This window comes from Chiloscyllium plagiosum, unplaced genomic scaffold (genome assembly GCF_037043375.1).
Source record: "Chiloscyllium plagiosum isolate Xiang-an unplaced genomic scaffold, Cpla_swu_hap1 HiC_scaffold_2, whole genome shotgun sequence".
In the NCBI taxonomy this organism is placed as follows: Eukaryota; Metazoa; Chordata; class Chondrichthyes; order Orectolobiformes; family Hemiscylliidae; genus Chiloscyllium; species Chiloscyllium plagiosum.
The window spans coordinates 109,658,241-109,802,419 of record NW_028270140.1 but is presented as its reverse complement, the minus strand read 5'-3'; the positions used below and the strand labels follow the sequence as shown (position 1 = coordinate 109,802,419).

At 41.6% G+C, this 144,179-nt stretch overlaps 1 long non-coding RNA gene across 3 annotated transcripts; it reads right to left on the bottom strand.

The window, feature by feature from the left end:
- Positions 1–54,540: 54,540 nt before the first annotated feature.
- Positions 54,541–131,875, bottom strand: LOC122559279 (uncharacterized). 3 transcript variants are annotated; one of them, XR_015761167.1, is made up of 5 exons: positions 131,793–131,875; positions 113,748–113,814; positions 94,954–95,041; positions 86,508–86,600; positions 54,541–56,779 (listed from the first exon to the last, which is right to left on the bottom strand). It is a non-coding gene; the product is annotated as an uncharacterized LOC122559279 (long non-coding RNA). The 3 variants fall into 3 exon arrangements; XR_015761168.1 differs by lacking the exons at positions 113,748–113,814; positions 131,793–131,875 and adding an exon at positions 96,419–96,442; XR_006314383.2 differs by lacking the exons at positions 113,748–113,814; positions 131,793–131,875 and adding an exon at positions 96,264–96,431.
- Positions 131,876–144,179: the final 12,304 nt, after the last annotated feature.

The window sequence follows — 144,179 nt, the reverse complement described above, 5'->3', positions numbered from 1 at the left end:
GGACGAGCAGCGGGCTGGTAAGGGAACGTGGAAGCTGAACACAAAGCTGTTGACCCCGGGAAACATTGAGGAGCTCAAGAGGGACTACGCAGGTTGGAGAACCGTGAAGCCCCTCTTTGAGTCCCCAGCGGACTGGTGAGAAACAGTAAAAGGGAACATCAAGAGGTTCTTCATCCTCAAAGGTGTTCAGGAGGTGAGAGAGAGGCGGGGAAAACTGTCCCAGCTCCAGAAAAGTATGCAGAACCTGCTCCTGCTGCAGACGATAGGGGTGGATGTCACGAAGGACCTCAAGGAGGTGAAGGGCCAGCAAGCCTCACTCTTTGCTTCCGAGGCCTCCAAGATAATCTTCCGGTCCAGGATCCGCTCGGTGGAGCAGGACGAGACATGCTCACGTTTCTTCTTCCAGAAGGTGCACAAAGAGAGCTCTGTACTCAGCAGCCGGAAGGAAGAAGATGGCTCGATAACGTCATCTCAGGCTGACGTCATGAGGATCAGTAAGTCCTTCTATGCCAGTCTGTATGCCACGAAGCCGACCGACAGCATGGCCTCGCAGTCGTTCCTGTCGTCTATCACGGAGGTCTTAGGTGACAGAACACGAGAGAGGCTGGACCAGCCGCTATCTCTGGACGAGCTGACCAAGGCCCTCGAGTCCTTCGAAAAGAATAAAATTCCCGGAAGCGACGGCTTACCGGTCGAGCTCTATTCCGTTCTGTGGGACTTGATTGGCCAGGACCTGCTGGAGGTGTATGTCAGTATGCTTCGGTCAGGTACCATGAGTGAATCCATGAGGAAAGGCAGCATCACCCTCATCTACAAGCGGAAGGGGGAGAGGGAGGACCTCAAAAATTGGAGACCAATCTCACTGTTGAATGCGGATTACAAAATTCTGTCAAAGGTAATCGCCAACTGGGTCAGGTCTGCTCTGGGGTCGGTGATTCACCCTGACCAAACCTGTGCTGTGCCGGGCAGGAAGATCACTGAGAGTCTCGCACTCCTCAGGGATACGATCGCCTACGTGCAGGACAGGGGGTTGGACACCTGCCTGATCAGCCTGGACCAGGAGAAAGCCTTTGACAGGATATCACACAGGTATATGAGAGATGTTCTCTCCAAAATGGGCTTTGGGGAGGGAATCTGCAATTGGATCAGACTGCTCTACACCAACATTGTCAGTGCAGTCTCAATCAATGGGAGGGAATCAGATAGCTTCCCAGTCGGTTCTGGAGTCAGGCAGGGCTGCCCTCTCTCTCCTGCCTTGTTTGTGTGCTGCACAGAGCCATTTGCCGAGTCCATCAGGAAGGATGCGAGCCTGAGAGGGGTGACTATTTCTGGCAGTGGGGGCCTGCAGGTTAAGGCCTCCCTGTACATGGATGACGTTGCCGTTTTCTGCTCGGATCCGCTGTCCGTGCGCAGACTCATGTGCATATGTGACCAGTTCGAACGGGCCTCAGGGGCCAAGGTAAACCGAGGCAAGAGCGAGGACATGCTCTTCGGGAACTGGGCCGACCAATCCTCGATCCCCTTCACCATCAGTACTGACCACCTGAAGGTGCTGGGTCTTTGGTTCAGGGGGGCTGGGGCGTGCGCCAAGTCTTGGGAGGAGCATATCAGCAAAGTGAGGCAGAAACTGGGCAGATGGAAGCTACGGTCGCTCTCCATCATGGGAAAAAACCTGGTCATCAGGTGTGAGGCACTGCCATTGCTATTATACGTGGCACAGGTCTGGCCTATTCCCAGAACCTGTGCCGCTGCAGTCACCCGGGCCATCTTCCAGTTTATATGGAGGTCAAAGATGGACCGGGTCCGAAGGGACTTGCTGTACAAAGAACTGGGCAACGGGGGAGAAAATACACCCAATGCCACCCTCACCCTGATGGCCACCTTTGTGTGTGGCTACATCAAGCTGTGCGTGGATCCCCAGTAGGCAAACACCAAGTGTCACTACGTACTGAGGTTCTACCTGTCCCCGGTGTTGCGAAGGATGGGCCTGGCCTCGCTGCCGCGGAACGCTCCGAGTAGTTGGACCCTTCCGTATCACCTGTCCTTCGTGGAGAAGTTTATGAAGAAAAACACCTTTGACCACAAGTCCATCAGGAAGTGGTCAGCACGTAGTGTCCTTGAGACCCTTCGGGAAAAGGAGAGGGTGGATCCTATCGAGCGGTTCCCTGAGCAGACTGTCAAAGCCATTTGGCAGAATGCCTCATCGCCAGAACTTTTCCAACAAGCACCAAGACATGGCTTGGCTGGTGGTGACCTTCAGGAGTGTGAAGCAGTGTGAGCAGCTACTGAAGGCCTTCAAGGAGAAGGAAGGGGAGCCGCTGTTCTCCATCTTGTCGGCGATCCCATTGTGTGTGCTTCCTTCACAGAGGAGTTGGGTTGTTACAATCCATATGTACAACCCCTATGTTCCAGCGGCTGATGTCCTGACCTTCCTGGGAAGGTACGTCCAAGTCGAGGGAGAAACCACCGATGTGGTTGACCCCTTCGGGATCTGGACCAGTAAGCGGCAGGTCAGGGTGACTCTGAGGGTCGATGACAACGAGAACATTGTCCACCCACCCTCGAGCTTCGCAATTGGAGGGAGCAGAGGCTACCTGACATATGCAGGGCAGCCGAAAGTGTGCCGAACCTGCGGGAAGTCGGGGCACGTGGCAGCGGATTGCAAGGTGACCATCTGCAGGAACTGCAAACAGGAGGGTCACCTGACTAAGGACTGTCAGGAAGCAAAGAGCTGCAACCTGTGCAGAGAGGCGGGCCACATGTACAAGACCTGCCCAAGTGCGGCCCACTTACGCACAGATGGCTGGAGGTGGCAATGTGAGCCGTGGACCCCCAAAGACCAGCAAGGTCCACCCAGACAACAGGGAAACGGAGTCTGGTGGCACCCAGAAAGAAGAACAGGCTGGAGCGGAGGAGACGGCAGCCAGCGGAGAGACACAGCAGCTGATCCTAGCTCTAGCTGGGCAGATGGAAGCAATGGAGGAGAAAGTAATCGAAAAGGCAGAGGAGTGGATACCTGTTAAAAACAGAAAGAGAAAATCCTGCCAGGCCCACAAAGCCTCCTAGCAAAAGGGGAAAAGACAGCAGCACGAGGGAGGGACGGCCAGCTCTTCAGATGGTGAAGACGGGCGCAAGGAAGGTCATCACCAGAAGAAGCGACAGAGCGCCGTAGGTGAAGAGGAGGACATTTCCTCCCAACCAGGAAACAATGGATCCCCCGAAGTCCACCCTCCACCCAGTGAGAACCAAGGGGTACCCACTGCGCCACAGCTACAGGTAACTGAGAGCTGCGATCCTCTGACAGTCCCATTGTCAGACACAGAACTGGACGGTGCAGACCCTTGCCTTGGCTCAATGACACCAGAGCGGGTAAATGACCCCAGTGAGGAGCTGGATAGCTACCTCAGCCCAGCGAGGGTCCAGCAGTTCGTGCTCACCATGGGGATGCAGACAGCTACCCCAGAGACAGGGCAGTCAAATGGACAATGGTAACCCCATAAACTGGGGGTTAAAGAAGGTTCCTTTGCTATCGTATAACAGGGGGCCCACTCATAAGGTGGGTTCCGCTGAAGCCACAGCTAAATACTAAAAGACTGGATGGTTAATAAACGGAACTGTAAATACGATAAGTGTAAATTTGATTAATTCAATCTGTTCTCTGTAATGTTAAGACATGCAATGTGTATATATATATATATATATATATATATATATATGAACGACATGACCATTTGTACAGGTACCAAAGATTTATTTCTATGAATAAAGTATATTTTGAAATTAAAAAAAGGTGGCAATAGGATGGCTGTAGACACAATTCCATTGTTAGTGCCATTCCAGAGGAACTCTGTAGTCTGCCCCAGTGACATTCTTACACATCATTGCACCCTATTGTGCTTTGCATAGCATTGCAAAATAAAGGAGTGTGACCTTGCACTCAGTGGATGTGGTGAAAACAAGCCTCAATGGTCAATAAAGGTGGAGAACAACAGGTTTTGATTTGGAGATGCCAGTATTGGACTGGGGTGTACAAAATTAAAAATCACACAACACCCGGTTCTAATCCAACAGGTTTAATTGGAAGCACTAACTTTTTGAGCACTGCTCCTTCATCAGGTGGTTGTGGAGTATACTTTTCCAACAGGTTTAATTGGTTTAATTGAACCTGGGTCTCAGGCTGCCTCACAGCGCCTGAGACCCGGGTTCAATTCCCACCTCAGGCGACTGACTGTGTGGAGTTTGCACGTTCTCCCCATGTCTGCGTGGGTTTCCTCCGGATGCTCCGGTTTCCTCCCATAGTCCAAAGATGTGCAGGTCAGGTGAATTGGCCATGCTAAATTGCCCATAGTGTTAGGTAAGGGGTAAATGTAGGGGTATGGGTGGGTTGGGCTTCGGCGGGTCGGTGTGGACTTGTTGGGCCGAAGGGCCTGTTTCCACATTGTAATGTAATCTAATCTAATCTAAACCTGTTGGACTATAACCTGGTGTTGTGTAATTTTTAACAACACGTTGATTATGTAGGAGTATATATAATCTCCTTACTACAGAAATCAGAAGCATGGTAACATGTACTCACAATGCACATGAAGACCTGGTTCTCAGCCGCCTTCAGCATCATGTAACAATTCGGACACCATAGCCCAGCTTCCAATTTCTACCTTGTACATTCCATGGTGAAGGCTAACAGTAACCTTCCATATAGTAAATAGAGATCCAAGTTCTAAAAAAAATTCACTGAATAAAAGACATGAGTGAAAGCTCAGATATTGTTTGATCATAACTAGACACCAATCTCATGTTCTTCCTAAAGTATTTTCTTCTCCTGTGATATGGTGAGTATATAGCATCAGCAGCTGATGTATAGGTAGGTTGTTGATCCACATGCCCCTTGACTGTTGACTTCTGGTTGCCAAAGTTTAGAGAATTCAGACAATCTGAGAGGTTCCAGCACCAATGTCTGCTCTGTGTCTGCTTAAGCAAGATGAATTCAGGTTTCCTTGCCCAAGTTTAACTTGATACCATGAGACTTCATGAAGTTGTTGAGTCAATGTCAAGGACTCCCAAGGCAATTTCCTTCCAACTGTATACCTCTGTGCCACCACGTTTGCCCAGTATGACCTGCAAGTAACAGGAGCATATCCAGGGGTGGTGTCTGAGTCGTTGTTTGTGAGGTTTGTTTGCATGTGTATGAATATGTCAGCTTGTTGCTTAAATAGTGTGAGAGACAGCACTCTCAATTTTGGCACTCACCAAAATTAGTTAGGAGGACTTTGCCATTGGTCCCTGGGGTAGTCTGTCTGATTTCATTTCTTCTTTGAGACTTTGTAACAACTAAGTGGCTTGTTTTGGAGGACAGTTGAGAGTCATTTCAGAGAGCAGTTGCGAGTCAACCACATTGCTGTGGTTCTGCAGTCACATATAGGCTAGACAAGATAACACTGATAGATTTTCTTCCCTGAAGAATATTAGCAAACCAGATGGGTTTTGCCAATAATCTACAACGGTTCAAAGGTTAGAAGAACTACTTGCTCACAATCTGTGAAAGTGCTAGAGAAACTCTGCACATCTGGCAGCATCTGCAGATAGAACAAATAGAGTTTTGAGTCCAATAACCCTTTGTCAGAACGTTCTGAGGAAAAGGCACTGAATTTGAAATGTTAACTCCTTTGTCTCTCCACGGAAGTTGTCAGACTTGACAAGTTTCTCCAGTACTTTGTTTTTCATTCAGATCTCCAGCAGCCGCAATTCTTGGGTTTTGTTTTAGTGAACAATCTGCAGTTTGCATCAATCTGTAAGAAAGCAATCCTTGTCCATTTCCACAGAAAGCTATTGAATATTTGAGCAACTTATACATCCATGTGATATGGTGATAAGCGCTCTTAAAAATACTGGGCAAAAGAAAAGTGTGAGGATCAAATAAAATAGTTTCCACTAGAGATGCCAGGGAAATGGTGAGCCTATTAAACAACATGTGACAGTGTTGTATGTTGAATAAAATAATAATTTATTGCAAGGTGTATTTTTACAAAAGAAATACAGTAAAAGGTTTATAAATTGCCATACCATGGCACCTGTATGAGATTTCTGCATGAAAATTTGACATATTACCTAATGAACTATTAAAACTTATTGAAAAAATTACAATTCCACAAATTAGAAAAGTCACCTCATAGATGGTGATGATTTAACTTTGAAAAAAGCCTCAACGTTAGCATTCTAAATTGAATCTAGATTTCCTGATTACCCACAAATTACTCTGCAGCCACAACATAGGCAAAAGTGAGGACTGCACATGCTGGAAACCAGAGTTTAGATTAAAGTGGTGCTGGAAAAGCACAGCAGGTCAGGCAGCATCAGAGGAGCAGGAAAACTGACATTTCGGGCAAAAGCCCTTCAACAGGAATGAAGGCAGGGAGCCTCCAGCGTGGAGAGATAAGTGCAACATACCCAACCAGTTCAAGTGCAAGGATTATGGATAGAGAGGCATTAGCAGTCTCATTGATATTTGCCCCACCGTGGTCAGATACCTTCAGAAATGTGCCTAAATTATAGTGGAATCCATTGATTCAAAACAACATGTCCAACGCAAGGAAAACAATGTAATGTCTGCTTAAAGCTGAATCATTTTTCAAAGGTGTGCAGGTCATCAAAGAAGAAGACCATCAATTCAAAGCATGGATGAATCTATTCTTGAGAATAGAGTATGACATGTGCATTTACTCATTAGGCAATTTCAATGATTGCTTGCTTGAGATCATGGACATCTTACTGTCACTCCTAAGCAACATTGTTGCAAAAGTATGTATATTGAGCAGTAAAGTCTACCATCATCTTTTTTAACAATTTTCTCTCACTCTTCTGATGGACACGGTTCCCCTTTAAAATGATTTAATATTTGGGTTTGGGAACAATCATAGTTCCAATTCACTGCAAAAATGTTATCTGAGACAAATGTACATACTGCACAACCAAAGTGAGAAACTTTATGAAGTTAAACCAATTTGTTCAGCTTTGTTTCAAAGTTGAAGATCCCATCATAACACACATTAATTCTTACTTACTTCACACAAAAATGGTAAATCTGCCAGTTTTCCAATGTTTATGATGGTTACTATTTGCAGCCAATAGCAAAATGTCACAGGAATTGAAATGACTTCAAGACAGCATTGAGTCAAATAACACATCCTCACAGTTCCCAAAACCTAACATTGCACAAAGCAGAGCTGTCGACCTTTTGGGAGTCAACAAAGTAATCATTCTGGACAAATACTCAATTTCTACTAACCAAGAGCTATCAGCATCATTTCATTACACCATAGCTTTCATAAAGCTTGATGAATGATGGGGCTATCTTCAAGTACAACTAGCTGAGCTAACCTGATATTTTGTAGCTTTTGTTACTCACAAAGGAATGTTTCAGTGCAACAGAATTCACTTTGGACCAAGAGCAGTATTTAGCACCTCCCAGAAGATCATTTCATGTGTTTTTCAGATGTAGAGGGGAACACTCAATCTATATGTTGCCCATTGAAGAGATAAAGTATAACGTGATCAGTTGCTGTCAACTGTGCCCATGCAACATGCACAACACAATCTGACATTCAAAAGGGCAAAAGCACATTAGTGGCATTTGAGATTGACATTCTCGGGTACACAATGACAATATCTGGAATAAATCCTTCACACAACAAAATGCCAAGGTCATTCAAGTGCTTCTAACCCCATTTAACATGAAAGGGAGGGCATCACTTCTCAGTACAAGCAACTTTTATCACAAATTCATTCCGAAGCACATAGAGATTGTAGTGTTCCTCTGAAAGCTATTGTGCAAAAGATGCAGAATGGAAATAGAAAACCACAAGCCAAATGACATTTGATATAATAAAAGGTGGAGATAAGCTCTCTGGCAGTCCTTAACATTTCAACCCATGAAATATCTATCAAAACAGATCTTTCAGTAAGTACTCTGTGCATTGAAGGCAGTGAAAGAACAGTCACTTCGGCATCACATCCATTGTCAGAAACTGGATGAAAATTTCTCAACTGTAAGCTCATATCTGCTGACAGTGGGTGTCTCTCAAAACTTTGCATATGTACCGATCCAGCAATGTGTATTTTCAGAATTCCAGAAATGCTGTGTCATCATATAGATTTCCAATTATGTCAGTCTGGAAAGAAACCATGTATGCACAGTGAACAAATGAGCTATTGAAGGATTGATGATGAGGTGGCATAAGGATGGCGGGGGGGGGGGGGGGGGCACAGAGAAATGAAGATGAGGGCTTGAAGAGGAATGAAGATAAAGTAGCTGAGGGCTGGAGTGAAGGACAGAGGGAATTCAAACGACCCCTCACAGACCTTTCCCTGCCACACCGATTCATTCAGCTTTCCTCGTCTATCACAGTCACCTCATTTTCCCCTATGCAGAGTTCCCTCTCTTCACAGCTTGCCTTTCCTATTCATAGCCAACCCCCTTCAAAGCTTCCCCTTCTCAAAGTTTAAAAACAAATCCATTTAAATCCATGAATTTAAACAATGCATGGTACACATGCATGTTGTCAGTAGACGTGGCCCGACTGGAAAGCACTAGCCTGCGTGTACTCTTGTGAACATTAGTACATGTATCTTTATGACAGAAAATGCACTCTTCACATTGATCATTAAACACTGCCCACATTGCTAGCCACATTGAGACCTGGTGAGGCTTTGGAGGAAGGATGGTGGTGCAGGTGTCATTGATGGTGAGCTGGCTCAGGACTGATGGACTCTCTTTAAACTATATCTTTCTATTCTTTTTCTTATTCTTAAAACCATTCAAAATAGCGTTGGCTCATGGCGACAATGGAAAAGCTTTTCACTGTATTTTACTGTTTTTCTCACCTTAATATATTAATTCATGATGGTCTGATTGTCTAAATTAGAAAATGTCAATGTTGGCTATCTCACAAGCATCAGTGCTTTGGCATCATTTTCAGATTCTTGTTTCCTCTCAACTTCTTCAAGAACTATTAATTTCAATGCTGAATTTATTCTTTTTACTTGGGTCATAGACAAAAACATCTGATCTAAGTAAGTAGAGGTAAAATGTTAATAGTTTCAAGACAAAACTATAAAGCTCCTGTAAAATGTACTGATAGGGTTGCCAACTACATATAGATGCAAAAGTTCACTACTTGACCTGCTTCCAACAGCCCTTAGGCAAGGTCATTTGCTGAATTCGATTTGTCCTTCTTTCCATGAACAGGCCATGAGCCTGGTAATGGTTGTTGGTGCTGCCCTTAACATAATCTTCTAAACTTCTTCATGAACCAGTTTCAGTCCCATGGCTTGATGGTAGACTGAGAAATATGCCAGGCTGTAAGTTACAGATTCTGGTGAAATACTTTTGCTGATGATATCCCACAATATCTTGAATAGTAACTAATTTCTAACGAAGTTGCTCAGATGCATTTCGCAAATATCTCTTTGTAATGTGTGGAACTTAGAGAAGTACAGTTTAACATCCAATAATGTTGATGAGAGGAACTGAGATATAACAATGATTATTAAATGGAAAATAAAATTATCTACCAATCCACAAAAATATTTAATCAATTTAACTACAAAGAGAAATCAATAACTAATTGAACTTTGATCCTAAGCAGAACCTCTACAGGTTGAACTTTCTCCTGGCAGTTAGGAGAAATCATTTCATTAAATTAAATGAGCATCTACTGGAAAATGTGTGAAGCTTAGCACCTCTCTAAAGAGTTTTTCTGTAAACAACATAGTTGCATATTTTCTGCTATGTTCTTTCTTCCCATGCAAGTTTCTTACTCTGACAATTTTCTTTGTTTTGAAAGAAAATATGTTTTTATGCTAAAGGCTTTTGTAATATTGTCTATTTGGACTCTTTATATTCTAATCAAATACCAGTAACAGAGATTGTAGCAGTGAGCCATAATTGCAGGTTGGTCATTATCAATAATTGTACAACTATTGTACTTTCAGGCAAAAGATTAATTTTGAACTTACTGTGATGGTTTCAGAAAACTGTTTCACCAAAAATTCTCACCATAATCTCTTCTCTACACAACTGTAAAAATCATTTAACATCCTCATTTAAATATTGAGTAGGCAGTTTGAAATAAGCATGATGATGAAAAATGTTTTCTATAAATGTTTTGATGTTTGTCGACAGTTTTTTTTAAAAATCTAGAATTCCTTTAATATTTTTAATGCTGTCATGCACACACAGTGTATAACTCAGAACAAGAGCTGTGCAAGTATCCATGACCCTGCTATGTAGCTATTTAGGTGCGACTTAGTGAAGACGTTGTAGAAGAGCTTGATTTTTAACCTAGCTCACCCACAAACTAAAAGCACCACTTGCAGCAATATCTAAGCTATCCATTTTATAACAAAATGCTTAAACTACGAATTGAATTATGTCATTAAAAATCTAATATGTAAGTGTTACCACCCTGTGAACATTTTCAATTGTGACTTACTGGACCATAAACAGATCTTATTGGTATTGGGTTGCTATGGAAAATGTGCCATGATTAATTTACTTGGTATACATTTACTATAATATTGATTCCAGAAGCGAGAGCTACAAGAATAGATTCCACGCACACAAATAATAATGTTTCAGTTAAGAAAGATACCATTTGCATCAACTGAACATTAGGCAGCTAATACTGCTCTGCCTCTTTGGTAATGTTATTAAGTAGCCCTCTGAAGTAGTACATTCATTTTAGATATTATCCTATATTTAGCTGTTTCCAAATATAATATGTTGATGTTGCCAAACTTTATGTAAATTGATTGAATGAAACTGAACAATCAAATAAACATAAAGGCTTCCCAACATCAATTTGATCACATTTCCATGGTAATCACAGCGTGGCCAGAAAACATTTCCTTTTTTAAAAATGCAGAAGAATATAAAAGAGTTCCGAGTGTCCTGCCATTCATTGACTACTCCCTTATCTTCTTACTTCTTCCAAATAGCTTCACATTTTCAGCAATAAATTCCATCTGACCATCTGATTAATCCATCCATATCTTGCTGTAACTTCAGATGTCCTTCCTCTCTAATGATCACTCAGCCAATCTTCATGTCATCCCAAAATACTTAATCACCTCCCCATCAACATTCTCATCTTTATCATTTATACATATCATGGACAATAAGGGACCAAGCAGTGATCCCTATAGTATGCCACTGGACACAGGCCTTCATTCACACAATTAGGACTTCTATCACCATCGTCTGGCTTCCTCCACTCAGACAATTTGGATTCAACTTGCTAAGTTACCCCAGATCTCATGCTTTTCTCTTTTTTATCAGTCTCCTATGTGGGACCTTGTCAAAGGCTTTGCTGAGTCATATTTATAGAGTGAAAAAGGTCGTTATCAAAGTCCTTTGGCTCATCTAGTCTACACCAGTCAAAACAACTGTTTAATTATTCTAATCCCATTTTTAAACACTAGGCCAAAAGCTTTGTATTCCTGAATGTTATGAGAGTTTCTGCAGGTAATGAGTTCCAGATTCCCAACACCCTCTGGAGGATAAAGGTTTGCCTCTCATTCCTTTTAACCTTCCTGCCCCTTATCTTAAATCTATGCCCCTGATCATTGATCCTGGAAAAGATTCTTTCTGTGTACCCTATTTATACCCACATAATTTTAAAAATCTCCACCATGTTCCCCCTCAGTCTCCACTGCTCCAAGGAAAATAAACTCAATCTATCCAATCTCTCTTCATCAGTAAAACTGTCAGCCCAGGCAAAATCCTGGTAAATCACCTTTGCATCCTCTCCAGGGCAATCATGTCCCTCCTATAATGTGGGTTCCAGACCTACACACAATATTCTAGCTGTGGCCTAACCAACTTTTTATACAGTTCCAGTGCAACTTCCTTGCTCTTAAAGCTTGTACTTCTGCTAATAAAGGTAAGTATCCTATATGCCTTTTAAACACTTTATCTATCTGACCTGTTATCTAGAAGGACCAATGTACATATAATCAAAGTCTCTCTGATCCTCTGTGCTTCCCAGGATCCTATTGTTCATCATGTATTCTCTTGCCTTGTTGTACTGCCCAAGTACATCGTCACACACTTATCCAGATTGAATTGTATTTGTTACTGATCAACCCATCTGATCAGCCTCTCCATATCGTTCAGTAACTCTATCTCCTCACTATTTACCACACCACCAATTTACATATCATCCTTGAACTAAGTCATCAACACTCCTCTATTCAAGTGTAAATCATTTGTATACACCAAGAACCCCAACAATGACCCCTGTGGGCACTCACAGACATTGGCCTTCAGTTTCAAAAATACCTCTTGATAGGGCACTCTGCTTCTTGTCACTCTGCCAACTCTGAATCTAATATTCAAATGTCTTTGGTTCCCATGGTCTTTGCTAGCAATCTTCAATGCACGACCTTGCTGATGACCAAGAAGATTACGTCAAAAGCATAATCCTCATCGACACAGCTGATGCCTTTTAAAAATTCAGTCAGACATGACCTCCCCTTAACAAAACCATATCCACATAAACTACATCAACTGTACTACCCTCATCTACACATCTGATCACCTCCTCAAAAATTATAATCAAATTTGTGAGATATGATCACTACTTACAAAGCCACGTTGACTACCATTGATCAAACCTAGCCTTTCCAAGTGCACATTAATTCTCTACTTCAGAACTTGCTCAAATAGTTTCCCTACCACTGATGTGAGACTCACTGGTCTTTAATTCTCTGGTTTCTGTCTATCACCTTTCTTGAAAAATGAAACCACATCAGCTATCCTCACTCTCCATGTCAATCTGCTCAAAAACCTCACAGTCCATTTTTCCAAATTCTCTGCCTACATTCTCCTCCTCCTAGTGAAGTCAGACATGAAGTATTTATTTAATATTCTGCCAATGTCCACTGGTTCCACACACAAATTGCCTCCTTGGTCCTTAATAGACCTTACTGTTTCCCTGGTTATCCTCTTCTCCTTGATTTCTTATAGAGTCCCTTGAGATTCTTCTGAATTTTATCACCAGTAAAACTTTTCATGACTCCTCTTGGCTCAATTGTTTTATTAAGGTGTTCCCCCATTCCCCCCTACTTTCAATACTCCACTAGGGTCTTTGTCTACTTTGAGGGCAGAGGGGCAGTAAACTCTACTTGGGCTCAGAGGAAGAGAGGAATCTTGGGGGGCTTGTCTACAGATCCCAAAAAGTGGCAAGTCACGTTAATAAGGTAGTTTGAAGGATGCAATTCATTCCCTTTATCATCATAGAATATAAGAGCAGGGAGGTTACTTCAGAGCTGTATAAAACTATGGCTAGGCCACAGCTGGCGCACTGTAAGCAGTTCTGATCAGCATGCTATAGAAAGGATTTGATTATAGTGGAGCGGGTGTAGAGGAGATACACAAGGATGTTGACTGGAATGGAGTAGTTTAGCTATGTAGAGAGATTGGATATATTTAGGTTGTTTTCTTTGGAGCAGAGAAGGCTGAAGAAGAACCTGATTGAAGTGGATAAGAAAAGGAGAGGCATGAACAGGCTGGATAGAAAGCAGTTGCTTCTCTATTTGAAGTATCAATAACAAGGGAGCTAATTTGAAGGTAAAGGGCAGGAAGTTTGGAAGGGATTTGAAGAAACAATATTCATGCAGAGGCTGGTGGGAATCTGGAATCCATTGCCTGGGAGGGTAGTTGAGGCAGGAAACTTCACAACCTTTAAAAAAGTACTTGGGTCAGCACTTGAAACACCAGAACATTCAAGACTATGGACAAAGTTCTGGAAGGTAGGACTAGAGTAAATAAATCGGCACAAACTCAATGGGCTGAAGTCCTTTTCTGTGTTGTATGAGTCTATGACAAGAATTAGTACTCAATGTTAATATATTCAATGAAGGGGTTGAATTAGTTTCAGTTTCTTAAAGGATAAATTTTCAGTCAAATTGTAAAAGCAATGGAAACCAGAGATGTACGAAGGCAAGCGAGAAGTTTAAGTGCCACACTATTGACAGGATAACACTAACCTTGGGGAAAATACTGATAATTAGAATAGGCAATATGGCTTTGTGTGGGGAAGGTCATGTTTCACAAACTGGATGAGTTTTTTGAGGAAGTGATAAAGCTAAGTGTTGAGGGTAGACTGGCAGTAAAGTCTAAAAAGACTTTAGCAAGGCTTTTGACAAGACCCCTCATGGCAAGCTGATACAGAAGGTGAAGACACAAGGAATCCACAGTGAGCTGGTAAGATGGATTCGGAAGACAAAGAATAGCATAGAAGAGTGTTTTTCTGGTGGTCTTCTGTGACCAATGGTCTCCTTCAGAGATCAGTGCATGGACCCTTATTGTTTGTAATATATATACATAATTTGGAGAACAATACAGGTGATCTGATTAGTAAGTCCATAGGTGGTGCAAAGACTGGGGGAGCTACGGTTAGTGAAGAGAATTACTGGAGGATACAGTAGTTTAAAGATAGGGTGTAGACTTAGGTAGGGAAATGGTCGATGGAATTTAATCTGGACAAATGCAAGTTGATACATTTTGGAAGGTTTGGCAGGAGAGAAGTATAAACCCTTAAAAAATAAACCCTTAGAAGCTTTAACATACAGATGGACCTTGGCATATAGGACCACAGTTCTTGAAATTCGCAACACAACTGGATAAGGTGGTCAAGAAGGCATATGACATGCTTGCCTTCAGTGGCTGGGGCAGAGAGTATAGAAGTTAGCATATCATGTTGCAGCTGTATACAACTTTAGTTATGCCATATTTGAAAAATTTTGTACAGTTCTGGTGAACACACTGCCAGAAGGATGTGGATGCTTTTGAGAGGATGCAGAATAGGTTTACCGGATGTTGCTTAGTTTGAAGGGTATTAGCTGTGAGGATAGCTTGAGGATAGATGTTTGATTTCACTTGAACATCACAGAATGAGAGGCTGCCTGATAGAAGTTTACAAAATTTTGACAGACATGGATAAAATGGATAGTCAAAGTTTTCAACACTATTGTCCCCTCGAGACTGATTACTAAACTTAGTGATCTCGGACTAAGCCCCACTCTCTGCAACTGGAGCCTCAGTTTTCTGACCCACAGGCCACAATCAGTGAAGATTGGGGACAATATTTCATTGTCACTAACACTCAACACTGGAGCCCCCCAGGGATGCATACTCAGCCCCCTGCTGTACCCAATGTATACCCATGACTGAGTCACCAAATACCAGAATAATGCCATTTACAAGTTCACTGAAGACATCACCATAGTCGGTCAAATCTCAGATGATGACAAGACAGACTACAGACGGAATGTGAAAGACCTGGAAAAATGGTGCACTGAGAACAGCATAGCTCTCAATGCCAGCAAAACAAAGGACCTCATTATTGACTTTCGGTGGGATGTTCCTCATGCATCCCTACACATTAACAGCGCAGAGGTGGAACAAGTGGAGAGCATCAAGCTCCTGAGAGTGGTCATCAACAACAAGCTTTCTTGGACTTTTCATGTGGACGCACTGGTTACAAAGGTCAACAATGTGTCTTCTTCCTCAGGTAGCTAAGGAAATTTGGCATGATGGTAATACCCTTGCCAACTTTTATAGGTGCGCCATCGAGACCATTCTGTCTGGATGTATTACTGCCTGGTGTGGTAACTGTACCATTCAAAATCGGAGACGGCTACAGAGAGTGGTGAACTCAGTTCGGACCATCACAAAGGCCAACCTCCCATCTATAGAATCCAGCTACCAGGCCCACTGTCAAGGAAAGACCGCCAGAATTCTTAAAGATCCACCCCACCGTGGCAATGCTTTTCTACAACCTCTAGCATCGGAGAGAAGGTACAGAATCCTTAACACATGCACCAGCCAGTTTCGCAACAGTTTCTACCCTACTGTTGTTAGAATACTCAATGGACTCACAAACTCTTAACATTTGCCTGTACCTGTGTTTTTGTTTTTGCCACTGTTTACCTATTGTTTACTATCTATGCTACTTAACTCTGTGATCTGCCTGTATTGCTCGCAAGACAAAATTTTTCACTGTGCCTCGGTACACATGACAATAAATTCAATTCAATTCAATTTAATTTAACAGCATAGAAATGTCAATTACGAGGGGACATAGTTTTAAGGTAAAGGGGGAATTTAAAGAAAATGTGAGAGACATGTTTTTTACACAGAGGGTGGTAAATGCTAGGAATAAACTGCCAGAGGAGATAGTAGAGATGGATACAACAGCAATGTTTAAGAGACATCATGATAGATTTATGATTTTGCAGGAAATAAAATGATAAGGACTGCATAGAGGCATAATATTTTTAATTTTGAAAGGCATAATGAGTTGATGCAGTCTTGGTGGGCCAAGGGGCCTGTTTATGTGCTGTACTGTTCTTTATTCTTCAAAAAACTGTGGGAGAACAGCAGGTAGTGTAACACTGCTGGACAAAGAAAATGTAGGAATTATAAAGCTTGAAGATGTCTATAACCCAGCAGACTTGGGTTTACAATTCATGGTGATAAGACTCAATCACTTTACATATGCATGTAAATAAATGATAGCAGATCTATTCCCTGAGTCTTCTTATCAATTTGTTAAGTTGATTGTAACAGTTAAAGTGTAGCATGAGGTCATGGGTGGGCAGGATAATGTTTGGGAAGGATCTCTTCATTTCATTCTTAACTTTCCTTGTTTTGAGTAAGTTCTGTAGCATACTAAAATGGAAGCGAAAACCTCACCTGCTGCAGTGCATATTGGGAATTATTATATATGCTTTATATTTGAAATGCTAGAACTTTTTTTATCCTCGTTTGAATGTCAGAAGATGAAGAGTGACCTGATAAAAGTTCACAAAATTATAAGAGGCGTGAATAAATTGGAAAGTCAAAGTTCATTGCCTGTCCCTAGTTACCCTTGAGAAGATGGTGGTAAGCTGCCTTCTTGAACCATTGCAATTCATTCGCTTTGAGTAGACCCGTAATGCCCTTAAGGAGGGAACTCCAGAATTTTAACCTAGTGACATTGATGGAATGACAATATATTTCCAATTCAGGATGGTCAGTGGCTTGGAGGGAACTCCAAGTGGTGGTGATGTTCCTATGTATCTGCTATACTTGCCCTTCCAAATGGAAGTGGTCATGAGTTTGAAAGATGCTGTCTAAGGATCTTTGGTGAATTTCTGCAGTGCATCTTGTAGATCGTGCACTCTGCTGCTACTGAGCTTCAGTAGTGGAGGGAGTGGATATTTGTGTTGCTCTAGTGTGGACCTTTGTTCAATGAAAATGGCTGGCATAGCACACAGTTCACACTTGGAATGTTTATTTTAGATTTGTATGTTTTGTGTGATCAACTGTGAGGTGCTTCCTAGTGGCAGTAATAAGTGAGTTAATGGTAGCTGTGTGTCAGTACGGGTCTATTGGGACTGAAGTCGTGATGTACACATTCAGAAACAGTCTGACCTATTCTTACAATAGTCGAAGAATGTGGTGCTGGAAAAGCACAACAGGACAAGCAGCATCTGAAGAGCAGGAGAGTCAATGTTTCGAGCAAAAGCTCTTAATCAGGAATGAGGGGGTGGCCCAAGGAGGCTGAGAGATAAATGTGAGGGGGCTGGGGCTCTGAAAGCCTGTGATTTCAAATCAATCTGTTGGGCTATAACTTGGTGTCATGTGACTTCTGGAATTTTAAAGACAGATGACACAACTGTAAAAACTCAAGGCATTGCAGCTGAGAGAGGTTCTCACAACTCCTGCAGCTGAAGTAATTTTACTCTGCCTTTTGTTTTCCATGTTAGTTTAATTTTTTGATATCCAATTTCATTTTAGTTTACGTTAGATTATTTACATCACCCATGATGTTATGTCTTTTGAATATCACTTAGATGAAGTCTTACATTATTGTTGGACAATACGCAAATCTTTCTTAAACCTACTCTGCATCCCCTTTTGTTAATGCTAAATCTATGGCTAAACCTTAGGAGACGTTGGCATTTTATCAAGTTTCATAGAGGATTTCTCTATGATGAGGCACAGCATGATTCCTTGCTGTATTGTCTTAAAAGCGTCTCATTACCTATCATATCTGTATGGTGCCCCCTCTTGTCTGGTGCTAGGCCATGTCCACGATCTCACTGTAGCCAAAAGAACTCACCACTTACCAGATTTCATCTCACCTTCAAAGCAGACAGAGGTGGCCACATAATCAAGCGCTGCATCCTGCTCTGAGGTTGCTACCTGGATCAATGAAGTCTCCATCTGGAGTAATGCTCAACAGATCTGTAAGAAGGGTCAAAGACCTACACTGTCACACCAGCATAAATGTCACATTCTTTCATCTACCACCTCACACCTAACCTTCCCTTCTTCTCCCACCACCCATCAAGGCTTATTCTGTATCCCTCTCACTGTTCAGTGCAACTTCTTTTCTCCCCCGCAACAACCTTTCACACTATGAACCATGCATACCTACTCATTCACTCAGGACACTTCATCACCTATTCCTCCAACTGCATCAGTGCTAACAGCTGGGTCACCTGCTTTCATCTCACTCAATGCCCCCTTTTCTCTCATTCCAGGAGAAGACAGCCCACACAATAAGGCAGAAAGGGCTCAGATGGTGGAGGGATGCCCGCATTAGTTTTTCATCTTCCAGCAAGAAGAGAATCCTGGCCATTGTAAGAGAAGACCAAGACCACTCCTATGGCGGTACCGCACCAAGCAAGTACCACTCTGTATTCCAGTGCAACTCCCACTTTAACCCCATTGTCAGTGTCGTTAATTGCACACTATTTTTAACCCTCAATTGCAACACTTCCTGTCTTTTTGCATCTTACAGGTACAAGAGCAATGTCTACCGTCTTGGTTGTCAAGTGAATACGTCGCAAGAAAGGCCATCTACCATCTCTCTGAAATCTCAAAGGAAGCATCAGGAAAACAACCTCCTACATGCTTCACCAGCTCAGATACCTCAGTGGGAACTTTAGCTAGATTAGAGTTGGCAGCACAAGCTAGTGAGCACGTTACTGCCACATTTCTGCAATTGGCCATAAAAGAAACATCCCAGGCCGCTGGTACTCTGATAACTGCTGGAGACTAAGCATGTGCTCAGCCCCAAGAAAGAGAAGACCCTGTGGTGTGAGAAATCAAGGACATGCACATGGATGCACAGGGACAGAAGCACCATGGAGGTATATGGGAGGCAGTCCAGAGGATGCAGGACAGCAGCTATGCTATGCTGTTGCATGGATATAATCATTGCTGGCAGCATCCATGGACAGGTTGGCACTGCCATGGAGAAGCACGTTCATCTGGATTTACGCGCAAACCTACACTCCATTGCCACCTTCAAGGCCAATAGATCCAAGTGTTGGGCAGATTCCCTCCTCGCCAGCTGTGGAACCTGGAACTGTAATAAGAATGAAGAAATGAAAATGAATGATGTTTCACTACAAATTTGATGTATGTTAAAATATGTCATTAAAAGAACACCATTAATTCTGTTTGCTCTTGTATTTGTGTAGCCCCTACTGCAATTCTCGCACTGAGGTCAGACATCAGTTCATATGCCTGATGGTCCATGGAGTAATGGGAAACTGCTGCACCAGGTGCAGCCAATGTGAATATTGCATTTAGAAGAGTCTTTGGATATTTCCCCCTCCAACTCTATTTTGATTTAATCCCTGCCCTCTCTTTCACTGTTTGATCACGCACCATTGCCCTCTGAGAAGGACACTGCTTGTCACTGGCCACTCTGTGTTTCCTTTCTTCCTGGTGGTGGAAATTGAATAAAGATTTGTATACCTGTTGTCTTTCATTGTGTTTCACACCTCCACACACAACATGGGTGCTGGGGAAAATATGAGCACTACTGCAGTTAGGCGGTAGTGTGGGGGTTTAAATAAAAAACAGGAAAAAAAAGGAGTCTCTTCAGTTTGGAGCACTGACTCTGAAAAAAAGTGTTTGGAGTGGGCCGACTTGTGGCACAGTAATAATATCCTTACCACTGGACTAGGAGGCCCAGATTCAAGTCCCACCTGCTCCAGGGGTGTGTAATGATATCTCTGAACATGCTGATTAGAAAAATAGGTCTTTGGCAACGAGTCAGTTATTTGACTACATACACATTCATTGGAATGGCAACACTTGCCTCAGTGACTGCAAGGTTTGGGCCTGAGAGGTACTGCTCACTGTACTTACAGAAATACATTGATGTGTTGGAATCAGTTCAGAGATGCTTCCCTCGATTAATACCTGGAAAGAGCAGACGGCTTGATGAGGAGAGGTTAGTCAGCCTCTTGAATTGAGAAAAGTCAGAAGTGATTTCATAGAAATGTTTAAATTCCAGAGGAGTCTTGATCATGTGCATGTTGAAAGGATGTTTTCACTTTTGGGAGGATCTAGAACTAGGGGTCATAACTGAAAAATAAAGTGTCACCCATTTAAGACAGAGATGAGGGTTTTATTCTCTCAAAGCGTGAGTGGCTTTGGATGCAGTGGATGCAATGTTTTTTAAAGATCTTTCAGACAGAGGTAAATAGATTGAATAAAGTATACTGATTATTGTCCAAATAGGAGGACTTTATTGAAAGAAGAGTAACAATATAACAGCTACTAAAAGGGAAAAAAAAGGTCTTCTAGAGCTTCATACATCATTTAGCTGATTTAAGACAGCATAGGTGGAAGGACAAGTTATGTTGATCTTACTGCTGCCACTGTGTGTGATATGCATAGAGCATGAAATGGAGAGCAATACAATGGATATTTTGCCCTGATGTTTAAAAGAGAACAAGACCCTACTCAGTGAAACTTGTCACTTGTTGCAAGAACTGCAGCTTCATAGCAACATGAGCTGCAATAAAGTTGCCAAGGCCTTAAACGTATTGAGTTTCTACTGGGCTGAAGCAGGCAATATTTCACTGATATATCACTGTTGAAAAATGGAAATCACTATGGGTCTGTATTTTTGTTATTAATTTATCCAATTAAGACATCATTACTGATATTAGTTGTTATTGTTCATCCCTAGTTGTTCTGGAGAAGGTGGAAATGAGCCATCTTTGTGACCACAGCATAAAGAGAAAGTACAGAAAACACAATCCAGTTTTCTTTTACTCCATACTAAAACACTTGAGTCATTCCTTTCAATGTTTTCCTTCTTTTCTACATTGGCACCGTGACTCTTGCCATTATTTAAAACCCAGTTTTAAGTGATGATGTGGTTTGGAAAGCAGACAGGATGGAAATGTGCACACATACTTTTAATTGAGACTTCGCAAACATTATCAGCTAAAATGCAAAAAGAAGAGGCCAGTTTCAGGATGACATTTCAGCATGTGGTCAATAAGACATGAAAGCTCCCAGTGAATGACCAAAATGATTCAATATTAACATCTATTTTGTGAAATCTATTGATTCCATCACCACAGAGAAATTTCACCATGACAGAAACTTTGAGAGTCTACATGTGCAGTGAAGTTCTTAGAAATCCAAGCATTTCTGTCAGTGGTTCAATGCTCATGCAAAGAACCTGATTTTAGTGTTTGCCTGCACTGCAACACATCAGCAATTGGTTAACTTGATAAGAATTTCCACTTTTACACTATTAGCCTTGAGATGTAATTATGTGTTGATAGTGAAATAACCTCATAATTACTTCTTAATGTTCTGCCCCAAAACACTAATTTTTGTGAAAACAATAACACTTATGATTCAACATTTTCCATTATGGTTAAAAAGTCCACATGTCTTCAGGTTATAAAAATATTTATATGGATATCTTCACTCATGTCTGAATGAACTGCATGATCCTCTGTCCTGTTACCTGTAAGTTTAAATTGAATGTGAAGAATAATTAGCACTTTTTACTTAACTGTTAGCATGACAGATTGAAAGTTGCTATGAAAACCTGCACACCTCTGGGAACTCTACTTGATTCCAGTTCAGACTAAGAGAAGGAACATCTGTTCTTTTTCTCTCTGTCTGCCGGCTGTGAATTGTAATGTAAAATTAGTTTGGACAATTCGAAGACAATTCCCAGTAGGCATGAGTGCATTGTTGTTGAGCATAAATTGCTGTCTAAATTGGCAATCTCACTCAATTAGACCAATAAGGATGGCTGGTGTGGGAAATGGAATGTTACTTTCGTGCAGCAGGGTTACAGCTCATTGCTGGAGCAAACCCTAGGGAACTTTACTTTGCATCTGATTATGATACACCAGACCTGAAAGCATTTGTTGCTGATCGGGGATGTCAAAGCAGGAAAATATGCTGCTCCCAGCATGAAATCACATCTTGCTGAAAATAATTTCATGTTTGTGTTCTTTTTTAATCCATGATGCTTACATATGCTACTTATCTGAAACAACAGTATGTAAAGACCCATTAGTTCACAGTTTTTTTTAGTTTTGAAAGGGAAATGGCACTGTGCTATTGTGCTTTCTGCTTATGAATAAAACTACTTTTAAAAATTATTTATATGATTATAGAGAACTAACAGCACAGACTGGAGGATAGCTGTGAACAAATCTGTGGTTGAGAATTAGATCAAATTAAATAGTATCTGAAGTGGATTGTGTCTGAAATGCAATTCTTCTGAATAATGAGAATCTTAAAGAATTTTTGAATGTTTCATTTAATTAGTTTTTTTTGTTAAATATTCATAGCTGTTTTACCAAATTCCAATCTGTGTAGTTAGAGCCTCATTTGCTTACTTTCAATCCTGTTAGCACATTAACTTCACCTCTCCAAAACTAAGACTCTCCTGGATGCAGTTCATTCTCTTGCATAAACATTTACCGGATAGAAAGGAAATCTGAAAGTATTCCCTATGACAAGATTAACACTAGATAGATGTTTCTTAAACCATTGCAAAACAGATTAGAAATTTTCAACTTTATCATGTAATTTGTATTTCGAGAAATTATTTCTGAGAATTAAGTAACTTTTGAATGCATTTTATGGAAATGTATTCATGACTACTTTAATACAATGGGAAATGTTCAACAAAAATAATAAAGGAACTATCAATGTGTCAAATATCCTAACATTTTCTGGCAGTTTAAAGCAAATATGGTTTACAAGAAAGAACAGTTTTGATCAGACTTTGACATAGGGATGTCAAATCAGTTAAATACATACCTGGAGATTTGATCATATGTCACCAGTCAGATAATGCTTCACCACATGATATTTGTTCACACAGCATTTGTGAACTATTTGTAAATGTTACTGAATTTACCTTAGGTCAATGCCTTACTAACATCAAGCCCTGAACAAAATACAAATTGAAAGAACTGCAGAAGCTGTAAGTCAGAAGCAAAAACAGAAATTGCTAGAAAAGCTCAGCAGATCTGGCAACATCTGTGCAGAAAAATCCAAGTTAATGTTTCAGGTCCAGTGACCCTTCCTCAGACCTGATGGTAGCTCAAAAAATGTCGGCTTATATGAAGAAGATAGGGTGAGGGCAGTGGATAATGAGTAAATGATAGGTGAGGATAGAGCACAAAGAGAGAGAAGAACAATTGGACAGACAAAGGCTTTGATAATGTTCTAGCTATTAATGGTGACTGTTAGTGGTTCTGTATAGTTCTGTATAGTAGCAGAATATGTGATAACAAGCCTGGTTTGTGCTAGTTGGGGTAAGGACATGGGAGAGCTCAAGCTATAAAGGTGTTGAACTCGGTATTGAGTTGAGAAGGCTGCAGGGGTCTCCAGGCAGAAAATGAGATGCCGTTCTTCTAGTTTGAGCTTAGCTTTACTGGGACACTGCAGCAAGCCTGAGACAGAGATGTTGGCCAGGAAACAGAGTAGTGTGGTGAAGGTGATCTGTCCACCTGTTCTTCTCTCTCTTTAGGCTCTGTCTCCACTTATCATTTACTCCTTATCTCATTTACTGCACATAAACTGACATTTTCCTAGCTGCCATTAGCTCTGAGGAAGGGTCACTTGTTCTGAAACATTAACTGATTTCTCTCCACGGATCTGCTGAGCTGTTCCAGCAATTACTGAACAAAATATATTTTGTTTGACAGTAAAATGCATAGTATGATTTACAGATCAAATAACTTGTTAATTTCTGGAAAAGTTAAAAAAATAAATTTAAGGATAAGTAATGTTTAGACTAAAAACATATTTTTGACTTTTTTTTACAATAATAGATACGACAACGAACACGATTAATATTCTACTGATGCATCAAAAACTTCATTAATATAACTATCTTGAGCATAAAGTTTTTGTAAAGTATTATGAATTGTAGAATGTATACATAAATATAAAAATAATAAATAAAACCAAAAAAAAACAAGACCAATATATCCACATTGAAGCCCAACTTCAGAGAGAAGCATCTCGGCTTTGGTAGGGAATTAATGGGGCAAGGCTTGGCATCCTCAAAGACAGGTACAGTAATTATTTAAACATAGCCAAAAACACTATAACCTAACAGTTGCAATGTTGCTACCCAATATGGCAGCAAATGTTGGACTATAAAGACAATAAAAATCTTTGTGTACTGAACAATTGTTATTAAACTTCTACACTACTGTGAGGTCTGGACTGTTTCAGTGACAGATAAAGCAGTAGAGAAATTCCTTGAGCGTTCAACTGCCACATTCTTCAGAGTCATTAAAATTCCATTAAGTAAACATGAGTATCCTTCTTGAAGTACGCGTCACAATCACTTAGTCAAACTCCTGCAAGAAACAATAGAGCAAATAACTGAAATGTATTTCTGCCATAAGTCCTGTTTCTCAACTCTCAAATTGCCAAGGAGAGAACAAAAAATACACTACAAAGACATGCTGAAGTTCTTCTTCAAGCATTGACATTAAGGACTGGGAGGAGCTTGCTTCCAATCACTAAAGTTGCCAAAAACTTGTCCCATCATGTCCTGTGGTGAAACATTTTAATGTTGAGGCAAAGTGGTGGCAGCAAAGGTAAGTAAGAGAAAACAATCTTGCTTTTCTAATTCAATATGTCTCATTGGACATTCTGACCCTTGTGCCTAAACATCTGCAGACTGTATACTGGCCTGTCAAATCACTTGAAGAACCATGGAAGAAACCCATTTCACCATGTAGATATCATCCCCGAATTGAAGCATAGCCAATGATGGTATTATAAGTGAAAAGGCAGATAGAGACATATTTCAACATTATTTAAATATTTCTACATAAATTTTCTTTTCCAATTTGTTCCTGAGATGTGTGCGTTTTGGCTAGTCCAGCTCATCCCTAATTGCCCTGAAGGATGTGGTAATGAACTACCTTCTTGAAACACTCAGTCTTTGGGCTGTTAGAAAGGGAGTTTGAGGATTCTGACCCAGCTTCAAGTGACTTGGAGAGGATTTTCCAAGTGATGACGTTCCATGAATCTGCTGATCTTGTCCTTCTTTTTGGTAGAGGAAGGTGGGTTTGGAAGGTGCTGTTGGAGGACCCTTAGTGAGTTACTGCAGTACATTTTGTAGATGGCACATATTACCTCTCTTGAGCATCCCTCGTGAAGAGAGTGAATGGAATGCCAGGAGAAAGTGAGGACTGCAGATGCTGGAGATCAGAGTCAAGAGTGTGGTGCTGGAAAAGCACAGCAGATCAGTCAGCATCCGAGGAGCAGGAGAATCAACATTTCAGGCAAAATCAGGAATGGAATGCCAGTCAAACGGACTGTTTTGTCCTGATGATGTTAATCTTGGGTGTTGGAGTTGCACCCATCTAGGCAAATGGAGAGTATTTTATCACACTCTTATGCCCTGTAGAAAGTGGACAGACACTGGGAAGACAAGAGTTGAAATACTCTCAACAGAACCCCTGGCCTCTGAACTCATTTTGTAGCTACAATGTGTATATGACAGATATTTTCTCACAATTATATTGTTAATAAAAGTTTAAAGAAATATAATATGCCAATTAATTGTCATCGAAATCTGATGATCAATCAAGGTCAGGAACCGGGTATGAAATTAGTCACATACAAGTTGCCAATCCCTTGCTGCAGACTGCCTGCAACGAGAGAAACAAACCACGTATACAACAGAGTACCTCACCGGCCAACATGTGGTCTTCCTTCCTGGAATTTCTGTTACTATTTCCTTCCTGGTTTGTTTATGTTTCTGTCTGAAATCCCTAGCTGGTATATGCTCTCCAATTTGTTTGTCTAAATCTCCCACTGTCTCCCTCAGTTTGTGTGTGTTTGTTTCTGTCTCTTTCTCTCTCACTCTCTTCTCTCCGTCTCTCCATCCCTCTCCCATATTCCCATCCCCCTCCCACCCTGTACCCCACAAACTCCCACTTGTCACACTTTTGAATCTCAAAGAATTTCTATGCCATTATGATGTATCAATAATGAAGATGTGTTTCTGAATGGTGTAAGGGTCAGCAGGACTCAGTTGATGTGTAATTTGATTCCAGCCACTACAGAACAGTTATGTAAGTACACACCACACATAAAAGGGCCATTTTGACTGAAGTTTCAAAAGCATCAATGTGGAAACTGGTAGACTCTCACTGAAAACAAAAAGGTTATCAACATGACTTTAACACTGGATGAAGTTATCGAACCATACATATCATATAATGCATAAGGAAGACAATTTCAATTCATTCAACTTTTTGAAAAAGCACATCATGAAATATTAAATTGTTGTGAAACTGTCACAGAAGCACATCAGTGATTTTGTATCATAGTTTATGCCTGAGATGAACAGTGATGATTCTCATCATGTTCGCCATGGTATTTGGAGCTTTATTGCAAATTATTTTCCAGATGTCTGCAGCGCAAAGAACATTCAACAGACACACACTCAAACACTGAACAACTAAACATAACACTTAGGGTCATATTGTTCAACATATCAAACATAATTAAGGTATACTTTTTCAGAGGTACACCGAGTTTGTATATCAGCTCTTACTTTTTAAATAGCTGGATGCCACTCTGAATTGATTTGGAAGTGGAATCAAGAAACCAAAACTCAGATGAAGCCCAGAAAATGGTTACTCATTCAAACAATAATTTTGGGGTTCTTAATCTGTCTTTTAAAGGAAATAAGAAATGAGTTGGGGAAAATTAATGGCTGCTTTGTCATCAGACCTTAATAATAGTGTTACACCTTTCTTACAACTTGACAGAGTGAAAAATATCTTTTGGGAAAATGCGAAGATATTTTCAGATCTATGCTGTGAGATTGCAGAAAACTTGCTCAAAGTTTAGCTATATTGTGTGGAGCCACAGAAAATGGGGGAGATACTAAACAAGTATTTTGCATCAGTATTTTCTGTGGAAAAGTACATGGAAGATATAGACTGTAGGGAAGTAGATGGTGACACCCTGCAAAATGTCCATATCACAGAGGAGGAGGTGCTGGAAATCTTGAAACGCATAAAGGTGGATAAATCCCCAAGACCTGATCAGGTGTACCTGAGAACTCTGTGGGAAGCTAGAGAATTGATTGCTGGGCCTCTTGCTGAGAGATTTGTATCATCGATAGTCACAGGTGAGATGCTGGAAGACTGGAGGTTGGCTATCGTGTTGCCACTGTTTAGGAAGGGTGGTAAGGACAAGCCAGGGAACTGTAGACCAGTGAGCCTGACATCGGTGGTGGGCAAGTTGTTGGAGGGAATCCTGAGGGACAGGATGTACATGGATTTGGAAAAGCAAGGACTGATTAGGAATAGTCAACATGGCTTTGTGCGTGGGAAATCATATCTCACAAACTTGATTGAATTTTTTGAAGAAGTAACAAAGAGGATTGATGAGGGCAGAGCGGTAGATGTGATCTATATGGATTTCAGTAAGGCGTTCAACAAGGTTCCCCATGGGAGACTGATTAGCAAGGTTACATCTCACGGAATACAGGGAGAATTAGCCATATGGATACAGAACTGGCTCAAAGGTAGAAGATAGAGGGTGGTGGTGGAGGGTTGTTTTTCAGACTGGAGGCCTGTCACCAGTGTAGTGCCACAAGGATCAGTGCTGGGTAATCTACTTTTTGTCATTTACATAAATTATTTCGATGTGAGCATAAGAGATTCAGTTAGTAAGTTTGCAGATGACACCAAAATTGGAGGTGTCGTGGACAGTGAAGAGGGTTACCTCAGATTACCACAGGATCAGGACCAGATGGGCCAATGGGCTGAGAAGTGGCAGATGGAGTTTAATTCAGATAAATGCGAGGTATTGTATTTTGGGAAAGCAAATCTTAGCAGGACTTATACACTTAATGGTAAGGTCCTCGGGAGTGTTGCTAAAGAAAGAGACCTCAGAGTGTAGGTTCATAGCTCTTTGAAAGTGGAGTCACAGGTAGATAGGATAGTGAAGAAAGTGTTTGGTATGCTTTCTTTTATTGATCAGAGTATTGAGTACAGGAGTTGAGAGGCCATGTTGCGGCTGTACAGGATATTGGTTAGACCACTGTTGAAATATTGCATGCAATTCTGGTCTCCTTCCTATCAGAAAGATGTTGTGAAATTTGAAAGGGTTCAGAAAAGATTTACAAGGATGTTGCCAGGGTTGGAGGATTTGAGCTATAGGGAGTGGTTTACACGCTGGGGCTGTTTTCTCTGGAGCATCGGAGGCTGAGGGGTGACCTTATAGAGGTGTACAAAATTATGAGGGGCATGGATAGGGCAAATAGGCAAAGTCTTTTCCCTGGGGTTGGGGAGTCCAGAACTAGAGGGCATAGGTTTAGGGTGAGAGGGGAAAGATATAAAAGAGACCTACAGGGCAACTTTTTCACACAGAGGGTGGTACGTGTATGGAATGAGCTGCCAGAGGAAGTGGTGGATGCTGATACAATTGCAACATTTAAGAAGCATTTGGATGGGTATATGAATAGGAAGGGTTTGGAGGGATATGGGCCGGGTGCTGGCAGGTGGGACTAGATTGTGTTGCGTTATCTGGTTGGCATGGACGTGTTGAACCGAAGGGTCTGTTTCCATGCTGCACATCTCTCTGACTCTCTAAATGCAAAAGAACTGACAGAAGTTTTGATTTGTATTCAATTGCTGGTTGTTATGTGCAAATTCAACTGCACCATGGAAGAATTTCAACACTGATCAAAATTTTCAAAAGAAAACTGGTAGTATATAATAACCTATATGATAGAACTAATTTCATTTCTTTTGAAGATGGGAGGAGCCTGTTTTATTGGTGAGACAAATTTTGTCTGGTTTCAGAAAGAAACATATTGCACTTTTCCAATCCACATCAAATGAACTGGAATCAGAAATAAAAGTAATCACACTAAATTTTCTGTGATGATGCCTCAAATAACATGAACTCATTCAGATGGCATAGAAAATCGCAACAATCAAATTAAAATTCATTAACCTAAATCTGAATCTACTTTACTAAAGCACCTGAAGTTATTGACTTATGCTTTAATAACAACTCTGGTGTCAGTCCAATACACAGTCATGATAAAACTAATGAAGAAGCACACAATGTAAGTCCATCTTGTAATGTAGTGGGAACTCAATTAGGAAAGGCCACTGAAGCTGTAAGACTGATTACACAGACACGTATTTACATTCAGTAATGAGTTTTTAAGAATGGCTGCATGCAAGCGTGAATGTGCGCTTGTCAGAGTTATTTTGAAAATAAAATATGATTACAATGTGCAGCAAAACTAATTAAATGCCTATTTTGCCAATTCTTTCATGTATCCAAACTTAAAATGCTTGCAAAAGATAGATATGTGTATATGTATGTATTAAATATGGAATAACAATGAACTTGAATCAAATTCATGTTTCCTGCAGTGATAAAGATATAAAACTGATAATGATTAAGAGATAACCAATAAAATGATAATTAATAAGAATGTAAGTAATAGATTGTGAAATTGAATGAGGTGTGAAATTGGACTCTGATCCGAACAGATCAGTTTTGGTTTGAAATGACCCCACTATACTTTTTATAGCCCTGAAAAATTAAATACTTAGATTGAGACATTTCTGAATATCAGATTTATTCTGAAAAGTAATAAATGAGTTACATGGGTAAGCTGCATTACAGCTTTAGCTCTATTGGCCTCTATTGCAAGAGGAATGGTCAATAAAAGTTGGATTTCTTCCTGCAACAGTGAGACTGTACCTGGAGTACTGTGTTCAGTTTCGAGGTCCTTCCTTTAAAAGAGATAGATCTGCATTGGAAGCTGTTCACAGAACTCCTGGGATGAAGAAACTGTGAAGAAAATTTGAGTTTGTTGGGTCTTTATGCATTGACGTTTAGCAGAATTAAAGCTGGATTACTAAAGCACAGACAATTCTGAGAGGGGTTGACATATTAGATGCTGGGATGATATTTTCCCTTCGTGAGAAGGACTAGGGTCATAGCTGCCTTCAAAATGGAGATGAGATGGTAATCTCTTCTTTATGAGGATCGTAATTCTTCTCCCAAAATTAGTCATTGAATATATTCAAGGAAAAGTCACATCTTTATTTACGACATCACTCTTAACTACAACATAAAGGTCAGGTACAATACAACTGGACGTATGCCAAATATTTAGTAAAGTTTATAGAATGCTATTGTGGGAAGCTGGGGCTGAAATTGTGGGGCCCCCAGCAGATGTTGTACCATTGACAGCCGAGGGTGATGTGTCAGAAGACTGGATGGTAGCTAATGTTGTTCCATTTTTTAAGAGACACTGCAAGGCAAAGTCTGGGACTACAGACTGGTGAGCTTAACATCAGAGATGGATAAGTTGTTGGAGTGGATTCTGACAGACAGGATCTACACGCTTTTGGGAAGGCAAAGACTGATTAGGGAGAGTCAGCATGTCTTTGAGCTGGAAATTCATTACATAAATTTGGTTGAGTTTTTTGAAGATAGCTTAATACAGAGCAGTAGACATTGTTTACATTGGCTTCAACAAGTCCCTCGACAAGATTCCACATGGTGACTGGTTAGTAAGGTTAGACCATATGGAATCCAGGGAGAGCACACAAAATTGGCTTGATGAAAGGAGATGGAGGGTGGTGGTAAAGGGTTGTTGTACAGACTGGAAGCCTGTGAGCAGTGGTGTGGCACAAGGATTGTTGCTGGGTCCACTGTTGTTTATCATTTATATAAATGATTTGGATGAGAATATGGGAGGCATGGTTAGTAAGTTGTAAATGACACCAAAATTTGTGATATTGTGGACAGTGAAGAAAGTTATCTAAGAGTACAACAGGATCATGATCAACTGGGCCAGTGGGCCAAAGAATGTAAGGTGTTGAATTTTGATAAATGCAATGTGTTGAATTTTGGTAAGACAAACCAGGGCAGGACTTACACAGTTAATGATAGGACTGTGGGGACTGTTGTCAAACAAAGATACCTCAGGGTGCAAGTAAGTTGTTCCTTGAAAGTGATGTCATAAGTAGACTGGGTTGTCAAGATGGCATTTTAGCATTTTTGCCTTCATCAGTCAGAGTATTGAGTACAGCAGTTGGGATGCATGTTACAGCAGTACGAGATATTGGTAATGCCACATTTAGAATACTGCATACAGTTCTGGTCGTTTTGTCATAGAAAGGATGTTATTAACCTGGAAAGGTTGCAAAACAGATTTACAAGGATGTTACCGAGACTGGAGCGTTTGAGTTTTAAGGAGAGACTGGATAGGCCAGGACATTTTTCCCTGGAATGTAAGAGGTCGAGGGGTGACCTTATAGATGTTTATAAACTCATGAGGGGTATAGATAAGGTGAATAGCCAAAATCTTTTCCCCACGGCTGGGGAGTCCAAAACTAGAGTGGATAGGTTTAAGATGAGATTTAAAACAGACTTGAGGGGCAACATTTTCATACAGAGGGTGGTGCGTATACGGAATGAGTTGCAAGAAAGGTTTTCGAGGCAGGTACAATTACAACATTTAAAAGACAAATGGACAGGTATATGGATGGGAAATGTTTAGAGGGATATGGGCCAAACACTGACAAATGGGACCAGTTCAGTTTAGAAAACCTGGTCAGCATGGACAAGTTGGGCTGAAGGGTCTGTTTCCATGCTGTAAGACTCTATGACTCCATGACTTTATGACCCTAAGACTCGAATTATTATTTTTTGTAGAGATATTATGCATCAGTTATTGGCATTGTTGAGAACACATCTGGAGTAGTATGTGCAGTACTAGTCTACTTATTAAAGGAAGGATGTAAATGCATTGGAAGTAGTTCAGAACAGGTTTACTAGATTAATACTTGGAACAGGCAGAATGTGTTATGAAGAAAGGTTAGACAGACTAGGCTTGTATCCACTGAGCTTAGAAGATTAAAAAGAAACTTGACTGAAACATTTAAGACCTTGAGGGGTAATGATGGGGTGTATGTGGAAAGGATATTTCCTCTTGCGGGAAAATCTAGACCTGGGAATTACTATTTAAAAAATAAGTAGCCTTCAGAAATGAGATAACAATCCAGAGAAAGTATATTCCTGTCAGGGTGAAAGGGAAGGCTGGTAGGTATAGGGAATGCTGGATGACTAAAGATATTGAGGGTTTGGTTAAGAAAAAGAAGGAAGCATATGTCAGATATAGACAAGATAGATTGAGTGAATCCTTAGATGAGTATAAAGAAAGTAGGAATATACTTAAGAGGGAAATCAGGAGGGCAAAACGGGGACATGAGATAGCTTTGGCAAATAGAATTAAGGAGAATCCAAAGGGTTTTTACAAATATATTAAGGACAAAAGGGTAACTCGGGAGAGAATAGGGCCCCTCGAAGATCAGCAAGGCAGCCTTTGTGTGGAGCTGCAGAAAATGGGGGAGATACTAAATGAATATTTTGCATCAGTATTTACTGTGGATAAGGATATGGAAGATATAGACTGTAGGGAAATAGATGGTGACATCTTGCAAAACTTCCAGATTACAGAGGAGGAAGTGTTGGATGTCTTGAAATGGATAAAGGTGGATAAATCCCCAGGACCTGATCAGGTGTACATGAGAACTCTGTGGGAAGCCAGAGAAGTGATTGCTGGGCTCTTGCTGAGATATTTGTATCATCGATAGTCACAGGTGAGGTGCCAGAAGACTGGAGGTTGGCAAACGTGGTGCCACTGTTTAAGAAGGGCGATAAGGACCAGCCAGGGAACTACAGACCGGTGAGCCTGACCTCGGTGGTGGGCAAGTTGTTGGAGGGAATCCTGAGGGACAGAATGTACATGGATTTGGAAAGGCAAGGACTGATTCGGGATAGTCAACATGGCTTTGTGCGTGCGAAATCATGTCTCATAAATTTGATTGAGTTTTTTGAAGAAGTAACAAAGAAGATTGATGAGGGCAGAGCAGTAGATGTGATCTATATGGACTTCAGTAAGGCGTTTGACAAGGTTCCCCATTGGAGACTGATTAGCAAGGTTAGATCTCACGGAATACAGGGAGAACTAGCCATTTGGATACAGAACTGGCTCAAAGGTAGAAGACAGCGGGTGGTAGTGGAGGGTTGTTTTTCAGACTGGAGGCCTGTGACCAGTGTAGTGCCACAAGGATCGGTGCTGGGTTCTCTACTTTTTGTCATTTATATAAATGATTTGGATGCGAGCATAAGAGGTACAGTTAGTAAGTTTGCAGATGACACCAAAATTGGAGGTGTGGTGGACAGCAAAGAGGGTTACCTCAGATTACAACAGGATCTGGACCAGATGGGCCAATGGGCTGAGACGTGGCAGATGGAGTTTAATTCAGATAAATGTGAGGTGCTGCATTTTGGGAAAGCAAATCTTAGCAGGACTTATACACTTAATGGTAAGGTCCTGGGGAGTGTTGCTGAACAAAGAGACCTTGGAGTACAGGTTCATAGCTCCTTGAAAGTGGAGTGGCAGGTAGATAGGATAGTGAAGAAGGCGTTTGGTATGCTTTCCTTTATTGGTCAGAGTATTGATTACAGGAGTTGAGAGGTCATGTTGTGGCTGTACAGGACATTGGTTAGGTCAATGTTGGAATATTGCATGCAATTCTGGTCTCCTTCCTATTGGAAAAATGTTGTGAAACTTGAAAGGGTTCAGAAAAGATTTACAAGGATGTTGCCAGGGTTGGAGGACCTGAGCTACAGGGAGAGGCTGAACAGGCTGAGGCTGTTTTCCCTGGAGCGTCGGAGGCTGAGGGGTAACCTTATAGAAGTTTACAAAATTATGTGGGGCATGGATAGGATAAATAGACAAAGTCTTTTCTCTGGGGTCGGGGAGTCCAGAACTAGAGGGCATGGGTTTAGGGTGAGAGGGGAAAGATATAAAAGAGACCTAAGGGGCAACGTTTCCACGCAGAGGGTAGTACGTGTATGGAATGAGCTGCCAGAGGAAGTGGTGGAGGCTGGTACAATTGCAACATTTAAGAGGCATTTGGATGGGTATGTGAATAGGAAGGGTTTGGAGGGATATGGGCCGGGTGCTGGCAGGTGGGACTAGATTGGTTTGGGAAATCTGGTCAGCATGGACAAGTTGGACCGAAGGGTCTGCTTCCATGCTGTACATCTCTATGACTCTATGCTATTCAACACATGAGAGATCACAGCACCCACTATGTATGAAGAGGCATCATACATTAACTTAATCTGCTTGGACACTTTGAACTGTCCAAGTATAGTAAATGTACATGTTGATTTTTATGAAATCTGAATGCCTTCTCATGTTTCATCTAATTTCACAGAAAATCTTTCCTCAGGAATTCGTTGAATGGGTGCTATAATAGTCTTTTAGTCATATAGACCTTGAGCATTGCTCAAAAAAGACAAAGTTTTTGAAGCTTTATATCATGCACTTACCAAGCACTTATAAACATGCCGATGTAAAGGGGAACAACATTTTATAGTGTATAAGAAGCTGGAATAGAGTGCATTAAAGTCATCCTGCAAGCCATGGCAACACTGATCAGAACAAATTTCACTGTAGATTGTACAAACACATAAACATGTCTAAAGCCAAAACTTTCAACCCTGAAAAGTGCCTAGTTTGATTCAGATTACCATGAAAGGACAAGGTTTCTCAAGCATTTGCGCACTAGGTATCACACTGTCTATCACTACTATACAGTAGCACCATAAGTGGTGTTTGTCATTAACAGGATGCTGCCATGAAGCCAGAAAGATGTGTGAGGAGCAGAACAAATGAGTAATGCGGATTTCAGTGCCAGCGTGGTGCTAGGTATGTGGACTGTACATCCTGGTGGATGATATCAAACTGCATGTCCCTTCAGCCATTTACAAACAGCAAGGTACTGACCAGACTCAGACAGCCCATGCATATATAACTGAAAACACACAACTGCCAATATTAGATGTGACTCTGTTATTTGCGAAATAACCCAGAAAGTGCTGATAATCACACTGGCAACCCATTTATGGCTGTCAATCAGGCTGAAAGTTTGATGCACTTGTGCATTGTTGATATTAATTGTTGGTATTAATACACAGAGCATTATTCTTTGCCGTCAAAAGGAACATTACACCTGTTTTAACTTAACAACATAAAAGACAGCCATTTTATGGTTCATTTCTCAAGACAGTGTCTTGGCCAATCAGAGTCAACCTGCCTGGTTTAAATTTAAACAAAGCCTTCAGTTCATTGTCAGTCACCATCTAACTGGTGCATTCTCCATTGCAAAACCCCTATCAATCAGACTGTATTTGCCAACTATTAGCACCGTCTTCTAAAAGAAGCTAAAATGTTCTTTCCATTATATTGATATGTTTGTAAATGTCATGAGGACTGAAAAATGAAAAACTTTGACAAAATGCAACAATGTTGCCACATTTTACATGGTAGTAATGCACAGGGCCCAAAAAAGGGTGTAAGGGTAAGACGCAATTCTTATTGCTTGAATCTTATTCTTGAGAGTTATAATCCATCTCTGCCTATCCTGTGACCAATTACTGAGTTTGAACCATTTTCCAATTGTTTGCCTTCTCCTGAACTCCATGTCTTTCCAAATATTGTACTTTAATAGAAATTTAAATTTGTACTTGATACCAATTGTACATGAATAACCCTGCATCGAATATAAACTGTTGGATTAACAACAATATTTAAACATAATGAGGAGCAAGTTTGGAATTGTTATTCAATTTTGCCCTTTGTAACCCATTACTGTACTTATGCAGACTAAACAGTAGGTGGAATCCACTTTGTGTGGCTCTGACAGACTGACACAATAATATTGCTTTGCCCACATGTTCCACTAATAAAATAAAACAGATGAATATCTGTGCACATTTCCAAACCACAGTCATTTAATGTGAAGGATAACAAGTTCCAGAGTAACTAAAGTAAATTGATGGTTTTTCAAGAACTCTATATTGCAAGCTTAACATCACAAGAACAATGTTGTGTTAATAAGCCCTTAACATTTCTTGAACAGCCACTTAACAATGCAAAATTAATAGATAATTTATTTAGATGTTAAAATGGAATTCTTCCAGTAACGGATTCTTAGCTACTAAACAATAAAATGGCCTGATTACCCCAAGGAGACAAATGGAGCAGAATGTGTGTAATAATGTTCCTTGTGTTAGACAGCAGGGAGACTCCGAAGTTACTACAGTCAGAGTAGTTGCCTACTTGAATGTAGTCATAAGCCCAGCTATTGTAGGTATATATCACAACACGCTAGTAATGATCATGAAATTACAATATTGTTGTAAAAACTCATTTGGTTCACTAAAGTCCTTTTGGGCATAAAATTTATCATTCTTAGCCAAACTAGTTTACACTTGTCTGCTATGCTCAGTCAAAAACTGCTTTTGTTTTCAAGGGGAGATACTTCCACCTCACCTTTGGAATTTAACTCTTTTGCCTATGTTTGGTCCAATGTTGTAATAAACAATGGAATCCAAACTGATCAATGGTGAATGGGTTGTTGCTGTGTAAGTAACACTAAATAGCACTGTCAGTGATACCCATCAGTATTTTGCTGATAATTGAGTGTAGATAAGTAGGTCAGTAGTTGCTGGAAATGTGTTGCTGGAAAAGCGCAGCAGGTCAGGCAGCATCCAAGGAACAGGAGAATCGACGTTTCGGGCATAAGCCCTTCTTCAGGAATGAGGAAAGTTTATCCAGCAGGCTAAGATAAAAGGTAGGGAGGAGGGACTTGGGGGAGGGGCGTCGGAAATGTGATAGGTGGAAAGAGGTCAAGGTGAGGGTGTAAGGTCAGACTGGGGTGGGGGCGGAGAGGTCGAGAAGAAGATTGCAGGTTAGGAAGGCGGTGCTGAATTCGATGGATTTGACTGAGACAGGGTGGGGGGAGGGGAAATGAGGAAACTGGTGAAATCCGAGTTCATCCCTTGTGGTTGGAGGGTTCCTAGGCGGAAGATGAGGCGCTCTTCCTCCAACCGTCGTTTTGTTGTGGTCTGACGATGGAGGAGTCCAAAGACCTGCATATCCTTGGTGGAGTGGGAGGGGGAATTGAAATGTTGAGCTACAGGTGGTTGGGTTGGTTGGTCCGGGTGTCCCAGAGGTGTTCTCTGAAATGCTCCGCAAGTAGCCGGCCTGTCTCCCCAATATAGAGGAGGCCACATCGGGTGCAGAGGATGCAATAGATGATGTGTGTGGAGGTGCAGGTGAATCTGTGGCGGATATAGAAGTTTCCTTTGGGGCCTTGGAGGGAGGTGAGGGGGGAGGTGTGGGCGCAAGTCTTGCACCTCCTGCGGTTGCAGGGGAAGGTGCCGGGAGTGGAGGTTGGGTTGGTGGGGGGTGTGGATCTGACGAGGGAGTCACGGAGGGAGTGGTCTTTACGGAATGCTGATAGGGGAGGGGAGGGAAATATATCCTTGGTGGTGGGGTCCGTTTGGAGGTAGCGGAAATGACAGCGGATGATGCGCTGTACATGGAGATTGGTGGGGTGGTAGGTGAGGACCAGTGGGGTTCTGTCCTGGTGGCGGTTGCAGGGGCGGGGCTCAAGGGCGGAGGAGCGGGAAGTGGAAGAGATGCGGTGGAGGGCATCATCGACCACGTCGGGGGGGAAATTGCGGTCCTTGAAGAAGGAGGCCATCTGGGTTGTACGTTTTTGGAACTGGTCCTCCTGGGAGCAGATGCGGCAGAGTCGAAGGAATTGGGAGAATGGGATGGCGTTTTTACAGGGGGCAGGATGGGAGGAGGTGTAGTCCAGGTAGCTGTGGGAGTCGGTCGGTTTGTAGTAGATGTCCGTGTTGATTCGGTCGCCTGAGATAGAAATAGAAAGGTCGAGGAAGGGGAGGGAGGAATCTGAGACTGTCCAGGTGAATTTGAGGTCGGGGTGGAAGGTGTTGGTGAAGTGGATGAACTGTTCAACCTCCTCGTGGGAGCACGAGGCGGCGCCGATACAGTCATCGATGTAGCGGAGGAAAAGGTGGGGGGTGGGGCCAGTGTAGTTGCGGAAGATGGATTGTTCCACATATCCTACGAAGAGGCAGACATAGCTGGGGCCCATGCGGGTGCCCATGGCTACTCCTTTCGTTTGGAGGAAGTGGGAGGATTGGAAAGAGAAGTTGTTCAGGGTGAGGACCAGTTCAGTCAGTCGAAGGAGGGTGTCAGTGGAAGGGTACTGGTCGGTACGGCGGGAAAGAAAGAAGCGGAGGGCTTTGAGTCCTTCGTGATGGGGGATGGAGGTGTACAGGGACTGGATGTCCATGGTGAAAATAAGGCACTGGGGACCGGGGAAGCGAAAATCATGGAGCAGGTGGAGGGCATGGGTGGTGTCCCGAACGTAGGTGGGGAGTTCTTGGACTAAGGGGGACAGGACGGTGTCAAGGTATGCGGAGATGAGTTCGGTGGGGCAGGAGCAGGCGGAGACAATGGGTCGGCCGGGGCAGTCAGGTTTGTGGATTTTGGGCAGGAGGTAGAAGCGGGAGGTGCGGGGTTGTGGGACTATAAGGTTGGAGGCGGTGGATGGGAGATCCCCCGAGGTGATAAGGTTATGGACGGTCTGGGAGATGATGGTTTGGTGGTGGGGGGTGGGGTCATGGTCAAGGGGGCAGTAGGAGGAGGTATCTGCGAGCTGGCGTTTGGCCTCAGCGGTGTAGAGGTCAGTAGTTGGCCAGGTTAGATTTGTCTGCATTTTTTGGACAAGACATAGCTGAGCAATTTTCCACATTATTGCTACATGTTATTATCAAATAGGTTTGAAGTGGTCCTGAGACCTAATTGAATGAGGGAACAGGTGATGGTTATATTAGTCAAAAGTCACATGGGTGAGAATTGATTGCCTAAATATGAGATGCACGTGATCAATGGGTACGAGGACTGTAGTAACACTCATTTAAAAAGCTTTGACTTGGACTCTTCAAAAACATTTACTTTTTAGTGTATGACATTAGATGTAGCTAGATTATAACGGAATGGTTAGGAGTGCAGCCACTTCCAGAGGACAAATATTCCATATAATTGCTGAAATGTTGTCAGGGCTGATAACCATTAATTTATCTGGTATCTTCAGCTGTTTTTTTTTATTTAATTTGTCTGAAGACTGCATCAATTGCTCTGGTGTACTGAGGAGAAGGCCAAGATGTATGATCAACTTGGTATTTCGAGCTGAAGATGTTGCAATTACTTCATCTTTATCTCTTTTGCTGATGTGCTGAGTTCCAACATCACTGATGATGTGGATAAAATAGAACCCTTTTCATTCAGTTAATTACCACCATTATTCAGGACTGGCTATGTAGGTTAACAGATCTTCAATCTGATTTGTTGCTTGAGTGTTTGCTTCAGTCTATCTTTAACATATTGCTTATGCTATTTAGCATGCAAGTAGTCCTGTCACTTTACTACATTGATATCTCATATTTAGGCTTACCAACTGGAGCTGCTAACATTCTCCACTGGACTGTTCATTGAACTAGGATTGGTTCCATATCTTGATGGTAATGGTAGAGTCTGGGGGATGTGGTAGGCTATGAGGTTACAGATTGTCATTGAATAAATTCTGCTGCTGATATTGGCCCACAGCAGCTTATAGATGTCCATATTCAAACTGCTAGAATCTACCCCATTTCACACTGTGGAAGTATGACACACTGGAGGCCAAATATTTTCAGTTTGTGAATGGGATTTATTCTCCTCAAGGATTCCTGCATAGCTAACAAATAAAATTTTTAAGGATGAATTAAAAAACATCTTCCCTTTCTGTTGGCTATCTCACTACATGCCACAGGTCTAGCCAGACAGAAATGTCCTTCATGTGCTATGAAACCACTCGGTGATGGATACTAAGGTGTTCAATGTATATTGTGCGCCTTTGCTACCCTCAGATCTTCTTTCAATTTTTGTTGAACTCGGAGGAATATAGATTAATCAGCTGACAGATGGTAAACTACAGGAGATTTCTTGACTCATCTTTACCCAATGTCATGAGGTTTCACGGGATTCAGAGTCAATGTCAAAGACTCCCACAATCAGTCATTCCAGCTCCCTCTGCTGCTATCCTGTTGCTGGTGCAACATGACCTATCGCTTTCTTCTTATTTGACATTTCTGTAGCTGCTAGTGCATCTGAATGGCTTCTTTACGGTGAAGGAACTGAATTCTGTGAAAGTGACTGTCCTTGAATTCAAGGCACTATTTGATCAAATGTGAAAGCCAATGGAAATCAGGAGAAAACCTTTTCACTTACTAAATCTTGTCAAGCATAAAGGAAGATGGTTATAGTTGTAGGAGGAGAAAGTGAGGACTGCAGATGCTGGACATCAGAGCTGAAAATGTGTTGCTGGAAAAGCACTGCAGGTCAGGCAGCATCCAAGGACCAGGAGAATCAACATTTCGGGCACGAGCCCTTCTTCATTCCTGAAGAAGGGCTCATGCCCGAAACGTTGATTCTCCTGGTCCTTGGATGCTGCCTGACCTGCTGCGCTTTTCCAGCAACACATTTTCAGCTTTAGTTGTAAGACGTCAAACATCTCAGTCCTGAGCCATCATTACAGGAGTTCTTTGGGGTAATCCCCATGACCCAACCATCTTCTGTTGCTTCATCAGTGGCCTTCAGTTTATTATAAGACCAGAATGTTAGCTGATGATTGCATGGTGTTCACTATTGCAGAACGGTGTAAGTGTCTGAAAGGATCAATGCTTTGGAATGTCTTAAGTGCCACCCACTATGATCATTTCATATAGGCTTGGGGGTGGTGAGGTGAACGGTTTAGGATTATGAAGAAAAACCTATTATCTCTTAGTAATAAAGTATATTACATTTATGCAAATTGTACTTTGTCGCTATCATGCAATAAATGATATCTTGTTTAAAATCTTTTCTTGTTAGAATACCAAGTAGTTTTCTATACCACATGAGACCAATCACAATGTATAGATTCCTACCTTGAAAGAGGATGGTAGGAACAAACCTACTTTGTAGAGAACAATGGTACAGAGAGCTTACACAATAACGATTACCAGCAGGATGGATTGTATACAATAAGTACTATATATGATTTTTCATACACTAAAACAGTTTGTCTCCATATGCAGAAAGAACTAGATGACATTCAGGCATTAAGTGGGTAAGTAACATTTATGTCTATAACATTGAAAAGCCATTTGGATAAGTACATGAATAGGAAAGGTTTGGAGCATATGGGCCAAATGCAGGCAAGTGGAACTAATTTTGTTTGGGAACATGGTCATCATGGATTAGTTGGACCGAAGGTTGTTGTTTCCATGTTGTGTGGCTCTATGACTCATGCCATGTACCAAGCAATGACTATCTCCAACCTTCTCTCTTTGATATTCAATGGTATTACCATTGGTGAATGCCACACCATCAACACTGTGGAGATAACCATTAACCAGAAACATAGCTGGATAAGTATCTTGTAGTGTTACACCCTGAAGGATTACTTCAATGGGCTAAAATGTACCATCAACGAGAAACGTCCTTGCCAGACACAAGCTGCATAAAAATTGCTGCCAGGATGGAAATTTGGCTTGATCTTCTCTGACAATTGGTTAAAATCCCAGAAATGAAAGGTTTAGGTTCATGAGTATGCATATAATTCAATTAACAGGCTGTTCGAAGGGCTTCAATAGAGTAGATAGGCCACTGATTGCTTCTCTGCTACTGGTAAAATCACAGTGGAGACATGAGAGGGCAGTTAGGTGAAAGGCATGGCACCCACTGGATTTTACCAAGTCTTTGTCCTCTCCATCAGCATGTTACATCCAATCCAAAAAGTCAATTCAATTCAATGAGTTAACAGCAATTCTCCTCAATGCAATTAAATTATTTAAAAAGTCGACTTCAATGAGTGGATTTTTTTTTTGCTCTTAGGACATGGGAGTTCAATATTACCCAAGCCAAGGGAACTGCTTATATAATTGTAGAGTAGCTGGACTATTAATTCAGAGGGCAAGCTAATATTCTGGGACATGGCTTCAAATTCCACATAACAAGTGGAAAACTTTAAAGTCAATCGGAACCTGGAGTTGAAAGCTATTAACCATAATAGTAACCATGAAACTATTGTTGTAAAACCCCATCTGATTCACTAAGGTTTTTTATGGAAGGATGTCCTTTATAATCAGGCAACCATATCATAAAAAATTTAAAATGAACTCAATGAGAAGATTTGCATTTCCCTCATGGAGCCCACTCAAGATTTATTCTATTTAAAGTAACAGAAGAAAGCTGGGTCAAATTCTGGAATACAGGTAGTCCTTCGGTAACATGATGGTTGCATTCTTGTGCAACCCTGCATTATAAAAAAATCACGCTTTAGAAAGCGAATTTGTGTTAACAAAACGCGTGTTATTGCAGAGCCACCTGTAAATATGCTGTTCCCTACATCTAAATTCCTATACTATCCTCTGCTCTGTTGTTGCTTTAAGTCAGATATTAAAAACGAAAATTGCCCAATACTCCTTCTCAACCTACAAAGTTTCATTGCTGCCTCACCACCATAAAACGAGCTGGAGTGCAAACTCAGTCAAGAAGCTAATTCAAGAATGCTGAGATTTATTTCCTCAGAGGTGAATTAAAGCATATACAACAGACATTAGGTACTGTGGCCACATTAAGTTAAAGTATTTCATTTTTTTATTGCATTTTAACATTTTTCTCGCTTCATACTTGCATTCAAATATAAGTAGGCAAGTTGATTTGTTTTTTTTTTCCTGTGAGTTTCTGACAGGCAAAATGACCTTAAGCACTGTTTGGTTGGGTATTAATTTATTTGCAACTTTCTAGCAAAAATTACTATACCAGTAAAACATCAGTAGAGAGCACTAATGGACTGCTCAAATGACATTAACATCATTCTGAGAATTCTTACGTATTCAAAAATAGGTTAGCCAAAATTCTGGTTTTCCATGTCAACATTTTTTTTAAATAATTCTCTCTGATTTATCTCACTGCTTGTTGAAGCCTTGGTGAAAGCAATGTGGTTGAATTTGTGTATTTGTACTTGCAAAACACATTTGTTACAGTAATATATAATATAATATGTTAGCAAAAATGAAGCCATGCAATTTACGAAGTATGGCTATGTGAATAGAATATTGGCTAACTGATAGAAAGCATAAAGTAGATCTGAACAATTACCTCGATTTTATTTACTCCACTTTTATGGGTGGCACGTTGGTACAGTGGACGGTACTACTGCCTCACAGCACTAGGGTCCCAGGTTCAATTCCTGCCTTAGGCGACTGTGTAGAGTTTGCACATTCTCCCTGTGTCTATGTGGGTTTCCACTGGGTGCTCTGGTTTCCTCCCACAGTCACAAAGATGTGCAGGTCAGGTGAAAAGGCCATGTTAAATTGCCCATAGTATTTGGTGCATTAGTCAGAGGGGGATAGGTTACTCTTCAGAGGGTTGATGTGAAAATGTGTTGCTGGAAAAGCGCAGCAGGTCAGGCAGCATCCAGGGAACAGGAGAATCGACGTTTCGGGCATAAGCCCTTCTTCAGGATTCCTGAAGAAGGGCTTATGCCCGAAACGTCGATTCTCCTGTTCCCTGGATGCTGCCTGACCTGCTGCGCTTTTCCAGCAACACATTTTCAGCTCTGATCTCCAGCATCTGCAGTCCTCACTTTCTCCTCAGACGGTTGATATGGACTTGTTGGGCCAAAGGGCACGTTTCCACACTGTAGGGATTCTAATCTAATCACCATTGGCTCTGCATTCATCCACCAATCCTCTAATTACTAGAACACTTGCCTTAAAGTCTTCTTACCTCTCTTTCATCAATAAACGTCATCCTTGAAACTTATCGTTTCCACCAGGTTTTTGATCATCAGCCTTGATATTTTCTTGTGTGACTCAGTGTGAAAGTCTGTTTGATATAGCCTATGTGAAGTCACTTGTGTTGTTTCGCTCTGTTGATGGTGTTACATAAATACATGTTGATTTTCAGAATACTAACAAGTGTGCAACAATGCCTCTGACAAACACTGATGATTTTGAGGATTTAGGGTTTATTTTCAAAAGTTTGTAGATATCACAAAATGTGGAAACAGGGTAAACAATTATAAGAATAGCAATAGACTTTAGAAGGAAAACAGGCTGGTGAAATGGCAGATATATGACAGACATTATAGATTACATACAGCAAAGTAAAAAGATTTAAGTGACAGTAGAGAATAAATGGTATAATTTTGAAGGGGTGCAGTACAGAGAGGCCTGTGACTTTATGTACACAATTTTCACTGAAGCTGGCAGGGCAAGTTAAAAATGTTGTGAAAATGGCAGACAAGACTCTTGGCTTTATAAATCTATGCATAGAGTGCAAATGCATGGAAGTTATGCCAATTTTTTAAATCAAATACTGATTAGGCCTCAATTGGTGTTTTATATTTCAATGTGGAAATCAAGATTTTAAGAAGAATTTAAGGCCATAAAGAGGAGATAGAACAGCACAATAAAAAGATTAATGCGGAGAGATTGGAGAAACTGGATTTACTGTCCTCAGAACAAAGCTGGTAAAAAAAGGAACTTTAACTGTCATATTTAAAATCGTGAACAGTGCTAACATAGCAAATATGCAGTAACTACTCCCAAAGTGTCGCTAACTAAAGGATGTAGATTACAGGAAATTGACAAAAGAACCAAATGTAACAGGAGAGAAAATAACATCCGCAATGAATTTGTATGATCTTAAACATGTTGTCTGAAGGAATGGCAGAAGCCATTTCAATAATAACTTTCAAAAGGAAATCGAATAATTACTCGAAGCAGAAACATGGATTATGGTTGGAATATGAGGAAAAGTTGAAACTTTATTGCTGGAACAGCACAGCAGGTCAGGCAGCATCCAGGGAACAGGAGATTCGACGTTTCGGGCACAGGCCCTTCTTCAGGAATCCTGAAGAAGGGCCTGTGCCCGAAACGTCGAATCTCCTGTTCCCTGGATGCTGCCTGACCTGCTGTGCTGTTCCAGCAATAAAGTTTCAACTTTGATCTCCAGCATCTGCAGACCTCACTTTCTCCTCGAATATGAGGAAAAGTCAAGGGAATGGAGCTTTTTAGATAGCATTGGATCTTCTGGTTACCAACAAATGGTGGCTTGTGTTTTGGGTAGTTTGCTTTCACTAATCTTCCTTTCTACTCTGAGTCAATGGGCCTGTTTAATTGTCAGCGGCAGAGACTAGACACTGTAGAATATTAACAAGAAGAGGTCATTGTATAACGAGGCATGGTTTGTTTCATAATAGCAACTAACATTAGCTTTTTAGGCAAGGAACAAGGAAATTCACATCTGTCATTATCAGGGCCTCATTCTCGTTTAAATGTTCTCCACCCAACAATTGTATGTTGTTAGCAGGTTGGGTCCAGCTAATGCAACTTTAACATTAACTCTTTCAGAATTATGAGCTTAACAAACATTTACTCTCAATCTTGATTTCCATATAAACTCACAAACATAATGACTTTTATATTTGTCATTACCCTATTTCCCCTGTAGCTTTGACTGCACAAATACAGAGAGTCAAGCTCCTGGGAGTGGTCGTCCACAACAAGCTTTCTTGGACTCTTCATGTGGATGCACTGGTTACAAAGGCCCAACAAAGTCTCTTCTTTCTCAGGCAGCTGAGGAAATTTGGCATGACGACGATTACCCTTGCCAACCTTTATAGGTGTGCCATTGAGACCATGCTGTCTGGATGTATCATTGTCTGGTATGGCAACTGTACCATCCAGATCGGAGATGGTTACAGAGAGTGGTGAACTCGGCCCGGACAATCACAAAGGCCACCCTCCCGCCATTGAATCCATCTACCAGGCCCGCTGTCAAGGAAAGGCTGCCAGCATTCGCAAAGATCCATTCCACCCTGGCAATGTTTTTCTACAGCCTCTACTATCGGGGAGAAGGTACAGAAGCCTGAACACATGCACCAGCCAGTTTTGTAACAGTTTCTACCCTACTGTTGTTAAAATACTGAATGGACTCACAAACTCTTAACATTTGCCTGTGCCTGTGTTTTTGTTTTTGTGGCTGTTTACCTATTATTTACATATCTCTGCTACTTAACTCTGTGATCTGCCTGTATTGCTTGCAAGACAAAGCTTTTCACTGTGCCTCGGTACACGTGATAATAAATTCAATTCAATTCAATTCTGGAGGTTGCATTATTCTTCCAGAACACATTCCTTTCTTGGAAAACTGACAGCTCATTGGCTTTAGGACTGTTGACTTCTGTTCTGATTCCCTATAAATTATTTCTCTGCTTGAGAATCTTTTATCTCTTTAATGTCCTTCTTGGAGGTTATTTTTCTTGCCGAACCGAGAAGTTGAAACGTTACCTTATCTGGAGGATCCTTGACTTCCTTTTCAGATGAATTCTTCTCTTATTCTAGAATCCAGTTTAGCCCAGCTGCTGCTCCCATGATTGTAGCTGACTAATTGTCAGCTTTCACATTTTTGCTGCTGACTATCTGAAACTTCTTATACAGGTAATGTTTTTAAAGTTGCAAAGTCATTTATCTTTAAAAAATGTCAAATGTCAAATGCCTTCAATGTCAAATAGAATTTGAATCCATACCACCACTCACCATGTCATATTTGCTGATTCCCAGCCATTGGTAGCATGTGGTTTGGGTGGTTCACTGCCACCAATCTTCCATTCTACTCTCTAAAAAAAGCAAACTTTAACTGAATTTAACCCAAGGCTCTTCCATCATTTGATTATGACACATATGTTTCTCAACCCCATTCTCCTGCCTTCTCTCCACTAATCTTGATCCCATTATACAAGATCCATCTTAATATAAACATTTAACAAAATGTCAAGAAAGAAAAACACTGAAGACACTTGACTTGTATGAACTAATAACTCAATTGTAGCTGAAGTAATTTATAACTCTAGGGGATTAAAATTCAAAAAAACATCAGTAAAAGAATTTTTATTTTTATGAAACTGTGGAGCTAAAATCACTAAGGCTGTAATCAATTAAAAAAGGTTTGCATCAATTCAACATCAGCTGATATTTTCCAAATCATTGTGACAATGAGCAGACACATATCTATTTCATATTAGTTTAATTGAAAAGGAGGCATTAATTTATTAAAACTACAAAATAATTGTCAAAATATGCTGTCCTATACTATATTTCATGAGCAAACAAGAGGAAATACTGTGCCTAGATGTTATCTTGGGGCAGGTGACAAGAGTGAGTATTCAAGCAGTGGTAGATCATCTGCTGTCTCCCCCCCAGTCAACCTCCTCCCCCCACCCCCTACCCCCCACCCCAATACTGGTGCAAATCCAGCAGCCTGTCAGATTCTAACTGCGTATAACCCTTGAACAGCATTTAACAGTATTTGACAGGTGTAGGAAATGATGTTTCTACGGATTTCTGTACCAGAGAGAGAAATAAAGAAGAAAGAGAGATCTTTTTCAAAAGTTGAATTTGAGTACACTACTTTATCTCTCCACATTTTCAGCAAGATTTTACAACACACTACATACCCCACAGTCCTGTCTGCACTTTGTATTATTCCTTCATTTCCATCAAATTCTTCAAGGAGGAGAAAGTGAGGAGTGCAGATGCTGGAGAGTCAGAATCAAAAAGTTAGGCGCTGGAAATGCATCCAAGGAGCAGGAGAATCAAGGTTTCGGGCATAAGCTCTTCATCCTTCAAGGACATAATGCAACATCACTCTTTCTCATTACAACACACTCAACTTCATTAAGAGTAGGCTGCAGTGGACTGATTCTGAGCAATCATTCATATGAATCAGGACATGTTGACAAAGTAAGTCACAGGAGCTTACACACATGACTTCCTCAAGATGTTGTTCCACCTGAAGTCATCATCCTTCTGCTCCTTCATCAAATCCTGTGCCTTGTCATACTCACTGCTGTTACTGATATAGATTAAACTGAGCACAGAGGAGAGACAAGAAAGTGTGCTGATGTTAATTGTTCTTGTGGATTTGAGCTTTTTTGCTGACTCCTTCAATCTCCCTCTGAAGATGTTACAGGGGCTACTGAAGAGTGCATAACAACAATGATAAAAAGTATTACTTTTACGTTTTTTTGTCCTTTATTCTTTCATGCAATGTGGAAATCACTGGTAAGGCCAAAGTATTTTTAACATCCCTACTGCACTTAAAATGCACAGTTTAATGGGCAATTTCAGAGGGCAGTTGAATTTCAACCACACTGCTGTCAGTTTGGAGTCACATGTAGGCTAGACCAGTTGAGGTAAGCACCTTTCTTTCCCTAAAGGACGTTAGTTTTTTTTATGACAATCCATGACTGTCTACTAGGAAATTAATGTCCATTTTTAATGTCCTTTATGACCTTTAGTCCATTATCACCCAAACTAAGACACTTTTACAACAACCAATGGTAGTTTAATGGCACCATTATTGACAGTAGTTTTATATTCTCAATTTATTCATTGGATTTAAATTCCACCAGTGACTTATCCATGTACCCTGAGTCCTAGCTTGGGTTTCTGGATGACTAGCCCATTAACACGATCATTTACATCTTCCTTTTTTTTCATATTGTAGGAGATGGTCCCTTCCACAGATTTCATTCCCATTAAGGCTCCCATATATCTTCAAACTGCTTGTTTCCATGATATTACCCACCCAAGTTTTAATATAATTGCCAGCCCCCAAGCCATAGATGAGTGATTGTGGAAAGTTTGGCAAGCTCACAATCGCAGGTGAGGAAGAGACTGCTAGATTGTAGATGTCTTCTTGTTTTTTGTAATATGTGCAATGCCTAACTAGTATCACATGCTAACTATCACATGGATCTTCCAGTTTCTGAGATTAAATCACCTATGTAAATGGTAAGCAACAGTTGCCCCAGCACCAAAACTGAGAAACTCCATCTCTCACCTTTTTACCATAACTGCCATTAGATCCTACTCAGCTTTGAATCTGGTTTACTGTCCATGCTGTACTTTTCCCACTGACTTAATTTCTTGACTCTTAGTCATTATGTGGTGCCTTACCAAGGATCTTTATAAGTTTTAAATGTATAAATTTCTAGCAATGTGACCAAATTGTTGCCTGCACTATTTTGCTTCTTCACTTCTCTTTTTCTACTTCCATGCATTGGGCTTCCAAACTTTGCAAAAAACTTAACAAAAGATTTGTCTCAGCACTTCTTTTACAGATTTATTTTTAAAAGGATAGCTAGCTCAGCAATGACTCAAAACAAGCACTTTTCAGTTGTTAGGCTGCAGGGGGTACATGGTTGGCAACTTAGGAAACATTAATTTTCATCATTAAAATGAAAATAAATGGATTACTTGATGATTGTAGTCCCAAGATATCTGGTATTAATGTGTGAGACTTTGTCAACCAAAAGCTCAAAGGAGTAGCAGCATTACTGGCTTCTTTTACTTAGATTATTTCTGGGCCAAACTATACAAAAGCAGCTTTGTGTGCCGTTGAGATACATGTATGCATGTAATCTCATACATACTTGCTTTTAGCCCTTGAAGTGAAATGAGTTGTACTGGCAAAAAACAGCTAGTTAAACAAAAGACATTTCAAGGGAAAAGAAATCTGTAAAACTTGTGTCTTAATGAGAAAAGAGAAATATAATACATGAAAACAAGTAAGAAAGAAGGATATTTGAGAAAATCACCTTGGGTTTTCATTTGCCTTTGTTTGTTAAAAATAGAAATAACAAGGAACATTACCAGTGGAGCACAAAGAGGATAATGTAATGTTGTGATGGGGAACACAATATTGGTGGGACTGGATGTTGTGCTTCCTGCAGCTGGACATGTTTGGGTGGAAACCTATCATCCTCCTGCCTGCCATGATTCATTCTCTATGTACAAGGGTGGAATCCAAATTTGGCTATTCATCCACCAATATATAAACGGGAAGTCATAGAGTCATAGAGATGAACACAGACTCTTCATTCCAATTCATCCATGCTGGCCAGATATCCTAAATTAATCTAGTCCCATTTGCCAGTATTTGGCCCATATTCCTCTAAACCCTTCCAATTCATCTTCCCATTCAGGTGCCTTTTAAATGTTATAATTGTACCATTTCCTCTGGCATTTAAGTTCCATGCAAGCTCGACCCTCTGTGTGAGAACGTTGCCCTCAAGTTCCCTTTTAAATCTTGCCCTCTCACCTTAGATCTGTAATCTCTGGTGTTGGACTCCCCTACCCTGGCGAAAAAGACATTGACTATTCACCCTATTCATGCCCCTCATGATTTAGATGTGGAGATGTCAGTGATCAAGGTCAGAAGTCACACGACACCAGGTTGTAATCCATCAGGTTTATTTGAAATCACAAGCTTTTGGAGCACTGCTCCTTTGTCACCTGATAAAGCTCTCTGAAAGCTTGTGATTTCAAATAAACCTGTTGGACTCTAACCTGGTATCGTATGACTTCTGACGTCATGTTTTCATAAACCTCAATAAGGTGACCCCTCAGCCTCAAACGATCCAGAAAATAGACCCAGCATATTCAACTTCTCCTTATAATTTAAAACCCCAACCCAGATAACATTCTTGTAAATCTTTTCTGAACCTTTTCAAGCTTAACAACATCTTTCCTGTAGCTGGCAAACCAGAATTGCATGCAGTATTCCAAAAGTGGCCTAACCAATGTCTGCAACATGGCATCCTCACACCAATACTCAATGCACTGTCCAGTAAAGGCAAGCACACCAAAAGCTTTCTTCACTACACTTTCTACACTTTCAAGGAACTATGAACATGCATCCCAAGGTCTCTTTGTTTGGCAACACTTCCCAGCACCCTACCATTTAAATGTGTAAGCCCTGCCCTGATTTGTCTTATCAAAATGCAACACCTCACATTTATCTAAGTTAAACCTGCCATTCCATCTGCCCATTTGATCAAGGTCTCGTTGTACACTGAGATAACCTTCACTGTTCACTATACTACCAATTTTGGTGTCATCTGCAAAGTTAGATTAGATTAGATTACATTACAGTGTGGAAACAGGCCCTTCGGCCCAACAAGTCCACACCGACCCGCCGAAGCACAACCCACCCATTCCCCTACATTTACCCCTTTACCTAACACTACGGGCAATTTAGCATGGCCAATTCACCTGACCTGCATATTAACTATTCCCATTATATTCAAATCCAAATCATTTATTTAAATGACAAAAAGCAGTGGACCTAGCTTTAATCCTTGCGATGAACTATTGGTCACAGGCCTCCAGCTGAAAAACAACTGTCCACTACCACCATTTGTCTCTTATCTTCAAGTTAAGTTTGTACACAAATGGCTAGCTCTCTCTGGATTCCATTTGATCTAAGCTTGCTAACCAGTCTACTATGTGGAATCTTGTTAAATGCCTTGCTGATGCCCATAAAGACAATAGCCACCACTCTGCTTTCATCAATCGTCTTTGCCACTTCTTCAAAAAATTCAGTCAAGTTAGTGAGATATGAGTTCCTGCACACAAAGCCATGATGACTATCCCTAACCAGTCCTTGCCTTTCCAAATAGTGTAAACCCTATCCCTCAGAATCCTCTCCAACACTTACCCACCACTGAGGTCAGTAGTTCACTGGCTTTTCCTTACCATGTTTCTTAAATAATAGCACTATATTAGCCAACCTCCAGTCTTCCAGCACCTCACCTGTGGCTATCAATGATACAAATATCCAGCAATCACTTGCCTAGTTTCTCACAAAGTTCTGGTATATACCTGATCAGATCCTGGGGATTTATCCACCTTTATGCATTTTAAGACATCCAGCACCACCTCCTCACCAATTTTGGCACTTTTCAAGATATTGCTATTTATTTCTCCAAGTTCTTGAGCTTTTGTCTCCATCTCTACAGTAAATTCTAATGGGAAATACACATTTAGTATGTCACCAATCTGCAGCAGTTCCTCACATAGACAGCCTTGCTGATCCTTAAGGGACTCTATTCTCTCCTTGGTTATTCTTCTCCTTAATGTATTTGTAGAATTTCCTTAATACTATTTGCCAAAACTTTCTCATGTCCCCTTTTTGCCTTCCGGATTCCCTCATGAGTATACTCCTACTGTCCTTATATTCCTGTAGAAATTCGCTCAATCCCAGATCTCTATACCAGATGTATGCCTTTTGTTTTCTTGATCAAAGTCTTAATTTCTCTACCATTCTCTACATCCACTCGCCTTGTCCTTTAACCAACAGGAACATACTGCCTTTAGACTTTTGTTACCTCATTTTTGAAGACCTCACACTTTCCAAACATTCCTTTACTTGTGAACAATGAGAAGGTTAGTGGAAATGAGTCCTACTTTTTGAAAAAAAATGTCTTGTGAGGACAGAAAGATGGGAAGAATAGGAGTACAACATTTGGCAAACCTACTCATCCAGTCTCTTGTCCTCTTCCATTCCTCCTCTCCCAAAAAGAATCAACTTCAGCATCCATATATATCCAGAAGTGATCTTACACAGAGGTGAACACTTTTTTTTCTCAATTCGCCAAATCACCCATGTGTTCCTCCATTCATTGACCACCATTAGTAAATAACCTGTTTTCCAATTGATCAGTTTATGTGCAATGCTTCCATTTTCATATTATCTTGGAGATAATTGCAGTCCCAGTAGCACCTAGTATTCAGCTCTGTGACTGCTAGAACAGTCAATCTGATTGGCCAACAGCTGACAAAGGTGGGACTTCCACCCACTGATAGGTAGCAGTCCCACTCTCAGCCTGTTTAGCCCTCTTGCAGTGTATTATCACTGGGGAGAAGACTGTTTTTGAACGTTCATTCACTGCCTGCCAATTCTTGCATCAGGGAGAATAGGGCAAGTAATATATCCCATGCCCCAAAACCCCAGTCCACGATTCAAATCATGTACCACACAATCGTTAAGTTGACTTGACAAAACAAGATGAATAAGACAGTGTATAAGTTTAAAGTAACATCTCTCTGAATGTACTGCCACACCAGCTCATTTCTTACTGTAGCTTTAAGCCAACATGCTGCAATGAAATTAAAGAGGAAGCTATTCAACAATTCCTGGCTAAAATCTCTTCTGTACATTTAGAGAACCTTGAATCTGGACCAATATTAGAAATTAGTAAAGGGACATGCATGCTAGTCTCCCAACTGCACTGTGAAAATGCTGATGAAGTCCTTTGAGTTTTAATAAGTTGTATATGGCATAATACCCTCTCCCCAGCAAAGTACTTACTTCTATCCTCGTGAAAATCTCTATGTCAATCATAAGTGGATGAAAACCAGATGTTTGTTCCAGATCTAACACAAAGGAGAAGCTATTCAGACTTGATTACAAAACAGCTGAATCTAAAGGGGCTTTTGTACATAGCAGGGAGGCTTATCCCAACATCTTCAAATCCCTAGAGTTCTCCAAAGTAGCATGGGCTGAACACAAGATTTGAAAGGTTGAGAAGACAATTGCTGATGGCACAAGGTCTTGTAGATATTTTTAGTTAACCTGTCCAGATATGTTGTGAGATATGTTTAGCGCAGGTGGGACTCAAACCCAGTTCAGTGACTTAGTTCAGTTTACTTTCTTTATTTAACCCATTTTTCTAATCATCCTGTTCACGGATAATTTTACACACCTCCACAAAAGGTGGGACTTGAACCCAGGCTACCCAGTCGAGGGATAGGGACATTACCACTGCACCATTAAAGATCTTTTAGTGTCTTAATTATTTCATGTGAATGTTTGTCAGCTATGTCTGTGCAGGTAGTATTCTGGCCTCATAAATCAGAAAATTGTAGATTCAAGTCCTACTCCACAGGTTTGAGAACAAAAACCATGACTGATCCGTCTCTCCAACAGTGAGAGAGAGCACTACTGTCAAAGGTGACAAGTTTCAGAAGAGATGTTAAACTGAGGACCTGTCTGTTCAATCAATTGGATCTAACATCCCATAAAGCTATTTCAAAGAGGAACAAATACATTATTCCCAGGGCCTGGTCAACATTTATTCCATAATGAAGACCATGAAAACAAATTATCTGGTCATTATCACATTGTTGTGTGCAAATTGTCTGTCTCAATTCTGACATTACAATAATTGCTGCACTTCAATAGCTGTAAAACACTTTGAAATATTGTGATATCATCAATCACATTACATAAATGTATGCCTTTCTTTTGAGTATTATAAGATTTGCAAATGAAAATAATTAGGAATCATCTCTCAATTTCTCTCCAGAGCTCTGAAGTAATTTAGCACTTTATTTTAAAAAGTGATAGAACAAGATATAGGAACAAAAATAGGCCATTGAATCTATCAAGACTGCTCCGCCATTTAATAAGATCACAACCTATCTGATCATCGTCAATACACATTCCTGACTTTTCCCCGAAGCTTCGATTTCCTTTTTGATTAAAAATGTGTCCATCTCAGCCTTGATAACCCTCTGTGTAAAGAATCCCACAGATTCGGGACATTCTGAGAAAAGAAATTCCTCTTCATATATGTCTTAAATGTATGACATCTTATTCTAAAATTATGCCCTCTGGTCCACTAATTATCCACTGCCAATGGAGTAGGAAATTCAACCACGGAGTTTTGATTTGATTTATTTATTGTCACATGTACTTAAGTACAGTGAAAAGCTTCAATTATAGACTGGTGAGCCTGACATTACTGGTAGAGAAGCTGCTGGAGAAGGTACTGAGGGATAGCATCTATTCCCATTTGGAAGAAATTTGGCTTATCAGTGATAGGCAATATGGAGGGCCATGTCTTACCAACTTAATAGAATTCTTTGAGGAAGTGACAAAGTTGATTGACGAGCGAAGGGCTGTAGATGTCATAGACATGGACTTCAGTAAGGCTTTTGATAAGGTTTATGTTAGGCTGATGGAGAAAGTGAAGTTGCATAGGGTGTACTAGCCAGATGGATAAAGAACTGGTAGTGAAAGGGAGTTTCTGAAAATGGAGAACTGTGACCAGTGGTGTTCCACAGGGATCTGTACTCGGACTACTGATGTTTGTGATTATACATGAATGATTTGGAGGAAGGTATATATTTGCAGATGACAGTAAGATTGGTGGAGTAGCAGATAGTGAAGAGGACTGTCAGAGAGTGCAGCAGAATATAGAGAGTTGCACAGAGAAATGGCAAATGGAGTTCAATCCGGGCAAATGTGAGGTGATGCATTTTGGAAGATCTAATCCAAGAGTAAACAATACAGTAAATAGAAAAGTCCTGGGGAAAATTGATGTGGAGAGATATCTGGGTGTTCAGGTGCATTGTTCCCTGGAGGTGGCAATGCAGGTCAATAGAGTGATCAAGAAGGCATACGACATGTTTTCCTTCATCGAATGGGGTATTGAGTGCAAGAGTTGGTAAGTCATGTTACAGTTGTATAAAACTTTGGTTTGGCCACATTTGGAATACTGTACATGGTTCTGATCGCCACATTATCAAAAGGATGTAGATGCTTTGGAGAGGTTCACCAGGATGTTGCCTGGTATGGAGGATACTAGCTATGAAGAGAGGTTGGGTAGATTAGGCTCATTTTCATTAGAAAGATGGGAGGTTGAGGGGCACTTGATTGAGGTCTACAAAATGATGAGAGTTATAGACAGGATGGATAGCAAGAAGATTTTTCCCAGACTGGGGGACTTAATTACTAGGGATTACAAGTTCAAAATGAATGGGGAAAAATTTAGGGGAGTGCATGGAAAGTTCTTTATGCAGAGAGTGGTTGGTGCCTGGAAAGTGTTGCCAGTGGAAGTGGTAGAGGCAGGCACAATAGCATCATTTAAGATGTATCTAGACAGATACCTGAATGGGCAGGGAGCAGAGGGATATAGACCCTTAGAAAATAGACAATAGGTTTAGATAGAGGATCTAGATCAACGCAGGATTGGATGGCCAAAGGGCCTGTTCTTGTGCTGTAATTTTCTTTGTTCTTTGTTCATAACAATAATACAGGCAGATCATACAAAAAAGGACATACAGATCATAGGATGATAAAAAAGTTAACAGAGGTAAACATGTTACATCACACAGGGCATACACTAGGCAAGATCAGCATAATTTGGAGTTGGAGAGTCCATTCATCAGTCTAATGATGGATGGGAAGAAGTTGTTCCTACACCTGCTGGTGCATGTGTTCAAGCTTCTGTGTCTTCTGCCTGAAAGAATAGGTTGTAGGAGAGAATTACCAGGATCCGATGGGTCTTTGATGATGTTGACAACTTTTCCGCGGCAACGAGCTGTGGATCAAAGGTTGGTCTTTGTGATGGTCTGGGCTGTGCACACAACCTTCTGTAGTTTCGTACAGTCTTGGGCAAAGCAGTTGCCATACCAGTCCGTAAAAGTTGATGAGGGTGCTCATGTACATGTCAAATTTCCTGAGCCTCCTAAGGAAGAAGAAACATTGTTGTGCCTTCTTGATCGTCGCAGCTTCTCAATCTGGTCCTGATTTTGGCAAAGATGGAAAGGTCATGGGGTAGAAGTCAAGTTTCTTTTAAATTATCTTTAAATACCAAGGCTAATAAAAGAGGACAGTCATTTGGTATTAGTTGCAAAATCGACAGGTTTACAAACATTAAAACCTTGTAATTCTGATCCCAAAAACCACATTAAAACAAAATGATCTTTTTTCTCCCAGCAAATAATAAACAAGTACTGCAAGCTGGAATGGTTACAGTTAATTTAAAATCCACAGACCTTATGGGTATTGACACAATAATGTTTTCTAATGTTTTGTATGCATAGTACATTGTCTGCTGCAAACTTTTCTGATGATATTATTAATCCACTGTGTAAGTGGGATCGTGTCAATTATGTCAACAGCTGACGGCTGAAATCATACCTGATCCACAGGAAGATAATCATCTTTGTTAAAAAGTAATTAATCAATGGAATTTCTGATTAACTCACGGCATCATTATATTGCACATTACTGCTTTTTCTTATCGGTTCAGTTATGAATATCAGACAGGGCAAGAGTGTAGCCATGTGGTGACAAAGCATATTGGAACATCAAAGTAGAGATTTTGTTTCAATTCCCCAGTGCATTTAAGTTCCTGGCTTTTGCCTTGTAGGTGTAGAAAGAGGACAATTCGAACTGAGAGTAGTCACCAGCCTGTGACTGACCTGTTTTCTTTTAACTGACCTGCGTGAAACAGGTCAAAATAAATCGACATATGAATGAGCATGTGTCTCTCTAGTTGCTTAGTAAGAAAGGAAGATGTTTGTTACCTTGACAACTGGGTTCTATTGAAATAAAACAATCATTAGCTGTCTCTATCAATTTCTGAAAGCAGTTGTGAAAGAATTTCATGTTGCTTTCATATATAAGTGCTATATCCTTGTGTAAGAGTGCCCCCTTGTGGGAGAAGTCACTATGTTGGGAGGACATTTTATAGTTTTTGTAATGCCTTGCATCAAAGCTTGGTCTGAAAAGTTCAGTTTCAGAATGTAAAATCATCAGACTCAAAATGTCCAGTTTGCCGGCACCAGCCACTTTCTTTTTACCACAGTTGTGCAATCCTTCTACACATCCATTCCACATCAGATGGTCTTAGAGCTTTGCTCTTCTTGCGAGAAAGAAGACTTGAACCATGCACACACACCACCACCCTCCTCTGCCTGGCCGAGCTTGTCTCACTTTAAACAACTTCTCCTTTAACTCCTCCCACTCCTTCAGGTCAAAGATGTCACCATGATATCTGCATGGGCCCCGGTTTTGTCTGTCTTTTTATGGTTATGCGAAACATTTCCTCTTCTGGTCCTACTTGGGTTTCTCCCCACAACTCTTTCTCCAGTACATCAATGACATCATCTTTATTGCTTACCTTTCCCACCTGAACTGGACAAAAAATCAATTTGCTTTAAATCTCCATCCCGCTTTTACCTTCACGTTGTCACGTCTCACTCCTTCCTTTGCTTTCCTCAACATCTCTGTTTCCAATTCTGAGGATAGGCTGGCCACTAATATCCACTACAAACCCACTGACTCCCACAATTACATTGACTATACATCATCACCTGCTCCTTGTAAATATTCTGTTCTATTCCCCCAGTTTCTCCATCTCCATCGCATGTGTTCTGATGATGCCAGCTTCTGGGAGCTTCCGGGATGGGGGTGGAGCTCAGAAAATGGCCACCATTTTTCCTCAACTGAGAATTTCCATCAAACCATGAATGAAATGTCCAACCCATTTCCCATACTTCTGCTCTCACACTTCCCCTTTCCTCCTACAATAATGATAGGGTCGCCCTCATCCTCACCCACCATAACATCAGCCTCTGCATCCAAAGGATCATAAGCCACCATTCCCACCACCTCCAGTGGGATGCCACCATCAGACACATATTCCCCTCCCCTCCCTTCTCAGTGTTTTGCAGGAACCATTCATTCCGGGACATCATGGTCCACTGTCCATCACTCTCAATACCTCCACGATGCCCTCCCATGCAATCGCAGAAGGTGCAATACATGCTTGTTTACCTCCTCCTTCCTCACTATCTAAGGTCCCAGGCACACCTTCCAGGTGAAGCAATGATTTACTTGCACTTCACTCAATCTAGTCTACTCTATTCACTATTCACATTGTGATCTCCTCTACAATAGTCAGATGAAATGCAGACTTAGTGTTCACTTTAAGAAATATCTAGGTTCTGTCCAGAATAATGACCCTGAGTTTCTGGTTTCTGCCACTTCAACACACCACCATCTTCCTATGCCATGATTTTTGTCTCAGGCTGCTGTAGTGTTACAGCAAATTACAGCACAAGCTGGAGAAATAATACCTTATCTTCCAATGAAGTTCCTTACAGCCTTAGGAATCAACATTGCATTTAACAATTTCAGAGCATGAACACACTGATCCAAGTTCATTATCCACCTAAGTCATGAAATGAGTTGCTTTCAGTACAGACAACCCATTTTCAACTACTCACAGTCCCCATTATCACTTCTCTTCGTCCATGGCTTACTATCAACAATTGGTTTGTCTGCCCATTCTTTTTCACTCTCTGTCTGGGCTCTGTCTCAATCTATCTGCTCGTTTATTCCCCCCACCACCCCATCCCCCAGTTCATCAGGACGCATAAAAGCTTTTCCTGGCTGTTTCTCGTTTTGAAGAAGGATCCCTGGACTTGAAACTTTATCTCTGTTTTCTCTGTGCAGCAGGCCTGAGAAAGTGTCAAAGAAAGATAGTTGGATCAGAGATACAGGTCAACCTGCCAGCTGTATAATAGAGGAAAAAAGGCTGTTGCTTTCTTCCATTGAAAAGATAGTTGAAGCAGCAGCACTGTTACTGATAAGGCTAAGGGTCACCCATGGAGCTAAAAACACAGGAAATCATCTCTCTGATTAAGACCATTTAAGGATGGAATTGACTGACTTTAACTGATTTGAATAGACACATAATAAATGAATCAATTCATTCTAATAGACTTTCATAAGTCTCATATAATGATATTGATGATTCAGTGAAATCCTTCAGTGTTCTATTTTTTATAAAAGGCCTAACATTGCTTTAAATAAACTTGATTAATATGTTTAACAATTAAATTGCATATCAATATACTGCAGCTTTGTAATTAATATCATATAGTGTAGTTTCCACCACCAGAAATATAATTGACTCTGACAGTAAATAGTTTAATTTCTTTATGTAAAACTCCTTTTTGTACCATTTAAGAAACAAATTAAAATGCAAAGAATAGATATTGTCTCACTGATTCACAGACTGTTTCCTACAAACATTGTTGGAAAGGGCCACAGAAGGACAGAGTATCTGCTTTCTGGTGTATCGAATGAAGAGACCATGGCATCATCCCCATCCAGTCTGGGTGCACTAGGCAGCCAGGTTGGTGCTGTTGAAGTCCACAAAAAGGATGTCTTTCTTCCTCAGGCACTAGCAATAGCCAGGAATCCTGAATAAGGAAGAAGTCACAGCCTGAGCTCCTTGCACCAGCATCACCTTTGAGGGGAAAGTCTGTGAAACCTTAAAAGATGCAACAAAAATGCATTCACCTGCTGCCTCCATTAGTGCAATGAATGTTAGCTCGGTGAGAAACTTACCTAGAATAGACTTGGGAATACAATGAGCACATTACTGATAGTCTGTGGAGCTGGTTGAGGAAGCAACTAAGGACTCAAAGCACTCAAAGGACTGCCAGAAACCTAGGTGCCTGCTCAGCCAATGTGGAAGTCTTGCTCCTGTACTTGGCCATAAGTGACAAGACAAACCTGCAAAGCGATGTTTGGGGAGGCGGAGCAGTGGGGGGAAAGGTTCAGGGAGGGTATTAAAATTTTCAGAACAAGTAATAGGACAGTGATTATGGAAAGGGTCAGGAATCTATGTTCAGGCATTGTAGAGAAGCAGACAACTATAATAACATGACTGAGAGTGTTGTACTGAAATGCACGCTGTACATGAAACAAGGTAAATGAGCTTGAAGCACAGATTGAAATTGGCAGGCACAATGTTATGGGCATCACAAAGATGTGGCTTTCAGGGGGTCAGGGCTGGAAATTAAATATCCAAGGATATGGGTCCTATCAATAGGACAGGCAGATGGAAAGTGGGGGTGGTGTTGCCTAATAAATGAAACTAAATTGATAGCAAGAGGTGATATAGGATCAGAAAGCATAGCAAATGTGCAGGTAGAGTTGAGGAACTACGAAGGAAGAAAGAAAAGATTTACAAGGATGTTGCTAGGGTTGGAGGATTTGAGCGAAAGGGAGTGTTTAATTATCTTCCCTGGAGCATTGGAGGCTAAAGGAAGACCTTATAGAGGTTTATAAAATCATGAGGGGCATAGATAGGATAAATAGACAAAGTCTTTTCCCTGGGGTGGGGGAGTCCAGAACTAGAGGGCATAGATTTAGGATGAGAGGGGAAAGATATAAAAGAAACCTAAGGGGCAACTTTTTAATGGTGGTACGTGTATGGAATGAGCTGCCAGGGGAAGTGGTGGAGGCTAGTACAATTGCAACATTTAAAAGGTATCTGGATGGGTATCTGAATAGGAAGGGTTTGGAGGGATATGGGCCAGGTACTGGCAGGTGGGACTACATTGGGTTGGGATATCTGGTCGGCATGGACGAGTTAGATCAAAGGGTTTGCTTCCGTGCTGTACATCTCTATGACTCTATGACTCTAATACCCTGATGGGAGATATGTGTGGCCCCCTAGTAATTAGGATGTCAGAAAATAAATTAGGAGATAGATAAGGCATAAGAAAGGCACTATTACAATAATCATGTGGGACTTCAGTATGCAAGTGGACTGGAGAAAACAGGTTGGTAGCGGATCTTAAGGAAAGGAATTTGTGAATGTCTGTGAGATAGCTTTTTTTTGCAGCTTCTACCCACCAGTTTACAAGCAATTCTGGATTTGGTGATAGATAATGAAGCAGATTTGATTAGGGAGCTGAAGATGCAAGGATCTCTGGGGGATAGTAAGCATAATATGATAGAATCCACCCTGAAGTTTGAGATGGAAAAGATAAAATCAGATGGAAGGTATTACAATGGAGTGACAGTAATTACAAAGACATGAGGGAGGAGCTGGCCAGAGTTGACTGGAAGGGGAGCCTCACAAGGAAGACACTGGAGCAGCAATGGGAGGTTTTCTAGGGAGGCACAGGAGAAATTCATCCCAAGGAAGAAGAAACATATGAAGGGAAGGGCAAGGTAACCATGACTGACAAGGGTAGTCAGCAACAACATAAAGTAAAAGAAAACACACACAATGTAGTGAAGGTTAATTGGAAGCTAGAGGATTGGAAAGCCTTTAAGAACCAGCAGAACGTAGCCAAAAAAGGAATAAAGGGGACAGGATGAAATACAAGGGTAAGCGAGCTAGTAATATAAAACAAGATTGCAAAATTTTCCTACATAATTAAAAGATAAGCTAGAAGCATGAATGCACATTGGACTGCTGGAAAATGAGGCTGGAAGAGTAGTAATGGGGAACAAACAAATGGTGGAGAAACTGAATAGCTACTTTGCATCAGTCTTCATGGTGGAAGACACTAGAAACATAGCAGAACTTCAAGAGAGTCAGAGGATAGAGGAGGTGAGTGTAGTGCTCAACACTAAGGAGAAGGTGCTGGGGAAGCTGAAACGTGTGAAGGTGGATAAATCACCCAGGCCAGATAGTCCACATCTCAGTGTTCTGAATGAGATAGCTGAGGAGATTGTGGAGGTATTCATGGTTATCTTTCAGGAATCACTGGAGTCAGGGAGGGTCTCAGAGGACTGGTAAATGGTTAATGTAACACCCTTGTTTAATAAGGGAGGGAGGGAGGCAGAAGACAGGAAATCATGGGTGAGTTAGCCTGATATAGTCATTAGTAATATTTTAGAATCCATTAGTAAGGATGAGATCACAGAATACTTGGAAGTGCATGATGAAATAGAATTGAGTCAGCATGGCTTTGTCAAGGGGATGTGATGCCTGACAAATCTGTTAATTCTTGGAGGAGGTAATTGAAATAATTCCACAGAGGTCAATTTCCTGTCAGCAGTCACCCTTTATTTACAATTGGAGAGTCCTTGACTCACTCCGCCAAAGCCAGCTCTCAGAGTGATCAGGATGTCTGACACTCCTGTTCTTATCTGTCAGCCAGGGCTTCAAGATTGTACCAAGTTAACCACCCCAATCAGGGAACTCATATCCTATGAGGTCGACCTGGCTGACCTTGTTACAATTACTACAGCGACAAATAAGTTAGAGGAAGGGAAGCCAGTGACATGATCAATTTGAATTTCCAGAAGGTCATTGACAAGGCTGCTAAAGAAGATAAGACCCCATGATAATAGAGGGAAGGTACTGGCATGGATAGAACATTGGTTGGCAAGCAGAAGGCAGAGAGTGGGGATAAAGGGGTCATGTTCATGATGTAGCCCATGACTAGTGGAGTTCTGTAGGAATAAGTGCTAGGACCATAACTATTCACATTATACATTAACAATATGGATGAAGGAACTGTTGTAATTGTTGTTAAGTGTCCAGATGACATAAAGATGGTAAGACGTGTTGTGGAAGCGGGAGGCTGCAGAAGGATTTGGACAGGTTAGGAGAGTGGGTGACAAAATGGCAGTTGGATTACAATGTGGAAAAATGTGAGGTTATGAGGAAGAATAGAGGCATGGACTATTTTCTAAATGGGGAAAGGCTTTGGAAATCTAAAACACAAAGGGACTACTCTGAAATCCTAGTTCAGAATTATCTTAAGGTTAACATACAGGTTCATTTGGCAGTTAAGAAGGCAAATGCAATGGTAGCTTCATTATGAGAGAACTGGAATACAAGCGCAGAAATGTCCTGCTGAGCTGTACTGGGCTCCGGTCAGTCATATTTAAAATATCATTAGTAGTATTGGATCCTATATCTAAAGAAGGATGTGCCAGTATTGGAGGGCATCAAAAGGAGATTCACAAAAATGATCCTTGGAATGAAGGGCTTGTCATAAGAAGAGTGGTTAAAGATTCTGGGTCTGTACTTGATGGAGTTTAGGAGGATGAAGGGGATCTAATTTAAGTATACAGAATACTGAGAGGCCTGGTTAGTGTAGACATGGAGAAGATGTTCACACTAGATGGAGAGACTAGGACCTGAGGGCCTCAGAGTAATGGGATAACTCTTTAGAACTAAAATAAGGAGGAATTTCTTCAGCTAGAGGGTGGTGAATCTTTGTAACTCATTGCCACAGAAGGCCAAGTGGAGGCCACATTATTGAGTGTATTTAAGTCAGAGATACATAGGTTCGTGATTTGTAAGGGGACCAAAGGTTACAGGGTGAAGGCAGAGAATGATTGAAGGCTCAATGGGTCAAATAGTCTAGTTCTGCTCCTGTATCTTATAGTCTAGCATCAAGCAGGTACATCAGAGGCCCTTGGTAACAAACGTTGGAGGAATCTGTCACATGATGATTAGTGTGGTGGCTCCAGCAATGTGAGCTTCACCATGGAAACATTGGTTTTACTCAGTGGATACCGGACATGTGCTCAGACCTGTTCTCCATTGCTCCTTCCATTGGGGGGGTCAGTGTCAATGCAAGTCTACTGGGAGACAAGGTATCTCAACCTCACTCCAGGTGCTCTATTTTCGGAAGGAACCAGACAGGAGGAGTGACAGGCAGGTACCCTGGCAGCTTCTATTCATGGTACTCAAGAGGTGCTTCCCTTATCAATGGTCCCAATGCCTCCAGCAGCTCAGGTTGATGAGGGTAGATCTGCATCTGTGCAAGGCACACTAAGCAGATCAGGGCACACTAGGCCCATTATCAACAAGAGATGACTGCCCAAGTCTTAAAATTCAGCAGATTGTACCACACTGCTGGCTCCTTCTCCACCAGCTGTGGATGTCAGGCCTGCACTTTGACATAGTGGCACAGAAGGGAAGAAAACATATTTTGAAGACCCATCATTGGCATGACTGCTCAATCTTCATCACTTTCCCAAACATATACTGACTCACATTGTTACTGTGCCTGCTGTGGTTTTCTTGTCCGAATGAGACTCTAAGCCATAAGACCATAAGATGTAGCAGCAGAAGTAGGCCATTTATCCGATCGAGTCTGCTCTGCTGTAGAGTGAGATCATGACTGATCTGATAATCCTTAACTCTGACACCTTTTCACCATAAGCCTGGATTCCTTTACTTTAACTATTTTGTGAATGGGAGTGGGTAAAGTGATCCGATGTGAAAGATGTGGACCATCTTCAACCAACAACAGCCAGTGCTGCAATGCAATAATTACACTCTGGTGCATCACATAATTAAGAAAATGGAGAAATGCAACTAGCTCATCAGTCAGGAAACCAGATGCCTGCACATCGAAGACTGAAGTCAAGGGGAAACTGATGAATCTCATAGAATATGGAACATAGAAAAGTACAGCACAGAACAGGCCCTTTAGCCCACGATGTTGTGCCGAGGATTAATCCTAATATAAAATAAAATAAGCGCTGAAAATGTGTTGCTGGAAAAGCGCAGCAGGTCAGGCAGCATCCAGGGAACAGGAGAATCGACGTTTCGGGCATAAGCCCTTCTTCAGGAACGTCGATTCTCCTGTTCCCTGGATGCTGCCTGACCTGCTGCGCTTTTCCAGCAACACATTTTCAGCTCTGATCTCCAGCATCTGCAGACCCCACTTTCTCCTCATAAAATAAAATAACTTAATCTACGCACCCCTCAACTGACCTCTCCGCCCCCACCCCACTCCGGCCTATCACCCTCACCTTGACCTCCCTCCACCTATCCCATTTCCAAAGCCCCTCCCCCAAGTCCCTCCTCCCTACCTTTTATCTTAGCCTGCTGGACACACTTTCCTCATTCCTGAAGAAGGGCTTATGCCCGAAACGTCGATTCTCCTGTTCCTTGGTTGCTGCCTGACCTGCTGCACTTTTCCAGCAACACATTTTCAGCTCTGATCTCCAGCATCTGCAGTCCTCACTTTCTCTCCAAGATATGAACACAATCACAGTATGAGGGCAGTGATAGTGTGGGGGCAGTCAGAGTATGGGGGAAGTCAGGGTCTGGGGACAGTCAGAGTGTGGGAGAAGTTAGGGTCTGGCGTCGGTCAGGGTCTGGGGACAGTCAGGATCCGGGGACAGAGTGTGGGGAAAGTCAGGGACTGGGGACAGTCAGAGTGTGGGGGACATCAGGGTCTGGTGCCAGTCAGAGTGTGGGGGATGTCAGGGTCTGGGGCCAGTCAGGGTCTGGGGCCAGTCACAGTGTGGGGAAAGTCAAGGTCTGGGAGAGGTCTAGTGTGGGGCCAGTCAGACTGTGGGTGGAGTCACAGTCTGGGAGAGGTGAGAGTGTGGGGGCAGTCAGGGTGTGGGAGTAGTCAGAGTGTGGGGCCCGTCAGAGTCTGGGGGCAGTCAGGGAGTGAGAGTTGGTGTATGGTAACAATGTATCTGGGGCTGCAGTTGGCAGGTGACAGCAGTAATTGGTTGGGTGGTGACATATGCCAGAAACTAAGAGTGGGACAATACTAGGGTAGTTACCCATGAAAGTAATGCACAGTAGGGTGAAGGCTTCAGTGCTCAGCTCAATGTCAAAGATACCTTCATGAGTCCTGACTTCGCAAATCCAATGTTTAAACTTTGGGTACTTACTGTGCATACGCATGAGTTAGGGCTTCCAAAGAGTCCTGACGTTAAACTATGAGACCTTAAGAAATAGGAATATGAGTAAGTCATTCGGCCCAGCGAGCTTGCTTCTCCATTCAATAGGATTATTACTGATCTGACATTCCTCACAGTCACTTTCCTGCCCTTTCCCCATAACCTCTGATTCTCCCACTGATTAAGAATCTATCTATTTCTGTGTTTAATGTACATAACAACTCTGTCCCCACAGCTCTCTCTGGCAAGGAATTTCAAAGACTCACAACCTTCCGAGAGAAGAAAGTTATCTTCATCTCAGCTCAGCAATTGGTGACTCTAGTCTGAGACCATGGGGTCTAGTCCACTCTCCAATGAGAGGAAACATTCTGTCAGCATTCATCCTGTCAAGTCCCTGAAGAATCTAATATGTTTCAATGAGATCACTTCTTATTCTTCTAAACTCCAATGAGTAGAGTCCCAACCTGTTTAATCTTTATTCATAAGATAATCCCTTCATTCACTATTGAAATTCACTACTGTTGGCTTCTGAAGATCCAATCTATTACTGTTTTTATTATGTTGTTCCAAATAACTGTACAAGACTGCTTTCTGTCCTCTTGCAACTTGTCGTATGTAGTCACCTGCCCTCTGGTGGCAGATATTCTACAACTGTTCACTGCTTTGTTGCAAACAGGCAGGATTTCTAATCTGTTGTAGTTTTAAAAATTGTAAATTCACACAAATTCATAAAGATCATAGGTATAATAAAAACATTTCTAAAGGACTCTGATGGCTAGAAATTTGGTTACTTCCATGTCCGGGTGAAGGGACCACAGTTTTACCACAATTACTGCCATTCCAATGAAGGACAGGTCTACGCAACTTTAATGCTCCTGCCTTATTTCCATCATTATAGTGTCTCCTGAAACTCCTCTCAGTAGAAGTGCCAGTGGATTTTGTGTACAGAGAATTGAGTAAAATAAAGTAACAGAAACAAATCTTCCAGACAATCTTTTACTTTAAAAGAGGTAGTCCCTATAATACAAACCTTCACGGAAGTAGAGATAGTTTTAAACAAATAGTGAGAGCAAGGGATCAAGTGTGGAAAAGATATGCATATCAAAGAGTAGAGACAAGACAGAAAAACAGTAATGTATGAAATAAAGGTTAATGAATATTATGTAAGGAAAGAGAGAAAAAATCCTAGGTATACATCACAATTCAGGGTCAGATATCACAAAGATAACAAAAAAAAAACAAAATTAAAGGCTTGAATGCAAGTAGCATTCATAACAAAATAATTTCACTCACAAGTAAATACTTAAAACCTAATAGACCTTACAAAGCTTTGGCTTCAGGGTGACAAGAATTGTGTCCTGAATATTTATGGAATATATAATGTAATAGGAAGCTAGGTAAAGGGGTAGAACTGTTAACAAGGATGGAAATTATGTAATAGTTAGAGATGGCCTTAGTTTAGGAGATCAGATTGGAATGAAGGAAGAGTTGACCCATGCAAATGCATGGTAATTGCCCAGGAAGTCTAAACTTTTGGTTTATGAATATAGGCCTCTTGAAAATTTGCTGATCCCTTGAAGTCTTCAGCCTATTGTGCAACACTTAACTGGATACCAGCCGAGCATTGTCCCACTCTGGTATATGTCACCATCACCCAACCACCTCAGTTTTGGTTGAAATGGAGGAACAGTAGGGGAAAGAAGTCATAAGTTGGAGCGATTTATAGGCACCCTAAGAATAGCCATGATGTGAAACAAAGTATGCAAGACCATATAGTGGATGTTTGTGATAAAGTGTCAGCAATAATCATAGATGATTTAAATTGCTTATAAACTGGAAAATCAACTTGGCAGCAGTAGCCTGCATGAGGAAGTCATAGACTTGTTTTGAGATGGGCTACAAAATGGGCTGCTCAGAGAAAATATCAAAGAAGAAGTTATATTAGACTTGGTATTAAGCATTGTGACAGGATTAATTAATGACCTCAGAGTTAAGGTACCACTCAGTAGCAGCAACCACAATATGATAGAATTTTATATTCAGTTTGAGGGTGATATGTTTGGGGCTAAGATTAATATTTTAAATCAAAGTAACTTTGTAGGCTTGAAAGCTGAATTAACTGATGTGACTTGGTATATTAGACTAAGGAGTGGAGTTACAATGGCACACATTTAAGGGGATATTTTGAAATACTCAGAGTAAGTGCATTCGTACTTCACAAAAAATTCTAATGAGAAAAGCCATGATTTGAGGTTCAAGATTTAAAAAGCTAAGAAACACAGCCAGCATAAGTATTAAGCATGTAACTGTGCAAGGAACAGGTCATATGATTGGTCAGAATATAAAGCAGAAAATGACTAAAATGGTAAACAGGAGGAATAAATAATAGTACGAGAGGAAGCAAGGTGGAACTGTAAAAATGCATAACAAGAGTTTCTACATGTACTGAAAAAGGAAAAGAGTGAATAAACTGAGTCACATAGAGAATAGATAAAAAGAAAATAGCAGCTGAAATGAACAAATATTTACTTAAGTGTAGACGGTACAAAGTAATTTCAGGAATAGTTGTAAATCAGGAATTGGAAGGGAAAAAGGAATATGGTGAAATTACAATCACTATGGAAGCAGAAATGTTCAAACTGATAAAGCTGAAGGATGCTTAGTCTCCAGGTCCAGATGGACTTCATCCTAGAGTCTTAAAAGTATAGAAGTAATTAAGTATGGGTAAAAATGCTGACCTAGCCAGTAATGGCCTCATCACCATGAAAGGATATATTTTTACTATAGGTACGCAACCCTTTATCCAAACATCCAAAAAATGAAAAGCTCTGAAATCTGAAGGTTTTTTTGTGAAGTTTTTTTCTCAATAACAAGGTTGTTTGGCGAGCAAACAGTTAACCCAAATCTACACCTACTCGATGTGTGTCACTCAGATGTGACATGGGGGAGCATGGCCAAGAATCGACAGGCCTGGGGTTTCTCTCTGAATGCTCCCAAGTCACACTCACTTGATGGGGGCATGGCCAAGCACGTTCTTCAGTTAGAAGTCTGCTTCTCCAGTAAGATTTTTAAAAAATTCACAATTAAACTATCACATTCTGAAAACCACGTCCTCAAACAGAAGCTCTTCAGCCACGTCCTCAAACAGACTCGCTACCACAGCCACATCTCCTTCCTCAGCACCTGTCTACAGAACCGACTGACCCCACATGGACTCCGGACTACATTCAGACCAACAAAATTTGGACCCAACCAGGACAACCAGTACCTACAACAAATCCGAAGCCTTCAACAACAGACCTCCCTCCAGATCCCCCACTCCACGCTTACAGCCATGCGCCGCTACCTACATTCCCTGCAGTCAGCCCTACCCCAGCTCAGGACAACACTCTCAAGGACCTATAAAGGACCTCTACTCTTCTTCATCCACAGAAGAATCCATGCACTAAACAAACAGTTCTTCCTAGCCATATTGGAAATTAAAGATAGTAAGTACCAAAAACTTTCATGTACTTACCCCCACACTCCGGTTCCAGAATCTTCCATCGGCCTCGGGAAGCGCTCGGGCGCCATTAACCACGCGGCTGCTGCAGCAACTGCCGCCGTGAACCATGACGTCACTTCCGCCCCCACCGACCATGCAGCCTCCGCGATCGCTGCCCAGACAACCGTCTCCATGATCGCCAGGAAGACCATCGCTGACAGATTCGCGGCCTCCGTGGGGTACACAACCACCGGGAACAACACCATTTCTGGACTCGCCGCAGCCACTTCCACCCCCGGAGTTGCCGTCGCCGCATCTACTTCCGCCCCCAGTGACGTCACTCGCCTGCACAACGACCACGCTGCATGCGTCTCCGCCCCCACGCCGATCCCCGCCCCATGCCTAACCCCGCCCCCATGCCTAACTCCGCCCCCATGCCTAACTCCACCGCCACACCTAACCCCGCCCCCACTCCCAGCTCCAGTGCCACACCAGGTCTGAGCTCCCAGCCCTGCCATATTTTCACCATCCCTCCAGATCTCCCCCTCTCTGAGGATGAAAGATTAGTCCTTAGCAGAGGCCTCACCTTCATCCCCCTACACTCTAAGATTAACGAATTGAACACGGGCGAGACATCAAGCATTTCTTCTGCTGCCTTCACCTCCACACCTACTTCTTCAACCAGGACTCCCGCCCATCCTCTGATGACCCCTTCTCCTGCCTTCAACACACCCCATCTAGCTGGACACCCCATGCTGACCTCTTACCCGCCCTCGATCTCTTCATAGCCAACTGCCCGCCGCGACATTGACCACCTCAACCTGTCCACCCCTCTCACCCACGCCAACCTCTCACCCTCGCAACGTGCTGCCCTCCACTCCCTCTGCTCCAACCCCAACCTCACCATCAAACCGGCAGACAAGGGAGGCACGGTGGTAATTTGGCGCACCGATCTTTATATTGCGGAGGCTAAATGCCAGCTCGCGGACACCTCCTCCAACTGCCCCCTTGACCATGACCACACCTCCCACCACCAAACCATCATCTCCCAGATCATCCATAACCTCATCACCTCAGGGAATCTCCAATCCACGGCCTCCAACCTCATAGTCCCACGACCCTGCACCGCCCGTTTCTACCTCCTGCCCAAAATCCACAAACCTGACTGCTCTGGCCAATCCATTGTCTCAGCCTGCTCCTGCCCCACCGAAATCATTTCTGCATACCTTGACACGGTCCTGTCCCCCTTAGTCCAAGAACTCCCCACCTACGTTCGGGACACTACCCACGCCCTCTACCTCCTCCATGATTTTCGCTACCCCTGCCCCCAATGCCTTATCTTCACCATGGACATCCAGTCCCTATACACCTCCATCCCCCATCATGAAGGCCTCAAAGCCCTCCGCTTCTTCCTTTCCCGCCGAACCAACCATGACCCTTCCACTGACACCCTCTTTCGACTGACTGAACCGGTCCTCATTCTGAACAACTTCTCTTTCCAATCCTCCCACTTCCTCCAAACCAAAGGAGTAGCCATGGGCACCCACATGGGCCCCAGTTATGCCTGCCTCTTCATAGGATATGTGGAACAGTCCATCTTCCGCAGCTACACTGGCACCACCCCCCAGCTTTTCCTCAGCGCTACCTCGTGCTCCCACGAGGAGGTTAAACAGTTCATCCACTTTACTAACACCTTCCACCCCAATCTCAAATTTACCTGGAATGTCTCAGACTTCTCCCTCCCCTTCCTAGACCTCTCCATTTCTATCTTGGACGACCGACTCAACACGGATGTTTACTATAAACCGACCAACTCCCACAGCTACCTAGATTACATCTCCTCCCACCCTGCGCCCTGTAAAAAACGCCATCCCATATTCCCAATTCCTTTGCCTCCGCTGCATCTGCTCCCAGGAGGACCAATTCCAATACCAAACAACCCAGATGGCCTCCTTCTTTAAAGACTGCAATCTCCTCCACTTCCCGTTCCTCCGCCCTTGAACCCCGCCCCTCCAATCGCCACCAGGACAGAACCCCACTGGTCCTCACCTACCACCCCACACCAACCTCCAGATACATCGTATCATCCTTCCTCATTTCCGCCACCTCCAAACAGACCCCACCACCAAGGATATATTTCCCTCCCCATCCCTATCAGCATTCCGGAAAGACCTTCCCTCCGTGACACCCTCGTCAGATCCACACCCCCCACCAGCCCAAACTCCACTCCCTGCACCTTTCCCTGCAACCGCAAGAAATGCAAAACTTGCGCCCACACCTCCCCCCTCACTTCCCTCCAAGACCCCAAGGGATCCTTCCATATCCATCAGAAATTCACCTGCACCTCCACACACATCATTTAGTGCATCCACTGCACCCGATGTGGCCTCCTATACATTGGGGAGACAGGCTGTCTACCTGCGGAACGTTTCAGAGAACACCTCTATGACATCCGCACCAACCAACTCAACCGCCCCATGGCTGAACACTTTAACTCCCCCTCCCATTCCACCAACGACATACAGGTCCTTGGCCTCCTCCATCGCCAGACCATGGCAACACAATGCCTGGAGGAAGAGTGCCTCATCTTCTGCCTAGGAACCCTCCAACTACAAGGGATGAATGCAGATTTCTCCAGCTTTCTCATTTCCCCTCCCCCCCACCTTTTCTCAGTCCCAACCCTCAGACTCAGCACCGCCTTCTTGACCTGCAATCTTCTTCCCAACCTCTCCGCCCCCACCCCCTCTCCGGCCTATCACCCTCACCTTAACCTCCGTCCACCTATCGTATTCCCAACGCTCCTCCCCCAAGTCCCTCCTTCCTACCTTTTGTCTTAGCCTGCTTGGCACACCCTCCTCATTCCTGAAGAAGGGCTTATGTCCGAAACGTCGATTTTCCTGCTCTTTTGATGCTGCCTGACCTGCTGCGCTTTTCCAGCAACACATTTTTAAGCTCTGGTCTCCAGCATCTGTAGTCCTCATTTTCTCCTACATTCTGAAAACCGCAAATTTCCAATTTCCAAAAAGCAGATGGTCCCGATGATTTCGGATAAAGGAACACGTACCTGTACCTTTCCAGTGGGATATATCAAAACAAGTGTTCCAAATTTTATTGCAGTTCTGAGGAAGGGTCAGTTGACCCAAAACTCTGATTCCTTTCCACAGATCCTGCCAGACCTGATGAGCTTGTGCAGCAACTTTTGCTTTTGTTTTTGAGTTATAGCATCCACAGTTCTCTCGGTTTTTATCCAAATGTTATAATTAGAACAATCAAAAAGTTTGTAAATATTGTCTGAAGTACAAGTTTCAAAACTGAGATTAATCATGTATTGCTATATAGAAGTTTGAAGGGTTATATTAAAAAGGCTATTGTCCCGACATCAACTTTTTTTTTGTGGTAGAGAATTCCATGGGCTCACCACTCTCTGGGTGAAGAAATTTCTCCTCTTCTCAGTCCTAAATAGTCTACCCAATATCCTTAGACTGTTACCCCTGGTTCTAGATTCCCTGGTCATCGGGAACATCCTTCCAGTTTTTACCTTGTCTAGTCCTATGAGAATTTTATAGATTTCTATGAGATCCCTCCCTCTTCTTCTGAACTCCAATGAAGTTAGTCCTAACCCATCCAGCTTCTATTCATACATGAGTCCTGCCATCCCAGGAATGAACATTATAAAGCTTGATTGCTCTCCTTCGATATCCAGAACATCCACTCTCAGATAAGGAGGTCATAACTGCACACAAATAACTCAGGCTTTGTACAATTAAAGCCAGACATCCCTGCTTCTGAACTTGAAATCTCTCACTAACCAGAGTTCTGTGTGTATTGCAGAGTTGTAATTGTTATCTCTACGTTATGTAGTAACATTTTCAGTAGTAGTAATGTAGATCTAATCTTCCATTGAGCCTGATGTCTTACAAGGGATTATCATGTACCCAGATATTATGCAACTAGCTCGTAAGTACTACACAATAAACCTATTCTGTTTATCAAGACTGAATCAAATGTCTGCCAAGACCTTTGTGAGGCATCCTTCCCCATTTGGTATCAGTAACTTGTTCTAGTACCAACAAGAAAGTTTATTGCCAGTGATTTCACCCAAGGCAAACCAGATGGTTACAGGGGATGATCTGGACATAATAAGCTGGTGCTAGTGGTGAGCATCTAAAGTTATGGTTCAGCCACCCATCAGCTGGAAAATATAACACCTACTTGCTCATGGTGTGATGTTGTCCAAGTCCATTTTCTAAATTGTCAATCTCCTGAGCAAGAAAGGGAACTCTACTCACAAACAAATACTTTGAGTATCTTGTGCACTTCAGGGAAATGCAGGTCAGTATATCTCCATTGACTTGGTGTAGAAACAGCAATAATTATATTCAGTTCTTTTAAAGATCCAGGAGCAGAAACATGCAGTTCTGCCTCTAACTATTGCATCCAAGAGATTTTTGGAAAATACAAGGAATGTTGTCAGACACTGGTGAAGATGGGTAGCATGGTGGCTCAGTGATTAGCACTACTGTCTCACAGTGCCAGGAACCTGGGTTCAATTCCACTCTCAGCTGACTGTCTAAATGGAGTTTCCATGTTCTTCCCATGTCTGCATGGGTTTACGCTGGGTGCTCTGGCTTCCTCCCACTATCCAAAGATGTGCAAGTTAGATGGACTGGTCATGCTAAATTAACCATAGTGTTCACGGATGTGTAGCTTAGGTGCATTAGCCATTGGAATACAGGGTAGGATGCTCTTCAGAGGGTCATTCAGGCTAAATGGCCTGTTTCCACTCTGTAGGGATTCTATATTGTATAGCATCCTGACAAATTCCAGGGGAATTTCAGACACAATATTTTTTGCTCTTTTATGCTCTGATTTTCTAACCAGAAATCAACATAGCTATGCATTATATTTATTTTTTTCGACACATATTGCAGTAGTCCTGCTAAGACACAAGATAAAATTGAATGCTTAGAGAGCTTTGAGTTCCCCCTGTAGCTTAATGATACTTAAGTAGTCAAGAACACAACCTTCTGCAAGTTCCCCTTCAAGCCACTCACTATCCTCTCTTGGAAATATATTGGTGTTCCTTCACTGTCACTGGGCTAAAATTCTGGGATTCCAACTCTAATGACATTATAGATCATAGCACATGGACTGCAGTGGTTCAAGAAGGCATTTCATCATCAACTTCTCAAGGAGAATGAGGGATTGGCAATAAGTGCTGGATCAGTCAGTGATGTCCACATCCTGTGAATGAGTACAAAAAGAATCTCTGTAAAGCAGTATTGTTAAGAGGAAATGATAAGAATTGCAATGGAAAAAATGTGAATGACATAGTGATCTTGTTATTCTGATGAATTGTGCATTTTGAAATAGAAGGCTCCTGTATCTTGGCAGTTAACAGGATGCAGGCTGAATGAGTCACTGCATGAACTTTATTTTAAAACCACATGTGAACAGAAATACAAACTCATCTGAAAAATAACTGGGTCTGCAAGGAGAAGTGATTGTGTTACAATATTTATATAGAACACTGAGTAAACATGCATTTGAAACTTCAAAGTTCAACATTGAATAATCTTGTACTGAACAGGTTGTGCTTTTTCTTTCTGTTTCTTTTCTATATCCAAAAGTACTCTTGCACATTACTGAACATCTTCTTTTTCCCCATCACCAAATCACCATGACATTTTTGTTTTTGACCACCACCAATAATCACCCGGGCAGCTAATTCGATATTTATAGGCAAAGCCCATTAAGGGCAATGCAAACCATCAAAAGTGAAGGAGAGTTAGGGAGAGTCAGAAGGGGCTAAATCAAAATGGAGTTGGATGAGGAGAGATTAGCTGTTGCAGTCAATTAGTTACAATCATACTGACTATTAGAGTCAGAGTCAGTCGCATCTACACATACATAAATTATACTAGTCAAATCTTATGTCTGACCTTAAAGTTAAAGTAAGGCACAATTAAGAAGATATAAAAGTGCATTGAAAATAGCAAAGGCTGCAAGCTATGATAATATTAGCGTTAAAATGACATAATCTTGGATCTCTGAGTTATAGCTCCACCCTAACTAAATTATTTCCAGTTAAGCAGCTATAAAATTGTCTCTATCTGACAGCTGCTCTTGTATTTCCTATCCACCAAAAGCAAGACAATTTCGCATGATCACATAAACACGCTTTTGGTAAAGGCAAATTCAGCAAAATAGATTTCCCTCATTTGCTATCTCCTCCAGTCCAGGAGAAGGAACACTGAAAGAATGAAACTAGCAAAGAGAGAGAACTCAAGCTTTTGCAACAACAGAGAGCTGAATCTCACAGTTTCAACTCCAAAATCCTAACTTCAATAACAACTGAAATCAAAAACTAAAACCCTTTCCTCTGTGGGCCTGATTCCACCCACTCATGCTTCTTTTGTCGAGTTTAAAAAACCCCCAAAGATATTTACTCTGCTTTTTGTAGAGGAAACTACTCAGCACCAGGTTTACAACACTCCTCTTCAAGAGAATCAGGACAAAGCAAATCCCTCTTTAAAGGCATATGTAGTCACAATTATTCAATATTTAGCTTGCTCGGCACTTTTGATAAGATATGAACTGAATAATAATTAGATGAGTTGCACTGCTAATAAGGCGGTTGACAAGAAATAATCCTCCATTAGTTGGCAAACTGACCCCTTGTGTCGAGTTTAAAAGATGGAGAGATGCTCCCGATATCAAGAGATAGGCCTCACCTGACTTCTCATCAGTTTCAGTTTCTGAGAATTGCTTTAAAAAGGCTAATTTGAGGTCATATTTAGAAGAGGGGACAGATTTGTAGCTTGGGTGCCGCATGTCGTGGTTGTGGGTATGTTCCCAGCTCGGTGACCATACCCACAACCACGACAATAGATTATAGTTAGTAAACATACATTTTATTAAGAGTATGGAGTATATGGAAAAATAGAACTGTTAAAATAAATGCTTCTTACATTTATGGTTGTGAAGATTAATTTGTTTGATCATTTACCTTAAATAATGTTAAAGATTCCCATCTGAAAACACAAGGAACAAATATCATCTCAAGCAGGTCTGCTTATTCAAGCAAGCATGCCTTATCACTGTAGAGATAGTAAAGGGTGGATTCTAACAGGAAATGTTCAAGCAAACACCACATTTCAACGAAACAGTTATTTTTATTCATCCATTAATGTATAAGAATAAAAGAGAAGTTCTTTTTCAGGAAGCAGATCTGCAATGCTATCTGAGACCACAAGAACTTTGTTTTATCATTGTAAAGAATCTCTAAATATTTAATCTCTAAATATTTCAGCCAAAGCACAGTATATGTGGAACAATTTAAATATATTGAAAATACAAAATTGTCAAACTAAAGGCACGTCTTCAACTTTGGTTTTGTGACCTCAAAAGGAAAATACAGCAAAATTGATGAGGAGATAGTATGAGATGTATGGAACTTACATCTGGTTTTGCCAAGCAAATTATGTTGTCCTTTGAAGTTATTCATAAATTAGTAATAAAGCAATTTTCATAAAAGTTATTGTCATTGGCTAACAAATATAACATCAGATATTAGTAAAGCATCATACATTTTAACTATGCCCATAATCATAGAAACATAAAAAATAGGAGCAGGAGTAGGCCATTTGGCCTTTCAAGCCTGCTCCACCATTCAATAAGATCACAGCTGATCATCCAACACAGTATCCTGTTCCCGTTTTCTCCCCATACTATTTAATCCCTTTACCCCTAAGAGGTCCTTTTTTAAAACATTCAATGTTTTGGCCAACATTCTTTTCATGGCAGAGAATTCTACAGGCTCACTATTGTCTGGATGAGGAAATTTCTCCTCATCTCCGTCCTAAATGGTTTACTCCCTGTCCTTAGACTGTGACTTCCATTCTGGACTCCCAGGTCATCAGGAACATCCTTCTTACAATTACTCTGTCTAGCCCTGATAGAATTTTATATATTTTTTTTATGAGTCCCCCTCATTCTTCTGAACTCAAGTGAATATAATCCTAACTGATCCAGTGTCTGTTCATATATCAATCCTACCATCCTTGTCTGGTGAATCTTCACTGCACTCTCTCCTTAGCCAATGCATCCTTCCTTAGATAAGAAGACCAAAGCTGCACACAATATTCCAGGCATGGTCTCAGTAAAGCCCTGTACAATTGCAGCAAGACATCCCTGCTCCTGTAATTGAATCCTCTCTTGATGAAGGTCAACATATCGTTTGCCTTCTTTACCATCTGCTGCACCTAAATGTTCGTTTTCAGTAACTGATGTACAAGGTTACCTAAGTCTCATCACAACTCTGCCATTCTGAATCTATCATCACTCCGACAATAATCTGCCTTCCTGTTTTTGCTAATGAAGTGGATAACCTTGCATTTATACCTCATCTGCCATGCATTTGCCTATTTTCTCAACTTGTCTAAATCAAACTGAAGCGCCTCTGTCTTCTGCTCTCAGCTCATCCTCCCACCCATCATGTTCTGTTCTTGAATTAAATAAATGCGTATGTTCTGAAAATTCTTGTGCTACTTTGGGGTTTTCTGGAGAACAGAATTGGCATAACACAAGATTAAAGTGTGATGTTCTGTTTCAAAATTATGCATTCAAGTTTCCTGTCATACTTTGTGCCTCCCTGAAAATCCTCCACTGAACTAGTTCATATAAGTAAATGAAGGTCAATAGTAAGATTCCAGGGGTGACAGTCCCACTGCTTCATGAGTAGCCATTAGGAAACCTAGCTACTGGAGCCAGGAGAGAGCTTTTGTACTATATTCATTTTGCTTTTCCATACTCTGAACATTGAACCTTTGTCTGTCTGGTTATAAGATTGTGAGATAATTGAGCTATCCTTGCCCTCAGCACAATAGTCAGGTTTGTGAGGACTCCCAGTGGGCATTCCATCTTTTGACACCATAATGGATGAAGTTCTGCCATCTCCCTTTTTATTGTAACTCATATGGTTTCTGGAATCTGCTGTCTTTCATCCTCTGGTTATTCTGACTTTAAATCATTCTTATGATGGGTTGGACTGCAGAGCAGTGGATTGAAGCCAGTCTATGCCAAACATAGAAATGATTTCCTGAACAATAACATTGCACTTGCAACCTATTTTAAGCATCAGTTGTGAACAATGCGCTTCCATAACTTAATGTAAATGGTATTGTTTTATGTAGAGATATAACAGTGTGCATGCATTAATAAGATTTGAGTTGATTTATTAGAAATGCTATGAGATATTGTTCCTCAGGTCTATGCATAGAACATAGAACATAGAAGAATACAGCGCAGTACAGGCCCTTTGGCCCTCGATGTTGCGCCGATCCAAGACCACCTAACCTATACTAACCCACTATCCTCCATATACCTATCCAATGCCCGCTTAAATGCCCATAAAGAGGGAGAGTCCACCACTGCTACTGGCAGGGCATTCCATGAACTTACGACTCGCTGAGTGAAGAACCTACCCCTAACTTCAGTCCTATATCTACCCCCCCTTAATTTAAAGCTATGCCCCCTTGTAATACCCGACTCCATACGCGGGAAAAGGTTCACACTGTCAACCCTATCTAACCCCCTAATCATCTTGTACACCTCAATCAAGTCACCCCTAAACCTTCTTTTCTCTAATGAAAACAGCCCCAAGTGTCTCAGTCTTTCCTCATACGATCTTCCTTCCATACCAGGCAACATCCTGGTAAACCTCCTCTGCACCCGTTCCAGTGCCTCCACATCCTTCCTATAGTATGGCGACCAAAACTGCACACAATATTCCAGATGCGGCCGCACCAGAGTCTTATACAACTGCATCATGACCTCAGGACTCCGGAACTCAATTCCTCTACCAATAAAAGCCAGTACGCCATATGCCTTCCTCACCGCACTATTTACCTGGGTGGCAACTTTCAGAGATCTGTGTACATGGACACCAAGATCCCTCTGCTCATCCACACTACCAAGTATCCGACCATTAGCCCAGTACCCCATCTTTTTGTTATTCTTCCCAAAGTGAATCACCTCACACTTAGCTACATTGAATTCCATTTGCCACCTTTCTGCCCAGCTCTGCAACTTCTCTATATCCTGCTGTAACCTGCCACATCCTTCCTCACTGTCAACAACTCCTCCGACTTTCGTATCATCCGCAAACTTGCTCACCCAACCTTCTAACCCCTCTTCCAGGTCATTTATAAAAATGACAAACAGCAATGGTCCCAAAACAGATCCTTGCGGAACACCGCTAGTGACGGCACTCCATGAAGAAACTTTGCCATCAACTACTACCCTCTGTCTTCTTCCATCCAGCCAATTCCTAATCCAAACCTCCAACTCACCCTCAATGCCATATCTCCGTATTTTCTGCAGTAGCCTACCATGGGGAACCTTATCAAACGCCTTACTAAAATCCATATATACCACATCTACCGCTTTCCCCTCATCAACCTCCTTCGTCACCTTTTCAAAGAATTCAATAAGGTTTGTGAGGCACGACCTGCCCTTCACAAAACCATGCTGACTATCCTTGATCACATTATTCCTATCCAGATGTGCATAAATCCTATCCCTTACAATTCTCTCTAAGACTTTGCCCACAACAGAAGTGAGACTCACCGGCCTATAGTTACTAGGGTTATCCCTACTCCCCTTTTTGAACAAGGGAACCACATTTGCTATCCTCCAGTCTTCTGGCACTACTCCTGTAGACAAAGAGGACATAAAAATCAAGGCCAATGGCTCTGCAATCTCCTCCCTTGCTTCCCAGAGAATCCTAGGATAAATGCCATCAGGCCCAGGGGACTTATCTATTTTCACCTTTTCCAGGATTTCCAACACCTCTTCTCTACATACCTCAAAGCCATCCATTCTACTTATTTGTGACTCAGTATTCACATCGACGACAATGCCCTGTTCCTGAGTAAATACTGAAGAAAAGTATTCATTCAGTGTCTCCCCAATCTCTTCCGCCTCCACACGCAACATCCCACTACTATCCTTGACTGGACCTATTCCTACCCTAGTCATTCTTTTATTCCTAACATACCTATAGAAAGCCTTAGGGTTTTCCCTAATCCTACCGACTAAGGACCTTTCATGACCCCTCCTTGCTGCTCTTAGCTCTCTCTTCAGGTCCTTCCTGGCTACCCTATAACTCTCAATCGCCCCAATTGAACCTTCACGTCTCATCTTGAGATAGGCCGCCCTCTTCCATTTAACAAGGGATTCCAATTCCTTATTAAACCACGGCTCCCTCGCACGACCCTTTCCTCCCTGCCTGACAGGTATATAATTATCAAGGACACTCAATAGTTGCTCCTTGAACAAGCTCCACATATCATTTACACTCTTGCCTTGGAGTCTACTTTTCCAAGCCACACATCCTAAGTCATGCCTCACCGCATCATAATTTCCCTGACCCCAGCTATAACTCTTGCCCTGCAGTACACACTTACCCCTCTCCATCACGAGAGTAAAACTCACCGAATTATGGTCACTATCCCCAAAGTGCTCACCTACCTCTAATTCTAACACCTGGCCTGGTTCGTTACCCAGAACCAAATCCAGTATGGCCTCACCTCTTGTTGGCCTGTCTACATATTGTGTCAGGAAACTCTCCTGCACACATTGAACAAACACTGACCCATCTAACGAACTTGAGCTATAGCTTTCCCAATCAATATCAGGAAAGTTAAAGTCCCCCATAACAACCACCCTATTACTGTCACTCATCTCCTGAATCACCTTCCCTATCCTTTCTTCAATGATTCTAGGACTATTAGGAGGCCTGTAAAAGACTCCTAATAGGGTGACCTCACCTTTCCTATTCCTAACCTCAGCCCAAACTACATGGTTTTCCTTCCTAGCCAAACATACTTTGTAGAATCAATATTACCAAAATGTGTAGCACTACTTAAACTGGATGAGTTCTATTACTTTTAATAGTAGATTAATGGATGTGTTACCAACAATAAGGTAGGATGATCCTCTTAAAATTGCCCTCAAGATACATCAGAATGTGTCCACATGCATCAGCAAAACTGTTGTTAAATCAGGCAATGGAACAGGAAGAGAATTTTGACAGACATTTTGTAAACAAAACTGTAATTATATTTTATAATGACTTCCACTGTGGTTATATTTTATAATGACTTCTGTAAGGAGATGAACACTTGGTCAAGCAATTCTTAACTTTTAATATTTTGATATCATGTATTTATAGTACTAGATGGAAGCCCTTGTTATTAATAAAGAACCATAACAGCTGATACTGAAGAAGCATTTTACCAAGAATTAATAATCATTCTCACTGACTGGATTCCTTTTATGATAGAAGGTATTGTAGTTATGTCTACGTCAAACCTGAAGAAATATTCCAATTTTATGCCTGAGTACATGTTGCTCTGCCTAGTGATAGCATTGATCACACACACAAAGCCTTAGAATAATCTGAGATTTTTAGTTCATTAACCACTGACTACAGTAAATCCCCTATATTGGAATGTGCATAATGGAATTAACTCTCACAAAAGTATCCTTAAAAACCTCTGCTCATCACTAAGAGTGTGGCAAAATTAGTGCAATCAAAAGATATAAATATCTTCAGTGCACGAAGAACATTAGGTCAGATATTTTAAAGGGCAGAGAGTCATTGGAGCAGCTGGACTGGATTTGTGGTTCAGGAATCTTTGACACAGCACAATCCATGGGAATTGCCTGGGAAATTGAAACTGCTGATGGACAACTTCCATGCATCTGGAACCCACTGATAAAGCCATTTAATGTCAAAAACTCCAGAAAGGTCCAACTCAAACAAGTACAAATGTTACCCATGAAGATTAAAAGCCTACCCATAACTATTAAATTGACCCCTCAACTCACCATGGATCTCTATAACTATTCCGTCAAATCCCTGAAATCCCTGGACTTAGGACGGCCACCCCAACTAGAAAACTCCTTGACCCAACTCAATTCCAGTCCGTAACCTGACACACTCTTGCGGGACTTAACACCCTTCCTTAATGCAACATCCCCATCTCTGTTGGCCTGACACCCCCACCACTGACATGACATCACCACCTCCCCACAACGACATAACTCTCCTTCCACCTCCCAAACCTGACCTCCTTCACCATCCTTATCCCAACCTGAGCTGAGTTAAAAATCCCATTCCCTTGACCTACCTGACCTATCTTGGGTCCAAACTTACATTTCCAACACTTCTGTAGTCCTAACACCAGTCCCACACCTACCATGGCCACCATTCCAATCCCACCTTTCACTTTCTCTGTCTCACATAACACCCCCACAACTCCCTGACCTAACCTAAACATTCAGTCATATACCGGGCACCTTGGCATCCTACTCACCCCACCCAACTGGCAATGTAAACCCTCACCCATGTGACACCCTAATGCATCATCGAACAGCAACTCTAGTCCTATACTTACTTCACATACTTAAGCTTTCATAGCAACTGCCAAACTGTCTCGCGGTGCTGCTGGACATTCAACTCACAGAATATTACACACGTCCTGCTGCAAATGGAGATGCTGCTTCTACAAAGATCTTCTGTGGTATTGGCTTTGTGGAATCCTGGACAGCTTTGTAACAGGAGACATCTGTCCTGGAAACTCTCATGTGGAAGAGACCTAAAGGTCAGTGGATAATTTCAATCCAATCATGGTTGGAAATCAGGGTTTCCTCTTTCATGTATTGAAATACATATTCTATATATATAGCTAGTAATGCAATAATTTTGGTGTATAGATTGTGTTAACTTGTTAATAAGGGTAAAAACAGCCAATAGAAAAATCCTATTTGAATTTTTGCATTTGTTCATTGTTGTATGATTAGTTCCACAAAGATTAGGAGAGCTATGGACAGCGAGGAAGACTGCCAGAGAATACAGCAACATATATACTGGCTGGAGACTTTGACTGAGAAGTGGCAGATGGAGGTGATATATTTTGGGAAATCTAATGCAGGAGAGAAGTAAATAGTAAATGGTCGAACTCTTAGTAACATTAACATACAGAAAATTGAGGTGTACACATCCACAGTTCCCTGAAAGTGGCAACACAAACAGATTAGGTGGTCATGAAGGCTATGGCAAGCTTGCCTTCATTAGTTGGGGCCTAGAGTATAAAAATTGGCAAGTCATGTTGCAGATGTGTAGTACTTCAGTTATGCCACATTTGGAACATAGTGTGGTGACCAGAACTGTACACAATCAAAAGAATATGAAAGCTTTCCAGAGGGTACAGGAAAGGTTTACTGGGATGCGTGGTTTGGAGGGTATTAGCGATGAGAAGAGATTGAACAAACTTATTTTGTTTTCGTTTGAATGTCAGAGGCTGAAGAGTGACCTGGTAGATGTTTATAAAGAGAGGCATGGATAGTTGGAGTCTTTTTCACAGTGTAGAAATGGCAATTACTCAGGGACATAGGTTTAAAGTAAAAGAGGGAAAGTTCAAAGGTGATGTGAGAGGAACCTTTTTACACAGAGGGTCGTGCTTGGAATGCACTGGCAGAAGAGTTGGTAGAAGCAGATACAATAGCAACATTTAATAGACATCTTAATACATACTTGAATAGACAGGGAATAGAGGGATAAACTGTGTGGAAGCAAAAAGAGTTCAGTTTAGAAAGGCATTTTTTATTGGCATAGGCTTGGTAGGCTGACATGCTGTACTGCTTTTTGTTCTTTGTACTGAATCCCAAGAAGGAGAAAAGCTAGATGAAATTTGTTCTCCACAACTCAGAAATACAGCTACCAGTGTTTGGATTATGCAAGGTCTGGGAGCTTCTGTCCATACTTGCAAAGTGGTCTCATGAGATCAAGAGAAATGGAATCATTGAGGGATTCTGTGCCGAAAAGAAAACAAAAACGGAATGAGTTTATGTTATTCGAGAGGAAAGATTTGTCTCACAACAATTTAGGATTGGAATCAAGGGATCAAATGTTATAAAGTTAAAGAGATGAATGATTCATGTAAAACGTTCTACAAGGGAATCCTTTACCCAGAAATACAATTGCAAAAGTCTACCATGTCATAAAATGTCCTTTTTTCATTATTTATATGTTGAAATACATCCTAGATGGCATATTCTAAAAATCTACTTCTGTTACAACGTACATCAACTTTAGCTCACTATTAACATCCCTCATCAGAAATTGTGGATTCAAGATCTACTTCAGAGATTTTGCTTAATCCAGTTTAACATTTCAGTTCAGTACTGCAATATCTGACCAGCAATCTTTCTTATGAAAAGTTATTTAAGGTCTCAATTGCCCTCAAGGGAATTTGAAAGAAAGTACAGTACTGTTCAAAAATATTAATGGGAGTTCTCCCTGATATTATATCATGTTTCTCCCTCAAACAGCATCATTAAACACTTGTGATTTCACTGCAATTTGTGGGATCTTGCTGCCTGTAATTTCCTGACCTCCTAACTGTGACTACACTTTGAGATGGTATATCATTGATTACATGCTTTAAGGCATAATGAGGTCATGAAAATAGGTATACAAACATTAATGATTCCTTTTCTAAAAATAAATAAGGAGTCAAATATGCTTAATAAAATTTTAAAATTAATAAAGAGAAACATTTTCATGCAGTGACTGGGTAGGATCAAAAATGCACTGCTTTAGGGTACAGTGGACACAGGTCACAGGAGGCTTTCAAATTCATGATCTGAAAAAGAAATGTATGCAGGTTTATGGGGAAAGCAGGAGAGTGGTAGGTGAATTTGGTAGATGAATTGGTTGCTCAGAGGGCCAGCACAGACATAACAGGCCAAATAGCAACCTTCTGTGCTGTGATTATTCTGATTCTATAAATAAACATTGGGATTACTTTAATTATTATCACTTTTAACAATGACATACTGTGATTCAGATGCATCAATATCATAAGGCATTAAATTATAGCAGGTGAAAGTGAGGACTGCAGATGCAGGAGATTAGAGTCAAAATTAAAGTGGTGCTGGAAAAGCACAGCAGGTCAGGCAGCATCCGAGGAGCAGGAAAATCAATGTTTTGGGCAGGAGCCCTTCATCAGGAATGAGGCTGGAAGCCTTGGGGGTGGAGAGATAAATGGGAGGGAGTGGGACTGGGAAGAAGGTAGTTGAGAATGCAATAGTTGGATGAAGGAACGCATAAAGGTGATAGGTCGGAGAGGAGGGTGGAGCGGATAGGTGAGAAGAAAGATTGACAGGTGGGTTTGTCTGCTTCTTTTAGTGTATGCAAATTTTGATTCAATTTGATTTATTAAATAGAATTCGCAAAGATTGTCTTTTTTGTGTTTCCTTCTTTAAAAGATGAATACATTTGGGGCAACCAAGAGTAAACAAAATGCATTATCAGCAATGTTTTGTCCATGAAGCATACATGTTTTTAAGATACCTAGGCAGTGGTGAACAAGCCCCTGGAGACAAGACCAGAGGCCATTGAGAAGAAAACTTCCACCTCAGTGAAGTTGAATGATATTTCTTAATACGTCATAACTCACAAAGGCAGGAATTACATTTAAATTTACAGTACTTACCAATGCACTTCTTTTGATCTACCTTCACCGAAATGTAAATTTTCTTTTATATATTCATATATCTCCATCTGCATTACATTTTTATAATCCTAACTGGAAAGAAGGAAGTAATTATATTATGTAAAGATTTATATTTACCTTCTCAAATGAGGTACGGTAAGTTTATTTTGAGAGAAATTGTCTTGCTCAATAAATATATGGTAGTGGATTCTGAGAGTCATAGAGTCATAGAGATGTACAGCATGGAAACAGACACTTTGGTCCAACCTGTCCATGCTGACCAGATATCCCAACCTAATCTCATCCCACCTGCCAGTACCCGGCCCATATCCTTCTAAACCCTTTAAATGTTGTAGGTGTACCAGCCACCACCACATTCTCTGGCAGCTCATTCCATACACGTACCACCCTCTGCGTGAAAAAGTTGCCCCTTAGGTCTCTTTTATATCTTTCCTCTCTCATCCTAAACCTATGCCCTCTAGTTCTGGACTCCCTGACCCCATGGTAAAGACTTTGTCTACTTATCCTATCCATGCCCATCATAATTTTGTAAACCTCTATAAGGTCACACCTCAGCCTCCGACGCTCCAGGGAAAACAGCCCCAGCCTGTTCAACCTTTCCCTACAGCTCAAATCCTCCAACCCTGGCAACATCCTTGTAAATCTTTTCTGAACCCTTTCAAGTTTCACAACATCTTTCTGATAGGAAGGAGACCAGAAATGCATGCAATATTCCAACATTGGCCGAACCAATATGCTGTACAGCGCAACATGACCTCCCAACTCCTGTACTCAATACTCTGACCAAGAAAGGAAAGCATACCAAACGCCTTCTTCACTGTCCTATCTACCTGCGACTCCACTTTCAAGGAGCTATGAACCTGCACTCCAAGGTCTCTTTGTTCAGCAACACTCCCTAGGACTTTACTATTAAATGTGTAAGTCCTGCTAAGATTTGCTTTCCCAAAATGCAGCACCTCGCATTTATCTGAATTAAACTCCATCTGCCACTTCTCAGCCCATTGGCCTATCTGGTCCAGATCCTGTTGTAATAAAGGATGATACAAATATCTCAGCAAGAGGCCCAGCAATCACTTCTCTAGCTTCCCACAGAGTTCTCGGGTACACCTGATCAGCTCCTGGGGATTTATCCACCTTTAACCATTTCAAGACATCCAGCACCTCCTCCTCTGTAATCTGGACATTTTGCAAGATGCCACCATCTATTTGCCTACAGTCTATATCTTCCATATCCTTTTCCACAGTAAATACTGATGCAAAATATTCATTTAGTATCTCCCCCATTCTCTGTAGCTCCACACAAAGGCCACCTTGCTGATCGTTGAGGGGCCCTATTCTCTCCCCAGTTACCCTTTTGTCCTTAATATATTTGTAAAAACCCTTTGGATTCTCCTTAATTCTATTTAAGATTGTAGAATTTGAAGTATCTACTTTCTTCAATAATCTGTGGGAATAATTAACACTTAAAATATCACATTTCCTAGTAATAAAACAATATTTTGCTTTCTAACCTTTACTATTGATTGTACAAATATGCAAGTTGAATATCAACGATCAGATCAAATATCTTGCTCGATTAGGAAATCAATTCTTCAGCAAATATTTTAGTCTTGTTAAATGGTTTGGCACTTTTCAGTTCGCAATAATTTTGTCATATGAACAGGTGCACAACATCTTTTAAGTAATTCAACACTGCTGGAGAAAAACTGGATTGAATTGTATAGAATGGTTCTATGTAGCAGATGTAATATGCTTTACTGCAACGTAAATACTATCTTGTTTTTATGCTTAGCCAGTCACAGAAAGAAGAATAGGAAAAAAAACTGATTCATTTTACATCAAGTTCTTAAATGGTTAACATTTTTTGATTGCAAAAGATCATTGATATTAACAAAATTATTTCACACATATTGAATTCATTTTAATGGGGGTGGGGAGTCCAGAACTAGAGGGCATAGATTGATGGTGAGAGGGGAAAGATATAAAAGGGACCTAAGGGGCAACTTTTTCACGCAAAGGGTGGTGCATGTATGGAATGAGCTGCCAGAGGAAGTGGTGGAGGATGGTACACCTACAACATTTAAAGGCATCTGGATGGATGTATGAATAGGAAGGGTTTAGAAGGATATTGGCCAAGTGCTGGCAAATGGAACTAGTTTAGATTAGCATATCTGGTCAGCATGTATGAGTTAGACCGAAGGGTCTGATCCATCTCTATGACTCTATGACTCTGTACCTTCAGTCAGTTATTGACAACCTTTACCTCATTGACTTGAAGTGATAAAATGGTATATAGCAGGCATTCACGTGCTAATCAGACCTAAGATCAAGTCCTGTACATGAGATTGAAAACATGTTCCAAAACCATGAGCAAAATGCATGGATTTAATATATTTTAATAAAATAAATAAATAAATAAAATTGAATGCATTTTAAGACAAAATTCAGGATTATGTTTTATCGTAAATGATAACTCTTTCGAGAACGAATCTGCCATCCTTACCTGGTTTGGCCTATGTGATCCCAGACCAACAGCAAAGTATTTGACCCTTAACTGCCTTCTAGGGCAATAAAAGCTGCGTTAGCAAGTGACGCCATTGTCCCGTGAATGAATAAAAAAAGTCACAGATGTCATTTTGCTCATTGTCTCTGTGCTGGCTTTTTGGAAATGATGTCCAAACCTACTGTCTGCTTTTTCAATATTGTTTTGTATTTTCCATCCCCACTTCAGGAATTTTTACAGATCTTATTGCCATTCTCTGCAGTTTTGCTTTTAACTGTATTTAAAGCAACCCAAAACTTGTTTTAACAGTAGACTGCCTACGGACAAATTTCAGAAATTCAGGCAGCAGCAACTCCTGTCAGAAGCAAGTCACCACAAAAAAAATACAACCTCAATCTCATGGGGCAGCCTTCTGTCATTTTGGTCTTTAGGTTACACTTCCGGCCACCACTGGTTAAGTGAAAGAAAGTCATTGCAGCTACTCAAAGGTATCATGGAGAGATTGGGTTAGTTTGTGATCACTTTGAAAGGTATTATGCTGAAAGAGAACTGACTTAAACATTTGTTGTAAACATTCTAAGAGGTGAGTGTGGGTTAGGTTTTGATAACCAGAACTGTATGTTGAACTACATGCATTATGTACAGAGAAAGGAGAGATACCTACATGACTGTGTTTACTAAATCTCTCAATACATTGAATGTCACCTGACCTAGGTTACATCCTGTGATGCCATCAGCTATCCCATTGACAGCTACTACCTCATACTTTACATCCCCCAAATATTTTCCTGTCCCTGAATGTTTACCCCACCCCCACATTAATGTGTCCATAATTCACCATCATTAATATGTTTACATTTCTAACCATTAACCTGTAACCCACACCCCGCTCATCAATTCAATTGTTGACAGGCTTCATAGTCAAATGTGTTCGCAGGCATCCTAGAGTACAGGCAGGACTGATACTGAGGATGTGCCTTTTTCTTAAAAACAACAATGAACATTGGCAATATCCTTTCAGTGTCCCATAGTGGAATATCAAGTACTGCTCTTGTTGTTGGAATGAACAATTTGTCATTAATGTCTTTCTGTCATCTGGCCGACTGTCGAGAAAATGAAGTGTCCTCAGTATCAAATGGTAAAAGAAGGTTGAGGGCTATCTCTTCAAAAAGCCCTGAGTCATCTATATCCCACATGCTGTGAGGTTTCTTTAACTCTGTAGGCCACAGCTGTCTTTCACACGTAATCATGGCAGAGCATATTTCACACTGTTGGGACTTTTTGGAGCTACGTCTGAACCCAAGGGGTATTGGTGGTTACAGTGCCCTCTTCAGGCCATTGCTATGCTAGTGGGCATGTTGAAACTCCTTTGGCAAATGTAATATACAGACTCCATATTCTGAGCAGATGAATCTTATGCCACTCTAACTGGTGGCTATTCTGTTTTCACAGTGTATTTATTTGTTTATTGTCATGTGTGTTTTGTAAAACAATACAGTGAAAAGTGCTGTAGAGTGTCGCCAGTCTCCAGCCATCTTAAAACACAGAAAAAAAAAACAAAAAAAAGAAAACAAAGGCAGAAAGTAAAGAAGTAGTGTTAAACTTTACAGTTCTTGTTAAGTGCTCCGTCATGGGTCTGGTGACCAGCCACGTCTCCCCTTTGCCATATCACTGTCCCCTTTGCCATATCACTGTCACTGGAATGAAAGTTGTTACTCTTTGGTGCCATTTTGCCTCCACTGATTCCCTCATCACTATTAGTCTTCACTGGATCTCACCAATGCAGCTGCTACCAATGACATGAGGTACCACACCACCCAAACTTGACTCCAACATCGCTATGAGCTTCGGGCTGACCTCTTTGATGGAGCTGCTGCTGATGCCTCTGGGTCGCATACTGGACCCAAACCCGCCTCCACCTCCACCTCCATGAATCTGCGCTGGACACAGATGCCACTGGGAACTCAAACTTACTTTTGCCGCAGCAGACATGAGTCAATGTTAATGCTTACTTCGTGCCTTGCTGGGTCCATTTCGAGTCCATCCTGGGCTCACTTCAAGACTGCCATGAGTCCACACTGGGCCCACTTCAAGTCTGCAAGGGGCTCACTTGCCTCTGCTAATGCTGTCATCACAACCGAGCTCTTCAACGAGAGCTAAGTAAAAGAAAAGAAACAAAACAAAAGAGAAAAAAAAAGCAAAAAAAAAGAAAAGCAGATGAACAGTTGAACCCTGGGCTCAGGAGCTTTACTCCACCATCTTGTCTACCACCATCTTCCACTGTTAGCAGCATAGATTTTGACAAAAGTGAGTCCTATCCAGATTGGAAGATGTGTGACATAGCACAATCGACCAGAATGTTCCATCTAATTTCAAAAAACTCAACAAAGGCCTTCAGTACCTGGTCATAAATTGTAGATTGATCTTTGTCTCGTCAATATATTGTCAGTGCAGTTTCATACTGAGTGTAAGAAAGTGCTGTCTTATTGTCTATCTATCTTATGTAAGTTGCCTGAGGTGATTCTGGAGTGTTCAAAACTTCGACCCCAATTGTGCCAACGTACAGTCTGGTCCAGGCATTTTAAAAAGTGAAGAGGCTCAGGTAGTAGAAGGGTCTTCTCCATCACAAAGCACCCTTTCAGCATATTGAGGGGGGAGAAGAAAGAAGTCATAATAAACTTGCCCATGCATGTTTGACACTCAGTTTGTAACTACTTTCCTTTCCTGTTAGCCTATGTCATTGCTTGTCAGTTGCCCTTGCCACCTGGCCCATTTGCCCAATGTTTCACCTTTCGCTGTTGTCTCACATCCCATGTTCTGCAGTTTCACCTATTACTGGAGTTTATCTGCTCTATGTTTGCCAGATTTTCCCCCTGCATCATTTATCTTCACCTATCTGTTGTCACCTCTTTCAATTACTTCATTTCATCTCTGCACCTTTTTTCTCCGGTTTGACTAGTGCTTTGTTTAGCTGTGCCACTGTAGTGTTGGAACATGATTGCTACTGCTGGGCTTTATCATCTTTGTTTGAAACAATCACACAATTGCTGAGCACTGCTGGGTACTTTTCCTGCATTGCTCTAAGGGGAGATTTTTCATTTTTTAGACTGGAGCAGATCTTGATAAAAAGAACAGTTTACTGGACTGAGTACAGTAAAGTGAGAGATCCCTGCATGATTCTATTGGAGTATGTCCTTCTACATTCTGAATGTCAGGTGACTTGGTGTCATTTCTTGTGATGCTATCCTACTCATAGCTGCCACTTTATGCTACAAAATAGTATTTGTTTTAAAAGATGTTAGAGAGGAGAGTGAGAGGGTCATGACTGAGATGTTTAAAATTATGAGGGGCATAAATAGGGTAGACAGGAACAGAGATTTCCCCTTGATGGAAAAATCAGTGATTAAGAGGCATAGATTTAAGGTAAGGTAGAAGGTTTAAACTGGTGGAAATTTGGAAGTCACTGCCTATAAGTAATAGACACAGAATCCCTCTTAACATTTAGATGTTCACTTGCATTGCCAAGACATACAAGACAATGGACCACGTGTTGTGTCCTGTGTCAAAAAGAATTCAGCAAGAGTCCTTTTTGATGAAGAATTTCAAAGATTCACAAATCACTGAGAAAAAGTTCCTCCTGATCTCTGTCCTAAATGAATGTCTCCTCATTTGGAGATTATGCTGTCTGGTGGTAGAACTCCCACAATGGGAAACAACTTTTCTGCATCTACTCTGTTAGGTCCTCAAGAATCTTACATGTTTCAGTAAGGTTGTCTCTCATTCCTATTTATTCCAATGAGTACAGCCAGTCTATTCAATCTCTTCTCATAAGACAGTCCCTCCATACCTGGGATCAGCTTCATGAACTTTTACTGATGTGCCTCCAATGACAATACATCTTTTCTTAGATAAGGGAACAAAAACTGTTCATAGTATTCCAGCTGTGGTTTGATGAGCGCTATGTTTATTTTTCAGAAACTTCTGTACTTGTATATTTCATTCTCTTTGAAATAATGACCTGCCTTCCACATTGCCTTCCCTATTACCTGCTGACATTGTATGCCAGCTTTTTGTGATTTACTGATGAGAACACTCAAATCCATCTCTTTTTGCATTCTTTCTCCATTTAAATAATATACAACTTCTCTATTTATCCTGCTAAAGTGCACAATCTTACATTTCCCCATATTATATTTCATCTGCCAAAATGTTTCTCACTCACATAACCTCTCCATAGCCCTTTGCAGACTCTTGCATCATCCTTACCACATCTGACCTATTTTTGTGTCATCTGTAGACTTGACTATAGTATATTCACTTTCCTCATCCAAGTTATTCATGTATATTCTAAAAAATTGTGGCCCCAACATTAATCTCTGTGGCACATCATTAGAACATTTAATATCCTGAAAATGCCCCTCTTATTCCAACTCTCTGTCTTCAATTAGTTACTACCACCAACACCCTTGTTTCTTATCTTATTGAGTACCCTAATTTGTGGCACCTCATATAATGCCAATCTAAAAATCAAAATGCATTAATCCACTTCTTCTCTTTTATCTTTACTGCTTGTAGCTTCCTCAAATAATTCTAATACATTTGTCAGCCCAGATTTCCATTTCACGGCTAGCCCTCTGACTCCCAGATATCCCTCCAATCCAACTAGTCCCCATAACCCAATTCCCCTTCAACTCCCACTCCCCTTGACATGATCTGATTACCCCCAACACTGACTACCCCCATCCCTATCCATTTTCCTCTCTACCCACCTGTCACACTACCCGTTGCTACCCAACACCGTTACACAGTAAATTGGAGACAATAAGGACTACAATGCTGGAAGTCAGAGTCAACAGATGTGAGACTGGAAAAGCACAACAGGTCAGACAGCATCTGAGGACCAGGAAAGTCAACATTTCAGCTCGAAATGTTGACTTTCCTGCTCTTTGGATTCTGTCTGACCTACTGTGCTTTTCCAGCTTCACATCTATTAACACCATTATACAGTAACCTCATCCAAACCATTCCGTTACCCACTTACCTTACTGACCTTATTCCCTCGCCCACTCTATCCTATTGTCACACCCTATGTGGAAAATGAAGCAGTAAGGGTATTTCCAACTTTATTGTAACTGGAACAATGTCTCAAAACACTGAGGTTGGCCTTTTAAACTGTCTGCTTCATAGCAATGAATATCATGTCTTCTCTGTCACGGTTTCCTGAGGTGGGTCGGATGACCTGAGAATTTCTGTGAATCCTGCAAGCTGTTTTAAGGATAAGAAGTCAGGCCTGAAAATAACTTATCAGCTATTGCCCTAAAAAAGGGGTGTGACTTGTCTGCCCTTGATGATCCAATTGAATTAGTGGTTCCATTTCCAATAATCTCCATGTTTCTGGAGAAACTGGGTTAGAAAGTCCCAGAAAGAAATATGGAGCTCCTATGTGGCAGAGATAACTAGAAATTGGAGTGGCACTCCAACATTGGTTGGCTCTGGGCTGACAAAAATACAATTGTATCAATTTCTATCAATAAACAGGAAAGCAATGCAACAAAACTACTTCAAAACAATTGTCGTTCCAAAAAAAATTGTTTTCTGATAAAAGTATGCTGTGAATCTTTCAATGATTCGATATGGTATGCTAATTCTGGTTTCATAAGTGCTAGAAACATACAAAACATGGCTTTGTGGGTTATTTGATCAGACATAACTGCTGAGGAAGCAGCAACGGTTGACAACAGTTGTCACAAAAAGAGGCGTTATGTAAATGAACTCAGCATTAACCTATTGCATTAAAGGGCAGCTATTAGTTTTTATGGGTATAAATGGCCCCTGGAAATGTGCCAAAGTGGTAGAAGTCATTGAGCTAGTAATCTGGAACTCCATGCTATTATTCTGGAAATGTGGATTTGAATTGCTCACCATCTTGATGTGGAAATATATTGCCATTTCTTCAATGTCACTGGTTCAAAATCCAAGCATCTCCAGCCTGACATTATTGTGGGTCTACCTATGGCATATGGATTGCAGTGATTATACAGTCATGCAGTCATACAGCACTTATATACAATACCAGCAATTTTGATGTCATTTGTAAACGAACCATGCTTCCTAATTTCTTATCCAATTCATGTATGTCAATGACAAACAAAATGTAGATATAGCACTGATCCCTGTGGAATACCACTGGCCACAGACTTCCAGTCCAAAAAATAACCCTCCACCACTACCCACAGTCTCCTACCATTAAGTCAATTTTGTACCCAATTGGCAAGTTCTCCCTGAATCCTATGCGACCTAACTTTACTAAGCAGTCAACCATGTAGAATCTTGTCAAAGGCTTTACTAAAGTCCATGCAAACAGCATCTCCCGCTCTGCCCTCATTTATGTTTTTGGTCAGCTCAACACCACCATCTCAAATAAATGCTGGCCCAGCCAGTGATGCCAATGTCCTATAAAACATAGATCATAGAACATTACAGCACAGTACAGGCCCTTCAGCCCTCGATGACTTGCGAAACCAATCTGAAGCCCTTCTAACTTACACAATTCCATTATCATCCATATATTTATGCCTTTAAAGTTGGTGAGTCTGCTACTGTTGCAGCCAGGGCATTCCACGCACTTACTACTCTGAGTAAAGAACCTACCTCTGACATCTGTCCTATATCTATCACCCCTCAATTTAAAGCTATGTCCCCTCATGCTAGCCATCGCCATCCGAGGAAAAAGGCTCCCACTGTCCACTCTATCTAATTCTCTGATTATCTTGTATGTCTCTATTAAGTCATCTCTCAACCTTCTTCTCTCTATTATAAACAGCCTTAAATCCCTCAGCATTTCCTCATAAGACCTTCCCTCCATACCAGGTAACATCCTGGTAAATTTCCTCTGCACCCTTTCCAAGCCCTCATCCAGATCATTTATAAAAATGACAAACAGCAGTGACCCCAAAACAAATCCTTGCGGTACACCACTAGTAACCGAACTCCAGGATGAACAATTCCCATCAACCACTACCCTCGGTCTTCTTTCAACTAGCCGATGCTGATCCAAACTGCTAAATCACCCTCAATCCCATGCCTCTGTATTTTCTGCAATAGCCCATTGTGGGGAACCTTATCAAACGCCTTACTAAAATCCATGTACACCACATCAACCACTTTACCCTCATCTACCTGTTTAGTCACCTTGTCACAGAACTCAATAAGGTTTGTAAGGCAGGACCTACCTGTCACAAAATCATGTTGTTTATGAATGAATAAAAAAAATTATATGATGAAACTTGATTTCAGTAAAACTCTGAAATAAAAGGTTAGTCTCATGACAAAAATGTAAACATTGTCAATTATCAAATTGAAAAATAACATTGGGTTCATTAATGACCTTTAGGGAAGAAAAGGTCTGCCTTCCTTTCCCAACCAGGCCAATATGTGACTGTTGATCCACTGCAATTTGAGTGACTCTTAACTGCCTTTTCAGCATTCAGAAATTGGCAATAACAGCTGGCCTAGCCAGTGATGCCCAGATCCCATGACTCCATGAACTAATAAAACAAATCATGAAGCTTAATGATTGTGACCACACAGCAATAAAAACTATGGGGTCAGCTTATCTTCTTGAATGTGGTGTTATGAAACTCATTATTTCATTTATTGTAGTGATAAGAACTGAGAAACATGACTGATCAGGATACAATGGACAAATGACATTGCCTTGCTTGTCACAATTTTAAGCTTTATATGCAGTTTAGGTAGCAACAATATTAATTTGAAGATGTGGAAAATATCATTGAATGACCAGTTATTTGACTAAATCATATGTAGCATACAGAATCAGTATAGTGTAATATGCTGTTCAAATTAAATATTTTATATAAAATTCACACCAAACTACTATCAAATTTAAATCTTATATGCAATTATAACAGCCTATGTTACCTATTCACCTCTCTCAGCCAACAAGAGAACAGTATTAACTTTAATTGGAAGAATCTGACTAGTAGCAAAATTGGAAGAATCTGACTAGTTGGAAAAACACAGTACCTTGTGGTAAGTACAGGGGCCTTTCTAACAAGAAAGCAATGTTAATGACTTATGAGTCACTGACTTGTGCCCTGATGTAAACTGTGTCTGACAGCATGTTGGAATATCTCCTGTAGCAAGTGAAGCAAGAAGAAATTCAATGACAACAGCAAGAGTAGTCTTAGCTCGTAAAGCATTCCAAAGTGACAAGTAGTTGCACTGAATTATTCAGGTAATTTGCTATGCTGCTCTAGAAATAGCAATGTGACCAGTATAAAAAAGTCTTCATCCTCCAGCTAATCAAATATGTATCCTTATATTTCATAATGACCCAAGTTAGTTTCATTTTAATATTAAAAAACTTATGCTATGAGAAAATTTGAGAAAATTGATTTGTTGTGCTCTGCTTGTATTTTTAAAGTGAAATTTGGAATTATTGTACATTCAAAGCTGAACTAGCTCTAAGTGTAAATTTTACAAAGCTAAGGTTTCACTATAGGCCCTCACTAAACAGAAAGGCAGAATACGAAACTAGTCTCAGTGCTGCGCTTAACTTAATCTTAATAATCTGTAACAACAGAAATAAGAGGTGTTTTTTAGTTGTTAATAGATTTGTGAATGACAGTCAGGGATTATCAATCCAACTTTTAGTCAATGGCCTGTCCTTGTCTGAATGCCAGATGATGTACTCCTCATCCAAGTCCAGCAGCTAATGTACTGATCCATTCTTTCACAGGTCAATATGGATGAGCTTCAAATACTTGAGTAGAAAAAGAGGTACTAAGTGGGTACAGTGCTTAATCAGGAAGGTTAATGGGATGCTATCTTTTATTGTGAAAAGAATTAAGTGCAACAATAAGGGAGTTATAAAGGGCATTGAGGAGACCACATCTCAAATCCTATGTACAGTCTTGGTCTCTTTATTTAAGGAGAGATGTAAATGCACTGGAAGCAGCTCAGAGCATGTTTATTATGTGGACACCTACATGAGTGCGTTATGAGGATAGATTGATCAGGCTGGGCTTGTTTCCACTTTACAATAGTAAAGGTTGGCTTGATTGAAATGTGGAAGATTCTGAATGCTCTAAACAAGCACGACACAGAAAAGATATTTTCACTGATGTGTCAATTGAGAACCAGGGCCACTGTTTTTAAATTAATAGTCACTCTTTTTTTGTACAGAAATGATTTTTTTTTATCTCTAATGGTTGTGCAACTTAGAGGGTCAATGCCTCAGGAGGCAGTAAAGATGGGATGACGTAAATATTTTCAGGCAGAGATAGATTTTTGTTAATCTAGGGAATCAAAGGTAATCTGGGGTTGATGAGGATTTGGAATTTGAAACACAAACAGGTCAGTCATGATTTTATGAACAGAGGCAGAATGGTCTACTTCTGCTCCATTTTTTATGTGCATATGTTTGTACGTTATGTTGATATAATATTACAAAAATTAAACAGGCATCATTGCACTGCATAACCTAAACAGAATTACCTCCTTGCAAAATTCTGCAAATCATGAAAATATGAAACAATGCAGAATGCTGGAGAAAGTCATGTTATGCATTTATGTAAGTATTGTGGACCTGCCACTTTGAGAATCCAATCATGTAATGCCATCATGATATCCTTTGCTGTTTTGGTTGGATAAATAGCTCTCGCTAACCTTGCTGCCTGTAGAGTGACTATGTCCTTAATAAAACTCTTGTTCTTCAAAATGTTGGCCTTCTAATCCTTCTTGGAACATAACACAACAAGAAAACTAGGTAAAAACAATGACTGCAGATGCTGGAAACCAGAATCTGGATCAGTGGTGCTGAAAGAGCACAGCAATTTAGGCAGCATCCGACGAGCAGCAAAATCGACGTTTCGGGCAAAAGCCCTTCATCAGGAATAAAGGCAGAGAGCCTGAAGCGTGGCGAGATAAGCTAGAGGAGGGTGGGGGTGGGGAGAAAGTAGCATAGACTACAATAGGTGAGTGGGGGAGGAGATGAAGGTGATAGGTCAGGGAGGAGAGGGTGGAGTGGATAGGTGGAAAAGGAGCTAGGCAGGTCGGACAAGTCCGGACAGGTCAAGGGGACAGTGCGGGCTGGAAGTTTGAAACTAGGATGAGGTGGGGGAAGGGGAAATGAGGAAGCTGTTGAAGTCCACATTGATGCCCTGGGGTTGAAGTGTTCCGAGACAGAAAATGAAGCGTTCTTCCTCCAGGCGTCTGGTGGTGAGGGAGCGGTGGTGAAGGAGGCCCAGGACCTCCATGTCCTCGGCAGAGTGGGAGGGGGAGTTGAAATGTTGGGCCACGGGGCGGTTTGATTGGTGCGGGTGTCTCGGAGATGTTCCCTAAAGCGCTCTGCTAGGAAGCGCCCAGTCTCCCCAATGTAGAGGAGACCGCATCGGGAGCAACAGATACAATAAATGATATTAGTGGATGTGAAGGTAAAACTTTGATGGATGTGGAAGGCTCCTTTAGGGCCTTTTGATTTTAACCCTACTGCGAATCCTCTTGCAAGGATGCCTGCCTTGAAGAAGTTTTCCTCCTCTCTACAAGAATCTCAGGGAGTCCCTCTCCCACTGCAACTCCCAGGTCATTTCCTCTGCCCTGAAGCTCTTCAACCATGTCATGAAACAAACTTGCTACCACAGCCACATTTGCTTCCTCAGTATCTGCCTCCGTAACCAACTCATCCCACATGGACTCTGGACCACCTTTAAACCAGCAGAGTTCGGACCCGAACAGGACAAACAGTACAGACTACAGATTCAAAAACACCAGCAATGGTTCTCCTTCAAGATCCTCCGTTCCACGCTTGCAGCAATGTGCCAGCACCTAACCTCTCTACAGTCAGCCCTGCCTCAGCTGAGGGCCACACTCTCTCAGAATTGCAAAGGACCCACTCTGTACTATATCCTCAGGAGAATTCATACTCTCAACAAACAGTATTTCAATTCCATCTCAAACATCAAAAACTTTAAGTACAACAAACTTTTATCCACCCACCTCCATAACCAGCGCTCCTCAAACATTCCAGAAGATTCCCCTGGCCTCGGAAACACCATTAGCCATGCGGCTGATGCAGCTACCACCCCCACGCTGATTGATGATGTCACTTCTGCCCCCATCATGGCCACTCCCACAGCCACTTCCGGCCCTCACATCATCGCCGATGCCACACGCTCAGTGACTTCCGCCACCCCTACTGCCGTGTCTGCCACCACTTCCACCCCCACAAACGCCACTCACCTGCATTTTGCTGACACGCCCTCCACAGACCCCACTGTCACTATTCACACCCCCCAGAACCCCGAGGGGAACACTACCCCTGCTCATGCCTCCACCCCAATTCCCCCCACCATCACACCCACTCCAGGTACTGGCTCCGACCCCACTCCCAGCTCCACACCCACACCAGATCCCAGCTCCCAGCCCTGCCGAGTTTTCACCATCCCTCCAGACCTCCCCCTCACTGAGGACGAATGATCAGTCCTCAGCAAAGGACTCACCTTCGTCCCCCTCCGTCCACGCATCAATGAATTTAATACACGCCGTGACATCAAACACTTCTTCCGTCGCCTCCACCTCCAAGCTTACTTTCACAATCAGGACTCCCGCCCACCTTCCGAGGACCCCTTTGCCCACCTCCAACACACTGCATCCACCTGGACACCCCACGCTGGCCTATTACCTGCCCTCGACCTCTTCATTTCCAACTGCCGCCGGGACATTAACCGCCTCAACCTATCGAACCCCCCTCCCCCACTCCAACCTCTCACCCTCACAACGCGCAGCCATCCAATCCCTCTGCTCTAATCCCATCCTCACCATTAAGCCAGCGGATAAAGGGGGCGCAGTGGTAATCTGGCGAACTGACCTCTACACCGCTGAAGCCAAACGCCAACTCAAGGACACCTCTTGCTACTGCCCCCTCGACCATGACCCCACCCCCCATCACCAAACCATCATCTCCCAGACCATACAGAATCTCATCACCTCAGGAGATCTCCCACCCACAGCTTCCAACCTCATAGTCCGGGAACCCCGCACTGCCCGGTTCTACCTCCTTCCCAAAATCCACAAGCCTGACCACCCTGGCCGACCCATTGTCTCAGCATGCTCCTGCCCCACTGAACTCATCTCTACCTACCTCGACACTGTCCTATCCCCCCTAGTCCAAGAACTCCCCACATACGTTCGAGACACCACCCACGCCCTCCACCTCCTCCAAGACTTCCATTTCCCCGGTCCCCAACGCCTCAACTTCACCATGGATATCCAATCCCTCTACACCTCCATCCGCCATGACCAGGGCCTCCAAGCCCTCCGTTTTTTCCTCTCCAGACGTCCCCAACAGTACCCTTCCACCGACACTCTCATTCGTTTGGCCGAACTGGTCCTCACCCTTAACAATTTCTCCTTTGAATCCTCCCACTTCTCCAGACCAAAGGGGTAGCCGTGGACACACGTATGGGCCCCAGCTATGCCTGTCTCATTGTTGGCTACGTAGAACAGTTGATCTTCCGTAATTACACCGGCACCATTCCCCACCTCTTCCTCCGCTACATTGATGACTGCATTGGGGCCACCTCGTGCTCCCGCGAGGAGGTTAAGCAATTCATCAACTTCACCAACACATTCCACTCTGACCTTAAATTTACCTGGACCATCTCTGACACCTCCCTCCCCTTCCTGGACCTCTCCATCTCCATTAGTGACGACCGACTTGACACTGACATTTTTTACAAACCCACCGACTCCCACAGCTACCTGGATTACACCTCTTCCCACCCTATCTCTTGCAAAAATGCCATCCCGTATTCCCAATTCCTCCGCCTCCGCCGTATCTGCTCCCAGGAGGACCAGTTGCACCACACTACACACCAGATGGCCTCCTTCTTTAGAGCCCGCAATTTCCCTTCCCACGTGGTTAAAGATGCCCTCCAACGCATCTCGTCCACACCTCCGCCCTCAAACCCCACCCCTCCAACCGTAACAAGGACAGAACGCCCCTGGTGCTCACCTTCCACCCTACCAACCTTCGAATAAACCAAATCATCTGCCGACATTTCCGCCACCTCCAAAAAGACCCCACCACCAGGGATATATTTCCTTCCCCACCCCTTTCCGCCTTCCGCAAAGACCGTTCCCTCCGTGACTACCTGGTCAGGTCCACGCCCCCCTACGACCCACCCTCCCATCCTGGCACTTTCCCCTGCCACCGCAGGAACTGTAAAACCTGTGCCCACACCTCCTCCCTCACCTCTATCCAAGGCCCTAAAGGAGCCTTCCACATCCATCAAAGTTTTACCTGCACATCCACTAATATCATTTATTGTATCCGTTGCTCCCGATGCGGTCTCCTCTACATTGGGGAGACTGGGCACCTCCTAGCAGAGTGCTTTAGGGAACATCTCCGAGACACCCGCATTAATCAACCAAACCACCCCGTGGCCTAACATTTCAACTCCCCCTCCCACTCTGCCGAGGACATGGAGGTCCTGGGCCTCCTTCATCGTCGCTCCCTCACGACCAGACGCCTGGAAGAAGAACGCATCATCTTCCGCTTCGGAACACTTCAACCCCAGGGCATCAATGTGGACTTCAACAGCTTCCTCATTTCCCCTTCCCCCACCTCATCCTAGTTTCAAACTTCCAGCCCGCACTGTCCCCTTGACTTGTCTGGACTTGTCCGACCTGCCTAGCTCCTTTTCCACCTATCCACTCCACCCTCTCCTCCCTGACCTATTATCTTCATCTCCTCCCCCACTCACCTATTGTACTCTATGCTACTCTCTCCCCACCCCCACCCTCCTCTAGCTTATCTCTCCACACTTCAGGCTCTCTGCCTTTATTCCTGATGAAGGGCTTTTGCCCGAAACGTCGATTTTGCTGCTCGTCGGATGCTGCCTAAATTGCTGTGCACTTCCAGCACCACTGATCTACAACAAGAAAACTGGCAACTAGGATAAAATCTGCTTATAGATTTATTGGATCAGTCCATTGATACATCAATAAAAAAAATCAGGGTTCTCACTGCAGATCTCAGAGTTGATTAAAAAAATAGAAATCCAAAGACACCATGACTGCACCAAAGCAAGAGATGACTCTAAATTATTTTTAAAGTATTCACCTCAGGAAAGAGGTGAATAATGAAGAAGATGCTCTCCATGCTTTTGATGTTGAAGGAATACTATGAATAATGACTACCTTCCATGGAGGGAAGTGTCTTGAGCAAGAGGTGTAGACTCAGAAGGACACATGCAGCCTCAGAAATACTTTGTTTTAAACAGGAAGGAATGAAGTTGCACTGAAGTGTTGTGGTATATCATGCCATGCAAACCTTTCCCTTTTAAAGAAGAGTTAGAAATTTTTGCACCATAAAACCAAATGATGGAAATATGGAAAGCTGGAACTCCTACACAGAGAGATTCTAATATTTTTTTCAAACTAAAAAAAAATTGAAGTAGAAATGGTCATTCCTGTGTATAATAGGGGGTGAAGCTTTTAACCCCCGTGAGGAGTCTGGTTCAGCTCGAGAAGCAGGTTGCACAGTTTATGAAGAAACAGTTTATGAGGAACCTTACAGAGCCATTCTTCACCAGAACAATTGGAGATAGCTGAAAAGTTCAGTTCCACAAATGCAACCATCATGATGGTAAATCTATCTTCCAGTTGGTAGCAATTTTAAAGAAGTTAGCAGATTTCTGCAAATTCATAGATAACTTAAATGATGCTATCAGATCCAGACTTGTGTGTGGTTTAAAATGTGAAGCTATCCACAAGAGGTGACTGATGGAAAGGAACTTAGATATAAACAAAGCACTGGAAATAACAATCTTGATAGAACTAAGAAAGAAGGGAACTCAACAGCTCCATAAACAGGACAACCAAAGAAAACCCATTGTTTCTACCCGTTGCTACCCCACAGAACTCATCTCTTCATTCCTCAATTCAATCTTTTCTTGACTTGTCCATTTCCTTCCCACTTACATGAATTCTGATATTTTACGTCAGTTTCAGAATTTCCAGTTCATAGACTATAATTGCCTTCCTTTCATTATGGACCAATTCCCCATCAAGATAGTTTCAGGACTGTCCACTTTCTCTTGAAAAAAAAGTCTGAACAGTTCCCAGCCACCACCACCCTCCTCTGCCTGACCAAGCTCAACCTCACTTTGAACAATTTCTCCTTTAACTCATCTCACTTTGTTCAGATCAAAGGTGTGGCCACGTGTACGTGCATGGGGCCCAGTTATGCCTGTCTCTTTGTGGGGCACCTGGAACATTCCTTGTTCCAATCATTCTTGGGACCTTCTGCACAACTCCTTCTCAGGTACATCAATGACATCATCTGTACTGCTTCCTTCTCTCATCCAGAATTGGAAAAATTTATCAACATTGTTTATAATTTTCACTGTCCTCTGACTTTCACCTGGATGATTTCTAACTCTTCTCTTCATCAACATTAGTTTCTATTTCTGGTGTTAGACTGGCCACTGATATGCACTACAACCCATCGATTCCGACAGTTGTCTTGTCTATAGATCCTCACACCCCATTTCCTGTAAAGACTCCTAGTTTCTCGTTTTCCATTGCTTCTGTCATGATGATGCCACATTAGACACATGGGCCTTAAGAATTTCTATCTTTTCCATGTCTGACACATTTCCTGCATTGTCTCTTTCCCCCCTACAACAATGATAAGGTCCCCTGGTCCTCATCTATCATCCCACTAAAATCCATATCCAAAGGAACATTAGCTGCTATTTCCACCACCTCCAAAGTATACCATGACCAGACAATATTCCCTTCTCACCCCTTGTCAGCCTTCCACAGGAACCATTTTCTCTGGGACACCTAGGTCCACTCCTCCTCCATTCTCAACACCTCCCCAAACCCCATGGCACCACACCATGCAATCACAGAAGGTGTAATATCTGCCCATTTACTTTCTCCCTCCTCATATCCAAGGCTCCAGACACACCTTTCAGATGAAGTAATGATTAATCTGTACTTCAAGGAGAAAGTGAGGTCTGCAGATGCTGGAGATCAAAGTTGAAACTTTATTGCTGGAACAGCACAGCAGGTCAGGCAGCATCCAGGGAACAGGAGATTCGACGTTTCGGGCACAGGCCCTTCTTCAGGAATGAGCAGAGAGTGTTCAGCAGGAGAAGATAAAAGGTAGGGAGGAGGGACTTGGAGGAGGGGAGTTGGAAATGTGATAGGTGGAAAGAGGTCAAGGTGAGGGTGATAGGTCGGAGTAGGGTGGAGGCGGAGAGGTCAAGAAGAAGACTGCAGGTCAGGAAGGCGGTGCCGGGCTGGAAGGATCCGGCTGAGACAAGGTGGGGGGAGGGGGGATGAAGAAACTGGTGAAGTCCAAGTTCATCCCCTGCGGTTGGAGGGTTCCCAGTCGGAAGATAAGACGCTCCTCCTCCGACCGTCGGGTTGTTGTGGTTTGGCGGTGGATGAGTCCAATGACCTGCATATCCTCGGTGGAGTGGGAGGGGGAGTTGAAATGCTGTGCCACAGGTTGGTTGGGTTGGTTCGTCCGGGTGGCCCAGAGGTGCTCCCTGAATCGCTCCGCAAGTAGGCGGCCTGTCTCCCCAATATAGAGGAGGCCACACCGGCTGCAGCGGATGCAGTAGATGATGTGGGTGGAGGTGCAGGTGAATCTGTGGCGGATATGGAAGTTTCCCTTGGGGCCTTGGAGAGAAGTGAGGGGGGAGGTGTGGGCGCAAGTGTTGCACCTCCTGCGGTTGCAAGGGAAGGTGCCGGGAGTGGTGGTTGGGTCGGTGGGGGGTGTGGATCTGACAAGGGAGTCGCGGAGGGAGTGGTCTCTACGGAAAGCTGATAGGGGAGGGGAGGGAAATATATCCTTGGTGCTGGGGTCTGTTTGGAGGTGGCGGAAGTGACGGCGGATGATGCGCTGTACATGGAGATTGGTGGGGTGGTAGGTGAGGACCAGTGGGGTTCTGTCCTGGTGGCGGTTGGAGGGGCGGGGCTCAAGGGCGGAGGAGCGGGAAGTGGAGGAGATGCGGTGGAGGGCACCGTCGACCACGTCGGGGGGGAAATTGCGGTCCTTGAAGAAGGAGGCCATCTGTGTTGTACGTATTTTGAACTGGTCCTCCTGGGAGCAGATGCGGCGGAGACGAAAGAATTGGGAGAATGGGATGGCGTTTTTACAGGGGGCAGGATGGGAGGAGGTGTAGTCCAGGTAGCTGTGGGAGTCGGTAGGTTTGTAGTAGATGTCCGTGTTGATTCGGTCGCCTGAGATAGAAACAGAAAGGTCTAGGAAGGGGAGGGAGGAGTCCGAGACCGTCCATAACCTCATCACCTCAGGGGACCTCCCATCCACCGCCTCCAACCTCATAGTCCCACAACCCCGAACCGCCCGTTTCTACCTCCTGCCCAAAATCCACAAACCTGACTGCCCCGGACGACCCATCGTCTCAGCCTGCTCCTGCTCAACCGAACTCATCTCGGCATACCTCGACACGGTCCTGTCCCCATTAGTCCAAGAACTCCCCACCTACGTTCGTGACACCACCCACGCCCTCCACCTCCTCCAGGATTTCCGCTTCCCCGGTCCCCAACGCCTCATCTTCACCATGGACATCCAGTCCCTGTACACCTCCATCCCCCATCACGAAGGACTCAAAGCACTCCGCTTCTTCCTTTCCCGCCGTACCACCCAGTACCCTTCCACCGACACCCTCCTTCGACTGACCGAACTGGTCCTCACCCTGAACAACTTTTCTTTCCAATCCCCCCACTTTCTCCAAACAAAAGGAGTAGCCATGGGCACCCGCATGGGCCCCAGCTATGCCTGCCTCTTCGTAGGGTATGTGGAACAATCCATCTTCCGCAACTACACTGGCCCCACCCCCCATCTTTTTCTTCGCTACATTGGTGACTGTATCGGCGCTACCTCGTGCTCCCACGAGGAGGTTGAACAGTTCATCCACTACACCAACACCTTCCACCCCGACCTCAAATTCACCTGGACAGTCTCGGACTCCTCCCTCCCCTTCCTAGACCTTTCTGTTTCTATCTCAGGCGACCGAATCAACACGGACATCTACTACAAACCTACCGACTCCCACAGCTACCTGGACTACACCTCCTCCCATCCTGCCCCCTGTAAAAACGCCATCCCATTCTCCCAATTCCTTCGTCTCCGCCGCATCTGCTCCCAGGAGGACCAGTTCAAAATACGTACAACACAGATGGCCTCCTTCTTCAAGGACCGCAATTTCCCCCCCGACGTGGTCGACGGTGCCCTCCACCGCATCTCCTCCACTTCCCGCTCCTCCGCCCTTGAGCCCCGCCCCTCCAACCGCCACCAGGACAGAACCCCACTGGTCCTCACCTACCACCCCACCAATCTCCATGTACAGCGCATCATCCGCCGTCACTTCCGCCACCTCCAAACAGACCCCAGCACCAAGGATATATTTCCCTCCCCTCCCCTATCAGCTTTCCGTAGAGACCACTCCCTCCGCGACTCCCTTGTCAGATCCACACCCCCCACCGACCCAACCACCACTCCCGGCACCTTCCCTTGCAACCGCAGGAGGTGCAACACTTGCGCCCACACCTCCCCCCTCACTTCTCTCCAAGGCCCCAAGGGAAACTTCCATATCCGCCACAGATTCACCTGCACCTCCACCCACATCATCTACTGCATCCGCTGCAGCCGGTGTGGCCTCCTCTATATTGGGGAGACAGGCCGCCTACTTGCGGAGCGATTCAGGGAGCACCTCTGGGCCACCCGGACGAACCAACCCAACCAACCTGTGGCACAGCATTTCAACTCCCCCTCCCACTCCACCGAGGATATGCAGGTCATTGGACTCATCCACCGCCAAACCACAACAACCCGACGGTCGGAGGAGGAGCGTCTTATCTTCCGACTGGGAACCCTCCAACCGCAGGGGATGAATTTGGACTTCACCAGTTTCTTCATCCCCCCACCTCCCACCTTGTCTCAGCCGGATCCTTCCAGCCCGGCACCGCCTTCCTGACCTGCAGTCTTCTTCTTGACCTCTCCGCCTCCACCCTACTCCGACCTATCACCCTCACCTTGACCTCTTTCCACCTATCACATTTCCAACTCCCCTCCTCCAAGTCCCTCCTCCCTACCTTTTATCTTCTCCTGCTGAACACTCTCTGCTCATTCCTGAAGAAGGGCCTGTGCCCGAAACGTCGAATCTCCTGTTCCCTGGATGCTGCCTGACCTGCTGTGCTGTTCCAGCAATAAAGTTTCAACTTTAATCTGTACTTCACTCAATCGAGTCTACTGTATTTGCTGCTCAAGTGGTGGTCTCCTTTTCACTGGGGAGATGAAATGCAGACTGCGCATCCGCATTGCAGAAGACCTACTTTCTGTCTGCAAAAGTGACCCTGACTTTCCAGTTGCCTGCCACTTCAACACACCACCCTGTTCCCTGGCCAATACCTCTGTCTCAGGCTTACTGCAATGTTGCAGTGAGGCTCAGCACAAGTTGAGACAACTCATTTTCTGTTTGAGGACTCTGCATCCTCAGGATTCAACATCAAGTTCAATAATTTTAGAGTTTGAGCACCATCTTCCATGTCCTTCCCTCACCCCTACATACCAGGCCTTGTCAACACAAAGGCTGCTTTCACCACAGCCAGTCATATACTCCAGAGTTGTGAAGAAGGGTGACTAAACTTGAAATTTTCTCTCCACTAGACCTGCTGAGTTTCTCCAGCAATTTCAGTTTGTGTTACATACAGTCCTGTTGGGCTCTCTGGATTAGCTTTTTCCAAATGAGTCAACTCCAAACAATCCTTATGTAGACATTTTCTACTTCAAACAAGTAGGGAACACTCCAGTAACACCAGGACATGTTAAGAATTACACTAGAAATTATTCATTATTTTTTAAAAAGATGGAGTTGGTACTTTGTGGTAAGATCAAAGGAACAACCCAAAACTGAAGCCATATGTCACACAGAAAGTCTGTTATGGAGAATGAGGGTCATCATTCCACCACAGGTAAGGAAACGTGTATTAAATCAACAACATGAAGGTTACTGTGTATTGTCAGAATGAAGGAGATTGCCAGATTCTATTTTTGGTGGACAGGTTTCAGCACCAAAACTGAGAATGCACTTTGCACAAGGCTTCACAACAAAGCTCCCTTACTGCCATTACACCCATGGGAATGGCCAAAAATGAAAAAAATGGCATGGCAAAAAATCCATATTGACTATGGTGGACCTTTATGAAGGACAGTATTTTTCATCATGGTTAATGCACATACTAAATGGCCTGAAGTTACCATTATGAAGGTGACATTTTCAGAGAAAAACATTGAAAGATTGGCAGAAATCTTTGCAAGGTTTGGTTATCCAGAACAACTTGTAAGTGATAATGGTCTCTGGTTTATATCACAATTGTTTATGGACTATCTAAAGCAGAACATATTTGATATTCAACATATCTGATCAGGTCCTTATTCTGCAGCCACAAATGATTTGACAGAAAGGTTTGTTCGAATAATGAAACAACTCTTAAGGATAGCTTGACGATAAGGATCACTATCCAAAAGATTGATTTTAGTCAATGTCATGGAACATCATCCACTTGACAACTAAAAGTTCCCCAGCATGGCTCATAGTTGCATAGGCATTTGATTTGCTGAAAGCTAAAAATCACACAACACCAGGTTATAGTCCAACAGGTTTAATTGGAAGCACACTAGCTTTCAGAGCACCATTCCGAAAGCTAGTGTGCTTCCAATTAAACCTGTTGGACTATAACCTGGTGTTGTGTGATTTTTAACTTTGTGCACCCAAGTCCAACACCGGCAACTCCAAATCATGATTTGTTGAAAGACATTGTTGACAGGAAATAACAGAATAAGGTTTTCCAATAAGAACGTGGCCAAATGCCACATTTACCTAAGAAAAAGTCAAGAAGTATTGATAATAAATTACACAACTATTGAAAATTGTGTACCAGCCATCATTACAGACTGGATTTTTCTACTCTGCCATACAGATGAGAGATGATGTAGTATGGAGAAGACATGTAGATCACCTTTGGCAACCAGAACGAATGTGCTGGAGATAATATTAATTGGGGCAGCACGGTGGCTCAGTGGTTAGCAGAGACCCAGGTTCAATTCCCGCCTCGGGCAACTGTCTGCGTGGAGTTTGCACATTCTGCGTGGGTTTCCTCCGGGTGCTCCGGTTTCCTCCCACGGTCCAAAGATGTACAGATTAGGTGAACTGGCCATGCTAAATTGCCCGTAGTGTTAGGTGGATTAGTCAGGGGTACATATAGGGGAGTGGGTTACTCTTTGGAGGGTCGGTGTGGACTTGTTGGGCCGAAGGGCCTGTTTCCACACTGTAGGCAATCTAATCTAATCTAATCTAAGATTCTCAAATAACTGTGCTAATCAGAGACCTGGATTGACCTGACGACAGAACAGAATTGGAGCATCTGGGTCCCTTAGTGGAGAACACCATGATATTATGTGAATCTCCAAATGTACTGTATGCTCAGGAACAGACAACCGCAGATAATGTTCCTAGCACACCTAAAACACCAGAGGCTAAAGCCAATAAGAAAAATAAACAGATGTTTGAAATGTGTCAATACCCACACAGGAATCAATGTCCTCCAGAATATTTATCTACTGACTTTTGAATATATGACTGTAAATATTGTTAATATTTTCATTGCAGGAACCTCCGATGTAAAGGAGGAAGGCTGTTGTGTATTTGATAAGTATGGTGGACTGTAATTTTAATCAAGGGACATCATGATGACATAATTGACCATTTTGGGCAGACAAAAAGCTCTCTCTAACTTTGCTGCTTGGAGATTGAACACCTTCTTAATAAAGCTCCTGCTCCTTAAAGTTTTGGCCTCTGGGCCCTTCTTGGAAATTGACAATTTCCTTATTGTAATCTGTCTCTGCCAACCTGCAGCATTCTATTTTTTCCAACAGTAATCATGTCACTACCTTCCAGGTTTCTGTGTTATAATTTATAGAGTCATTTCTCACAAAGCAACCGAGATAGAGGACTGTTTTTCTTCCCATTTGTAATTATAGTGTGTTGGCATGTGAGTATCAGAGCATCTGATCCACGTGGTCAGTGAGGATTTTCTCATTCAAAATTCTGCTTTTCACCTCATTAATAATGTAACTTAGCTGTTGAGTGTAATTCTTGCCAATTTGCATGGCCAGAGAGTTGGAAACCTTCTTGTTTTCAAGCTTCTGGTGTCATATTTAAAGTCTATCTGCATACGACTTCAGACAGTACAAGATAGGGCTACCTCTCAAACAGCAATTCTTAACACTGAGGTTTAAAGACTCCACAGAGGAAAGGCAAGCTATATCCTCACTTGCAGGATAGAGATCTGAAAGTGTTCGAGGATGGGGTAGTGAAGAGGAGGGCAGTCCCTTTCCCTGCTGACCACCTAAGGACATTATAACACCAGACCCAAACAATCTGGACTCAAATAAAAGCACGGCATAGTTTCTGCCTCAAAGGGGATGCTCAGAAATGCCACAAGAAGGTCAATGATGTCTTGTTCCCCACAAGATCAGGTCCTGCTATCTTCTCTCTACTACCTCATACTCAAGGGATGAAACTTGTTCTAATTTTGCCATTGTTCAGGCATGTCATCAGGGTTCCTGGACAATGATTCTCAATGTTGCATGCAGTAAATCTACTCAAAGGCTCTCCACTACATCTTCCATCCAAACTACTAACCAATTCTTCCCTTTGTGCTTCCTATTCATTGGAGATGACTTAACGTCTCAGCTGCGAAGCACGGCCACTAACTGTTCCCACATCATGTTGCAGAAATAGTGGTCTATAACTGGCCCAAGAAATCTAAGAGATGACAGGCATCAGGCTTTCTTATGCCCTACAAGGGAAAAATACTCAATATGGCTCTGGTGATATGATCTGTTTATATGGTAATGAGGAGGCATCCGTGGGCAACCAGCCCACTGAGCTTTATTTTGCTGTACTGTTCTCCCATTAGCACCAAAGCGAGTTTATTCTTAATTTGCACAAGCTTTTATGCAACTTTCAAAACTAATTTCCGACTTTTTTTTATGCAGGCACGAGTAGCATCCACTGAAACACCGACTAGCTCAGAGAGTTTCAGCTTCTTCTGAAGAAGGGTTAGTGGACCCGAAACATTAACTTTGATTTCTCTCTGCAAATGCTGCCAGACCTCTGAGTTTTCCAGCAATTTCTGTTTTTGTTTCTGGTTTCCAGCAACTGCAGTTCTTTATTTTCTTCTCTTTGTTATATAATATGCATTTGAATCACCTGACCTGAACTGTGGAGTATCCTTAGTATATCAATCCTAACCAGTAATTGGCCAAACTGCTTTCCAATGAAACACATATTTTTCAACAGTCAAGTATGACAATAGAATTACTGCTTCAGCCAACTGTGTAACAACTGATTTCCTGAATCTATGCTTATTTATGAGAAAAGAAATGCTGAGATCAACGTTATGCTATTGATAGCAAAGGATTATTCAAGCTCTTTCTGATTCATTTCCTTTTCTTGTATAACAATTATGAAGTGCATTTTAGACTGTTAACATGAATCATATGATCTAGTTATAAATATGTGCATTGACTCAATAATCTGCCAAATTCACACTTAGTTTAAAGACCTTCTGTTCAACTAATCAATTAAAATCCAATTGAAATGGCATATATTCACATCAGATTACATGTGAAAAACAGAAACTGATCGAGCTATGTGGCCCAACCACTCCAAGTCAGGACCCAGACAAGTCTCCTTTCACTCTTTCTCATCTAAGTGAGAAGGGGAGGTGATGGCCTAGTGGTATTATCGCTGAACTGTTATTCCAAAGACATGTAAATGTTCTGGGAACCCAGGTTTGAATCCCAGTGGAATTTGAATTCAGTAAAATAAAATCTTGAATTAAGATTGGCATCTAGTTCACTAATCCCCAATAGGGAAGGAACATGCCATCTTTACTTGGTCTGGCCTACACGTGACTCAGACCCACAGCAATGTGGTTGACTCTTATCTACCCTCTAGGAAATTAAGTGTGGGTAATAAATGCTGGCCTAGCCTATTGTAACTCTATATTCCATTCTCCCATTAATGTTTGTCTAGGGTGTTGGTTAGCTCAGCTAGCTGGATGGCTGATTTATGTTGTCACCAATATGAGTTCAACTCCTCATTACCACTGAAAGACTCTCCTTTTCAACCTCTTGTCTAAGGTTTGGTGAGCCTCAAGTTAAATCAGCACGCATCTCTCTTTCTAATTAACGAATAGCTCTATTGTCTAGTAGGACTGTGGTGACTTCACCTGTGTCTGGCTTTCTCATGTATATAATTGTACACTATTCACTTCAATACTCCCTGTGGTAACAAGTTCCATGTTCTTAACACTCTTTGGTAAAAAAAGTCTCTTTTAAATTACTTATATAATTTCTTGGTCATTACCTTACATTGTTATGCTTTTCCTTAGAAATGGAAACATTCTCTGCATATCCATACTGTTAAAACCTTTCAAAATATTAATTCCTCTATTAGGTCACCTTCCACTTTCAAAAGGGTAGAGAATTATAATTAAAACCATTTAATTCTAATTTACAATATAATTTTGTAACATAGGATTTACATTCCAATGAAATGAAGTGACTCTTGCCTGCAAAGTACCTTCTTCTATCGCTGTTGACCTTCAGTCAGGTAGATACTTCTTTGTATAAATTGGGTGTTTCAAAAACTATGAAGAATAAAGAGACAGATACTTATTACAGGATCACAATGCACAATTTTTATTATTGATGTGGGATAGCATGCAAATTTAGCAACTTCCGTAGGCACTGTGGTTAAGTATTTCAACTCTAACTGGTGAGTTCATAGCTAATTAATGCCAAAAAATAAAATACTTCATCGCAAAATGCAACATAAAAATTAAAAGGATAAAACAAAGAACTATGATTGCTGGAGATCTAAAGCAAAATCAGAAATTTCTTGAGAAACTCAACAAGTCTGGCAGCATTTGTGGGAAGTTAACTGACCATTCTGATGAAGAGTCATCAGACTCAAAAAGTTAGCTTTGCTTTTTTCTCCATAGATGCTGTCAGATCTATTGAGTTTGTCCAGCGATTTCTATTTTTGTTGTAGAAATTAGAGGAATAATGTTGATGCTTTTAAACAACATTCAAATATAATTTTCGAGTAATTTATTTATCTAGCAATGTTATGTATGTAATAGAGTGACAGTTTATTTAAAGAACTCAGAGAATAAATGGTTTGTAAAGGCCATCCGACCTTTCAGGTTCATTTCAACCCATATATGTTCTCTGTCTTCCTTAATAATAATTGTGTGCTACATCCTCAACAGTATAAAACAATCTGGACCACTGGATTGAATCTTCTTGACCCACATGAAACCAAGAAGGAGATGATAGATTTAGAGGGATTGTTGTTAGTTCACATGTACAATGCCTAACTAAGTTCCAGGAGGGAAGGTCTATGGCCTATAGGTTAAATGTTGTATTAGATTAAATTAAAAGGCTATAAAATGGCCAGAAATAGTAATAAGTCTGGAGAGTTGAAGATTTTAGAAGATAGCAAAGGATATAAGATATAACAAAGAATAGAAGTCATTGGCAGGACTGTTCACAGGACCTGACTATAACTATATTGTAGGACAGAGTATAAGTTAAGAACTAATGAGAGATTGCCAGAAAAACATTGCAATAATCATTGATAGTTATTCATTTTCATTTGGTTTGATGAAACAAATTGGCATTGGCAGCATTAAAGATAAGTTTAGAGCAGAATTTGGAACAGTTTCTTATATCAATATATTCTGGAACCAAACAAGGAAGAGATTATTTTAAATCTACTAATGTATAATGAGACAGGCTTGCACAGCCCGACACAGCTGAACTGGCATGTTTTGTTTTGTCTTGTTTGTGCCTTATTGGCTTTGCTTTCAGCAAAGTGGAACTATCTTCTCCATTTTACACCATCATTTACATCCATTTTACACCTTTATTTTTGCTTTATCACATTATCACTCCCTTTGTCTTTTGCTCTAGGGACCTTCACAATCTATTTCACTTGCTGCTCTTCCTTATTGGTGAACGGCATGATGAACACCATTTTTTTACAGTTCCAAGAAGAATCATACTAGACTCAAAATGTTAATTCTATTTCTCTCCCCACAGATGCTACCAGGCCTGTTGTGTTTCTCCAGCACTTTTTAAAATTTACTTAATGTCTCGAATCCACTACACTTTGGAGTAATAAATTCCATAGATTCATGGCCCTTTAAGAGAATAATTTCTCCTTATTTCTGTGTTAAATCTGCTTACGCTTTTCCTAAAACTATGACCACTCATTCTGAAATAACTCCACAGAGGTCAGTATCCTGTCACTAAGTCACCCTTTATTTACATTTGGAGAGTTCGAGACACTGATCCAGCTTCCTCAGATCCAGCTCTCAGAGTGAGCAGGATGTCTGAAAGTGCTGAGCTTATCTGTCAGCCAGGGCTGCCTTAATGGTCCAGATTAACATGCCCAATCAGGGAACTCATATTCTATGATGTCCCTCTGGCTGACCTCATTACAATCAATATAATACTAGATTGCTGAAGATAAGGAAATATCATTTCCAAGTCCACTTTGTCAATCTCCTTTAGCATCTTGTATACCTCAATTAGATCTCCTCTCAGTCTAGAACATATAGGCCTAAACTGTACATTCTCTCTTCTTAAGACAAATTCCTCACCTCTGGTCTAGTGAATCTCTTCATAACTGAGTCCAAGGAAACTACATCCTTCCTCAAGTAAAGTGACAAAACTGTATGCAATAGTCCAGGTGCAAGCTCATTAATGTCATATGCAGATGCTGTAACACTTCCCTATTTTAATGTTCTATTCCAATAGCAATAAATAGCAAAATTCCATATGCCTTCCTTATACCTGCTGTATCTGCATACTAATTTTCTGTGATTCATGCACAAGGGCAGCAAAGACAATGAAAGCACTCTGAAGTTTCTCTCCCTTTAGGTAACAAGTTGCTTTTCTATTTTTCTGACCAAATTAGAAAACCTCACACTTATGCATGCTAAACTCCATCTGCAAAATGGTGGCCTATTCACCTAACCTTTTCATAGCCACTTGTAAATTTCTTATTCCTTTACCACAGCTTACTGTCCTACCTATTTTAGTGTCATCTGCAAATTTGGCCAATGTACCTTTTTTCTTTGCATCAGATCATTAATATAGCTTGTAAATAGTAGAGGACCAAACACTATAGGATCCCTTATTTTGCCAACTCAAAAAAGACCAATTTAACCCAACTCTCTGCTTTCTGTTGGCGAGCCAATCCTCTATTCAAGTTATTAAATTACCCCTAATGCCATGTAATCCTAATTTGTGTGTAACCTTTTATATGGCAGCTTATCAAATGCCTCCTGGAGGTCCAGATATATAACATCACCAGAATCCCCATTGGAAACTTTGTTCGTTACTTCTTTGAAAATCTCTAACAAATTAGTCAAACATGATTTACCTTTCCTGAATACAAACTGACTCTGATGAATTATCTTTTGACTTTCCAAATGACATGTATTATTTCCTTAATAATGGATTTTAATGATGCTAAAAGACTGGTCTATAGTTTTCTACTTTCTGATTCCCTCCCTAATATAACAACCTTATTCCTTTAGAATAAGGTTGTTATATTAGGATATTTCTAATCCACTGGTACATCTCCCATATCCAAGAAATTTTGGAATATCATAACTAGTGGATTCAGTTAGCCCTGCTGCCACTTTCTTAAAGAACCTAGCATGTAGACCATCAGGCCCTGAGGACTTGTCTCCCCTCAATCTCAATAGTTTGCTGCACAGAAACACCGTCAATTGCATGTTCCCTTCCAATCCATATATCATCCTGAATTGGAACTATATCCCATTTGTTCATTTTATTCACCATCCCTAATAGCATTTTAGTAAAAGGTGAGAGTGGATTACAGCAGTTCAAGAATGCAGCTCACCACCAAAATCTCCAGGGTAATTAGAGATGAACAACAAATGTTATCCTCATAGCCCATGACATAATAAAAATAAGTCTGAATGGTTTCCTTTATTATATCAGTGCAATATTGCCAGGTCTGCTTTTAGTTGAACACAACCTATTTTCAGCAAAACACATCTCATTGACACATTAGCTTCCATGGTTTAACTTCTGCATCTGCTGTGTATTTGAACCACTTCTGAAATAAATCTCTGAAAACCTGTGGTGTGGGCTTTTCCATTTAAAAGTTAGGAGACGGTTTTAGCCTTAGTTTTAACCCACCCAAAAGAAAAAGAAAATTACAGATGAAAACAGAGGTGTGTAATGGTGATTTGACTCAAATATTTTACACTTCTGCTTTAAGTAGTTTAAGAATCTCCCATAAGACTTGAGTTAGGACCTATTGTCAGGCACAATGCAACAAATGATGAAGGTTGAAATGCAAAGATACCAAGAGACTTACAGACATTCTCATGATGCCCGTAGTTGTCCAATGTGCACCTGTGATAAATTATTAGCATAAAAAAGCAGACTATGAAAACCATATTCATTGTTAAGGTTTTGTGGCTGTGGCAGAGCCATACTATGAACAGCTATGTGATGTTTTGCATTATGAATATGGCAATTTAATTTGGTGCTTTCAAGTTATATTTGTTTTTGAATTCAGTTGTGGGATGTGGGCATACCTGTCTGGGCCAGATTTTACTGCCCATCCCTTAGATTAGATTAGATTACATTACAGTGTGGAAACAGGCCCTTCGGCCCAACAAGTCCACACCACCCCGCCGAAGCGCAACCCACCCATACCCCTACATTTACCCCTTACCTAACACTGCGGGCAATTTAGCATGGCCAATTCACCTGACCTGCACATCTTTGGACTGTGAGAGGAAACCGGAGCACCCGGAGGAAACCCACGCAGACACAGGGAGAATGTACAAACTCCACACAGACAGTCGCCTGAGGCGGGAATTGAACCCAGGTCTCTGGCGCTGTGAGGCAGCAGTGCTAACCACTGTGCCACCGTGCTGCCACCGTGCCGCCCACGATCCCTAGTTGACCTTGAGAAGATGATGGTGATCTGCCTTCAGAACAACTGCACTTTATGTGCTATAGAAAAAGCCCACAATCCTATTGGGGAGCAAATTTAGGAGTGATCATGCTATCTATTGATTTTGAAACTTTCAATCTACCTGCACCGTTATCATTCTGTTATTGTTGCTCAGGGGCACAAATTCCAATACAGAACAAGCTGCTTTTGCACTCCAAATCCATGTAAGCTTCAATTATATGACTTCTGCAATTACCGTTCCCAGGATTATCCGTCATTTTGTACAATGTAGCTACCTCCACTCCAAAGTTATTGATGCTTCTTGTTATTTACAGCTTCTTGTTTCTTCACCTAGTTTCAATAAATCAAATGCCAAAATATAAAGAAAGGAGAAAAGGAGGCTTATCCCTTTTCTCTGAGCACAAGAATGCAAATTCAGAGCTGTTCATGACCAGGAATGTAATTACAAAGTGTTAATAAAAGTTACCGAAGAAACCATTTAAAATGCTTTAACAACCAATTCCAAAATTGTTCTGAAATAACATTACTTTGTCTCTCCACCCAGCCACTTACAACTGGTCTTATTAACTTCCAACTGCATAGCTGTGACCCTCAATTCACAAAAATACATTTTTTATTAATTTACAAGGTGGGGGCATCAAAAGCACATACTGTCCAGCATTAATTGCTCTTGAGGAGTTGGAGATTAGGTGTAATCTTGAGTCTTTGCAATTGATATGGTAATAGTATTTCCACAGTTATGTCTGGTCGAAGTTCCAGAATTTTGATTCAGCAATGATGAAGGAATAATGATATATTTTCAATTCAGAGTGATTAGAGTGTTCCTAACACCAAATGTAGCGTGTTGGAAATAATATTGTTACAAATGAATAAGCGTATATTGACTATTTGCTTTGTTATTGGACCTTTCTCTCTGTCATCGTTTGACATAATTGATGATACATCCTGACAATGAGTACAATAATTATTACACTTCGTGCTACAATAGCTAAAGAGTTCCAGGATTTCAACTCATCAATGATGAATTGGAATGGGGTCACATTTTCAATCAGCATGGTATATAATTGGAGAAGTGTTTGGAATTGATAGCATTCCGCTGCACTTTCAGGCCTTGTTTATTTAATTATTATGAGTCATTGTTTGGTTGAATAATATCTACCTCAATAAATTGTTGCAGTGCAATATGCGGATTCTGTGCTCTGTAACTTAGATAATACATGAAATGGAGTAAGTGAGTTATTAAGATAGAAGATGGGGTGCAGATCAAACAAACTGATTTTTTTTTAGATTAGATTAGATTCTCTGCAGTGTGGAAACAGGCCCTTCGGCCGAACAAGTCCACACCGACCCTCCGAAGAGTAACCCACCCAGACCCATTTCCCTCTGACTAATACACCTAACACTATGGGCAATTTAGCATGGCCAATTCACCTGACCTGCACATCTTTGGACTGTGGGAGGAAACCGGAGCACCCGGAGGAAACCCATGCAGACACGGGGAGAACATGCAAACTCCACACAGACAGTCGTCTGAGGCTGGAATCGAACCTGGGACCCTGGTGCTGTGAGGCAGCAGTGCTAACTGCTGAGCTACCATGCTGCCCAAAAGTTGATGGTTCCACTGGGTCTCAAACCCAGGACTCTCTGCGTGTAAAGCAGACGTGATAACCACTACACTACAAAACCTACATGGCTGAACTGTGATGAGATCTGACTCCAAAGGTCTAGAAGGGCCTCTCTAATTAGCCCGTAGACAGATTTCACGCGCACGTCCCAAATTAAACAAACGCTGGGACGAATCAAGTCGAGCTTCCGCCAAGATTGCCTGAATGTTATTGAGCTTCTTGAGTACCTTTGGAGCTGCATTCATAAAACAAAGGGGACAGTATTCTATTATGTTGCTGATTTATGCAATGAAAAGACTTTTTTCTATTATTATTCATGCATAGGATGAGGGTGTCATGGACTAGGCCAGAATTTATTATTCATCCCAAATTGGCCAGAGGGCAGTTAAGTATCAACCATATTCTTATGGGTCTGGAGTCACATATAGGCCAGACCAGGTAAGGACTGCAAATTGCCTTCCCTAAAGGACATTAGTGAACCAGATGGGGGATGAAGAGTCAATACGTGTGTCATTCACTGCAAAATACAACATTTCTGACTTGATCTTGTATATACACTATTGATACTCATATCTACAGGCCAGTTGACATATGACATTGGAAAAATGTCAGAAGCTATTGTTTAAAAAAGTTACAACAGGACCCTTAGATGGATTCAATTAATCAGATGGTGTCAATGTGGTTTGGTGAAAGGCAAATCATGTTTGACCAATCTACTGAGATTTTTGAGAAGGTAACACATGCTGTTGGAAAAAGGGTGCGAGTGGCTGAACTGTACTTGAATTTCTAGAGGCATTTGATAAGGTGTCATATCAAACGTTATTGCAGAAAATAAAAGCTGGTGGTGTAAGGGTAGTATATTGCCATGGATAGAAAATTGGCTGGTTAACAAGAAGCAGAGAGTAGCCATAAATAGGTTTTCTTTTCATGTTGACATAGTGGTGTGCTACAGTGATCAGAGCTGAGACCTCAACTATTTATAATTTGTATAAATGATTTAGATGAAGGAACCAAAATTGTCAAATTTGTTGATGGCACAAGGATAGGTGGGAAAATAGGTCTTTAAGAGGACATAAAAAAGCTACAAAATGATATCGATGGATTAAGAGAGTTGACAAAAATTTAACAATGGAGTATGATGTGGGAAAACATGAAATCACCCAACTTGACAGGAAGCATAAAAAGAGGCATATTATCTATATGGTGAGAGATTGCAGAGCTCTGAGATGCAAGGATCTGTGTATCCTCATGTATGAATCGCTAAAGGTTAGCGTGCGAGTACAGCAAGTAATTACAAAAGCGAGCATAACCTTATCATTTATTTTGAGGGAAAATGAATACAAAACTAGGGATGGAATGCTTTAGTTATAATGGGCATTAGTAATATAACATCTGGAGTACTGTGCATTGTATTGGTCACCTTAATGAAAGAACGATATAAGCGAATTGGAAGAAAATAAGACAAAGTTTAATGTTTAAACTAATGCCTAATATGGATGAGTGGTCATGAGAAATGGTTGGACAGGCTTTGCATGTATTCACTTCGATTCATAGAGTCATAGAGCTGTACAGCTTGTAAACAGACCCTTTGGTCCAACTCACCCATGCCGACTATTTATCCTAAATTAATCTGATCCCATTTGCCATTATTTGGCCAGTTTTGGTCTAAACCCTTCCTATTTGTATTCCCATCCAAATGTCTTTTAAATATTGTAGTTATACAGCCTCCACGACTTCCTCTGGCAGCTCATTCCATAAATGGCACCACCATTTGCATTAAAAAATTGCCCCTTAGGTCCCTTTTAAATCTTACCCTTCCCATATTAAACATATGCCCTCTGGTTTTGGACCGCCCCACCCTGGGGAAAAGATTTTGTCTATTCACTTTATCCATGCCCCTCGTGATTGTATAAACCTCTATAAGGTCATCCCTCAACCTCCAAGGCTCCAGTGGAAATAGCCCCAGTTTTTTCACTGAGTGCAGAAGAGTAAAAGTTGATTTAATTAAAGCATACAAGTTCCTTGGGGTTTTAACCATGAAGATGTGGACAGGATGTTTCCTCTAATGGGAAAATCTAAATCTCGGAGTCATTGTTTAAAAATCAGGTGATCACCCATTTAAAAAGGGGTGAGATGAATTTTATTCTCTAAGAAAGACATGAGTCATTGGAAATAATTTCCTGAAAAGCTGGTGGAAAGACTCCTCAAATATTTTTAAGGAAAATATAGATGAATTCTTGTTAAACAAGGAGGTAGGAAGTTACCAGGAAAGGTGGGAATCAAATTTGATGTTACAATCAGATTAGCAATAATCTTGCAGCATCTGTGAAGGGAAATCCAAATTAACATTTCGGGTCCAGTGATCCTTCCTCACCAAATCTGAAATGTTGATTCTCATTTCTCTACACAGACATTGCCAGACCTGTTGAGCTTTTCCAGCAAGTTCTGTTTTTGTTCCTGATTTACAGCATCCACAGTTCTTTCGGTTTTTATCAGTCATGATCTTGTTAAATTGGAAGACCAGGATTGGCCTTCCCCAGTTCTTAATTTGCATTTCACCATGTGGCTTATCCAAATAACTTTCTGATGACTGATAAGCCCTATTGTTGTTGATAGTGGTGCTAGTGAATGTCAAAGATTACACCCTCTCTTGTTGAGTTAGCCATTATTGAACAGTTGTAGTGAAAGGCTTATATTACAAAACATCTTTTACAGCTTTAGGACACTCTAAAGGGTTTTACAGTAAAGGAAGTGCATTTAAAGTGCTCAAATATTATTCTACATATTGGAATACTGTGAGAATATAGAAATTTCTCCAATAAGTTGCCACACAGCAGACTTCCAGAAACTACAGTGTGATGGTAAACAGACCATCTGTTTTTTTTGAAGGATTTTTTTGTGGGATAAATATTAGCCAGGAGACTAAAGATTTGCTTTATTTGTTCATGGGATATTGGCATCGCTGGTAGAGCCAGCATTTATTGCCTATCACTAATTACCTGGACAGCGGTTCAAAATTAACCACATTACTGTGGGTTTTGTAGAGTAGAGCAAGTAAGGATGACAGATATCCATCACTAGTGAACCAAATGGATTTGTGTAACATACAACAACTTTTTTTTTAATTCTAATTTTTTATTGAATTCAAATTCACATAATCTGCTATAGTTGGATGTTCCCCAGTCTATTAGTGTGGTGTTTGGAAATACTAGTCCAGTGATATTACCGGAGAAAGTGAGGACTGCAGATGCTGGAGATCAGAGCTGAAAATGTGTTGCTGGAAAAGCGCAGCAGGTCAGGCAGCATCCAAGGAGCAGGAGAATCAACGTTTCGGGAATAAGCCCTTCTTCAGGAATGAGGAAAGTGTGTCCAGCAGGCTAAGATAAAAGGTAGGGAGGAGGGACTTGGGGGAGGGGCATTGGAAATGCGATAGGTGGAAAGAGGTCAAGGTGAGGGTGATAGGCCGGAGTGGTGGTGGGGGCACAGAGGTCAGGAAGAAGATTGCAGGTTAGGAAGGCGGTACTGAGTTCAAAGGATTTGACTGAGACAAGGTGGGGGGAGGGGAAATGAGGAAACTTGAGAAATCTGAGTTCATCCCTTGTGGTTGGAGGGTTCCTAAGCGGAAGATGAGGCGCTCTTCCTCCAACCGTCGTGTTGCTATGGTCTGGCGATGGAGGAGTCCAAGGACCTGCATGTCGTTGGTGGAGTGGGAGGGGGAGTTGAAGTGTTGAGCCACGGGATGGTTGGGTTGGTTGGTGCGGGTGTCCCAGAGGTGTTCTCTGAAACGTTCCGCAAGTAGGCAGCCTGTCTCCCCAATATAGAGGAGGCCACATCGGGTGCAGCAGATGCAATAAATGATGTGTGTGGAGGTGCAGGTGAATTTGTAAGAATATGAAAAGATCCCTTGGGGCCTTGGAGGGAAGTAAGCGGGGCAGTGTGGGCGCAAGTTTTGCATTTCTTGCGGTTGCAGGGGAAGGTGCCGGGTGTGGAGGTTGGGTTGGTGGGGGGTGTGGACCTGACAAGGGAGTCACGGAGGGAGTGGTCTTTTCGGAACGCTGATAGGGGAGGGGAGGGAAATATATCCCTGGTCGTGGGGTCTGTTTGGAGGTGGCGGAAATGACGGCAGATGATACGCTGTATATGGAGGTTGGTGGGGTGGTGGTGAGGACCAGTGGGGTTCTGTCCTGGTGGCGGTTGGAGGGGCGGGACTCAAGGGCGGAGGAGCGGGAAGCGGAGGAGATGCGCTGGAGGGCATCGTCGATCACGTCTGGGGGGATATTGCGGTCTTTGAAGAAGGAGGCCATCTGGGTTGTACGGTATTGGAACTGGTCCTCCTGGGAGCAGCTGCAGCAGAGACAAAGGAATTGGGAATATGGGATGGCGTTTATACAGGGGGCAGGGTGGGAGGAGGTGTAGTCTAGGTAGCTGTGGGAGTCGGTCGGTTTATAGTAAATGTCCATGTTGATTCGGTCGCCCGAGATAGAAATGGAAAGGTCTAGGAAGGGGAGGGAGGAGTCTGAGACGGTCCAGGTGAATTTGAGGTCGGGGTGGAAGGTGGTGTTAAAGTGGATGAAATGTTCAGCCTCCTCGTGGGAGCACGAGACAGCGCCGATACAGTCATCGATGTAGCGGAGGAAAAGATGGAGGGTGGTGCCAGTGTAGCTGCGGAAGATGGACTGTTCCACATATCCAACGAAGAGGTAGGCATAGCTGGGGCCCATGCTGGTGCCCATGGCTACTCCTTTTGTTTTGAGGAAGTGGGAGGATTGGAAAGAGAAGTTGTTCAGGGTGAGGACCAGTTCAGTCGGTCAAAGGAGGGTGTCAGTGGAAGGGTACTGGTTGGTACGGCGGGAAAGGAAGAAGCGGAGGGCTTTGAGTCCTTCATGATGGGGGATGGAGGTGTACAGGGACTGGATGTCCATGGTGAAGATAAGGCGTTCGGGACCGGGGAGGCGAAAATCATGGAGGAGGTAGAGGGCGGGGTGGTGTCCCGAACATAGGTGGGGAGTTCTTGGACTAAGGGGGACAGGACCGTGTCGAGGTATGCAGAGATGGGTTTGGTGGGGCAGGAGCAGGCTGAGACAATGGGTCGGCCGGGGCAGTCAGGTTTGTGGATTTTGGGCAGCTTCACCATGGACATCCAGTCCCTGTACACCTCCATCCCCCATCCCCCATGTGGTGATATTACCAGTATGCCACTGCTTACCCAAGATAATTCACATAAAAATAGAAAATGTTAAAAACACTCAGCAAGTCTGGCAGCATCTGTGGAGAAAGAATCAGAGTTAAGGTCTCAAGGCAATAGTCTTTTATTCAAGGTAACCACCTTCCACTTTTTTTTGCCTTGTGTCTTTTCACCATCTGACTCATTGCTCCTCCTCTGTCTTTGTCAAAAATATTTTTAAAAGCATTTTCAAAGACCTTTCAGTTCTGAAGAAGAGCCACACCAGACTCAAAATTTTATCTCTGTTTCTCTCTTCACAATGCTACCAGTTTGTTTCAGTTTCTCCAGTATTTTCTGCCCTTTGTTCCCATTTTTAATTGCCCTATCATTGATGCCCATGCCTTCAGCCACTTTAGCCATATGTTCTGGGATTACCTAACTAGACCTTTCTGCAGCTAAACTCTCCTTCCGCATGTAAGGTGCTCCTTAAAACTCTTTGATCTTGACATTAGCCATCTGCCTTAATATCAACTTATTGTTGCTTGTGTTCAATGTTGTTTTATAACACTTCTGTGAGGATATTGCAGTCATTTGTTATGTTTAGAGATGCTACATAAATACAAGTTTTCTGTTGCTGTTCACATCTAATAATGTGGTGAATGAACTCATGAACTTTTACATCAGAAACATTGGGACCAACCATTTATTTACCAATCAACTATGATCTAGTTACAGTCAACAAAATACATTCAAAGATCTTGATCGAAATATAAAAACATTAGGAACATGCATAGATCATTCAGCCCCTGCCTATTCTGTCATTCAGCTGGGTTATAACTGATCTGTATTTAAACTCCATATTCTTTGGCACTCTTGCTGATAAGTTCTATCAATCTCAACCTTAAAACTTCCAACTGAGATGCATATCTAGCTCTTTAGGGGCAGATATTCCAAATTTCCAACACTCTTTTATATGAAAATATATATACTGATTTCACTCCTTAATGCACCAGTTTTAATTTAATAATTATGACCCCTTGCTTTTGATTTCCCTTGAAAGAGTTTTTCCATATTGATCTTATCAAGTGCTTTCAGAATTTTATACAGCTCGAACAGGTACTCCTCAACCCTCTGCACACAAGGCCTCCTTTTTCCCTTCTTCTGTGTTAGTTTTTGCTTGATAGCATCTGTGATTTGTTTTTGGATACTCTTTCTGTATTAAAGATTCTATGTAAATGTAAGTTACCTAAAATTACACAGACAATCCCTTCAGCCTAATAGTTTGTCTTGGTTATTATATTCAATCAGTCCTTTTTATTAAGACTTTTAATTCACCCTCTTTAATTGTCTTCTCAACATTTCCAAGGGGAAGATTTATAAAACTATTGAGAAAGGGAAAGGGAGAGGGATTAATTGCATAGCTCTTTCACAGAGCACATACAAGTCAGTGGGAGGAATAGTTTCTTTCTGTGCAAACCCCATTATTAGGATGATCATACCAGCTTGTTGAAGAGTCCCCAAAGGGACCAAAATAAAATTACTACACCAAGGTATATTAATATTTTGATCCCTCAGGTAACACATTGCCACAGCACAGAGATGCACCAAGGAACAGACATGGCACCACTGGTTGTAAATATATAAATACATAGGGACATGTTGCACGTTGAATTGGATAGTACCCAAAAATGAACAAATAGATCATGATGTACGCATAACCTCAGCACTTTAACTGAAATGCAGGCAGGATGCCAACTTTGAGCTAGCTGCTAATTTCTATTACCCTGCACTCCCTGGACTGTTCATTGGCTGCACATGTCAACAAGGGGTCCATATCCTGAGTGCATAGTATTTACTTGAAGCAAGCCTGTATCTCTCAAAGGGGAAATGTAGTGTTGTTCATTACTGCTTGTGTTGAAATATTCTGAGTACTCTGCATTTGAAAAGTAAACTATGGCTGAGTGTAAGGAAGGGCACACATTGTCCTGGAGATCACTGTGGATAAGATGGTGAAAAAGATAGAGAGATGCCAAATATAAAGAAAAAGCACTGGAGAAACTCAGCAGGTCTGTCAGAATCTGTGGAGAAAGAAACAGAGTTAATGTTCTGAGTTTGAGATGACTCCTCGTCAGAACGGAAAGGATTGTAAAATGATAGCTTTTATGCTGCTGACAGAGAGGAGAAGTGACTTAAGTAGGTTGTGAGGATGCCCAAAGCCAAAATAAATGTTTGCCAGAGGTGGTGAATTGAGATAGAAATTTAAAATGGATATATGTCTCTCTCTCTCTCTCTCTCTCTCGCTCTCTCTCCCTTAAACACACTTTGCAATATTTTCCACTGACAGTAAAAACTTTCCACCAGTCATGCTGTACCTTCTGGGGAAGCATCTCACAGGAACACCAGGATAGACAAAGGCATGCAGAAAAGGCATTAAGGGAATTCACAATGGTAATTAGTTTATTTTTCTCTGAACTGTGGCATGATTTAATTTCTAAATTTGGATTGGAATGTGTATTTTTGTGTTGGCTTTTGTTATTATACTACGGAAAAGAATATAACATAATAGTCAAATAGCAAAGGAGCAGGAAGGAGAATGGAAATGTTGATGAGAGGAGAATTGGAGTTGTTGTTGCTTTTGCCAATATTTTTTATGAATTATTTGTTCCTATAGAGCTCAAACAAGAAGGTCATGTTCAATTTATACCCTACCTTCCATTTCCTCTTTTTCTAATCTTCCTCTTCATAGTCCTGTTCTTAAGGTCCTTGCTATTAGGTGGTGACAAGAGTTGTTCCCTCAAGATGACAAGATTTGCAGCACCAAGAACATTGCAACAAATATTGAGACTCACTCCTCTAAATACAGAAGGGCTGCTCCTTAATAGTTCAAGTAGCAAAGGTGTTGCATGAGAAAGTCAGTGGTCTGCTCTATAAGAACCTTTGAGGCATCATGGCTCTCCAATAGTTGATGTGCAGATTCCAGATTGAAGTCACAAACTATGTCATGAACAGATAACCCATGTGACTAATAATTGGGTTGTGGGCTGGCTGAAATACAAATGTGATAGAAAAAAGCAAATTGTTACTGCTACCAAAATAGGGGCATTGACCTGTGTGAGGTATTGCCAGTTGTCACATACCAGCTGCATATTGAGGGAATGAAATTCATTTCTCTTCAAGAACATGTCTGAGTTCACAAGAGCTGAAAATGTGTTGCTGGAAAAGTGCAGCAGGTCAGGCAGCATCCAAGGAACAGGAGAATCGACGTTTTGGGCATAAGCCCTTCTTGAGTTCACAAGAGGCAGATACAGAGCAATATGCACACAGTCAGTGGTGAAGAGACCTGCATGTCCTCATGATTGCTCCTCCTGCTTGTCTCTGGCAAGAGAGAATCCTAAGACCCTCTCCTTCAATGCACAGGGAGTATTCATAGCTTGCTCTTCTCATCCACAAGTGCACTCCAAATTGAGTGTGTTCCTCATATCAAGCCTTGAAAGAGCTAGGTATATGCATTTTCAAATTCACAATCATTTTCACAGCGACTAGAAATTGCAAACCTTGTCTTGTTCTGAGGTTACTGTTTTGGATGCAGCAATTGGCAGATCTCAGTCATGACTACTTTAGTGCAGCACAGACATCTTAAACATTGGTCATCACTGGAGTTCAAGTTCAACTGTTCTCTTAACATCCGCTGCACACCTGGTCTTCTGAAGGGAGCATTTCTCCACTTTGTCGTTTTTTTAGCAGCTGGCCCTGCTCTGTATGTTCTCTGCTTATTCTCCAAGTCACTGACAGTACTAACAGGAGGTCCAGCTGGTTCACCAAAACCTAGAAACAACCGTTGTGTTTGCACCTTTAAGTCACTAAAAGTATTTTAGCACCAGTAGATCATTCTCTGTAAATTACTAAAACTTTTAGCAAGTATGGAAAAATACTCAAAGTATTGTAGCAATATGCAAATTAAATAACCTGGAAACAAACCTGTATGTAGTTTTGATCCTTTTAAACATTGCTGTTTGGAATTGCTTAATACCAGTTAAATCATATTTAACTGTACAGGTTAAGTGCAGCATGGAGCTGTAAAGCTAATTGACATCACAATCTATCTGCAGTAAATGCTGCTGGAAATAATTAGGTGTGCTTTGGTGTAAACAATGCCCTTTCAGACAACATATTTGCACAGGGTTTGCACAGCACTATCATGTGTGTGTCAAATTTGTAATCCATGTGTATCATACAAAGTATGGGCATGCAAAATAGTAGCAGAATTGTGGCAGATGTATTTGGGCAGCATGCTGCCTCACAGAGCCAGGGACATGGATAAAATCCAACCCTCGGGTGACTGCCAGTGTTGAGTTTGCACATTCTCCCAGTGTCTGTGTGGGTTTCCTCTGTGTGCTTTGGTTTTCTCCATAGTCAAAAGATGTACAGGTTATGTGAATTGAGAATGCTAAATCCAGGTGTGTGCAGGCTTGGTGGAGTAGCCATGGGAAATGTAGGTTTACAGTGATAGAGAGCATGGGTAGGATGTTCTTCAGAGAGTTGGTGTGGACTCGGTGGGTCAAAAAACCTGCTTCAACACTGTAGGGATTCTATGATTTTATGAAGTAAACAATTTGGTCTCTCAAGCCGAATTCACCATTCAATATAATCGTGATTGATCTGTTTGTGTTTCAAATGCCATCTTCCTGATAATCCCTTGCTGAATAAAAATTGACCTACAACAAAAACAGAAACTGCTGGAAAAATTCAGCAGGTCTGGCAGCAGTGTTTATGTTTCAAGTCTGGTGAACTGTTAGTAGCCAAAAAACAGGTGGTATTTATGCTGAAGCTGAAGTGGGGAGGAGGCGGGGAATGTGAGGGTGAATGGATACTTGGAGCAATGAAGAACAAGACAAAAGATCAGAATGGAAATCCTGTTAAAAAGAGGAATACAACCGCTTCAAGGTGAGCATGCCTGGAGACACAGGATTTGCTTTCTTCCCATAGATACGGCCAAACCTGTGGAGTTCCTCCAGCAATTTCTGTTTTTGTTTCAGACTCCAGCAACCACAGTTCTTTGTTTTAGATGAATGTTAAACTGACTGCCACATCTCATCCAGCTTTCCACAGTTGTTTGTTTTATTTAAGAATTTACCTACCTCTGCTTTAAAAATATTTAATGACCCCACCTCCACTGCCAGTAAGTCTTCCTTAACAATTTTAAACCTGTTAAGTGTCTAAATTGTCTCTTTTTTTACCATGGCCTGCACAGCATTTTCTTCCTTGATAAAGACAAATGCAAACCATTACTTTATAATTTCAACCAAGCTGCCTGCTTCTATACGCTAATCTTCTTTTTAGTCCATAAGAGTATCATTCCTCCTTTTACCACCCTTTTATGTGGGCTGCCAGTCTGTTCTCATGCTTTCTTGTTACTCTTATTTGCTTTTCCTCTTCAATCCATACCTTCTGTTATCAGTCTAGTTCTTGGTTGTATTGTCAACCTGAAGTACATTTTTTCCACTTCATCTTAATCTCTATCTCTTCCATTATCAAGAAAGTGCTAGATTTCTTTGTCCGATCTTTCTGAACTGTGGGAATATATATGACAGTAACCAAACTATCTTTAAAGGCAACTGTAATGATGGTAACAAGGTCTACCAGCAGGCTAACATAGAATATGAGTTCTCTGATTGGGGCTGTTAATTTGATCAAATTAGGGAGACTGGCTGATATAAAAGCACCAATTTCATGGATACTGAGGAATTGAATGCCTGACTCAATGAGGGGCAGTGCTGTTGTCAAAGGCATTATGAATAAAGGATAATTGGTGATGGGATGTTAGCCTCTGAAAAGTTATTTCAGCAGCTATTATTCAATCATTATTTGCCTGCCAACATTTGATTCCAATTTATCTGTCCCAGATCTATCTGTATACCAATGAATTTGACTTTGCACAATTAATTACTCTTACTCTAAATTTCTATTTGTCCTTTACCAACAGCAACCTCTTCCTGATGTTAGAATGATCATTGTTCCCTAAATGTTCCCTGACTGACACTAGAACCATTTGTCCCACCCCATTCTCTGCTCCTTTGTATGATCCAGATGGATTACAAATTTGACACACACATGATAGTGCTGTGCTAATCCTTTGCAAATATGCTGTCTGAAAGGGCATTGTTTACGCCAAAGCACACCTAATGATTTCCAGCAGCATTTACTGCAGGTATATCATGATGTCAATTAGCTTTACAGCTCGATGCTGCGCTTATCCTGTACAGCTGAAAATGAATTAACTGCAGTAAAGCAATTCTAAACAGCAATATTTAAAAGGATCAAAACTATGTACATGTTTGTTTCCAGATTATTTAATTTGCATATTGCTGCAATACATTGAGTACTTTTCCATACTTGCTAAAAGTTTCAGTAATTCACAGAGAATGGTCTATTGGTGCTAAAATACTTTTCAGTGACTTAAAGGTACAAACACACCAGTTGTTTCTAGATCATAAAGTAAATGCCTTTTCTGCCATTTTTACAAAGTATCGCTGTCATGGTGACAGGAGAAGGTCAAATCAAAGAACAAGGTGGTAGTTACAATTTCTTGTGGAAAGTTAAATCTAAGGAAGAATGCTGACTCCATAGTGTTAGTTTAATCAGAAAAACAAACTAGCTGTCAATCTCAGCAAGCTCTCCTGTAGGATGAGTAAACGTCACATGAACCTTCAGCTCGGGCAAATTTAGAAAATGTAGACTGTAGTCATCAGTGAATACACATTAATTCTAGAAGCAAAGTAAGCAGCCAAAGAGGAATTCTACTCCAACCTTGATCAGTTGCTGTCCTGTGTCTCAAAAGGAGATTTGCTACTTTTCTGTGGTGACTTCAATCCCAGAGTTGAGACATCACAAACCTCTTGAAAGGCAAGATTTGCAAGGAAGGCATACTGAAGGTGAATACCAATTCAGTTCTCATCTGACAAAATCCCTCAACCATAGCTTGGTCATAACAAACACTATATATAGCTGGAGAGACAAACAAGACAAACAAGTTACCAAGTCGTCATGGCAGCATGCTTGCTCTGGATATTGTCTCTTTCTTGACAACATCATCATCCAATGGAGGGACTACATAGATATTCACATTACCCATGTCATAACAGGAGTTGATGACTGCTGAATTGAGCACTACCTAATCTGCTCCACTGTCTCTTTCAGCCTGGCCCAAAAGTGACAGCAGCAACTGAAGCACCATAGCAGGAAATACAAAGTTGATTTACTCTGCAAAAACAATTTATTCCGTCAGCACATCAATGTAAACTTGGTGATACTAAATGAACAGGAACACAGAAAGTCCACAGTGGTATTGTGAAAACCTTCTGCAATTAGATTTTGGGTTTTTCTACCACAAGACATCAGGACAGGTTTGAGCTGTTATTTAGAAGCTATTAAGTAACAAGTGCAAGACATTCCTGAAGTTGAAACTTCACCATTACTCACAGGAAAGAAAGCAGGTCCATGAACACATGAAGGCAAATGTGCAAAAGAAAATCTTGTGGTCTAAAGAGCAGACTGTGGGCAGAAAGAGTGTAAGAAATACAATGACAGCTATGTGAGAGTGGTTCTTCAGCACAGTTAAGATGGTTATCTATGGCCCAGGCACTGAAGAACCCACTGAAAATTAAGAATTGAGTTGCAATCATCAAAGAGAGAGAGGCAGTGATCTCTCATTTGAAGGAGGACTTTGAGAATCTCCCAAATAAGACTCACAATCTTACTAAATGTTGAAGCAAGCTCAAGGATCCAAATGACCTCTGCCTAATTGTTCACCTGTTCATATTTCTACCAGACCTGTTATAGAGTCATAAGTGCTAATTTTTCACTACAGAGGCAGATAGCTTGAGTTAGGAAATTTTGTGACTCAGCAGATCTACCTTAGTTCAGAGGGCCACAGTACACCCAGTTTTTGCTATAAGTGGGCAGACGCAGGATAGTCAGGTCTGATAACCCTCGAGCAGAACATAGCAGGCATTGGGCTAGCGAGCAACAAGTTGTGCAGGCTGAAGGCCTGTTTCAGTTCTCTGGGACTTTGCCCCAGCTTTTTTGAAGCCTGCTAAATTCTCCAGCCAATCACCCTTCACACTCCTTCACCTCTGACACACCATATATCTTATTAAAGACATAATGCACTCTTATGCCCTGCCTTATCTTCCAGGCTGCTTTCACTCCTCATTCTACCTCACCGTACTTGTATGCATTCTTTCTATTTCTTCCAGGCTATCTGATTACCACTTTATGCACTTTATGGCATCTCCATGCCACCGTTATGCATCTGAACTGCAAGATGGTTATATTTAACACTGAAAAAACTCATTTATGAAACATATTCAAATATTTTTATAGAGGTTCAGTTTGTTATAAAAACAAGGTTTTATTCAGTAATCACATCAGAGTCAGCTATTCTTTCATAGTTGTTATGAAGATGTGTGTATACTGTACCTTTAAGAGAGTTAAAAGCTAGCAGAACTATCTGACACAATACTAAGTGTTCTGAACAAGATATAATGTAAGCTTTTGGTCCAGTAGCTAGGGTAGCTGGTTGCTTGGAGACAACAAAACAAATTTGAATTAGGTCAATTAGTTTAAATTATACCCTGAAAAATACCAAACTCCAATCCAGTTTGAATTGAGTATATTGACAATCTTAAAAGCCAATGACATAAAACTGGGGAAAATTAAATAGTTGGGAGGAAAACTGCCAAGCCATTAGCATCTGCAGACTGTCTGGTGAATAGTTCTCTTAAAGGTACCTTTATCGATCAGTAACCTGTGAAACAGAAATTCTTAAGAAGAAGAAAAGAAGACAGAGAAAGATATAACAAGAAGATTCAAATCTGGCTCATTTTGAAAATGTGAATTTTTGGTAAATCCTAATGGCGGGGGGGGGGGGGGGTTATCAGACTAGTATTCTAGAAGGGAAAGTAAAAGATAGTTTACAGGAAGGAGTTGTAAATAGTTGTTTGTTAACTATGCTCTGTTATACTTAAATAAAGTAATTTTTACTTTAAATAGTTCTTGGCTTCTTGAAGTTTTACTGATTACTGCACAGGATAAATCCTTTCTGTGTTGCTGGTTTAAATTAAGCAGTACGGTTTACCCTGTGTTGTAACATAGTCTCTTGAAACTGTTAATCATGTCCAATGAGATAAGTGGTTTTGTAACTTTTGAAAACTAGCTAAGCATTCATTATACTCCCAATTACATTAACAATCCTTAGGAAATGTCAAAAACAACTGCATTGAAACTGTTGGAACATATGCATTTTCCTAAATAGCTGGTCAATCAAATCAGACCAGCAGACCCTGCTTTTTGGTGCTTAAAGAGCTGAGGTTTTAAAAAGCTTCAGATAAAACCACTGAAACAAGCCTTAACCTGCCTTCACAAATGCTTACTTCTAGCCTTCAAATATATGACTCACAGGTTGCAGGTTATGGATCTTAGTCCAGCCAAAATGGGCACCATTTGAACTGAACACTAATTTCAGATGCTGAATTTGAATTTATTATCTATGTTATTCACATCCTACATATTTCCTTTGCTTTTAAAAAATGGGATCTGTCTGAAATGCGGGCAGGAACGTACATACAAGAAGCATGCGTAGGTCATTAAAAGCCTCTAGCCTCCTCTGCCATACAATGAGCTCACAACTAATGTGATTGCGACATCAACTCCATATTCCTACTATCCTGACAACATCCAGGTCACCTGTCATTTTTAAAGATCCTCAGATTTGCTGTGACTCCTTAAAAACCATGGATTAATTGATAGCAAAGAACGAAGTTATTTAATCCATTAAGTCCATGCTACTCATGGAGAAATCTAGTCATTCACATTCTCCAACTTGATCCTCACAGCCTTGCAAGTTTACTTCTTTCGAAATGTCCATCCTTTTGAAGGAAGTCTTTGTTTCTGCTTCTATTGAACAGCAAGTTTCAGATAACTCCTGCTTGCTGCAAAATAAATGACCTTCCTCACATTTCCCTTTCATCTCCTGTCCAAAATTTTAAGTCTGTCCCTTCATCTAAATATTTTATTTCACCCAGAAGATAGTGGGAATTTGGAATTCTCTGCTGGTAAGGCTGGTTGACCATGTCTTTGGTCTAACTCTTCTGCGCTGACCAGACATCCCAATCTGACCTAGTTCCATTTGCCAACATTTGGCTCGTTCCCTCTGAACTTCTTATTCATATATCCATTCAGATGTCTTTTAAATGTTGTAATATTTAAAAAAGTATTTAGACGTGCATTTGTGATGCCAAGGCATACAGGGCTGTGGACAAGTGGTAGAAAATGAGATTAGAATAGGTACATGTTTTTCTTTTGAGCAGTGCAGACTCTCTGGGCCAAAGGGTCTTTTTTTATGCTATACACTTCTATGACTCTATGACGTCGCCTCTGGAGTTCAACTATTTTATCCATGTTTGAACCAAAGCTATAATGAGGTCAGGAGCCATGAGACAGACCCTGCACACCCACCTAAGTGTCAGATAATTCCAGGATCCAAGTCATTTATATCTAACCAAAAAAGCATTGGTCCTCACACTAACCATGGAAAATCACCACCGTCTACCAACCTCCAGCCTGAAAAACAGCCATTTACATTTCACTGCTTTTGCCATTCAATAAGATCAAGACCACTCTGATTGTGCCACATTTCTGCCTACCCTTCATAAACATTCACGGACTTGCTTATTTATCAAAATCTATCTACCTCTGCCATACAAAAACCCCAAAGATTCTGCTTTCAAAATTTTTCAGGAGGAGAACTACAAAAAGTCATACCATTCTGTGTGAAAAACATCTGCTCATCATCTTAAGTGGTCAACTGCTTTTTTAAAACTGTAATATAAACTGTCTAATTCACATACATTGTTTATGTCATTTCTTTTCAGTTTGGGTTTTTAATTTTGAGTTATAAAATTGATGTTTTCTATATATTTTTCTCGCTGTAGTGATTTCTTTTAAAACAGATAGTGAGGGCTACTTTGGCAGCATACTAAGTTTTTGTTTACTTTGGGATTTTATAACCTAGCAAGGCAGACAATTGTACCCCAAGATCTGTGTTCGAAATTTCTGGAGTTGAAGTTTTTTTTAAAGTTTAAGGGAAACACCCACAGTAGAGAGAGAGAGAGAGACTTTGCTTCAGTTTTACATTGTGTGTAGTGCTCCTGAGATGGGTTATCATTTTTATCTTTATTTTGCTTAATAAACTTCTGTTTGCTAATACAAAATCTACAAAGTTGTATGTTTCTGCGTCAATGAGAGACCACCTCATTAAAACTAAAACAAAATCAAATGTCATCTATCAAGCTAGATTTCACTCTGGGATCTAATTTGTCCAGAAATAACATGAACTAGGAGCATAACAACAGTAACGTCTATTTCTATATTCTCCCACAAGAGGAAATATCCTTTCCACAGCCACCCTGTCAAAAGCCCTTGGGATCTTTATGTCCTTAAGATATTGTTTGTGCAACAGAACATTCTATAAACCTGAATTTTATTAACCAACTTGTTGTGGATGCAACTCAAACATAACAACAATAATTTTATAAAAATGTTCTATCACATGGGAATGATATTTTAATGCTTTCTTCTGGCTGTTGTCAATATTGATTTCAAACCTCACTCACATGTAATAGGTTGGTAGGGAGTCAGTTTTCATCTTTGAGGTTAAAGTACAAAGGAAAGCTGTATGAACAGTTTCCTAATTGGAACACTAGTATAACAAAGGTTTTTAAAGAAGGAAGATAAAGACCAATTGCAGGATATAGCATGGACTTTTATACCTGCTTTACTGTAAATAGTTTAAAATCAGACAACACCAGGTTATAGTCCAACAGGTTTATTTGAAAATACAAACTTTCAGAGCACTGCTCCTTCATCAGGAAGCTAGTGGGGCAAGATCATAGGATACAGAATTTATAGTAAAAAGATCGAAGTGTCATACATTGATGTGATGTATTGAACAAACCTAGATTGCTGTTAAGTCTTTAATTAATTAGAATGGGAATGCAGGATTTGATTCTTAATAGGTAAATCTCATAACTTCTTCCAAGTCACAGTCCTGAGATAACTTAAGATTTTATAAAAGAGAGGTGACATTTCAGCTTAGACAATGCATTAAAGGTATGAGGTTAGATTCTGTCTGTATCCCAACTTTGATTCTATTTCCAAAGTAGGAATTTATAAAATGTCACATGGACTGACTGCCTACAGATTGAGTGCTGTTTAAACAAAGTAGAATGTATCTGCAAATACATATCTGCAAATGCAAATTCACCCCATAAACTTATATGTGTGTGTGTATTTGTGTATGTGCATGCATGATGGGGGGGTGGAGGGTGTGGTGGCGGGTTGGTGTGGAGAGAGAGAGAGAGAGGGAGAGTGTGAGTGTGTGTGCACATGTAAGAGTGTTTGTGTGTCTGTACATGATTGAAATGGTGTATGTGTGAGTGTGACAGAGTATATGCCTGTGAGAGGGTGTGCACATGAGTCTGAGTGTGGGTGTGTGTCTGAGAGAGAGCATCTGTATGAGACAGGGTCTGTGTGACTCTGTGTGTGTGCGTGCATGTGAGTGCAGTGTGTCCATGTGTGAGAGAGAGAGTATGTATAATGTAGTGGGGTCACCTGTGATATGACATGAAGCCAAGATCCTGGTTGACGTCATCCGCATGGTTATGTTGAGGACTCACTGACCTGCCACAGCGAGAAACTGTGATAATGTCATCAGGAGACAGACACGAGATATGATCAATAGGGTACCCTTCGTTGTCCAATACTTCCCAGGAGCGGAGAAACTACGCCTGCAACACACTATCGATGAGCATGAACACCTTGCCAAATCTGCCCTACGCCACCACTTCTCACTTTTAAACAAGCAGTAAACCTTAAACAGACCATTGTTCGCAGCAAATTACCCAGCCTTCAGGACAACATCGATCATAACACCATACAACCATGGCAACCACTGCAAGATATGTCAGAGTGTCAACATGGATACCACATTACATGTGGGGACACCAACCACCATATGCATGTCAGGTACTCACATGACTTGGCCATTCTTGTCTATTTCATACGCTGCAGGCAAACATGCCCTGAGGCATGGTATAGTGGCGAGACCAAGCATACGCTACGATTACGGATGAACAGACACCGTGTAACAATCACCAGACAGGGATGTTCCTTCCCAATTGGGGAACACTTCAGCAGTCAAGGACATTCAGCCCCGGATATTCAGGTGACCATCTTCTTCAGGTGACCATCTTCCAAGGTGGACTTTGGGATACACAAAGTTGTCGAGCAGAGGCTGACAGCCAAGTTCAGTATAAAGATATTAACTGCTATGGCTACCCTCTCTCACTGCCTCTTCAATGTCATTCTGGAGTGTCTGCAGGCTTCCTGAGAAAGAGGACCTTTCTTCTCCTGTGAACATCCTTTACCAGACCTCTAACGCATTACCGAATGATTTTGATACACTCTCTTAGGCCTTTCTACCATCTCTTACTGGTCTCTAACTCTTCTGTAATCAGTTCCAACCCTTGTTGTAGTTAAGGTAAAGACACTCTCAGTAATGTAGGCTTGCTTTAAGAGTGCTAACATGCTAAGAATTTTGATCTTCAGCTGAAGTGTGCGGAAATGCAACACTGGGCAGTATACTACAGTACAATCATTATAATTAGCAGCCAAATTCAAATTTCCATGAGGGTTGCAGCACTTTGAACACATATGGATCAAACATGCATGTTAAAGTCCTTACCCAGTTTTGAGGCTCTGAAATCTCTTGTAATTTTAAAGATCATCCACAGCCTTCTTTTTCAAGAGACCAGACTTGTTTATTCTTTCATTATATAAATATGCTGGCACTTTTTAACCTTACTGCTCTTGAAGGATTATTAAACCACATCTTATTTGAAAAGGGGTGCTTAAGGTTTTGCCACTCACCGACAATGTTGTTTCATTCAACATAGTATCTGATTGATGCTTGGGTAGTGCTCGAGCAATCCACACTCCAACTACACTTCCCCTCTGTTATGCCCAATTCAGTTAATTAAATGCACTTTAGGAAATTTCAGCCTCTCTTCCTGTTTCCTTTTAAAACCATGATTGAAACTACTGCTTTAATATCAGTCTTGGTTTAAGAGTAATACTTCCATCTTTAGAAAAGCTTCCTTCATTTTCCATATGCCATGGGTTTTCCAGGCTTCCCAGATTAACTTTCTGACTTATTGGTGGAACATAACATTTGTGACTTGGCCAGCCTCATTTAAATGTATCTCAGAATTTCAGACAAATTTATGATCAGCTTGAATGAGAGCACTGATCTCAGAATTTGAAGAACTGGAGCTGAAAGTGTTGAAACAATAAGGATTCTCTTTTATGTAAATCATGCCTTGCTATGAACTAAACATTAGCTGGCAGAAGCTTGTAAAGGAAACTCATGAATAAAATATTGGTTAAAATAGCAGTCACAAAACATAGAAATTACCTAACCATCAAGTTGATTCCCAGCATGCAAACAAGATGTTTAGGGTGTAGGTTTGCTCGCTGAGCTGTAGGTTTGATATCCAGACGTTTCATTACCTGGCTAGGTAACATCATCAGTGGCGACCTCCAAGTGAAGCGAAGCTGTTGTCTTCTGCTTTCTATTTATATGTTTGTCCTGGATGGGGTTCCTGGGGTTTGTGATGGTGTCATTTCCTGTTTGTTTTCTGAGGGGTTGATAGATGATATCTAGATTTATGTGTTTGTTTATGGCGTTGTGGTTGGAGTGCCAGGCCTCCAGGAATTCTCTGGCATGTCTTTGCTTAGCCTGTCCCAGGAGGGAGAGAGGGTCGTGTATTTTTGTGGCTAGCTAGTGTTCTTGTATCCTGGTGGCTAACTTTCTTCCTGTTTGTCATACGTAGTGTTTGTGGCAGTCCTGACATGGAATTTTGTAGATGACGTTGGTTTTGTCTCTCCCTTGTAGCCCTACACATGGATGAAAAAACCACCATTTCGACTGGGACAACACATCTATCCTGGGACAGGCTAAGCAAAGACATGCCAGAGAATTCGTAGAGGCCTGGCACTCCAACCACAACGCCATAAACAAACACATAGATCTAGATACTATCTATCAACCCCTCAGAAAACAAACAGGAAATTACATCACCACAAACCTCAGGAACCCCATCCAGGACAAACATATAAATAGAAAGCAGGAGACAACAGCTTCGCTTCACTTGGAGGTCGCCACTGATGATGTTACCTAGCCAGGTAATGAAACGTCTGGATATCAAACCTACAGCTCAGCGAGCAGACCTACACCCTAAACCTCAACCTGAGCTACAAACTTTCACAAACCTTGCAACAAGATGTTTTGTTGATCCATAAACAAATCTATTTGGGAAGATGATAACGTCAGGTACACTTTGTTATTGCCATAAAGTTGATTCCCATTCACTTTAAAGCTCCTTCCTATCGGAGAGATGTTGTGAAACTTAAAAGGGTTCAGAAAAGATTTACAAGAATGTTGCCAGGGTTGGAGGATTTGAGCTATAGGGAGAGGTTGAATAGGCTGGGGCTGTTTTCCTGGAGCGTCAGAGGCTGAGGGGTGACCTTATAGAAGTTTATGAAATCATGAGGGCATGGATAAAATAAAATGACAAAGTCTTTTCCCAGGGGTGGGGGGAGTCCAGAACTAGAAGGCATAGGTCTAGGGTGAGAGGGGAAAGATATAAAAGAGACCTAAGGGGCAACGTTTTCACTCTGAGGGTGGTACGTGTATGGAATGAGCTGCTAGAGGAAGTGGTGGAGGCTAATACAAATGCAACATTTAAAAGGCATCGGATGGCTATATGAATAGGAAGGACGGAGGGATATGGGCCAGGTGCTGGCAGGTGGGACTAGATTGGTTTGGGATATCTGGTCGGCATGGATGAGTTGGACTGAAGGGTATATTTCTGTGCTGTATATCTCTATGACTCTAAGTGCAACAAATTGAAGTCAAACAAAACACTTTTTTTCCCTAGGTATGGAGTTGAGGAAAATAAATAGTAAAAAAGCTGGAAAAATGAAACAAAAACAAAAACTGATTAGAAATCAGTTTCAGAGAGGAGTAAGTATTCTTCATAACACTCCCACAAGACCTAAAACACAAAAACATATTTTAGTTCCACAACAGCTTTGTTTCCAGAAGAACAATCATAAATGATGTAATACTATCCTGACAGCAATCATGTAAATGTTCTGACATTTTCTAACATTGCCAATCTTGTGAAATTTTAAACCTCATCCTTTGTTTGAGAGAGTTGCTAGAGGTTGCCATTCTGTATCAATATTGTCTCCTTTAATGCGGTGGAGAAAGTGAGGACTGCAGATGCTGGAGATCAGAGCTGAAAATGTGTTGCTGGAAAAGCGCAGCAGGTCAGGCAGCATCCAAGGAACAGGAGAATCGACGTTTCGGGCATAAGCCTGAAGAAGGGCTTATGCCCGAAACGTCGATTCTCCTGTTCCTTGGATGCTGCCTGACCTGCTGCGCTTTTCCAGCAACACATTTTCAGCTCCTTTAATGCGGTGCCTAGCTGTTGTATTGACAGTTCTCTTGTAACTTACTTTAATTATTAGATCCCTTCCCCTTTTCGAATTTCAATCAGTTCAAGAATTTCAATTTTCAACAATTCAAGAAATATCTGCCCATATGCTTCCTGTTTCCGTTTAGATGTTTCCATGATTCAGACCACTTATTTGAGAAAAATTGCATTACATACTTAAAGTATCTCTTTGTATTTGGTTTATTTGTTTCTCATGTTTTACCCTTGCAGAATACTGTGAAGTCTTTCATTCACTCAGAATTAAAACAGAAAATGCTAGAAGTATTCAGCATGTCCAAAAGCAGCTTTTGAGAGAAAAACAGAGGTGATGCTACACGACAATGATCTTTCATTGGTACCATTTTCTAAGCTCCAAAACTGAAGTTTATCAAGGTGGTTAGCTGAGAATGCAGCTGTCAAAAGTAACATTGAGGTTCTATGATGGAATGAAAGGAGAATGGGCAGCATGATGATTCAGTGGTTAGCATTGCTGCCTCACAGTGCCAGTCTTGGGTGACTGTCTGTGTTGGATTTGCACATTCTCCCCGTGTCTGCGTGGGTTTCCTCTGGGTGCTCCGGTTTCTTCCCACAGTCCAAAGACATGCAGGTGAGGTGAATTGGCCATTCAAAATTGCCCATAGTGTTCAGGGATGTATGGGCTTGGTGCATTAGTCAGGAGTAAATGCAGAGTAACGAGGTAGGGGAATAGGTGTGGGTGGGTTACTATTCGGAGGGACAGTGTGGACTTGGTGTCGAAATGGCCTGTTTCCACACTGAAGGGATTCTATGACAAGCTAAGGTGAGAGTCCAATATAACAGGAGGAAAACTGATCTTCAGTTCCAAACAGTGGACACTAAGCATATCCCCCTGCTTTGGCTGAAAGACGTCAGAAGCTTGTCTGTTAACCTTCTGCAAACCAGAAGAGATTTCCACTGTTTCACATAACAGCAAGTCACTTGCCACTGAACAGATCCTGACAGATTACAAGAATGTTTTCAGAAGGCACAAAGCAAACACTGTAGTTGCTGGAAATTTGAAATTAACACAGATGGTACTAGAAGTACACAGCAGATCTGGCATCACTGTAGAAAAAGAAACAGTTACTTTTTCAAATCGTGACTTTTCACCAAACCTATTTTCACAAATCATGAATGTATTCCCAGTAAATAGCATCTTGGAATTGATAAGAATGAGACCAACTCAACAAATTCTGAGGAGATTTGCAGCTGTCCTTAAGAGCAGCCTGAAAGAGAACACAAAGGGATTTGGGAAGATTGCTGGATTGCTAATAGACTAGGAGTAATTTTTTTAAAAATGCATGAAAAACTGACAGCTATAAATTCAAATCTTTACCAAAGTTTTGAAGAAATCTCAATATCTTTCCAGTCAACGAAGAGTTTTTTTCAACTTGCAAAAGCAAAGGTTCTTTGATCGATGCTAAGGATAGTTACTAGCAAGTGAAAGTAAGATACAAAAAAGTTTTCTGACTACATTCTGGATATCATTTGGGAAGTACAGATGGTTGCAAGTGCCATTTGGCAATTCTATTGCTCTGGTCTGCTGGTCTAATAGGACTAAAAGCAATTGTGGATGATCTGCTAAACTATGGATATGGACATATGGTGGAAAATGCCATTGCCGAACATGGTTAGAATCTAATTAGACAACTAGAGAAAGATCATCGTATGAAGAAAACTAAAATTGAAGATAACATGGTTTTACTAGCTAAAGAACTTCACCCTGATCCTGTTATAGTGTGAGTTGCAGCAGAGATACACCAAACAAGACATAATGAGCAGTTCAACAGTTTGTTATATGAGAAATACTTAAACTCTTACCCAAATTGTTGTCAATGTGTGAATCTCTGTTCAAGCTCATTACAAAAGATGCTCAGTGATATTGGAACTCAGAATATGAAGCAGTTTTCAATTGCTTTGAACAACTAGTGATGATAATACTAGTACTATGATGTCAATGCCAGTGAAATAGAATTTGGAGCAACCTAATGCAGCAAGGACAAGCAGAAGTATGTTAATGCAAATTCAACAACTCTGCACAGTTTGAGGAAGAGTACCTGGTGATTGTTTTGTTTTCATTTGAACTCACTCATGGCACGTGGATGTTGCCAGCTGGCCAGCATTTATTGCTTGTCCCTAGTTGCCCTTGAGACAATGGTGGAGAGCTGCCTTCTTGATCCACTGCAGCCCATGTGCTGTAGGTTGACCTGCAATGCCCATAGGGAAGGCATTCCAGGAATTTGACCCAATGAGCATTTCAACCAGTGCTTGGCTGGGAGGGAAAAAATGATGGGCGAAGCCATTTCAAAGCATCTTTCTCACACTGCTTTCAGCTGCTCCAAAGCTCTTGTCAAGACTTTTATTTCATTTGCAGAGATGTTATTTGGATAGGAAGTAAAAGAAAAAGAAGAAAAAATACATTAATGACGAGCTGTTAACAACAGTACTTTTTTTGTGAAGCAAGTTGATGTTTTACAATGTGAAATATTCTACATTCAACAAGAAACAATAACATGACATGATGTGGAAGAAATCAATCCAGTGAGATTTCTGCAGAAGT